The sequence below is a fragment of the Lithobates pipiens genome, unplaced genomic scaffold, assembly GCF_037356315.1.
Source record: "Lithobates pipiens isolate NorthernLeopardFrog02 unplaced genomic scaffold, aLitPip1_a1.2 Scaffold_3, whole genome shotgun sequence".
Lineage (NCBI taxonomy): Eukaryota > Metazoa > Chordata > Amphibia > Anura > Ranidae > Lithobates > Lithobates pipiens.
Genome location: NW_027507790.1, coordinates 55,841,702 through 55,985,880, shown reverse-complemented (window position 1 = coordinate 55,985,880; position 144,179 = coordinate 55,841,702). Strand labels below are relative to the sequence as shown.

At 43.6% G+C, this 144,179-nt stretch overlaps 1 protein-coding gene across 1 annotated transcript; it reads right to left on the bottom strand.

The window, feature by feature from the left end:
- Positions 1-31,840: 31,840 nt before the first annotated feature.
- LOC143940410 (uncharacterized) lies at positions 31,841-121,612 on the bottom strand. Its single transcript, XM_077461725.1, has 7 exons — positions 121,424-121,612; positions 96,960-97,903; positions 73,836-73,899; positions 71,494-71,587; positions 70,369-70,511; positions 37,536-37,769; positions 31,841-35,599 (listed from the first exon to the last, which is right to left on the bottom strand). The coding sequence occupies exons 1-7, from the start codon at positions 121,493-121,495 to the stop codon at positions 34,913-34,915; spliced, it is 2,238 nt and encodes a 745-aa protein (XP_077317851.1). The 5' UTR covers positions 121,496-121,612; the 3' UTR covers positions 31,841-34,912.
- Between the last annotated feature and the right edge of the window lie 22,567 nt (positions 121,613-144,179).

Below are 144,179 nucleotides of genomic sequence, written 5' to 3'. Positions count from 1 at the left end.
ATAAAAGATATATGCAACATTTGGTACAGAGATAGTTACAGGAACAATTTACAAATACATCAATATTTCAAAAGCTACAAATAACACCCATGCTACCCCAATGCATTTTGACCTTCAGGGAGTCAGGGTCCTCTTCAGGGGGGCACAGAACCCAAGCAGAAGGGGTGATTATATCGTATATTCTGCAAATAGTCAAAAATAAAAAAGGTTTTCAATAGAAAAGTTTTTGCCTAAATATTAGCTAATTATTATACCTTATTTCAGTAATATTTACCAGTTCCACCAAACCGTTACTGTTCAACCAGAGACTTTTATTAAAATCTGAAAAAGAAATTAGTGCCTTCTCTCAAAGGGTCATCCTGGGTCTGCAGCCCTGCTGTTCTAACCCACTTCATCCACCCACCAAACTGGGGGAAATAAGGGGGGGGAAAGAGGAAAACGACTTCACGGGGGCATCGATCGCTGACTTAGAAGAATTGACAGTATCTGGAGTTTATCCAGGGGAACCAGAGGAACAGAAGAGGAGGTTCTTGGCACACCCTAGGTGGCCGCACCTAAAAATAATGAAATATAATAAAATATAAAATAAGTGTTCCACGTAAAGATATTCTAAGTGAATATATAAATGTTGTGTTACAATACTATACTATCATATAAGTGCGTATATAAATAAGAAAGGGAAAGTGGAAGAAAAGTAATGCTTAGTTGCCCAAATGATTAACAAGTAGTGCAAGCAAACCAAAATGTGTAGGCTGTGGATGAAAAAAATAAAAAAAAGACTGAAAAAACTGACATAGGAGTGTGCTTAAACCACTGACCCCATCTGCGTATGGTGATGTAACTGTGATAGTATTAGTGATAGAAAGTGCAGGGAAAACTAAGACGATATTAGTAGCATTAATGCTGGAAGCTGCCAACAGAAAGGCATAAGCTGTCTTGGAGATGCACTCTGCAGTCAGCACCTCCACCCTGGTTGCTTGTGGATTCTGGGCCCTGGAATAGAACTTCAGCAAATTGATGTTGACTGGGGATGTGAGATAGTCTACCTCTGGAGAAAAAATACCAAGCTCTGTTAGTTCTCAAAAGACTCACAGTAGTCTGGACCACTCGTTGTTGTCCAGATTTGCCCTGGACAAATAGTTTGCCTGAAGATTCTTCTGACCAGGCACATAGGCCGCAGATAGCTGCAGAAGATTGACTTGGGAAGATTCTAGAATCATCCTTCAGGAGGGAGAGACTGAGCCTTGTTTCCAGATGTAGGCCACAGTCATTGCGTTGTCCAACTACACCAGGACAGTCTTACCCCAGATGAGGTGACTGAAGGCTAAGAGCCTGAAATGCTGCTCTGAACTCCAGGACAAGGGACACCATCTTGGACCCTTTAAAAAGACCATTGGCCCTGAGCACATTGTTCTTGAAGTAGGGCTCCCCTACTACTTTGCTGGTATCTGACTGCACCACCAGCCACTAGGTCGTCAGAAGGGAATGACATTGCAGGCGATTTTGTTTTTTCAACCAGAAGTTTAGACCACTGGTCCAGAAACCCGACTTGAACGGGAGTGAGATTTAAACTGAGCCTACCTGAGCTGCTGGAGCGAGGCAATTTCTATGGTTCAATCTGAGACGTGAAGGATGAAAGATTTCCAAATATGGTTTAAAACGCTTGCCTTAAGGGACAATCTCCAAAGCCGTACCTATGTCCACAGTGGAGCCACAAAGTGCCCCTAAGGCATGTATAGGTGGCACAATCGCAAAATACCAGAAAGCATCCTAACATGGAACTCTTTACTGACTTCTTGGTTTATGCGTTGGCTTCCCAGTTTTTCCTGGATTCCCAGGCAGAAATGCATAAGCTAACCTCTCTGGAGTGAGAGTGAACGTGGAAACTGACTCTTGAGATTTTCGGCCTCCTTAAATTCAGCAGACATTCATCTTCAAGCAGGAAGCCAAACTGACCACTATTACATTTAGGCAGTAATAGCATTTGTCCTTGAAGGCCACATCATCTTCTGATGGTAAGGTGATGTATATGGCCAATCCCACAAGGTACACACACTGACCAGAGGGGTGATTCCAACCCCTGTATATCTTTCAGTTCAAAAGGGCATAACTTTGACATCTTGCTGTAACAACATACTCCAATCTTGTAGAATGAGCACTTGATTCATCCAACATAAGGGAATTGTCAAGCTGTTCTCTGGAGGTACTTAACCACTTCAGCCCTGGAAAGGATTTACTCCCTTCCTGACCAGAGCACCTTTTGCGATTTGGAACTGCGTTGCTTTAACTGACAATTGCGTGGTTGTGCGATGTTGTACTCAAACAACATTGACGTCCTTTTTTTCCCACAGATATAGCTTTCTTTTGGTGGTATTTGATCACCTCTGCATTTTTTATTTTTTGCACTATAAACAAAAAAAGAGCAACAATTTTGAAAATAAAAAGAATGATTTGTTACTTTTTGCTATAATAAATATCCCCAAAAAATATATAAAAACAACTTTTTTTTCCCCTCAGTTTAGGCCGATATGTATTCTACGACATATTTTTGGTAAAAAACATAAAAAAAAAATCGCAATAAGCATTTATTGATTGGTTTGTGCAAAAGTTATAGCGTCTATAAAATAGGGGATAGATTTATGGCATTTTTATTAAGAATTTTTTTTTTTTTTTACTAGTAATGGCAGAGATCAGCAATTTTTATCATGACTGCAACATTATGGCGGACACATCGGACAATTTTAACACATTTTTGGGACCATTGGCATTAATACAGTGATCAATACTATAAAATTGCATTGATTACTGTAAAAATGTCACTGGCAGTGAATGGGATTAACCACTAGGGGCCAGGGAGGGGTTAAGTGTGTCCTAGGGCATGTTTCTAACTGTCTGGGGGATGGGCTAGCAGTGGCATGACACTGATCGCTGCTCCCGATGACAGGGAGCAGATGAACGGTGTCCTGAACACTGGTCATTGCCAGAATAGATGGCCCTTGCAGAAGATGAATTCAGCAATTCCTTTAGAGTATCTTGACCATATACTTATTTGTGACAACTTGGTCACCATCATCTTAATCGCAGTCTGCCTGAACAAAGTAGGAATCACCTCTTCTTCTCACCTACTCATTGGCACAATATATGACCCCTTCACAGAGTGGAAGCAACTCCTATAGAATGTGTTCAATAAATGTGACAACCAGGCAGTTGTGGACATCTTTATCCTTGGCTGCTTGAACCAGCAGGGCTTATAATGTCATGTTAATCTGTCTTTTATTTTTGGAAGAGCCTGAATATGATGGTTTGCTTGGAAGGCTAGGAGACTGCTCACTGATAGAAAGGACAGCCCTTTCACAGGGTGAGTGGAAACACTTCTTTAGAGCATGTTAGCCTCATGTAACAATCCGTTAGATGTCATATCCACGGTTGCTTGAACAAAGCATTATTTATGCAAAAAAATAAATATTGCAGCGCTGTGTGATACTGAACCTTACAAATGCATGAATAGTGCCATAAACAAAATCAATCAAATCAATATTGGTAAAAAATGTAACTATGAATGGGCTCTAAGTGAAACTGGCTCAGCAGGATCCCACAGGAAAATCCAGAGAAGTTGTCCTCAATTTAAAACAAGAAAAAGGCTGATTAGTGCATTATCGCTAGTTTAAAAATGTATTTAGAAAACATAACATCAGGGTACTCACATACATACTACATATTTTAGGTGCTTCCAGCGCACCAAACTATAAAAGCATTAAGCATAGGATTTCTCTCCAAACGACTTCCAAACTTGTATGTGTCAGCAGCTTGTACAAACAAGCATGTATCCAAGCTCCTCCACCATCCTAGCCCCTTCCCTACATGTGACAACACCGGACTAATCACGTGTCTTCCTCAGGGATATCTGATTAAATGGTGGAGATTGCTAGAATATATACTATGCCGGCAGCCATTGAAGTATAGCCACGATATGTGCCATTTTGTTGTAGGTGTATTCAAATGATAACCACAACCGTGGCCATATTAATGACGCCACAAGTTGCTACCATAGGCAACATTTTATTGTGGTTCTATCCTAAAGATAAATCACATTCCGTGGTCATATAAATAAAAAATGCCAGTAACAAAGCTAATTACAAATAATATGGAAAACTTTACTAAATACAGGACGGGGAGGACACACAAGAAGGAAGCCACCTGGGGAGAAATAAATACAATACATATAATATATTCCCCATTCAACAACTAGTAATTACAATAAGAGCCTTGTTTATAATTCCTCTAATAACAAATGTAATTAAAATTAAAATGCATTGAGTGCACGTAGGTCTGCGAGTGCACGTAAGTCTGCAAGTAGGTCTGTGAGTGCACATAGGTCTACGGGTGCACGTAGGTCTGCGGGTGCACGTAGGTCTGCAAGTACCTGAGTATTGTATTGTTGAGTACCTGTGCATTGTCTTGTTAAGTATTAGTGTCAAGAAGCTAGTTTGTTAGGTAATTTGGACAGGGTATAATCCCCAATCCTCATTAAATTAATAGGCACGATGCTAGGCGGGTGTGGAGAGGCAACTCATTGTACATCTTGCGGCATGTATGCGTTCCTTGATCATCCGATCCAGGGTGAATACTGCTGTGCAAGCATGTAAGCACATAGTTTCCCTGGAAGCCCAGGAAAGCAACTGTCAGCACTGAGAAGTCCCTCCATACTAAAGGAGAGCCAGGAATGTACACGACAGGGGCCAGCACAGAGGTGGGTGGAGACAAAGAGGTGCAGGCACTAGGAAAGAGTAGATGGAGAGACAGTCAGGAAGGGTAGAGGGGGAAGTGCCAGGGAGGCCGATCCATTGAATGACATTGGCGAAACCAGTCAGGGGAAGAACTCCTCCAGTAAGAGTGGGGGGGGCGAAGGGAAAGGAAAGACGGATTCTGGTGGTAGGGGATTCAATTCTTAGAAGGACAGAGAGACCGATCTGTAACAAAGACCTGTGTCACAGATAAGCTACAGAGCTGATCTGTGTCTTACCTTTACTGCTGTAGGTCGGCTGTCACCTTTTTTTCCACTAGGTTGTGTTCAGCTCTGCTGCACTCTGCAGCTATGGGTGTTGCCGGCTTCACCTGTAAATTAATGATGTCATTCCTTCCAGCTACTTCCTGTCCAGCCCCCCATGTGCTTCTCTATGTAAATTCCTTTCAGACCAGTTTCTGGTTGCTTGAGCAATGCTTGTTGCTTGTTTCTGAGCTCCCTTCGTGTACCCTGCTTTAACCTGACCTTTTGTGAACTGATTGTGTATGGACTCGGCTAGTCCTCCTGATTACATTGTCTGCTGCCCGCCCTGACCTTGGCTCGCTATCAGCTCTCCTTTGCTTCATCCATCCATCCTTGTGTGATAGTGTGTTTTGGTACTCCCCTAGCGAGCAGGGTGAACCTGGGGGTCGTGACCTGGGGTCAGCATGCAGCTAAGCCCAAACCCTCGTGAGGGGGTCCCTTGCAGAATACTAGCTGGCCCTTAGACTCCACGCCCTGGGGGATCTGGTGTCACCTGCGGGCTCACTGTAGTAGTACCATGACAACCTGAAGTGCCAAACTGTATGCTGTCTACCGGACGCTCAGGTTTGGCACATCACGGATCTTGTGGACAGATTACTGGGAGGGGCTGGGAGCACCAACACGTTAGCACCAATGACAAAGCCAGAGGCAGATGGAGTGTCCTAAAGAACAATTTTAGGGACTTGGGAGCTAAATTGAGGAAAGGGACCTCCAAGGTAGTATTCTTAGGAATACTACCAGTACATCGAGCCACACCAGAAAGGCAGAGGGAGATTAGGGAAGTAAACAAGTGGCTGAAGAGCTGGTGTAGTAAGGAGGGGTTTGGGTTCCTGGAAGTCTGGGCTGACTTATCAGTTGATAACCAGTACTATAGAAGGGATGCACTGCACCTAAATGAGGAGGGTGCAGATCAGCTGGGAATGAAGATGGTAAAAAAGTTAGAGGGGTTTTTAAACTAGGCAACGGGGGAGGGTCCAGAGGTAGAGATAGTCAGCACGGAATATATTCCAGAGGGTAGTATTGGGGGCAATAGTGATAGGTTGTATAGTAGCAATTCCTAGTTGCAACATCAGAACACCCAATAAGAGGATAGCATGTGACCAGTCTAAACTACGTGGCATGTTCACCAATGCCAGGAGCCTGGCGGACAAGATGGGTGAACTAGAGATACTGTTGTACAAGGAGGATTTGGATTTTGTGGGAATTGCAGAGACCTGGTTCAACAGCTCTCATGATTGGCTGGCAACCATTATACCCTTTATCTCAAGCATAGAGATGTTAAAAAGGGGGAGGGGTATGCCTATATATCAAGAATAATGTACAAGTGAATGTGAGAGATGACATCACTAATGTGCATTATTTTAAACGGATAAACAGATTTATATTAATTAAGGGACACGAGAATGAGTAAACTACAGTGCCTAAGTGGTTAGCACTTCTACCTTGCAGCTAGTGGGTTCAAGTCCCACCCATGATGCTACGTGCATTATTTAGAGGGGTTATTGATGCGTTTTAATTTCAATTATATTTGTTATTAGAGGAATTATAAACTGGCTCTTATTGTAATTACTAGTTGTTGAATGGGGAATATATTATATGCATTGTATTTATTTATTTCTTCTCAGGTGGCTTCCATCCTGTGTGTCCTCCCCGTCCTGTACTTAGTGAAGTTTTCTATATTATTTGAAATTAGCTTTATTACTGGCATTTTTTATTTATATGGCCGTGGATGCGATTCATCTTTCGGGTAGAACCACAATAAATTGTTGCCTATGGTAGCGACTTGCGGCTTCATTAATATGGCCGCGGTTGTGGTTATCATTTGAATACACCTACAACAAAATGGCGCATATCGTGGCTACACGTCAATGGCTGCTGGCATAATATATATTCTCGTAATCTCCACCATCCAATCAGATCCCCTGAGGAAGACGTGATTATCCCTGTGTCGCACATGTGTAAGCTGGCCATACACCATACAATTTTCTTATTCAATTTCCTTTAGAGTTACCTTCAACTGTGTAGTACAAGGGCCTGTCCGATAGCACACAAATTGAAAGTGTTTTATATTTGACCTCATATTATATGGTTTTGGTATATCTAAAGGAAATCTATAGAAGAAAATTGTATAATGTATGGCCAGCATAAGAGAGGGGCCAGGACAGTGGAGGAGCTCAGATACATGCTTGTTTGTACAAGCTTCTGACACATACAAGTTTGGAAGCTATTTAGAGAGGAATACTATGCTTAATGCTCTTATAGTTTGGTGCACTGGAAGCACCTAAAATATGTGAGTACCCTGTTTTGTTTTCTAAATACATTTTTAAACTAGTGATAATAACTTCTCTGGATTTTCCTGTGGGATCCAGCCTGAGCCCAAGAGTGGTTCAACTGCTTATGTGGACCAAACTTAAGTGTGTGGTCACATTGTTGGAGGTGAGTGCATTCACACGGAGGGGTGGGAGCACATGTTTGAAGTCACCCTCTTGTCACCTGGATTATCATCACTAGAGTCACTTTTTGGACATTAATACGTATAATACTCCAATTTGCACTTTTGTCTCTGTGGATTGATGTAAATTGAGAGAAAATTGTTGGGACTATTATTGGGACTTTGGTATATCCCATAGTGTGCTGATGGAAGGACGACCAGGAAAACGGAAAAATGTTATCACTACTCACCGTAATTTTCCTTTCCTGGTCCATCCTCATGTCAGCACAAATTTGCTTCCTTCCCTAAGTGGCCTGTCGCCGCTACAAAAGAACACGAGGGGGCGGGATTTATAACGCTGGAAGGTGGTGGTTCTGAGGGTTAACGAGGAACAGTTAACCCATAGTGTGCTGACGTGAAGACGGACCAGGAAAGGAAGATTATGGTGAGTATTGATAACAATTTTCCGTTTTCTTTCATACAGATATATATGGGGCTATGAATATATGTATAAATTGTTCATGAAACCCCATCAATTAGTATAAAATATAACCATTTAGTAAGAATTTGATTAACCACTTGCCGACCGCCGCACGACGATATACGTCGGCAGAATGGCACGGGCAGGCATATGGGCGTATATATAAGTCCCTGCCTGCCCGCGGGTGGGGGGCCCGATCGGGCCCCCCCCCGGTGCCTGCGGCGGTCGGCATTCCTTCGAGAGCGATCCGGGATGAGGGGGCGGCCATTCATTCATGGCCACCCCCTCGCGATCGCTCTCGACGAATGGAAATCCTCCGTGACATCACTTCCTCTCCTGTAATGTAAACACAGGAGAGGAAGTGATGTATTCTCTCCTCCGTGTCGGTATTTTTCGTTCCGGCACCGAGGAGAGAGGTTCGGTGAGTTGCACCAACACACCACACATACAGTAGAACATGCCAGGCACACTCACACCCCCCCTTTACCCCCCGATCACCCCCCCAATTACCCCTGCCCCCCCAGTCACAGTGACACCAATTGCTTTTTTTTTTTTTTTTTGCATTGGTGTCATTTGTGACTGTAATAACTGTTAGGGCAGTTAGGGTTAGCCCCCTTTAGTTCTAATGTACCCCCCTAACCCCCCCAATAAAGGTTTAACCCCGTGATCACCCCCCGTCGCCAGTGTCACTAAGGCTGGGTTCACATTGCAGCGGTTTGAGAACGGATGTGATTCGCACCGCACTGCAGTGCAAATCACATCCGATCTCTGTGCGATTCGAGTTCAGCCATACAGATAGTATGGCTGAATTCGTGTCGCACCCGCCGCACCCGCCGCAAACTCGCACGGGACCCTTTTTTTGGTCCGCAGCAGAATCGGATCGCATGGGTGTTCACACCATGCGATCCGAGTTTGCAGATCGCACTGCGATATGCGAACTGATCTGGGGGTGTCATTATTTCACTGACACTCCCAGCAGTTCGCATAGGGCAGTGTGAACTGCCGCCGGGAGGCATGCGATGCGGGAACCCGCCGCGGATTCGTGGCGTTCCCGCATCGCTCCAGTGTGAACCCAGCCTAATAAGCGATCATTTTTCTGATCGCTGTATTAGTGTCACAGGTGACGCTAGTTAGGCAGGTAGGTATTTAGGTTCGCCGCAACTTTTTATAGCGCCAGGGACCCCCATATACTACCGCATAAAGCCCCCTGATTGCCCCCTAGTTAACCCTTTCACCAGTGATCACCATATAACTGTTACAGGTGACGCTGGTTGGTTAGTTATTTTTTTATAGTTTCAGGGCACCCGCCATTTATTACCTAATAAAGGTTTAACCCCCTGATCACCCGGCGGGTGTCATTTGTGACTGTAATAACTGTTAGGGCAGTTAGGGTTAGCCTCCTTTAGTTCTAAGGTACCCCTCTAACCCCCCCAATAAAGGTTTAACCCCGTGATCACCCCCCGTCGCCAGTGTCACTAAGGCTGGGTTCACATTGCAGCGGTTTATGAGAACGGATGTGATTCGCACCGCACTGCAGTGCAAATCACATCCGATCTCTGTGCGATTCGAGTTCAGCCATACAGATAGTATGGCTGAATTCATGTCGCACCCGCCGCAAACTCGCACGGGACCCTTTTTTTGGTCCGCAGCAGAATCGGATCGCATGGGTGTTCACACCATGCGATCCGAGTTTGCAGATCGCACTGCGATATGCGAACTGATCTGGGGGTGTCATTATTTCACTGACACTCCCAGCAGTTCGCATAGGGCAGTGTGAACTGCCGCCGGGAGGCATGCGATGCGGGAACCCGCCGCGGATTCGTGGCGTTCCCGCATCGCTCCAGTGTGAACCCAGCCTAATAAGCGATCATTTTTCTGATCGCTGTATTAGTGTCACAGGTGACGCTAGTTAGGCAGGTAGGTATTTAGGTTCGCCGCAACTTTTTATAGCGCCAGGGACCCCCATATACTACCGCATAAAGCCCCCTGATTGCCCCCTAGTTAACCCTTTCACCAGTGATCACCATATAACTGTTACAGGTGACGCTGGTTGGTTAGTTATTTTTTTATAGTTTCAGGGCACCCGCCATTTATTACCTAATAAAGGTTTAACCCCCTGATCACCCGGCGGGTGTCATTTGTGACTGTAATAACTGTTAGGGCAGTTAGGGTTAGCCTCCTTTAGTTCTAAGGTACCCCTCTAACCCCCCCAATAAAGGTTTAACCCCGTGATCACCCCCCGTCGCCAGTGTCACTAAGGCTGGGTTCACATTGCAGCGGTTTATGAGAACGGATGTGATTCGCACCGCACTGCAGTGCAAATCACATCCGATCTCTGTGCGATTCGAGTTCAGCCATACAGATAGTATGGCTGAATTCATGTCGCACCCGCCGCAAACTCGCACGGGACCCTTTTTTTGGTCCGCAGCAGAATCGGATCGCATGGGTGTTCACACCATGCGATCCGAGTTTGCAGATCGCACTGCGATATGCGAACTGATCTGGGGGTGTCATTAACATTTCACTGACACTCCCAGCAGTTCGCATAGGGCAGTGTGAACTGCCGCCGGGAGGCATGTGATGCGGGAACCCGCCGCGCATTCGTGGCGTTCCCACATCGCTCCAGTGTGAACCCAGCCTAATAAGCGATCGTTTTTCTGATCACTGTATTAGTGTCACAGGTGACGCTAGTTAGGCAGGTAGGTATTTAGGTTCGCCGCAGCTTTTTATAGCACCAGGGACCCCCATATACTACCGCATAAAGCCCCCTGATTGCCCCCTAGTGATCACCCTTTCACCAGTGATCACCATATAACTGTTACAGGTGACGCTGGTTGGTTAGTTATTTTTTTTATAGTTTCAGGGCACCCGCCATTTATTACCTAGTCTCACTAGTGTACCCCTAAATTTAGGGGTGTCTACTTTCCAAAATGGGGTCATTTGGGGGGGGTTTGTGCCATCTTGGCATTTTATGGCCTTCAAAACTGTAACGCCCTTAGAAAGCCTGAAGGCGGTGCTTGGTTTTCGGGGCCCCGTACACGGCTAGGCTCCCAAAAAGTCCCACATATGTGGTATCCCCGTGCTCAGGAGAAGCAGCAGAATTTATTTTGGGGTGTCATTTCACATATGCCCATGGCATGCGTGAGCAATATATCATTTAGTGACAACTTTGTGAAAAAAAAAAAAAAAGTTTGTAATTTTCCCGCAACTTGTGGCAAAATATAAAATATTCCATGGACTCAACATGCCTCTCAGCAAATAGCTTGGGGTGTCTACTTTCTAAAATGGGGTCATTTGTGGGGGTTTTGTGCCATCTTGGCATTTTATGGCCTTCAAAACTGTAATAGGTAGTGAGGAGTGAAGTCAAATATTTACGCCCTTAAAAAACCTGAAGGCGGTTCTTGGTTTTCGGGGCCCCGTACGCGGCTAGGCTCCCAAAAAGTCCCACATATGTGGTATCCCCGTACTCAGGAGAAGCAGCAGAATTTATTTTGGGGTGTCATTTCACATATGCCCATGGCATGCGTGAGCAATATATCATTTAGTGACAACTTTGTGAAAAAAAAAAAAAAAAAAAGTTTGTAATTTTCCCGCAACTTGTGGCAAAATATAAAATATTCCATGGACTCAACATGCCTTTCAGCAAATAGCTTGGGGTGTCTACTTTCTAAAATGGGGTCATTTGTGGGGGTTTTGTGCCATCTTGGCATTTTATGGCCTTCAAAACTGTAATAGGTAGTGAGGAGTGAAGTCAAATATTTACGCCCTTAGAAAACCTGAAGGCGGTTCTTGGTTTTCGGGGCCTCGTACGTGGCTAGGCTCCCAAAAAGTCCCACATATGTGGTATCCCCGTACTAAGGAGAAGCAGCAGAATTTATTTTGGGGTGTCATTTCACATATGCCCATAGCATGTGTGAGCAATATATCATTTAGTGACAACTTTGTGAAAAAAAAATAAAAAAAAATTAAAGTTTGTAATTTTCCCGCAACTTGTGGCAAAATATAAAATATTCCATGGACTCAAAATGCCTCTCAGCAAATAGCTTGGGGTGTCTACTTTCTAAAATGGGGTCATTTGTGGGGGTTTTGTGCCATCTTGGCATTTTATGGCCTTCAAAACTGTAATAGGTAGTGAGGAGTGAAGTCAAATATTTACGCCCTTAGAAAACCTGAAGGCGGTTCTTGGCTTTCGGGGCCCCGTACGCGGCTAGGCTCCCAAAAAATCCCACACGTGTGGTATCCCCGTACTCAGGAGAAGCAGCAGAATTTATTTTGGGGTGTCATTTCACATATGCCCATAGCATGTGTGAGCAATATATCATTTAGTGACAACTTTGTGTAAAAAAAAAAAAAAAAATTATTTTTTTGTCATTATTCAATCGCTTGAGGCAAAAAAATAAAATATTCGATGGGCTCAACATGCCACTTATCAATTTCCTTAGGGGGTCTACGTTCCAAAATGGGGTCATTTGGGGGGGTTTTGTACTGCCCTGCCATTTTAGCACCTCAAGAACTGAGATAGGCAGTCGTAAACTAAAAGCTGCGTAAATTCCAGAAAACGTACCTTAGTTTGTAGATGTGACAACTTTTGCGCAAACCAATAAATATACAGTTATTGACTTTTTTTTTACCAAAGACATGTGGCTGAATACATTTTGGCCTAAATGTATGACTAAAATTGAATTTATTGGATTTTTCTAATAACAAAAAGTAGAAAATATTTTTCCATTTATATCGCAAAAAATAAAAATCGCAGAGGCAATCAAATACCATCAAAAGAAAGCTCTATTTGTGGGAAGAAAAGGACGCAAATTTTGTTTGGGTACAACATTGCATGACCGCGTAATTACCAGTTAAAGCAGCGCAGTGCCAAATTGTAAAAAGACCTCTGGTCATTTACCAGCAAAATGGTCCGGTCTGAAAGTGGTTAATATACACACAATGGATACTTATATAGACAGATACACAATCTTCTGAAAATGTATATGTAATTTTATGTAGATGCGATTACGATTTCTATGTGCTTATAACCATGCTGTTATCTAAAATACAGTTCTTCCTTCCTCCTATATAAAAATATCAGATTCTTACTTTTAATATTGCATGTATTTATAATACAACATGTATACAGTGTAGCACTAACCCCCGAAGGAGCTGCTGGTTAGATTGGGCTTACCGTTACCTTCTTTTTCTTCTCACTTCACGTCTAGCGGTGTCCCGTGGTAGATGGCCCAGTAACTCGAGAGACTGACAACAGATCCACTTAAATGGATTTTATTTGCGAAAACGTAGACAATGAACAGTCTCTTAAAGTGGGATCAGAGGGTTGGAAAGGAAATTCAGGTACTCTTAGTGTCAATGATGAAGAACTTGCTTACTTTGACTGCATCCAGAGAACTGGATGTTCACTCAAGTTGGACAGTCCCTCTCTAACAAGGTGCTTACTCAGGAACAAGTCTCTGCCACAGACGTTGTTGTAGAACACGTAGGAAACTAAACTTGTAGAACACTCGTGTGATACCTGGATCTTTCAGCCAGCTTGGCGATATCTACGAGACCGGATTATCTTGGGTACTCCAGCTCCTCCAGGCTCTTGCTAAGAAACCAACCCGTAGGTGGCCTTCTTCTGAAGAGTCCTCCCCTGGATAGCATGAAGTCGCTGGGTCTCTCCCAAAACCGGAGACGGCACCCAAACACCTCAGAATCCTCCTTTTAGTTTCCTTGCCTCAGGCTAGCCAGCCCCGAGACAACAAGATCGGGTGGATCCGCACCCCAGGCCATAGCCTTCCTGGGGGCTGGTCAGGAGGACCAGGACCATGAAGTCAGTACATCCTTCTGGACCAGAACCCCAAACCACGTGACATCCACATCTTAAATACCCTCTCCCAGAAAGCACAGCAAGAGCGCCACTCCCACTGGGCGGGCTCCGAGAGAGAGCAACTTAAGCACCCAACCAGACCATAGTTCCATGCCTGCCAGAAGAGACAGTGCCCCCTGTGGTCAGGCTGAACATCTCATAGTCCAGTCAGACTGATGCTGAAGTCCAAATTTAGACAATTGTACCCAAATCAAACTGCAGTTCAGGTGTAACCGTAACTTTGAAAAACGCATAGCGCATGCTCTTCAGGAGCCGGCACTACACCAGGTTATTAATGTTTTCTTAAAATGTTTGAGATATAGCATTTGCATTACTTATGATCATATATATATATCTATATATATATATATATATATATATATATATATATATATATATATATCATAACACATATGTATATGTTTTTAAATGTTCAAATCATCTCTCCTGTCAGACAATTTAGTCACATAATGTTCAGAGATTTAAGTTTGTGCGTGTCATTTAGTATAATATTAACACCGCTTCTCAGCCATTGTTCTGTGGAGCAAGCCTGAGTCAACATGGTGGTTTGAATAGGAAAGCAATATCATCCTCTGACACAATAGGGCATATTTACCCAAGTCCTCCTTGAATTAAACGTTTTGTAACTGCGGTCTGACCATCCATTCTGGCTATTTGTCAATTGATTTCTTATTAGGTTTCTGTTTATTTGGCACCAACATGAGTTCTGTTTCTTTCCACCTCACTTCACAATGGGTCGTATAACTTGCTCACTGAATTGTGTTGGGAGGGGAAAGTGTTCTTTGTGAGTGCTTTTCACAGTTTAAATCAAAATGTGTATTAGGTGCATCAGTCATGACAGGAGTTTGGGGAGGAGAGAGAGTGTTGTTTGCTAACTCTTGAGCCAATGCAAAGTGTTGTTCCCATTAGGGGGTGAGATTTCAGCGATGGTTGGAGGTGGTTATAACGCCAAAGTCCCCAATGATGGAATGTGTGTTTGGGCTTGTTCTATTTGCACCCATAATTTAAGTCAGCTATGGCGACACCAGTCAATGAACCTTCCAAGATGAATTGCTTGTTAGTATTTTCATATGTCAGGAAGGGCTATTTGGATAGTGACAGTAAATGGAGAGGGAGGTGTGATTTCTTGTATGACCAGACAAACTTGATGAAAAGCGAGTTAACCTGTTTAAAGTAGGCCAGGGAAATCCTAATTAGTAAGGCTTGGAATAGATAGAGAAATGTGGGCAAAATACACATTTACTTTTGCAAAACCATAAGTGTAGGTCCTTGTTCCAGGTCTCCAGTAGTGTGCGAGTTCTAGGCAGCAGAGAGGGAAAGTTGAGTTTGAATGTTTGCAATTATATTTGTAGGGATGCAAGTGCCTAAATACTTTAAAGCCGTTTCCGTCCATTTGAAATTAAAACTAGATTTTAGTGCAGATAGAGGGGTGGGGGGTATCCCTATCCCCATAGCTTCCGACTTGAGAAAATGTGTTTTTAACTTGGATAAAGATCCGTACATTTCAAATTCACATAGAAGATTAGGAAGTGAGACCGCGGGGTTCGTCAGGGAAAAGAACAATTCACCCGCATAAGCCGAGATTTTATACTGAGTGCCTCCTATGGATAGGCCCCCGAATATCTGGGTTCAGGCGGATTCTACTAAGGAATGGTTTCAGTGACAGGGCAAATAACAGGGAGGACAATGGGCACCCCGTCTAGTGCCATTCATCATGGGGAAAGGGTCAGAAAGAACTCCGTTGGCTTTAACCTTGGCTGTAGGATGTGAGTAAACTTTAGTGATCCAGCTGATGATAGTTTCCCCAAGATCTATGTGTTGAAGGACCATGAACATGTATTGCCAGTTTATACGGCCGAACGCTTTCTCTGCGTCCATGCTAAGAAAGACGCAGGGTGTGTGGGTAGAGCTGGCCACATGTAGTAGGTTAAGGACTTTAGTTGTGTTGTCCTTTGCTTCCCTAGCGGGGATGAAGCCCACCTGATCTAAGTGTACTAGGTCTTGTAAGTGGTTGGCTAGATGGGTTGCAAGGATTTTAGTAAACAGTTTGAGATCAGTTTAGAAGTGAGATTTGTCTATAGCTGCCGCACGAGGTCGAGTCCTTGCCTTCCTTAGGGGTGATGGAAATATGCGCCTTCAGAGTGTCCCTGGGGAGGACTGTGTCCTCTCCAAGACTATTGAACAAATATACCATGTGAGGGCCTAGGATAGGAAGCAATGTTCGATGACATTGGAGAGTAAAGCCATCTAGGCCAGAGGCCTTTTCCGGCTTAATGGAGCCCATTGCCATTTCTAGCTCTTCTAATATTACCAGTGCGTCCAATTCTGCACTTAGTTCAGGTAAGAGTGTGGGCATCTGAGACGAGTGGATATAGTCGTCTATTTGAGTTTGGGAATTAGATACAGGGGGTAGGTTATATAGAGAGGCATAGAAATCTCTGAAGGTTTTTGAGATCTGTGAGGGCAGGTTAATTGTTTTTCTATGGAGAGCACTATGGCTTGTCTTTCTATCTACATGGTCTGAGGAAATGTGAATACTGCCATATACTGATCCAGTGTGGGTACTCCACGAACGTGTCAGTTGATTTGACTCTGAATGGGAGAAAGCTGTGTTTTCGTTTGTGAACCGGTCAGGTATTGTCCGAGAGGAGTACAGCGATTGGACGAGTTGATAAGCATTTGTTGATATTTAAGTGCATGTGACCGTCTGTAATTTAAAGGGTCCATACGATGAGGTGAGCAGCCAATCTTACCATTGGTGGTGGTCCCCCCCTTGGCACTAAGTCACTTTATGCATGATCTGACTATATACCACTGAAGATTCTTCACATGGATTTTTTGACACAAAAGCTATTTTGGACTTTTAATTAATTTTAATATGTTAGTAATCATTTTATTTTAGTTAGAGCGCTGTACCATCTGTTTGATATATTGTATTTTGGGATTTGGTAATTGATCCTTGGTGTTCAGCAGCTTTTTGTAAAGGGGTTGTACTGTGCTGATTTTTTTCTGTATTTAAATCTTTTGAATTGCATATGTCTTCAAATGCAACAATGCATTTGAAGACATGATGTCTGGTATATAGCATTGGCGTTTGTATTCCCTGACTGACCAAGCTAGAGTTTTCCCACATTTTTCTCCGTATTAGTAACCGATTGTTCTGCAATGCCGCTTTGGCTTTGTATCATAGTAGGTCATTAATTTGGTTCCAGAGGGAGGCGAGTTCTTGTTCTAGTGTAGTAGCGGGGCATGTTTGTGTTGGGATTCAGTAGTTTGGGGTTTCATCAGGAGCAGAGTTAATTGTTTCCTCTTTCTTCTTTGAGACTGGAGCCATGTTTAAGAAGTATGCCCTGAATGACTGTCTTGTGGGCCTCCCACACTATGCCTGGGTCACTGTCTAGAGTGCGATTTGTCTGAAAATATAAAAGGTAGTTCTTTAGTGATTTCTGTAAGTATCTCCGGCACTTGTAGGAGGCTTTCATTTAGCTTTCATATGGCGCTCGAAAAAGAGCATACGTCAATGAGATGGGAACGTGATCAGATACATAATTGAGCTAATGGAAGTTTCACGAACTGCATGTAGCTGAGCGTGAGGGATCAAGAGAAAAATAGATTCTCAAGTAAATTTTGTGGGGGGAACAGTAGAATGCGTAGTCTTTTTCTCCTGAGTGTTGGAGCCGCCACACGTCAATCAGCTGGGCTTTGTGTATAGAGTGTGTGATTCCTTTGTGGGAGCTAATGGGGACAGAGGCTGAGCCCGAGGAGGCGTTTACTGTAGGGGTTAGGGGGACATTAAAGTCCCTGCCTAGGATCAATTGACCTTCTTTAAAGTCTAGCAGTTTGGTGAGAATTTGGCGGATCTATCCTGGTGATCATTAGGCGCATAAATCAAAGCAAAGCTCCCCCCACATCCAGCAGTGTCTTACTGCAAGTCTATGGGAGTTTACTGGACAATAGGATAGAGACACCCCTAGCCTTAGCTATCCTGTTAGTAGAATGATAGGTCACAGGGTAGAATCTGTTTTTGAGCACAGGCAGCCTGTCATCTCTGAAGCGGGTTTCTTTTATAAATGCTATATCGGCATGAGAAGCTTTCAGATCGTGTAATAGCATTTTTCTTTTCTCTGGGACATTCAGACCCTTGGTATTAAGGAAGAATATCTTTAGGCTGTCCATCGCTGTGACAGGAGTCACTGTTGGGCACAGGGTGACCAAGAAAAGAATGAACCCTGAGAATATGATTGGATTACTTCAAATGGGACAGTAATATTCATTAACAATATCTCTCAAGAATATATGTAAAGACTATTCTTGGGTTGTTTGATTCTGAACTCAACATGTTAGTTGAGAGAGCTGATCACATTTACCTGTAGAACTGGGTAGGATCCGGACAGTCTGCTCCTACTATAGTTTGTTGCCTACTAGGCTGAGGAGGGGAGAAGATCACTGTTTGTATTGTTAATTGTAATTAGCGCCTGCTATTGTGTGAAGGTGTCCTGTGTTATACTTATGATAATGTTGATTGGGTCTTCTGAGCTAAAAGTGTGTCTGTCCTAAAGGTCATGTCTCTGAGTCACCTAGTCTGGGTAAATGATTTAGTAAATTAGCTCATGTTAATTTGGTTTCTGGTTACAGGTGTATTGTTAGTGTAATATGAGCAGGAGGTAGGAACCTCCTCTTTAACTGTATATAAAGACTTGTAATTTTGATTCTAATAAAGAGTCTGATTCCTGTTTGACCCTCCGAACAGAGCCTCGTGCCGTACTTGGGGGGCTGAAAAATTATTCGTATGGGTTTCTTGTTCAGCCGATTGGAGTGTTCGGTAGCTGCTTTTGTGTTTTCGGAAATGGAATGTCCTAAACGACTTTAACCCATTCCATACTTGGGGTGTCGTTACAATCGCCAACTGGGAAGGGGAGGGGAAAGGCAAGAAGTGAGGAAGGTGAGAGTGAAGGAGAGGGAGATGGGGGAAGAGAAAAGGGAGAGAAAAGAAAAAAGGAAAAAAGAAAAACGGAAGAGAAAAGAAAAGAAAAAAAAGGAAAAAAAAAATCTAAGATTGGTTAACACCAATAAAGACACACACACGCACCCTAAGCTTAGTCAGAGGGCCTGTGGGTTGGCCTATGTTGGGGAGTGGATAGAGCAGGCCTCGGGAGCATCCCCAGCTTGCTTTAAGTTGGGCATCTAAATGGTCACACATTCCCCCTCAACCACGGTAGGGGTGGGGTCCGCCAAGCACCAGACGCTCACCAGAAATATGTACAGCAGGGGAGAGACACGGTACTCTCCAGGCTCCGCTCCAACCGCATATCAAGCTACGATGTTGAGTGGCACCAAGAGTAGGAGAGAGGGGGTCCCACGCTGGAAGAACATGCGCCAAGGGAACCTGCCGTGCATCTCAGCAGCCCCCCTGTCCAACCATCATCCCACTAAAATGTAGGTCCCCTCGGCCCCAGGTACGATGATGGGGCTCTCCCTCCCCTCAATTCAGTGAGTGGGAGGGAGGAGTGATCCGCGTCTGGGCCAGTCCACCCATCCTAACATGTGCAGGTGTGGATGGTCAGGGCGCTTGTAGTATACTCATTAAAACAACATTAAATAGCATTGCAGCATTACAGAATACATAATTGCAACTTATAGTCCTGGAAAAAATCAACAGTAAGGTTAATCAACACAGACTGTCTAAAACATTAAGGCACTAAGACCTTTCAGTGGCTTGGTAAGAAATTAGTTGGGTAAACGGTTAGCAGCTGCCGCCAATTGCAATAGTTCCACAAGTCCAGTAGGATTTTGGGGGTGGTTGAACATTACCAGTCATGGAAGCGGGGAGGCCCATCTCTGTTGGACATGACTAGGGGGCCCCGATGGCACCAACCAAGGGAGTGCACCTGGGTGTTTAGTTTTTGTCTATGGGATACAACTCCGTGGGATTGTGGAAGGGCAATGTGACTGTTAGGCATGAGGAGGGGAAGCAACGTTGGCTAGAGTTATAGTGGATAGCAGCAGTAAGAACATTAGGACTCACGTGGGCCCCGCTGGGGCCTGCCCTCCCGATGCCCATCTGGATCTCTGTGGCCGGGGTTAGGCGCTTCTCCAGGGTGCCGCTGAGCCCGAACGGCTGGTCGATTGTGGTAGGAATTGTAACCAGTCCGGTACCGGGATGGGTTCAGAGTCCATAAAGTGGAAAAAAAAGTCGGCAGGTCTCCCGGGTGTGTGGAAAGTAAACAAGCGCTGATCTCTCCAAAAGGTGACTGAGAGAGGGTATCCCCATCTGTATGTAGCACCGAGCTGGCAGGCCAGCTCAAGGACTGGATGTAGCAATGTTCGTTGGTGGAGAGTGGCCTTGGAGAGGTCAGGTAGGATTTTCACCATCGCTCCATCGAAAGCCACAGTGCTCGTCTCCCATGCTTTGCAGATGATGGTCTGCTTTTGGTTGTAGCAATGTATCGTACATATGACGTCCTGCGGCCCTGTCTGCCAGGGGCCGAGGTCCCTGTGAATCCAATCCAGCTCCAGGTCGATGGGAAGAGTGTCATCAGAAAGCCTTCGGAAGATTGTCATGGCTGTCGCTGCTAAGTTTTCAGGCCCTGTGGCTTCCGGTAGGCCCCCGAAGCCGCAGATTGTTGTGACGACTTCTGTCCTCCATGTTGAGCCGCAGAGTTACTGCCACTCGTGTATGCATGTCTTGTTGGGATTCAAGGGTGGTCACCCCATTGTCGCAGGGTCTCTAAGGATGTTTCGGTGGTTAGATGAGTTGAAAGGGATTGAATATCCCATTTAATTCCAAGAAAATCTTTGCTGTGCTGCTCCTCTAGTCAGCCGATAAGGGTTTCTATGTCTGCCTTAGTTGGTAGTGCATGGAGCAGCACCCGCAGCTCCGAGTCCACACACGGTGTTGGGGGTTGGGAGGAGGGACTCAGAACCAAGCGGGAGGCCGTCAGGAGTCTGAATTTACTGAGGCAGCTGGAGAGACTGGATGAATGATGGGGTCCGGGGAGACCCGCAACGGGCCGCGTGGCTCTGCCATTTTGAGAGTGGGGAAGGATGCTTGAGAGTTCGGAAAGAATTTAGCCATTTCCCTGCTGCCTTTTGCAATTTTTTCTGTCTGGTTGCTTCCCTTCACCTTCTTCTGGTAGAGGGCATGCCGTAGGGATGTAGTGAGATAGGCTGGGATAATCAGAGGAGAACCGAGAGCTCAGGCAATACACAGTCTTAGTCAGCCATATCCAGGCCACACCCCCGCCTATAAGAAATTTATACCTAACCAAATATATTTAGATTGACAAATTTATGGAATCAAACACCACCTTTTAACCATAAAAGACTGATGCCAAATCCTTGTCCAATACATGGATGACTACAGTACACATCGGTTCTTACAAAATGCATTGCAACATTGTAATTTAAAATACATTTTATATAAATAAATGTGTATAAGATATATCTCTATATATATATATTTAGACACATATATACATACACACACACACACACGCACACTCTTGGTTCTGTTTCAACTTGTGATTGGTGTCATTCTAGTGTAATATAAACCGGATGTCTCTGCCATTGTCTGGGGTAAAGCTGAGTCAACAATGGGTTCTTACTGAAGAGACAATCTCACCCTTTGAAAAAATGGGTCTATTTAGCCTGGCTTTCCTTTGATCAAAGGCCTTGATATCTGGATCTCAAAACACTAGTTTGACCATTGTCCTCTGGTTTTGTGCAAAGTGGCACCAATGTTCAGGTTATTCTGTTTAAACATAAGGCTTATATATTGACCTTAACCGTACACTGGAAAGGATAATCCAATCAACCCTTTCTCTGGTGGGGGAAACGCTCCCCTGGTATGACTCCTTGGCTGAGTGTTTCATGAATTATAAAAAATGTTATGTATCCAGACCATGACACGATTATAATTTTTGTATACCTGTATGGAACAATTGGATATCTTAAACTGCATATATTTATTCTTATAAGCTTTTGACATTTTTACATTGTATACATGTTATAAAACATTTGGTAATTATATGTGAAATACAAAACCCCATGTTTATTTAACTGTTAATATGTTTAAAAAATTTATTGTACCAAAAAAAAAAAAAAAATGTCCACACCCCTGTATTTCTTCCAACTCTTTCTTGTTAGTACCACTTACTTTGACAGCTTTTGGTTGTCCTGTCCAAATCATTTTGGAATTGAAGTTATGGTTCATGTTATGTGCTGGTTGCAATAGTTCCTCTGCTCTCATTTACTTTGATTAGATTACTGGTTTATTCCCCAGGAGGGGCCTTGTCCTGGGCGGAGGCACTGCCAACTTTATTATAAAACCCAATCTTCCATTTAGTAAAAGTTCTGGTTATCTTATTTACCTACAGGTTTAGCCCAATATCTTGTCAGAAGTTTTAAGCGAGTTAGGTTATAAAAAAAATAAAAATATTCCCCGCTTTGAATATCTCACAGAGCACTGTTCAATCCATCATCCGAAAATGGAAAGAATATGGCACAACTGCAAACCTACCAAGACATGGCCGTCCACCTAAACCGACAGGCCAGACAAGGAGAGCATTAATCAGAGTAGAAGCCAAATAGCCCATGGTAACTCTGGAGGAGATGCAGAGATCCACAGCTCAAGAATCTGTCTGCAGGACCACCATTAGTTGTGCATTCCACAAATCTGGTCTTTAAGGAAGAGTGGCAAGAAGAAAGCCAGTATTGAAAGAAAGCCATAAGAAGTCCCGCTTGCAGTTTGCAAGAAGCCATACGGGGACGCAGCTAACATGTGGAAGAAGGTACTGTGTTCAGATGAGACCAAAACTGAACTTTTTGGCCAAAAATCAGGGACAGGGAAGCTGGTCAGAGTTGATGGGAAGATGAATGGAGCCAAATACAGGTCAATCTTAGAGGAAAACCTGTTAGAGTCTGCAAAAGACATGAGACTGGGACAGAGGCTCACCTTCCAGCAGGACAATGATCCTAAACACAGCCAAAGCTACAATGGAATCTATTCGATCAGGAGGTCTCAAATTGGTGGCCTTCCAGGTGTTGTGAAACTGCAAGTCCCATAAGGCATTTCAAGGTTGACAGTTACAAGCATGACTCCCACAGGCAGAGACATGATGGGACTTGTAGTTTCGCAAATTGGAAGGCCGCCAGTTTGAGACCCCTATTTTAGATCAAAGCATATTCATGTGTTAGAGTGGCCCAAAGTCCAGCCCTAAATTCAATTGAGAACCTGTGACAAGACTTGAAATCACAGGAGCTCTCCATCCACTCTGACAAAACTTGAGCTATTTTCCAAAGAACAATGGGCAAAATTTTCACTCTCTGGCTGTACGAAGCTGGTAGAGACATACCCAAAAAGACTTGCAGCTCTAAGGCTGCTTTCACACTGGGGCGGGAGCAGCGTCGGCGGTAAAGCGCCGCTATTTTTAGCGGCGCTTTACCGTCGTTTTAGCGGCGGTGTGCGGGCGCTAGCGGGGTGGTTTTAACCCCCGCTAGCGGCCGAAAAGGGGTTAAACCCGCCCGCAAAGCGCCGCTGCAGCGGCGCTTTGCTGGCGGTATTGCCGCGGTGTCCCATTGATTTCAATGGGTAGGAGCGGTATAGGAGCGGTGAATACACCGCTCCTTCACCGCTGCAAAGATGCGGCTAGCAGGACTTTTTTCACCGTCCTGCCAGCGCATCGCTCCAGTGTGAAAGCCCTCCGGCTTTCACACTGGAGTTAAAGGGGCCGGTTTTTTTCAGGCGTTACACAGGCGCTATTTTTAGCGCTGTAACGCCTGAATACCGCCCCAGTGTGAAAGCAGCCTAACTGCAAAGACAAGTAGATCTAGAAAAGTAGTGACTCAGGGAGGTTGAATACAAAATGCACACCACACTTTTCAGATATTTGTAAAAGATTTTGAAAACCATTCATCATTTTCCTTCCACTTCACAATTATGTGCCACTTCGTGTTGGTCTATCACATAATATCCCAATACAATACATTTACATTTTTGGTTGTAAGATGACAAAACATGGAACATTTAAATGGAATAGAATACTTTTTCAAGGCACTGTATATATTCAATTTTACATTAAAGCAATTGTATTGAATTTATAAAATTAAAATCATAATGCTTTTGTTAAAAAAATATAAAAATAAAAAAAAAACTAATAAAAACGACTTTTCCATATATTAGTTGGAATATTTTAAACAGCCTACAAATTTTTAAAAAGCCATATAACATGAACTTTAAAGTATTCAGTGCAGAAATTATGTAATACAAAGAGTGTGAAACAGAATATGCTTCTTGGTTCCATTGGCTCCTTCCTGAAAATATTTTTAAAAATGCAAAATCACCACTTTACAATAGTGTATGTACAAAATTAAGGATCTTTCTTTGAATGTGCAAGGAATGTCACATTCACAGTATTATAAAACAGTAGTATAGTAAAAAGCACTTTTTTCCAATTTGAAGAACAGATGTCAGTGAATGTTAATTGATCCTGCAAATGTGCTAGGGGACTCTTACTGGTGAACGCCTTTTTTTTTTTTTTTTAACCACTTGAGATCCGCGCTATAGTCAAATGACGGCTACAGTGCGGATCTCGATTGCCGGGACTGCGTCTATTGACGTCGTCCCCTTTAATGGTTCCCCGCGCGCTCCCGGGAGCGCGCATCGGGGAAAATCTGTGTTTCGCCGTGTCCCCTGGACACAGCCAATCACAGATCGCTGTAAACGGCCAATCACAGCGGCCTTTACAGCGCAATCGCCGCCTCCAATGGGTGATGATCTCAATGGTAAACAAATGAGATCATCTCCCATTGCCGAATCTGTCTCCTCACACAGAGACAGCATGTGAGGAGAGAGATTCTGTGAGTTGAGATAAAAAGTGTTATTAGTGCCATCTGTGCCCGCCAGTGCCCATCTCTACCCCGCCAGTGCCCATCTCTACCCCGCCAGTGCCCACCTGTGCCATCTGTGCACCATCTGTGCACCGCCAGTGCCCATCTGTGCACTGCCAGTGCCCGCCAGTGTCAATCGGTGCCCATCTGTACCATCTGTGCCGCCTCAGTGCCCATCTGTGCCGCCTCAGCAGTGCCCATCTGTGCCCATCTGCTGCCTCATCAGTGCACATCTGTGCAATAAATCAGTGCACATCTGTGCCGACCCATCAGTGCCCATCTGTGTCGCCTCAGCAGTGCCCATCTGTGCCGCCTCAGCAGTGCCCATCTGTGCCGCCTCAGCAGTGCCCATCTGTGCCCATCTGCCGCCTCATCAGTGCACATCTGTGCAATAAATCTGCACATCTGTGCAATAAATCAGTGCCCATTTGTGCCGCCCCATCAGTGCCCATTTGTGCCACCTCAACAGCGCCCATCTGTGCACCTCAAAAGCGCCCATCTGTGCCACCTAAACAGTGCACATCTGTACAATCAGTGCACATCTGTGCCGACTCATCAGTGCACATCTGTGCCGACTCATCAGTGCCCATCTGTGCCACCTCTGTGCTGCTTCAACAGTACACATCTGTGCCACCTCATCAGTGCACATCTGTGCCATCAATCAGTGCACATCAGTGCCACCGCATCAGTGCCCATCAGTGCAGGCTTAACACCAGCAACCATGTCTAAACGAGTCTTTTCCACCGAGGAGGCGTACAAAATTCTTTCCACGGCCGACGAGAGCAACGGGAAGCTCTCCTCTTCAGATTCTCTTTCAGATTCGGATTCTGAAGCCGACATAAAGTATGAGCCAGTCCTCAGCAGTGAAACACTGACTGAATCCGAGGAGGAAGATATCCGGCCCATCAAACGAAGGCGTTCTAGTGAGGCAGTGCCGTCCACCAGCACCGAAGTGCCGTCCACCAGCACCGCAGTGCCGTCCACCAGCACCGCAGTGCCCCAGCAAGAAAGGCCAAGTACCAGTGGGTTGTCATCTCAGCCCCAAAGGGTTAGGAGCCATGCCGGCCTTCCCTATGCCCTTCAAAACCCCTTGTGGCTTCCTCCTAATTCAGGAGAGGCCAATGTTCCCCCTTTCACTGCCCAGCCAGGAGTCCAGGTGGACACGGAGAATTTTACCCCAATAGATTTTTTTAATTAAATTTTTACGGAGGATATGTTTTTAGTCAATTGTGGCCCAGTGCAACCTGTATGCACAACAATTTATTTAGAAAAATCCGACATCTTATTATGCCCGTCCCTACAAATAGAGAGACCTAACGGTGGAGGAGTTCAAGGTTTTTTTAGGCCTCACATTTAACATGGGACTCAACAAAAAAAAATCAATTGCGTACCTATTGGTCAACCCACCCCCTCCACCACACACCGCTCTTCTCCGCGGTAATGCCCAGAACCAGGTATCAGATGATCCTGAGGTTCTTACATTTCAGCGACAATACCCAGTGCCTTCCACGAAATGACCCAAATTACGACAGGCTTTACAAAATTCGACCAATACTTCATTATTTTTCACAAACATTCCCCAAATTGTTTACCCCGGACCAACACATATGTGTGGAGGAGTCCCTTATTAAATTTAGTGGTAGGCTTAAAATGAAGCTATTTATGCCCAGCAAAAGGGCCGATATGGGGTGAAGATCTACAAATTATGCGACCGAGCCACAGGGTACACATTCATTCATAGTGTACGAAGGGAAGGACACACAGCTGCAGCCCCCTAATTGTCCGGACTACTTGGGATCCAGCGGAAAAGTTGTTTGGGACCTCATATACCCCCTATTGGATAAAGGCTATCACCTGTATGTAGACAACTTCTACACATCTCTGCCCCTGTTCCACAACCTTCACCGGAAGAAGACGCCAGCATGTGGCACCGTAAAAAGGAATCGGAAGGGCTTTCCTCAAAGTCTTGTGAATAAGAAGCTGCGAAAAGGAGAAACCGCAAGTCTGAGAAACAAGGAGGTTCTGGCAGTGAAGTGGAGGGACAGAAGGGATGTGTATATGTTGTCTTCTATCCACAATGATATGTTCGTGGAAATCCCCAGAAGGAATGGCCCCGTAAAAAACCCAAAATGCATTTATGAATACAATTTGTTCATGGGGGAGTCGACTTCAACGACCAAATGATGGAACCATATCTTGCCACAATTTGGACATACCATTAGTACAAAAAAGTAGCAATTTATGTTTTTCAATTGGCCATTTACAATTCCTATGTCATTTACCGCAACTCCACCCAAAACCCCAAACGTTTCTTTGGCTACCAGGAGGAAGTTTTCACTACCCTTATTTTCCCAAACGGCCCACCAGAAAATATCCGATCAGACGTTATTAGTCCACTCTCCGTGCGCCACTTTCCCGATAAAATCCCTCCCAAACCAACAGGCCAAAGACATCAAAAAAGATGTAAGGTGTGTACCAGAGCAGGAGTCAGAAGAGACACATCTTATTATTGTGCACAATGTCCTTCCCAACCAGGCCTCTGCATAGGCGACTGTTTTTGGCGTTACCATACTTCAATACATTTTTAGTGAGGTATGGTAAACATAATCCTCAGTTCCTGCCTTCATACACCTTCACACCCCTTATGCCACTGCCTGCTCTGTAACTGACCCTGGCTTGTTATTTGACCACTCTTATGCCTGCCGATACTGTACATACCGCTGCCTGATCTGGAACTGACCCTGGACTGTTATTCGACCATGCTTCTGCCTAACGATTCTGTACATACCTCTGCCTGATCTGGAACTGACCCTGGACTGTTATTCGACCATGCTTCTGCCTAACGATTCTGTACATACCTCTGCCTGATCTGGAACTGACCTTGGACTGTTTGACCACGATATTTGCCTGCCTGTTGGACTGATCTTGTATTCTGCAACTGTACTAGTGGGATTCAACACGGGGTCTCACATATGTGAGGGGCTCCAGTATAGTGTTTCTGGATGAAGAAAACAATTTTCTTTGTTTTAATATTCCTAGATTAGGGTCTGAAGACTCGGAGGCTTCAAAGAGATTTGGGAGGGAGAAGCCTCTACCCCATCCCCATTCTGTCCTGAACGAGGCTCTACTTCTGTCTGCTGCCTGTAGGACTTACTGCTGTCATGCCGCACTGACCACACCACATGGACCTGCCTACTACCAGGACCATTATTTTTGGCACTGCTGACAATATCTCTGCACTGACCCTGGACTGTATATGGACAGTATCCCTGCCTGCTGCCTGAAAAATTGTGTTCGCTGTTGCTGACCAAGTCCCTGCCTGCTGCCTGGACCAGTGATATCCTCCTATGGACAACTGCGCTTCTAAAACCACAGGTAATCTTTCCTTTACCCTTTGCTCAGCATAATGTATTTGGGGGTGTAATTCTTGGTATGTGCAGGCTATGTGTCCCTGGAACGCCGACGGTGTTCCTTGCATGTTGCGCCTCTGTATGTGGCCAGGCTGTGTAAACGTCTCACACATGTGGTATTGCCATACTCAGGAGGAGTAGGAGAATGTATTTTGGGGTGCCATTTTTGCTATGTAAATGCTATGTGTTGGAAATATCTTATAAACGGACAACTTTGTGTAAAAAAAATGCGTTTTCATTTTTTTCCACATTTTCCAAAAACTTCTGGAAAAAAATGAACCATTGAAAAGACTCATTATGCCTCATAGATTATACGTTGGGGTGTTAGCTTTCCAAAATGGGGTCATTTTCTGGACGTTTCCATTGCCCTGGTGTTCCAGGGCCTTCAAAACTGTAATAGGTGGTTGAGAAATGAAATGTGCAATTTATGCTCCTAGAATGCCTGAAGGCGCTACTTCAAAATTAGGCCTCTGTATGTGGTCAGGCTGTGTAAAAGTCTCACACATGTGGTATCATTATACTCAGGAGGAGTAGGAGTATGTATTTTGGGGTGTTATTTGTGGTATGCACATTCCGTGTGGGAGAAATAAGCTATTACAATGAAAATTTTGTGAAAAAAAAAAAAATCAAAAAAAAAAACAAAAAAAACAAAAAACAAAAAAAAATATCTTAATTTTTCAAAGAATTGTGGGAAAAAATGACAACTTAAAATAACTCACCATGCCTCTTACTAAATACATTGGAATGTCTACTTTCCAAAAAGGGGTCATTTGGGGGCATTTGTACTTTCCTGGCTTGTTAGGGTCTCAAGAATGGAGATAGGCCTTAGTACATCAGATGTGATCTTTTTTTGCAAATCTTTATGATTTGCTCCATAGCTTGTAGACTCTATACTACTACACATCTTTGGTAAAAATAGCCAAAATTATTGCATATTATATGATCTGTGTGAAATTTATAAATTGTGGCCAAAATTTATGAAGAAAAAATGCTAATTTGCAAAATTTTATCACAGAAACTAAGAAAAATTCATTTTTTTTTAAATTTTCTGTCTTTTTTCATTTATAGCGCAGAAAATAAAAAACCGAGAGGTGATCAAATACCACCAAAAGAAAGCTCTATTGGTATGAAGAAAAGGGCAAAAAAATAATTTGGTTACAGTGTTGCATAACTGAGTAATTGTCATTCAAAGTGTGAGAGCACTGAAAGCTGAAAATTGGCATGGGGGGTTTAAGTGCCCAGTAAGCAAGTGGTTAATACAGGGAATGATTCACCAGTGCAAATGCAACAGTCACTGATTTATAAGCATGCCCCTTAATTGAAACCTGTGCTGAAAAAAAGTAAGGAAGCTTTTATTACGCAGCTCTTTCTGAAAATACTAGCTTCAAGAAACCAAACTGAAGAAAGCAAAAATTCTGACCTGCATACTTGTTTTGGGTCAGTGAATGAGAGCATGCTGAAGCCATTGCATGAAGATTACAGCCACACAACTAGCATTTTCAGAAGCAGGAGGCAACAGCAGCAGTCCACCCCTCATTTAGCTACACTGTGGGCGTGGGAGAAGAGTTTTCCCCCCCATATGTCACTGTTTACCAGCGAGGTAAACACTAAAGTAAGTTACATCTAGTATCTCACAACAGTGAGTACACCCCTCACATTTTTGTAAATATTTTATATCTTTTCGTGTGACAACACTTAAGAAATTACATTTTCACACAAGTGTATGTGGCGGCAACTAGGTGAGCAGTACAAAGACAAGTGCGTCTTGTCTACAGTCAAGCATGGTGGTTCGAGGGCTACAGTTCGGGGAACCATAAATGACAACATGTACTGCGACATACTGCCCTGTCTGCCTTCGGAGACAGGGCAGTATTCCAACATAATGACCCCAAACACACCTCCAAGATGACCACTGTCTTGCCAAAGAAGCTGAGGGTAAAGGCGATGGACTGGCCAAGTATGTCATCCGACCTAAACCCTACTGAGCATCTGTGGGGCAGAATCAAAACGGAAGGTGGAGGAGTGCAAGGTCTTTAACATCTAGCAGCTCCGTGATGGAGGAGTGGAAGAGGATTCCAGTGGCAACCTGTGAAGCTCTGGTGAACTCTATGCCCAAGAGGGTTAAGACTGGGCTAGAAAATAATGATGGCAACACAAAATATTGACACACTGGGCCCAATTTGGACATTTTCACTTAGGGGTGTACTCACTTTTGTTGCCAGCGGTTTAGACATTATCCACATGCCGACCAGGCCACAGCCAAAAGACGGCTGCAGCGCGGTCAGCTTATGCTGGGAGGGCATCAATGGACGTCCTCCCAGAATCTTGCTCCTGCGTGCCCCCAGGAATACCCGTGACCGCCAGGTCCTAAGGACCCGGCGCATCGTGGCTCATGGTAAATGGCAGCAGATAGTGGCCGTTTACCACGTGATCGCTCCGTCAAATGACAGAGCGATCACTTCTAAACAAACTGGTGTCACATCCAGATTAAGTGCTACAGCGCCGTGGGCTGGATGTGTAGTGCCCACAATGCTGCTCTGTGCCCAATCCAGCCATCCATGCTCACAGAAGTACTCATCCATACTCATCCATGCTTAGAAATACTCATCCATCCATCCGTAGTCAGCAATACTCATCCATCCTCCATACTCTGCAATACTCATCCATCCTCAACAATACGCATCCATCCATCCATGCTCAGCCACCTATACTCAGCAGTACTCATCCATCCATCCTCAGCCATACCCAGTCACCCACATTCATGGCTCAACCATGCTTAGCCATCCACATCCACAGTTTATCCATGACGGTGCTCCCTGAATGTTGGGCCTCTCTATGTGGCCAGGCTCTGTAAAAGTCTCACACCTGTGATATCACTGTACTCATGAGGAGTAGGAGAATCTATTTTGGGGTGTAATTTTTGGTATGTACATACTGTGTGTTAGCAATATTGCATAAATTGACAACTTTGTGCAAGAAAAAAAAAGTGTTTTCATTTCCATTACCCAAAAACTTGTAGAAAAAAATAACATGTTCAAAAGACTTGATATGCCTCAGATTATACGTTGGGTTGTTTTCTTTCCAAAATGGGGTCATTTTTGGGGCATTTCCATTGTCCTAATGCTCCAGGACCTTCACAAGTGTAAGAGGTAGTCAAGAAATGAGATGTGTAATTTATGCCCCTTGAACGCCTGATGGTGCTCCCACAATGTTGGGCCTCTGTATGTGGTCACGCTGTGTAAGTCTCACACATGTAGTATCCCCATACTCAGGAGTAGTGGAATGTATTTTGGGGTGTAACTTGTGGTATGCATATGCAGTGCGTGAGAAATAACCTGATAATATCACACTATTGTGAAAATAAAAGAAAAATAATCCTGATTTTGCAAAGAATTGTGGGAAAAAAATTACAACTTCAAAAAACTCACCATGCCTCTTTCTAAATACCTTGGAATGTTTACTTTCCAAAAAGGGGTAAAAAAAAAGGGGCAATGTCCTTGCTTGTTAGGGTCTCAAGAAATGAGATAGGCCATCAGTACTTCAGGTGTGATCAATTTTCAGTGATTGGCACCATAGTTTGTGGACTCTATAAAACTTTCACAAAGACCAAATAATATACACCAATTTGGATCATTTTTACCAAAGACATGTAGCAGTTAGAAATTTGGCCAAAATGTATGAAGAAAAAATCTTAATTTGCAAAGAATTATAACAGAAACAAAGAAAAATAATTTATTTTTGTTCGTTTTTTTACAGAATTTTCGATCTTTTCTCATTTATAGAGCAAAAAATAAAAACCCAACGGTTATTAAATGCCACCAAAAGAAAGCTCTATTTGTGTGAAATAAAGGACAAACATTTCATATGGGTACAGTGTTGCATGACTGAGTAATTGTCATTCAAAATGTGAGAGCGCTGAAAGCTGACAATTGGTCTGGTTAGAAAGGGGGTTTAGGTGCCCAGTTGTCAAGTGGTTATTGGCTGTGAGTCGAGTTATTTTGAGGGGACAGCAAATTTACACTGTTATACAAGCTGTACACCCACTACTTTACATTGTTGCAAAGTGTCATTTGTTCAGTGTTGTCACATGAAAAGATAGAATAAAATATTTACAAAAATGTGAGGGGTGTACTCACTTTTGTGAGATACTGTATGTATGAAGTGGTACCAACAGGGAGGTAGCCTCCCTAAACCAGGTCAGCACTGGTTATCACAATAAAGAAAAACCTTCAGAGATAGGCCATATATTTGATAAACAGTCACTCTTTACCACACACATCAATTGTCTTATATAACGTATGTAAGCTGAAATGTCACAAACAATCTCCTGCACTTTGGTGTATAGTCTCTAATACCTTGTGCGACCAACTCTTTACATTCAAGCAATGCCTATAATCTTGCAGCCCAACTGTCCATTTAGGCTCTGAAGAAAAGGGTATGCCCTTGAAACTCGTCAGCCATCTAGGATATCGTCTGATCCTCATAACATCAGGTCCGGTTTACCGGTGTTCAGAGATGCTGTTATACGATTAAACAAGCCTTAACTTCTTGTTTGCTTGTGAGTGCAAACATTGTTTTTATACTTTAAATGAAAAAATTTGTCATTGGTAATGCACAAGGTCGGTGCGCCCTCTTTTTTTTCAGCTGAAACTTCACAACATATACACTGTAAATTATTTTATTAAACCACAATACAAAAGCAGCTAGAAATGTCTCTGAATAAGGCCATTGATTAATTCAGGTATCCATAGTCAATAATAAGATTTTGCAGCCAGTTTTATTCTACAAACATTTGTCAGTACAACCTACATAGCAGGATTTAAATGAATCATCTTCAACAATCATGAAAGTGTTTTTTTTTTTTGTTTGTTTTTTTAGAGCAATTAAACATGTAAATCCTTATAATGAGTTTCAGACTTTTTTGAAAGTGGTTTGTGGCTGCCAATAAGCTTTATCTACAGGTAGCATGCCAAACTTGTTCATGGGTGCTGCTGATCAGAGACCGCATCAGATTGAGGCATCAGTCTTTTGATGCTGATCGGGATCCTGAACAAACACAAAAACAGTTATTGTGTTCTTGTATGGTGTTGAAGGTAATGCTTTATTTACAGGGACACCATCAAATTTTTAATGCTGTAAAAGAACATATGCTTAATCTTTGACAGTATGCTGCTTTAAGTAAAGCCTCGCCTTTACCTTCTTACAAGGAGGTTCTGTCTATATTCTAGACTGTGGACGGTGATTTCTCTTACCTGCGCCCTGGTAGAAAATGTTATGCCACCTAAATTATACCAGAAGTTGGTTTTATTTTCTAAAATAGAAATTTTCCTAGGTGCTCCAACTCTATGGCCATGTGAAAAACATTCATAATTTTATCAGAATTAAAGGTTTTCCTATTTTACTCCAATGGGTCTTCATTTATTAGGGCAAACAGCAATATGCACAGAACTGTAACTTGCATTAACCAATCAAAATTCACCTTTATTCAATACTACGGTTAACTAGTAAAGACATATAAAAAGGTGATCATTTTCTTCCTTGGACAGGAAATAACTGTCATTTGGTATCATAGCAAAAACAGTTGAACATTGTTTTCATCAGAGAGAATAGAAAAATATATTTGCAGACCAGTTTGTGTGCTAGATCTGTGTAATTAACTACCATTTTGAATTGAAACAGCCCTGAAAATTATTTATGCAACTACACAATATAAGGAAGGGGCTTTTCAATTCAACAGCTATACACTCAAAGTTAGAAGGAATTTAGGTTGAACATCCCTCATTAACTGAAAATACCCTAAACATTAGTGATTATGGTGTGGAATGTGCAGCGATGTTGTAACCATTGGTACCTTAAAACGACTGAGATTCCTAATGTTTAACAAAAAAGTGTTGGTCCATTGTTGATAGGTATTCTGAATATTTACATTGTCTAAAAGGTATAAGTTTTGATAATACATAAAAGGAAGCATCAGAGGTGCAAAAGCACAATGTGCAAGTGACCAATTTACATTACTGGCAGAATGTTCCTCCAGAAGAAAACTGAGTGCACCGTGACAGGAGTACCCTCTCCAGTGGCAGCGCATAGAACTGCAGGTATTTTTAACCCAGTGTTGTATGGTGTTTGTGATATAATTTTTTTCCTGTGCGTTACAATATGCGATTTAATGTCCACTGTGTTTTCTTGTGCATGTGGATAATTAATCCAAAAAAAGGCAAAAAAAACAAAAACAAAAAAAAAAAAACAGTATAATTTAGGTAGAATGCACGATATGATCAGCAACAAATTGTCTGTAAAGTCAACCAAATTCCATCTAGCTCTGCTTTTCTGCCAAAGCAGTTTCTCGTTAACTCCATGTGTGTGACAGAGAAAACATCACGTGGATCAGCTGCATAGTATGAAATAACCATCATGTCAAAAGTGGCACAATGCAGAACGGTTTCAATTTGAGAAGTTAATAGAACTTTACACACAGCAAGGAAGGAATGAAGGCACATTAAGATGGAAAAGGAGTGGTTTACATCCCAATGCCACAGAAAAAAAAGTGTTAAAGCCGGCACTTACTTTCCTTTCAACACAGTATTTGGCACTGGATTTTCCCCAATTTTTTCAGTGCTTTAATTGGCAGTCTCATATAGAGTAAGCACAGGAAAATATGTTGGTCAGGAGTAGATGAGATTATTTAAGGTCATTGAATAGTGGTGGTAAGACTTCCCAAATACTTTGAATGTGTTTCAGGGTGGTGTAATTTATAAAGTCTTTCAGCATAAAAGTTCAGTTATTCTGTAACTAATCCTATTGGTGTGGATGGAAAATTTGTACAGACTGCAGAGTTCTTTCTACCAACAACTGTAGTGCATTGACTGGTTAAGTTCCAAGCTGAACTTAAAGACATTTTATTTTCCATGCAATGGATAGCAGAATCTCCTGCTGAATTTATCGGTGTGCTTACATGAGAGCAAGGCTTTACGGATGCTGAGTAGCAGTCATCTGCTGTGTATCCATCATCCTTTTTGGACAGACACTCTGTGACCGGAGAGAGTTGGTCATCAAATACCAAAGGCTGCTGGTCATCTGCCTCTTCACAGATAACAAAAACTGTGTTTGGAGTCTCAAAATCCAGTGAGAGCTCTTTGGCTCGGAATCCATTGCCTGTTTTGGATGAGCTTGTAAACTCCATGGCAGATGTTTGGCAGGGGGTGTGGTTCTCCTTCACACTTAAAGGGTTTTGGCCTGTATGCACACAATCAGAAGATTCATTTAGTAACCCAAAGTATGGGCGTGTCCTTCTGAGATTACATGGTGGGAGTTTTCGGTGAAGTTTTGCTGACTGTGTAAGGGGGTAAGAAGCATTACTGTCAGAAGACTCTGAGAAAAGATGAGTGGAGTTTTCCCCTATCTGAGCAGCAGAACCAACTCTCCTAGGATTCTTAGAATTAAGACTCTTGGCAGGTGCTGTGCAACACTGTAAAACCAAAAATATTGAAATTATGTAACATTTTCAGATCTGTTATTCTTAAAGAGGCTAGGAATGCCACATTCAAAGCAATTTTATTTGACATCAGAGTAAAAAGGAATGCCTTCACTCTCATTAGAATGACGAACCCCAACTACGTTTACATAGTTTACTTTGCAAACCAAAAAAGGCAGTTGAAACCTGCAAAGTACAAAAACAATTTAATCTTTCCTTTATATTTGTTTCAAGTACTTGAACATATCTACAGGCATAAACGCAGAGGGTAAAATAGATTCAGAATTCATATACACTGGCAAAATGCTAGACCAGGGTTTCTTAAAGTGGTTGTATGCCTAGAAGAAAAAAAAACAAAAACAAAAACACCTATAAAGGCAAAGGCATAATGATCTAATATGCACTGCATACTAGCTCATTAAGAAATACTTACCATAGAACAAAGCCCCACGCTCTCCCGGAGCTGACATTTTGCCTCAGTGATTCTTCCGGGTTCACGGCTCTGGCACTGTGAGTGGTCGGGGCCGCGATGATGTCACTCCCGCGCATGCATGTGGGGGTCTTCTTTCCGGCAAGGAGCTCTGATTTTCTGGCAGTATCTGCCGGACCTTCAGAGCGCATGTGCCGCTGACGTCAGCGGCTGCATGCAAGGTGAATATCTCTTACCTGTAGGTAAAAATGTGCTAAAGGGGTATACAACAGCTTTAACCAGGGTTCCTTGAGCAATTTCTGCCTCTCAGATAAGTTCCCACTGACAAGATTCATCTTTTTATTTATCTGTAAGGGGGAAATTCTTCCCAATGACCACAAGTGTAAGAATGATTTTCCCACTGACCATCATACTATTGCAATCATGATACAGAATTTTTTTTATTTTATTTTTTTAGCAGGGGATCCCTAAGACCGGAAAGTTATTTCAAGGGTTCCTCTGAGTTAAAAAGGTTGAGAAAGGTTTCTATAGACTATCATATGGCAGTGTAAGATATGGAAGATACAAGTATCCCAACTTGCTTCCCAAGAGGCCAGGTGCTTTTGTGCATTGCCAACTTTTCCCCTTTTGTACCAAAAAATATGGATTAAACAAGTTGGCTGGTTAAATGCAGGCAAGACACTGTATGTATGAATCTAATTAACACAGAACCTGAATAACCAAAGCCTAGTACCCAAGGGCTGAATGTTGGGCGACATCGGCTGGTTCAATAAAAAAACTGTCCATCATTCAGCTCGTGTGTATGGCAGCCGTTTGGCTGGCTTCTGTCAGACAAACATGATGGAAAACCAGCTGCTGCCTGGCTGAGAGCGCTGACCATAGTATTCTGGCAGGGGGTGCATCCCCCTGTCACAACACAATGGCTCAGCAGGGGAGATTACTGTACCAATGTTAAATCAGTTGGTGTGTACCAGACTTCAGGCTGCCCATACACAGCTCACCAGCCAAGATTCAAACCGTTTATAGGTACGCTGAATATACCAAGTTCATATATCAACTTGGATACAAGCAGCCTGTCAGATTCTCTTGCGATTATCTCTGTCTTCTCCAGGCGGGGACAGCTCCCCCCCCCCGGCCCCCCCCCCCCGGGTGCAGACAATTGCTAATATCCCTGTCAACACAGGAAAGAAATTCACACTGTGTATGGCCTGCCTAAAATGTGATGGTTATTAAAATTAGTTGACAAACCTGCAAAATGTGTTTAAAAAAAAAAAAAAAAAACAGATAACAGAAAAAAAAAAACACAACAATGAATTTCGCTGTTAAATTCTTGAAATATTCTACAAAAAACATCATATACCAAGTCTAATGTGTATGCAGACTACAATGGGAGCCAGTGTAAAATACAGACAGGTAACTTATCACTGTGATCCACATATGATACAATCAAAACTATAAATATTTGAAATTTACTTCATAAATCTGATTTACATCACTTACACTGTCAACCAGTTTGGTGAAGGAACCACTGGAGGACCGGCTTCGCCATTTCATTTGTAGTTGAGGCAAGAGACTGTTAAAGGCACGGGAACTCCATGTCCTCTGTCTGGCTGCATCCACTTCTTCTACTTCACCAGCCTTGTCATCCCCACTCAGATCAACACTAGTGTAATCTGCAGTTAGCCAATCGGACACAGAAGCAGGGCTAGTTACACTTCTCTTTAGGCTTCCTTCCTGCAATCACAGCCATAATATTATAAGACAGCTGGTAACAAATTAAACCTTTATGTACCATATAATTTATGTTGAAATTCTTATTCCACTAAATTATCAACCAGGTGGAGAGAATAAAAAACATGACATAACATACCATGTTCCGTGTAGAAACATGCTAAATTCTTACTGCTGTGTGAAAAAAAAAAAAAAAAAAAAAAAAAAAAAAGGAGGTGGCAGAGTTTAGAATTATACACTATTTTACAGGACTTGAAGTTGGCTTTCTTGCATTTAGGCCACGATCAAATACGCGTTGCAATAACGAACATTCCGGTTTGTGATTTTGATAGCACAATTGACACGTGTTTCCACATGTCGCTCATATGGCAGCCTAGTCACTTTAATGGGCTGCCCTATGCGTGTTTGGCATCAAGCTTAGTGTGAAAAAAAAAAAAACATTTTGGCTTTAGATAAACTTTAGCAATAAGAGAACTGTTTGCTTAACTGCAACTGATCTGGGGATCATATTTTCTTGCTCTATGGGTGTGAGAAAAAATGGTCATCAAACGGAAGACCTTTATCAACAGATGTCAGTCAGGTGGTGGCATCAGATGAGCAAAGGTAATGATGCTGAATTAAGGGGCCAGCCTTAGCCTTTTGGAAAGGTATAACCCACAAGACAATTGACTGACACCCTACTTGCCATTCTTGATTAACAACAGCAAAAAGGGAGGCTGAGAGAGACCTGGTCACATACCTCAAAGAGGCAAAAAATAAATGTACAATCTGTAAAGAACTGTGGGCAGTGGAGAGGCGTTGCTAATATCTATATGCTCCAAAATGGAAACACATGCAATCTAGATTACTGGACTTCACTGCCTACCCTATGGCTTGGTTTAACCTGAAAACTGTACATCAAATCTGGAAGGGTATACATCTTAAAGTATGCTGAACTACACCAGGAGACTGAAGAAAGAATTACTTTCAGGCAAAACAGTGTGCTGTGTAACGGTAAAGAGTACCTATACAAAAGAAGCTTACTATGAACACTGCTAAGTAGCGTGAGAGCAATTCTGCTTATCTGGGATTTGTGTAATATGAGTGTTCAATCATCTTACCAGTTTAGAACATGTCATATGTTGTTCTTTCTGAATTGTGTGTGTCATGAATAAGGAGGCTGAGGATACTGGATTAGACTAGATTTACACGATATGGCTTTGTACATTACATAAATTATATATATATATATATATATATATATATATATATATATATATATATATATATATATATATATATATATATATATATATATATATATATATATATATATATAGCTTCATGATATTTCAAATGGATAAAAGGTGAAAAGAATTTAACTCTGTGCTTGAAAAATTAGATTTCTAGATTCTATAGCTATGTATAAAGTATAAATGGATTAAAACCTGCCAGCATTTTATTATCATTCTCAATATCCTCATTCTGAGCTACCACGCAGGAAATAAGGGGACTTCCCAACAGAGATAGCAATACAAATCTAATACATCTCCAGTATTTTAATTAAAATAAACAAAAATCTTTTATTGCTTCCCAGGTCCCTCGTTTAAGAGGATTTTGCTGAACACAAAAGGAAGTCAGGAAAAATCTCCAGGAACACCATTAGTAATACTAATGCTGCGTACACACGATCAAACTATCCAGCAGACTTGATCTGGCAGACCAGAGTCCGCCAGACAATCCACCCGTGTGGGGACTCCGGCGGACCTTTTCTTTCCAAAAGTCCGGTGGACAATCCACCCGTGTGTGTGCTAGTCTGTTCATTTTGAAAGCGGCTCCAGGTAGACGGGACTAGTGAAGCAAGTGAATGTCGTCACCTCCATTGGCGAGATTAACACCTCGCTGGCCCAGTCACCTGGTATGGAGTTAAAGGGGAAGCCCTACGCCCCGAAAAAAAAAAAAAAAAAAAAAAAAAAACACAGCGTGGGGGTCCCCCAAAAGTCCATGTCAGACCCTTATCCGAGCACCAACTCCGGCTGGTCAGGAAAGGGGTTGGGTACGAGCGAGCGTCCCCGAGACGTACCAGGCCACATGCCCTCAACATGGGGGGGTGCTTTGGGGAAGGGGGCCCTGCGGCCCCCCACCCCAAAGCACCTTGTCCCCATGTTGCTGAGGACAAGGGCCTCTTCCCGACAACCCTGGCCGTTGGTTGTCGGGGTCTGTGGGCGGGGGGGCTTATCGCAATCCGGGAGCTCCCTTTAACAAGGGGGCCCCAAATACCGGCCTCCCACCCTATGTGAATGAGTATTGGGGTACCATGTACCCCTACCCATTCACCTGGTGAAAAAAAGTGTCAAGAAAAAAAAACAACACATGTTTTTAAAATCATTTATTGCACAGCTCTGGTGGTCTTCTGTCTTGGGGGGGTCTTCGCGCCGAAGAAGAAAGCCGGGCTCCTCCGCTAGTAAAAGAGCTAGCAGAAGATAGGGGAGGAGTCCGGCGAGAAGATTCCCAAGACGGAAGACCACCGGAGCTGTGCAATAAATTATTTTAAAAACATGCGCTGTGTTTTTTTCTTTACACTTTTTTCACCAGGTGAATGGGTAGGGGTACATGGTACCCCAATACTCATTCGCAGGGCCCCCCTTCCCCAAAGCAAGTCCGTTCATTTCAAAAGGACTCCCACCATAGTCCAGCGTTTTTTCCTCCGTACTTAGCCCGCTGGAAAAGTCCGGTCGTGTGTGGGCAGGTCCGCTCGTTCGGAAAGTCCGGCGGACCTCCGTTGCAAAGTCCGGTGGTTGGTTCTCCTGTACAGTGTCCGTTAGTTCCTTCAGCCGGTCCCTGAGGGCTAGTATGTACCCTACCACAGAGATCTCTTCAGCTCCCACACCTCCTTCCCAATGGGCTCTAAGTAGATCTAGTGTCCCCCTTACCCGTTTCCCATACAATAACTCAAATGAACAGAACCCCTTAGATTCCTGTGACACTTCCCTGTAAGCAAACAGGAGGTGCGGTAGAAATTACTCCCAATCCCGGTGAGAAGTTGTGAACGTCCAAAGCAATTGTTTTAGTGTTCCACTGAACCGCTCACATAGTCCATTAGTCTGGGGATGGTAGGGAGAGCTGTGTATAGGCTTAATTCCACAGAGTTTCCACAACTGCTTGGTTAGGTCTGCAGTAAAAGGAGTCCCTCAGTCTGAGACAATCTCTTGAGGGAAACCCACCCTGGCAAAGATTCGGAGCAGTGCCTCCACTACTGTCTCTGCATGCATGTTTGTCAGAGGAACTGCCTCCAGATAACAAGTAGCATAATCCACCACAGTCAAGATATATCTCTTCCCAGAGCGACTGGGTTGGGGTAATCATCCTACCAGGTCTACAGCCATCGAGCTAAAGGGCTCAGCTATGATCAGTAGGGGGGTACAAAAGGAGCTTTAGATCAGTCGCCTTCTTTCTGAAAAGTATCACAGGTACTGCAATAATGTCTAATATCCCCAGTTATCCCTGGCCAGAAGAATAGCGGAGTCAAACGGTGAACAGTTTTGGTCACTCCAATGTGACCAGCTAGGGGAATGTTATGTCCGATGCTAAACAGGTCACGCCGGTATTTCTGTGGTATGACCAGCTGTTGCTTGGGCACTGGACGAGATCCCTTCCCTTCGGTCAACTGATAATGTAATTCTCAATTCCACTCTATCCGTTCACTTTCTAATCCCCTGGGGTCCATCCCTGCCCTCTCCCGGGAACTAGCCAACATCGAGTCAGTAGTTCCCGGTCAGTCGGGGTAACCCAGGTAAAGGGTGGTACAGTCTGGTCGGGGTTAGGGAAGTTAGGCCTTACATTGGTCCCATCATCGAGTGCCTCCTCCGCTCACCTTGCTTGCTGCCAGGTGGTCACAGGGAAGGCTTCTGGGGATAAATCCACATGAAATGATGAAGAAATAATTTCCCAGTAGAACATCTGAGGGTATATATCTCTCATAACTCCAACTTCCACGTCTCTGGATACAGAGTCCCAATCCACATGCACTTAAGCATTAGGGATGCGTAAAACTTTGTCTCCAGCCACTCGCACAGCTATGGACCTCCCAGTTTTCCCAGTCACTGTAGCCATCCTGGGTTGCACCAAAGTAATAGTAGCTCTGCTGTCCCCGAGTCCTTGAGCGGGTCACCCATTCACCCATACAGCCGGTCGGTGATGCATGCGATTGTCATCGACAGCAGCTTGTATCAGGTTCACCTCATGGAGCAGCCCAAATTCTTCTTCACCCCAGCAAGTTGAGGTAGATGGTGGGGCGGCTTCCAGGTAATGAGCAAGTGCTTAGGCTGGGCCAGGGACAGCATGGTTCCATGACATTTCGAGGACAGTTAGCTCATTGGTGTCCTATTTGATTACACCCATAACAGCGAGGCCAGTCTTCTTGATGGGTATAGCTGGTCGGGCCATTGCAGGGGGGAAAACTGACTGCTGGGTGAATGGCTGGATATGGGCAGGTGCTGGTGGTGGTCTGGAGATGCCGCAAGGCTCCAGTTGGTGGAATCTCTGGGTATCCATATACTGGTCAGCTTGTTCTGCTGCTTTGTCTACCGTCAAGGGCTTTTGGTCTTAAACCCACTGGCAAACTTCACTAGGGGATTGGTTGTAAACCAGTAGGGCAGCATTTGCCTGACAGCCAGAGAACCATGCATCTACTGATCGGGACATCTGATGAGCCCATTCTGTATAGTGCTGGCACTCTTTCCGTTGTAGGCTGCGAAATTTGGACCTATGAGCTTCAGGGGTGAGTGCGTATCTTTCCAGCAGTTGCTCCTTGACTCGCTCGTAGTCTTTTTTGTCTTCCCCAGTTATGGCTTCAAAAGCATCCAGTGCTTGACCAGCTTACTGATGTGGATGGCGACCCAGTCAGCTTTGTCAATTTCCTGGAGATCGCACTGGGTCTCGAAGACATGAAGGTACCGCTCGATTTCCTCCACCCCATCCTGGAAGGGTCAAAAAGCTGCGTAGGGAAGTGTCTTGCAGCTATCCGGTTCTGCAAATGCAGTACCCCCAATCTCCTTCTGAACCTCTAGAATTTTCAGATGTGTCGTGTCTGCAATTATCTGGGTGATCACCTCTTAGGGAGGAATGGTGCTGTATAGCGACAGCCACCACTGGTTCTCTCGCTGGGGCTCGGGTATCTTGGACCCCGCCATAGCTGGCCTTCCTGCTTCAGTCACTGGCCTGGTCACTCTACATCAAGTTGGCAATTAGAATTGCCTTTGATTTGTTGCTGGCATTCTGTCCCTTGGATTCCAGATCCTTGAGTGTGCTTTGTGTAAGGCTGGAGTAGCAAAGATCCATATGGCAAGGTCCCGTTGGTGGTTTGGATGTTCCAGGCACAAGAAAGCATCTCACTGCTGCCAACCAAATGTGATGGACTCCAGATACACCAATGGGTATTTCTGCCAAGAAGCTGCTTCCCAAGTCCTGGAACACAGACCAATGGATCTAGCTATAGAAACCCCAAGGACCAGATAACACCAATCTTGGCCCTTATACACACGGTCGGAGAATCCGTCGGAATGTGTCCTATCGGACCGTGTTGTCGGATAATCCGACTGTGTGTGGTATGCATCAGACTGATTCCGTCCGAATATCTGTCGGACCAAGTTTTCCAACATGTTGGAAATATTTTCCAACCAACTGGTCCGATCGGACATACTCCGATCATGTGTAGAGAATTTTGATCGGACAAAGTGCCACGCATGCTCAGATCAAATTCCTACATCAAAGCTATTGGCTACTAGCCTGAATGTAGTCCCATCGTAACGAAATTACGTCATCACGTTCTGAAAGATCTGATTTTTCGACAACTTTGTCCGACCGTGTGTATGCAACAGTTTCGGACACAATCCGTCGGACAAAATCCGACGGATTTGGTTGTCGAAATCTCCGACCGTGTGTACAGGGGCTTGGAGTACACCAGAAAATGGACTGCCTTATTTTTAGAAACACACTGAATTTATACAGCAAACCATCAGATAAGGGCTACTCCCATTAGCTCAGACAAATGTCAACTTACACAGTAGAACTAGTCCTATTATCATAAAAATTACCTCCTTAGACAGTCGGGCTCCTTGGACTAACTTGCATAAGAAGCCACAAGCAATTAGTGACCAGTTCTGGATAACTTAAAAACACATAACACAGTTCTCCAGGCCATGGTTCTCCTGCAGCCCAAAGTCTGTGACATAAGTGTTAAGTATGGAGTTGCTGGGGGTGAGGAAAGCAAAGGTGGAGAGTATTCAACTAGATAAGGCGAATGTAGAGTAATCATAGTAGAGAAGTTGTATGTATGACAGTGTTTTCCGGTGTAGAAAGGGGAAATTAGGGAAGGCAAAAGCTGGGAGTTTTCAGTGTAAAGAAGTGATGAGAAACACCAAGACAACCCACACAGTGAAATCGAAAGGGGAAATGCAAAGTTTTTTACAGAGTTTCTTGTTGGCCTCCCTGACTCCAAGATGGCGGAACAACACGGTTCTCAACACGAGGCCCCCGACATACAATATCCTCTGGCCTCACCTGCTGCCTCTACAGTCTCAGATGCCTACTCAGACACCAGCAGCTTTCAGGCCAGACATACAGGGTTCTTCTAAGCCATCCTTGATGCTGCGGGCAGACAATGAGCTCAGGGTGCTCCTTCAGGCCCTCCCGACTAAAGAAGACAGAGGCTCTTAGCGGCAAGATAGAGGAGACCCACCAAGACCTGCAAGCTGTTTAATCAGATGTACAGTCTCTATCAAATCATCGGTCATCCAGGGAATCAACACTTGCAACCTTGGAGCAATGGGTGACTGCATTGGAATCTGTACAAGACACCCATGTGGACCTGGCGGTGTCCCTACAGCTGCACCTGGAGGACGGGAGCCACTGCAACAACTTATCGCTCTGTGGACTCCCAGAAGCTACCAATACAGCAGATTTGCCGGCAAAGGCCGTTGCCATCTTTAAAATCCTTGGTGATTCCACCCTGCAAACCTGTACTTTGATCGGATTCACAGGGCCATGGGGCCCCGCTCAACAAACCCTGCTAGACCATTTGATGTTATCTGCAGTCTGCATCACTATATTCACAAAGAAACACCCTTTCCTTTTTTGCTCAGGGATATACTGAGGGGCATAGTAGACTATGTTTATTGATTTAACATACATGACATGACCATGAAGGTTGGTTATTAGTTATGTGTTTTTGATTCTAAATCTGTATATTTGATTGATATGCTTTCTTGTAGATCATTTTCTGACCTAATATACTCCTGAAGGAGGGGGTAACCCCGAAACATGTAGAGTGTGTAACTGGAAGAACAAATCTCTGTGTGCAACAGAAATAATTATTATATTATCCAAGTTCTTCCAATTTGTGTCAGACAAGTGGATGCTGCATGATTAGCAGCATCTAATGTCATTCATCTACTATTGAAGCCTTTTTATGATGTATTTGTGTATAATAAATGTATATATTTTTGGAAATTGACTGTTGTAAGTTTATACCGTACGGTATACCGTAAGGGTGGTTAAAGAGGCTCTCTTTAAACTTAATGTAACAATTATCATAATTATTTATAAATATACATTTCCCTTTTACGAGTAGTGTTAATTTTAGTGTCCTTCCCTTTGAGACACTATTTTAATTTTCTTCTCCACGGTCGTGTCCCACATTTTTGGTTATTTGCATTGTTGGGATCTCTTGGCAGAATGGACCTACATGGTACAGCATGGACAGGGTTCATGTCTACTATTCAAACCAGTGTGGAATCGTGTAAAAAGGATGATGGTGATCTTACTCTCTATCTGGGTACAATCCAGGGTTTGCTTAAAACGCAAATCCCATCTTTACTGGCATATTGAAAATTTTCATCAATATATTAGGGAGAATATTAATCCTCAAGGATAGTGTCTTCAGACCTTCCTTACCATTAAAAATCCCATTGAGGTTTTTAAGAAATCCTCAATTCCCTTAATGCTCAGATGCATGACAGTATACCATGAAGGTTGGTTATTAGTTATGTATTTTTTATTCTAATACTGTAGATTTGATTTAAATGCTTTCTTGTAGATCATTTTCTGATCTAATAGAAGAAGGAGGTAACCCCAAAACATGTAGAGTGTGTAAATGAACGAACAAATCTCTGTGTGTAACAATGTGGGATCATTATTATATTATCCAAGTTCTTCCAATTTGTGTCCGACAAGTGGATGCTCTATGATTAGCAGCATCTAATGTCATTTATCTACTATTGAAGGCTTTTTATGATGTGTGTATTTGTGTATAATAAATGTATATATTTTTGTAAATTGACTGTTGCAAGTTTATACCATACCACAAGAGTCAATGTTGCCTCCAAGTGTCCAAATTTCTAATTAGTAATAGGGCAAAGGTACATTAATTCTTTCATACCAAGTAGCGTTTCCATATATCCTCCACAGGGCATGGGAGTCTGGCTCTATAGACTTTGATGTGGCCGATGTTAAAATTCTCCCTGACCTCTCAAGGGCAACTTGGCAACGCCGAGCCCTGCTACCTACTGTCTAAGGCTGTGCCCACCAGCTGGGTTTTACTTATCGATGGAACTTCCTTCTTTCCACCACATTACGCAAAGGCCCACGTTCATTCATGCTTCCCATACTTGGAGATCTCAACACTCTATTTACCTTCTTGGACACAGACCCCATCCATGTTCCGAATTGGCTACAACTTCTTCCACGGCCGGTGGGCTGCCCTGGGATGTCATCTTTTTGGAGAAACCCCCCTCCACGATCCCAGAGGTTCTGGGGGTGATCCCAAGCTCTATTCCCAGAGGGGTTACGGGAGTCTTAACTGAAACATACCTGCAATGTTCTTCAGTGAGCAGCTCTCTGGGCTCAGGTAACCTTTTTCTTTGCATTTGTATGATATATGTGGTTGCTTGCTATACCTACCCAATTGTCTCAAGGATTCCCTGATGATATGAGACAACTGCCCAGTAGGTTTATCAGTATGTCACCAAAAACTACAGGACTGCACAATTCTGGAGGTACTATAGTTTCCCTGGTCTTTGTCTGAAAGGGCTTTGTTCCTTAACCACTTCAATACCGGGCCATAGTCAAATGACGCCCACAGATGGGATCTCCCATCCTGGGTGGACGTCATATGATGGGCTCGGTATTTTGCCGTTCCTGCGGGCCCCCGGGGGCCTGCAGCATGACGATTGTGGATGAGGTGTCTCCCTCGGACACAGCCCATCCCCGATCTGTGGGATTTCCATCCCCATCCACCCCCGATACACGTGACAAGCTGCGTCCAATCACAGACGGTCACATGTACTGTGCACGTGCACGCGCCTGGGGCGCTTGCAGAGCAGCGATCGGGGATGTGGCTTGTCACCCTGACACAGCCCAACCCCGATCGCAGTAAAGAGCCAATGAAATTGGCTCTTTACCACGTGACCGGCTGTGTCCAATCACAGCCGGTCACAGAATGTAAACAAACCGTGGTAACAAGATGTTACCGGGTTCTCCTCCTCACACACCAATCATGTGTGAGGAGGAGATTGCGGTAACATCTAATTTCTGCTGTCAGGGCTGGCTTAGCCCTTCCTCCTCTGGGCTGGCCGCTCAGCTGTCGGCTAATTGCCAGCTCTCTTCTCTTTCTACAGTTACCAGCTGTTCGCGATGATGCTCGTCTGACCTGCCTATTTAAAGCCTTCCTGCTCACTTTTTCATTTGCCTTCGCGTTCTGGCTACCCGATCTGGCTACAGGACTCTGGCTATGCTCGACTATGCTTTTTTCTATTTATCTTTTTATTTTTATTAACAAACAAGTGTGATTTGATTGTACTTCTGTCTCAGTCTGTTTCATAGTTTCTGACAGTACGCCGAGGCCATGAATTCAGAAGATACAGTCAATCCACTTGTTGGTAATATTTTTTCCAGATTGGATGAGCAAGATCACCGCATGGATCAGTTTGCCTTGGCGTTACAAACGCTCCTGAATCGCACGGCTCACCTGGAATCCCCCACGGTGGCTGCTCCAGTACAACCCGAGTCGCAGGCCGTCCCTGCTACTGCGCCAGTCTCTGTGCAGGCACCCGCCTTGAGTATTACCTCTATAAGAGGTATGTCTGTTTCTGCTCCGCTTCCCCAGCAATTTGGGGGCGATCCAGTTCAATGCAGAGGGTTTCTCAATCAGGTTGAGATATACTTCGAAATGCTGCCCCAGGCGTTTCCCACGGACAGAAGTAAAGTAGGTTTCGTGATATCTTTGCTTTATGAGAGAGCCTTGGCCTGGGCTAACCCTCTATGGGAGACGCAAAAACCTGTTGTCTTGAGTTACCCTCAGTTTGTGGCCTCCTTTAAAAGGATTTTTGACGTTCCCGCACGCTCCGATTCCGCTGCCAAGTGCCTCATGTCCATCAGAGTACGAGAACTGTTGCCGACTACGCCATTGAATTCCATACTCTGGCAGCAGAGGTTTCTTGGAACAATGAGGCCCTCGTGGACAGACCTTAGGTAGCGTTGTTTCGTCCCCAGTTATCCAGAAGGATAAGCCCCTGGTTTTGGTCACCCTTTCTTGGACTGAGTCGTCCATCGAGATACAGGCTCTAATCGACTCTGGGGCTGCAGGCCTGTTCATTGATGCTGCATTTGTTTCGCAGCACTCGATTCCGCTGCAGCTGCGTGACACTCCACTTGCCATTGAGGCTCTTGACGGGAGACCTTTACAGCCTGTCCATGTGACTCATGAGATGGTTCCGTTGCCCATGGCCGTAGGAGCTCTTCACCATGAGATAATCAAATTCCAAGTTATTTCCTCACCCAGATTTCTGCTGGTTATTGGTTATCCTTGGTTACAGAGGCACAACCCCTCTTTTGATTGGCTCCGTGCTGAGGTTCTCTCCTGGTCACCACAATGCAGCGAGACATGCTTCCTGAAGGTATCCAAGGTCCTGTTCACCGCTTCACTCCCCTCCTTGCCGGAGGAGTACCGTGATTTTGGCGATGTCTTTGCTAAAGGTCAAGCTGGTAGTTTGCCTCCACACCAGCCTTATGATTGCGCAATTAACCTTCAACCTGGTGCCATACCTCCTCATGGCTGGGTTTGTCGGTCTTGGAGGATAAGGCCATGGAGGAGTATGTTGCTGACGTACTTTCTCGAGGTTTCATCCGCAAGTCCTCGTCTCCTGCTGGTGCTGGTTTCTTCTTTGTGAAAAAGAAGAGCCGTGAACTGAGACCTTGTATAGAATATAGGGGTCTCAATCGTGTCACGATTAAGAATGCCTACCCGATTCCATTGATTACCAAGTTATTTGACCGCCTCAAGGGAGCAACGGTTTTCACAAAGCTTGACCTGAGAGGGGCATACAATCTTGTGCGCATTAAGGGGGGGCGACGAATGGAAAACTGTGTTTAATACCGGAACAGGCCATTATGAATACCTTTTGGCCTTTGTAACGCCCCGGCAGTTTTCCAGGAATTTATTAACGATGTCCTCCGAGATTTGTTGAATTGTGTGTGGTGGTTTATCTCGATGATATCCTCATATTTTCCAAGTCCCTGGGGAGCCACCACACAGATGTCTGCCATGTACTTCAGAAACTAAGAGAGAACAATCTCTATTGTAAACTGGAGAAGTGCGAGTTCCATCGTGAACAGGTTACATTCCTGGGCTATGTCATTTCCACTGCTGGTTTTTCGATAGACCCAGAGAAACTGTCGGCAGTCCTACAGTGGGCTCGACCCATGGGTTTACGTCCTCTGCAGCGTTTCCTGGGCTTTGCCAACTACTATCGGAAGTTTATTCGTAACTTCTCATCTCTGGTCAAGCCTCTGACTGATATGACCAGAAAGGACGGTAACCCACAGAGTTGGTCTCTGGAGTCCATTAAGGCCTTTGAGACTCTCAAGGCTGCCTTTGTTTCTGCTCCTGTGTTGGCACATCCTGATCCTACGTTGCCTTTTATCCTAAAAGTTGATGCTATTGAGACGGGAGTTGACGCCCTTCTGTCTCAACGTCCTAACTCGGAGAGCGCTATGCATCCGTGTGGCTACTTTTCCAGGAAATTGTCACTTGCTGAGTGCAATTATGAGATTGGTGACAGAGAGCTGTTGGCGATCATTTTAGCCCTGAAAGAATGGAGACATCTCCTTGAAGGTACAACTGTTCCCGTTCTTATTCTTACTGACCATAAGAATCTTACATTCTTGTCTGAGGCTAAGCGACTCTCTCCCAGAAGGGCACGATGGGCTCTTTTCTTGTCAAGCTTTAATTACATTGTCTCATTCTTTTTCCCCGGTACTAAGAATGTAAGGGCTGATACCTTGTCACGACAATTTTCCTCCACTTCCAAGTCCGAGTCGGTTCCGGTTCTTAGGATTCCTCCTGATCGTATCTTGGCTACGGTTCGTACCAGTCTTACTTCTCCTTTGGGTGACAAAATTCTTGCTTCTCAGGTCCATGCGCCTCCTGATAAACCTTATGACCGCTGCTTTATCCCAAAGAGTCTCCGTACTGCAGTGCTCCAGACTTACCATTCTCCCAAGGCAGCTGGTCATCCTGGGAAGAATCAACTCATTTGGGCCATCTCCCAACAATTCTGGTGGCCTAGTCTACGGGCTGATGTTTCTGCCTTCGTAGATGCCTGTCAGCCCATCTGAGTACCCGAGTACCTGTCAGCCCATCTGAGTACCCGAGTACCTGTCACAGCCCATCTGAATACCGGAGTACCCGAGTACCTGTCACAGTCCATCTGAGTATCCGAGTACCCGAGTACCTGTCACAGTCCATCTGAGTATCCGAGTATCCGAGTACCTGTCACAGCCCATCTGAGTACCTGTCACAGCCCATCTGAGTACCTGTCACAGCCCATCTGAGTACCTGTCACAGCCCATCTGAGTACCTGTCACAGCCCATCTGAGTACCTGTCACAGCCCATCTGAGTACTTGTCACAGCCCATCTGAGTACTTGTCACAGCCCATCTGAGTACCCGGGTACCTGTCAGCCCATCTGAGTACCCGAGTATCTGTCACGGCCCATCTGAGTACCAGAGTACCTGTCACAGTCCATCTGAGTACCCGAGTACCTCAGTACCTGTCCCAGCCCATCTGAGTACCCAAGTACTTGTCACAGCCCATCTGAGTACCCGAGTACCTGTCACAGCCCATATGCGTACCTGTCACAGTTCATCTGAGTACCTGTCACAGTTCATCTGAGTACCCGAGTACCTGTCACCAGCCTGGAGCAACGGAGTACCCGTCACCAGTCCATCGGAGTACCCGAGTACCCATCACCAGCCCGTCGGAGTACCCGAGTACCTGTCACCAGCCCGGAGTAACGGAGTACCTGTCACCAGCCCGTCGGAGTAACGGAGTACCTGTCACCAGCCCGTCGGAGTAACGGAGTACCTGTCACCAGCCCGTCGGAGTAACGGAGTACCTGTCACCAGCCCGTCGGAGTAACGGAGTACCTGTCACCAGCCCGTCGGAGTAACGGCGTACCTGTCACCAGCCCGCCGGAGTAACGGAGTACCTGTCACCAGCCCGCCGGAGTAACGGAGTACCTGTCACCAGCCCGCCGGAGTAACGGAGTACCTGTCACCAGCCCGCCGGAGTAACGGAGTACCTGTCACCAGCCCGCCGGAGTAACGGAGTACCTGTCACCAGCCCGCCGGAGTAACGGAGTACCTGTCACCAGCCCACCGGAGTAACGGAGTACCTGTCACCAGCCCACCGGAGTAACGGAGTACCTGTCACCAGCCCGTCAGAGTACCCGAGTACCTATTTGCAGCCCATGCCTCATAGAATACACATTGAGGTGTTTGTTTTCCAAAATGGGGTCATTTTGGGGGTAATTCCATTGTCCTGGCGCTCCAGGACCTTCAAAGTGTGATAGGTAGGAATGAAATGAGATGTGTAATTTATGCTCCTCTTACGCCTGAAGGTACTACTTCAATGTTGGACCTCTGTATATGGCCAGACTGTGTAAAAGTCTCACACATGTGGTATCGCTGTACTCAGGAGTAGCAGCAGAATGTGTTTTGGGGTGTAATTTTTGCTATATACATGCTATGTGTTAGAAATGTCTTATAAATGGACAACTTTGTGTAAAAAAGATTTTTCATTTTCTTTCCACGTTTTCGGAAGACTTGTGTAAAAAAATTAACCGTTCAAAAGACTCATAGTGCTTCATAGATTATACTTTGGGGTGTTTGTTTTCCAAAATGGGGTCATTTTGTAGGCAATTCCATTGTCCTGATGCGCCAGAGCCTTCACAAATGTAATAGGTCGCTAGGAAATTAGGGGTGTCATTTATGCTCCTAGAACGCCTGACAGTGCTCCCTGCATGTTGGGCCTTTGTATGTGGCCAGGCTGTGTAAAAGTCACACACCTGTGGTATCGCCATATTCAGGATGAGTAGCAGAATGTATTTTGGGGTGTCATTTTTGCTATGTACATGCTTTGAGTTAGAAATCTCTTATAAACTGACCACTTTGTGTAAAAAAAAAAAAAAATAAATAAAAAAAAGTGTTTTCATTTTCTTTCCACGTTTTGCGAAGACTTGTGGAAAAAAAATGAACTGTTCAGAAGACTCATAGACTCACGTTGGGTGTTTGCTTTCCAAAATGGGGTAATTTTGTGGGCAATTCCATTGCTCCAGGGCCTTCACAAATGTAATAGGTCGTTAGGAAAATAGGTGTCATTTATGCTCCTAGAACCCCTGATGGTGCTTCCTGCATGTTGGACCTCTCTGTGTGGCCAGCCTGTGTAAAAGTCCCACACATGTGGTATCGCCATACTCGGGAAGAGTTGCAGAATGTATTTTGGGGTGTAATTGGAAGTATGCATATGCTGTGTATGAGAAATAACTTATGACATTTTTGTTAAAAAACTAACAAAAAAATGTATTTATTTTTTTCAAGAATTGTGGGAAAAAAACTACAACTTCAAAAAACTCCCCATGCCTCTTACTAAATACCTTGGACTGTCTACTTTTCAAAAAGGGGTCATTTGGGGGCTATTTGTACTTTCCTGACATTTCAGAGCCTCAAGAAATGAGATCAGTGCATCAGGTGTGATCAGATGTGATCAATTTTGGATGATTTGCACCATAAATTGTAGACTCTATAAACTTTCAAAGAGACTAAATAATATCCAGTAATTTGGGTTATTTTTACCAAAGAGATGTAGCAGTATAAATTTTGGCCCAAATTTATGAACAAAAATGACTTATTTGCAAAAGTTTATCATAGAAACGAAAAAAAAAAGGTATTTTTTTCAAAATTTTTGCTCTTTTTTCATTTATGTCGCAAAAAATAAAAAACCCAGCGGTGATTAAATACCACCAAAAGAAAGCTCTATTTGTATGAAAAAAAATGTTGAAAAAATTTTGTTTGGGTACAGTGTTGCATGACTGAGTAATTGGCATTCAAAGTGTAAGCGCTGAAAGCTAAAAATTGGTCTGGTAAGGAAGTAAATAAATGCCCTGTATTGAAGTGGTTAATGTTTGATACTAGGAAGTAGGGATGAGCTTCGTGTTCGAGTTGAACATACGTTCGACTCGAACATCGGCTGTTCGCCCGTTCGGCGAATTCCGAACGTTATGGGCCATTCGCGCCAAATTCGTGTGGCGCTCACGGCCCACAGTGCACTGCGTCATCGCAGTGCATTGCTGGCTCATGATTGGCCAAGCATGCACTGTGACCCCGCATGCCAAGCATGCACTGTGACCCCGCATGCTTGGCCAATCACAGCGCCAGCAGCGAGAAGAGCCATGATTGACCACAGGCAGGATGCCTGTGGCCAATCATAGCTCAGGCTGTGTAGTACTCGCCCCACACTATATAAGGCCGCCAGCGCGGCGGCCTTGTGTAGTGTGTTGGCGTCTGAAGCAGTTAGTGGGTGTTCTGTGTACCTTCAACACAGTACACACCGATCGTTATCGGCCGATTTTAGATCTTGCTCTTCTGTAGTGGTTGTTGTCTGCGTGCCCTGACCGCAGTATACACCGCTATATTCACCTCACCTATACAGTTAGTGATCTATCTTTTATAATAAAGCTTGCAGTCAGTAGTGTTAGGAGCTTGTGCGTGCTGTCTGCGTGCTCTGTACCCAGTACACACCGCTATATCCACCTACATAGCTCTTCTCTATTTGAGCCCACTTGCCATCTGCAGGAGTTATTGGAAGTTGTGTGTGCCTCCAGCACAGCACAGTATACATCTGTATATACCCCTTTATCTCTGGTGTTCTATAATAAAGGCATCTGCAGGAGTTAGTGGGTTTTTTGTGCCTCCAGCACAATATACACCTGTATCTACCCTTTATTGCTGTTCTCTAATAGAGCCATCTGCAGGGCTTAGTGGGTGTTGTGTGACTTCATTACAGTATACCCCTTTATCTCTGGTGTTCTATAATAAAGGCATCTGCAGGAGTTAGTGGGTGTTGTGTGCCTCCAGCCCAATATACACTACCCAACTGCTGTTTTACCCAACTTCCTTCAAGCCATTACCATGTCTGGAAGGCCAGCAAGGAGAGGCAGACAGGCGTGAGCCGATAAAAGAGGGCAAGCAGGCTCTGTGTCTAGAGACAACAGTGCTGGTCGTGGACGTGGTACATGGTCATCAGCACGTGGCCATGGGACACGCTTGTCCTTTTCGGCAGCTGGACATGTTGAACCGCAACATGCCAACGTCTTGGTAGAGTGGATGACCAAGCCCTCTTCACCCTCCTCATCCTCTCTCACCCAGTCTCAGGGTACTAGCAAAGCAGCTGCCAACGCATCGTCTTCCCTCCTCTCAATGTCATCATCAGTGACTCCTTCCCTAGACCCACGACGTACTCCTGAGGAGTCTCCTGAACTCTTTGAGCACAGTGTTGGGTACATGCTCCAGGAGGATGCCCAGTGTTTTGTAGGCTCTGATGATGACACTCAGCTAGAGGAAGGCAGTAGCGTGAATGCAGAGAGAGGGGATGCTCAAGAAGTTCCACAAGCTGCAGCATATTGCCAGGTTTGCTAAAGCGATGAAGAGGGAGGGGATGATGAGGGCACTGACTCCACGTGGGTGCCTGGTAGGAGGGAGGAGGAGGAGGAGGCGGCACATGTCCAACAAGGCAGGATGCCCTCCGGGGGCCAGCTTAGGGGCAGCACACCGACTGAATCACACTGCAGAGCTCCGCCTGTGCAGGGCGCTGCCTCTGCACGTTATTCTAAAAGTTCTTTGGTGTGGGCCTTTTTTGAGACGAGTGCATCAGATCGCACCGCTGCTATTTGCAACATATGTCTCAAGCGTATCTCGCGTGGCCAAAACATCAGCCGCTTGGGCACCACATGCTTGACCAGACATATGTTGACCTGCCATGCAGCTCGTTGGCAAGCGTACCTCAAAGACCCACACCAAAGAACAAAGCGGACCTCTCCTTGCTCCTCATCAGCTGGCATCTCCAACCCCACTAGACCTTCAGTCCTCTCTGAAACCTGCTCTGAGAGGAATGAAGGTGTAGAATTAGGTGTGTCACAGCCAAGTGCTTCCGGGCACTCTGCTAGCAGTACACGCACGTCTGATTATAGCAGGCAAATGTCCCTGCCCCAGCTGCTGGACTGGCGAAAGAAGTTCACTCCCAGCCATCCACATGCCCAGCGGTTGAATGCTAGCTTGGCTAAATTGCTAGCACTTCAACTGCTGCCTTTTCAGTTGGTAGACTCGGCCCCCTTCCGTGAGTTTGTACAATGTGCGGTTCCTCAGTGGCAGGTCCCCAAACGCCACTTTTTCTCACGGAAGGCGATTCCGGCTCTCTACCGGCACGTGGAAGGCAATGTCCTTGCCTCGCTGGACAGGGCGGTCAGCGGTAAGGTGCATATTACCGCTGACTCATGGTCCAGCAGGCATGGACAGGGACGTTACCTGTCTTTCACGGCCCATTGGGTCACTCTTCTGGCAGCTGGGAAGGATGCAGGACAAGGTGCAGTAGTGTTGGAGGTTGTTCCGCCACCACGCCTCCAAAATGCTACTATTGGTTGTGACACACCTCTCTCCTCCACCCCCTCCTCTTCTTCTTCCTCCATGGCCTCTTCCAGTGCTCTGTCCTCAGAACCAGCGGTGCTCCGTAGGCGTTCCAGGGACTACGCAAATACGCAGGCAAAACGATGCCATGCCGTGCTTGCGCTGGTTTGTTTGGGGGACAGGAGCCACACTGGGGTGGATGTTTTGTCAGCTCTACAGGGTCAAGGCCGAGAGGTGGTTGATGCCACGCCAGCTTAAGCCAGGAATGGTGGTTTGCGACAATGGCACCAACCTCCTCTCCGCCCTCCGACAGGGACAACTGACCCATGTGCCCTGTGTAGCTCACGTCCTTAACCTGGTGGTGCAGCGGTTCTCGGGCAGGTACCCGGGCTTACAGGATGTCCTGAAGCAGGCCAGGAAAGTCTGTGTGCATTTCCGCTGATCATTTAATGCCTGTGCTCGGCTGGCTGAGCTCCAAAAGGAGTTGAACCTGCCCAAGAACCGCCTTATATGTGACATGCCCACCAGGTGGAACTCAACGTTGGCCATGCTGCAGCGGCTGCACACGCAGCAGAGGGCCATCAATGAGTACCTGTGCGACTACGGCACCAGGACAGGGTCAGGGGAGCTCGGTTTTTTCTCACCACGCCAGTGGGGCATGATCAGGGATGCATGCACTGTCCTGTCACCGTTTGAGGAGGCCACAAGGACGGTGAGCAGTGACAGTGCATGCATCAGTGACACTGTACCTCTTGTCCACCTCTTGGAGCATACGCTGCGTGGAATAATGGACAGGGCACTTGAGGCAGAACAGAGGCAGGAAGAGGAGGACTTCCTTGCCTCTCAAGGCCCCCTTTATCCAGACAGTGTTCCTGCTGTGCCACCCATCACACAGGAAGAGGATGAGGAGGATGATTGTGTCAGCATGGAGGTGGAGGCTGGCACTCAGCATCAGCAGCAGCAGTCTCGTAGGGATGATTTACAGTCCCAAGAAACCCGTGGACTTGTACGTGGCTGGGAGGAGGTAGCTGCGGATCATGTTGTCCTTAGTGACCCAGAGGACTCCGGACCGAATGCCTCAGCTAACCTACGCTGCATGGCCTCCCTGATCCTGCAAAGCCTGCAGAAGGATCCTCGTATTCTTCAGATCAAGGAGAGGGACCATTACTGGCTGGCCACTCTCCTTGATCCACGGTACAAGGGTAAGGTTGCCGACCTTATCTTGCCATCGCAGAGGGAGCAGAGGATGAGACATCTCCGGGAGGCCTTGCAGAAAGGTCTGTGCAACGCGTTCCCAGAGACTGGGAGGTTACAAACTCCTGGTCCTGGACAACGTGTTGCTGAGGCATCAGTCAGAAGGAGCGGTGGAGAAGGTGGCCGTCTGACTGATGCTTTCAGACAATTTTTTAGTCCGCAGCCCCAAGGTATGATCGGTTCCAGCAACCATCGCCAGCGTCTGATTTACATGGTGCAGGAATACCTAGGGGCAAGGTCAGACTTGGACACCTTTCCCACCGAAAATCCTCTGGCTTACTGGGTCTTGAGGATGGATCACTGGCCAGAGCTTGCACAGTATGCAATTGAGCTACTGGCCTGTCCTGCATCCAGCGTTCTTTCGGAACGCACCTTCAGTGCTGCTGGTGGCTTTTGTTACCGATCACAGGGTGCGCCTGTCCACCGAATCAGTTGATCGACTGACCTTCATCAAGATGAATCAGTCTTGGATAACCCACAGCTACCAAGCACCTGAAGCTGATGTAACCGAATAATTTTTTTGGAAATATCACATCCCTTCAAGACTGCCTATGCTGATGCTGAGTGACTGTCCTGTTATGTTGATTGTCTATCCTCTTCCTCCTCCGCTGATATGTTGGAAGAACATTTCTGGTTCTGGGTGATGCCATCAGCCCAATTTTTCTGCCCCTGTTTAACAGGGGCTTTTAATTACAATTTTGGATGCAATGCTTTGCAGCAGGGCTAATTCCTGCAATAAAACAAGAGTATATGGGAGAGGTTGCAGTGTGGTGGCACCAGCACCAGTGCCTAAGGCTCAATTTTTCTGCCCCTGTTTAACAGGGACATGCAATTACAATTCTTGATATAATATTTCACAGGAGGGCCCCTTCCTGTGCCCACCCAGAGTAACTGTGAGGACTTATAGTGTTGTGGCACCAGCACCACAACCACCAAAGGTCAATTTTTCTACCACTGTTCAACAATGGCATGTAATTACAATTCTTGATATAATCGTTCACAGCAGGGCGCTCCAGCGCCCACCAAGAGTCACTTTGAGGGCTTACAATGTTGTGGCAAAACCAACACCTTGTTCCGCCATTTCTGCAGAGCATATAGGGCAGGCCCCTACTTTCAAACATCCAACTTACAAACATCTCCTACTTGCAAACGGAAGGCGACAACAGCAAGTGAGATGAAAAAAGATGGACGACAAAACAAATTATACAGGGGTGATAACCCTTCCCTATGTTTTCCAAAAAGCTTAAAAATAGTTTTTTTGACTGGAGCTACACTTTAAAAATGTACCAGTTGAAAATTACAAACAGATTCAACTTAACACAACAAACCTACACAGTCCCTGTCTTGTTTGCACCGCCTGTATACTGCTGTTCTGAGTATATAGGGCCTGGGGGCCACACGCATTTCCTTTTTTTAATATGGGTACAGGGTTCCCCTTAATATGCGTACAAGACCCAAAGAGGCTGGTAATGGGCAGGGAGGGCTACCCATGCCATTTTTCTCAATGATTTTCAACCATATTGCAGGAACCAGATATAACATTAAAACCGCAAGCAGCTTTAAATGACGTTATTTCAGTTAAATGTCATTTTGTGCAGGGACTGTTCTAAACACGGGAAACACGTGGCACTTCACAGGCATACTACAGACACCCCCCAGGCACCATATTTAAAGGAATATTTCACTTTTTTTTCCACTTTAATCATCATTAAAATCAGTGCTCCCGCCAAAAAGTTTTTTTTGCATTGACCCATGTCCCCTGGGGCAGGAGCCAGGTCCCCAAACCCTTTTTAGGACAGTATCTTGCATATTAGCCGTTAAAATTAGCACTTTTAATTTCGAACATTCGAGTCCCATAGACTTCAATGGGGTTCTAACGTTCGTACGAATTTGGGGTCCGTTCGAAAGTTCTGGTGCGTACCGAACCGGGGGGTGTTCGGCTCATTCCTACTAGGAAGGTGGACTGACAACCCAACTTTTCCTGACAATGCTGACACACATCATTGCCATTCACCTCCAAATATTGACCGTGGACTACTGGAATGTCCTGCCTCACCTATTACAGGTTAAGACATTAACGGTTGATGCGTGTGCCGTAATGTTTTCCATAGTCTACCTTCACGTGAGATGGTAGATAAGCTTCTTGGTGTACTGATCCTCTCCAGTTGAGACCTTTTAGGTTTATTTGTTGTGGTTATAATATGTATGCTAGTTGGAGAACTGTAGATGTGCCACCTATAAGGAACTCTCCCTGGGATCTCCCCTGATGAGCTCCCTAGCGTCTTTATCTTTGCCTGACTGTATGACTGTTAGGGGAGGATGGCCTTGTGGTTTGAAGGGGACTCCCCCTGAGACCATTTGGTCTGGCGGGTGGACAATCTCCGCTGTAGAGACTTATGTCCCCTGTCTCCTACCAATACCAAGGGCTTTAAACCCCTGTCTCTACCCATATGCAGCACTGGGGCTATGTTGGCGAGATCCTGGTTGACAGCTCAGAGTATGGCCTATTCCCTGCAGGCTAATCATATCGATGCCAGCATGGATGACCATGTTCCCCAGCATAGGGTGATTAAAGCAAGCACGCGCCCAGCGGGAATGGCTTAAGCTTTCCTTTTCTGTAAATCTGTGTAAAATTGTGTTAATATATATATTATTTATTATCCACGTTCACCCCCGTTTGGCTGGGATGAGCCGGAAACCACTCTGGGCTTGCTCTAACTGCTTCCCCCACTTAGGCCTGCGCACATATCTCCGGCAGTGAGTTGGAGCGCATTTTGCATGTTTTTTTTTTTTTTAGCATAGCTTGGAGGCTGTACCCTTCTAGCACAGCCTTTGAAACTTTTCGTTCTTCCATCCAACCTTTTCTTACTTTCCCCTCCCTGGAGACAGGTAGTTATAAAGCTAAAGCCGCTTTACAAACTTGTCATAAAATATATGTTATGAATCAGGCAAGAAGTGTGGCCGGATGCTGGCCAAATCAGTCCGAGACCAAAAATTGGCAACTTACATTCGTCTTCGAGTGATAAGAAAGTTGTTCTACCCAAACCGATCGCACAATAGTTTAGGGAATTTTATTCCTCTTTATACAATCCCTTATCCCTTGAAGTTTTAGTCCAGTGCCTTGTCCTGATATCACAGTGTAAAGTTCTGTTGCTGCTGCCCAGCTCTGCCCTTTTACCATGTACAGATGACTCACATGCAGACCCTGTGTTTACATGTAAATAACCTACATTGATATGTAAATAGCGGCAGCATTAATATGTATATCATGTCCCCCTGAGGTCATATCTACCATCACTTCTAGAGGCGATTCAGTTCGCATTGAGCGCTATACAAGTATTTCATTCATTCATTCATTCACTTCTGCTGAATGCTGACCACTGGGGGAGTAAAGGAGCATGCTTGAAAGTCCTGCCTATAACGATAGTCATTAAGGCTAACATTAGCCTATTCTGCAAAGGTAAGCAAATTGGAGGTGAAATCCTTCTTCAAAATAACATGGAGCCACAGCACCCTGAATTTTGGTGCATGTGAAGACGCACTTGCATGAGGGTGTCATTAATTAATGGCACTGCTGTGTATCCGCTAAAGGGCAGAATGTTTCTGTGGTGTCAGGAAAGATACTTTGCATGTATTCCCAATACACACAAATGTGAAAGCAGGCTAATTGTCTCAGTTCCATTGGCGGTCAGTGTAAATCGTCTCATTACATTGGGGCTTGGTGTACAATCCTTTTATTCACACCAGTGACCAGTGTGAAGGTCCCCCTTACACTGGTTGTCAGTGTTAATCCCTCTTTACATGGGTGGTTACTGTGAATGCTCCTATTACATTAGCTGTCAGTGTAAATCCCCTTTACATTGGTGGCCAGTGTAGAAACTCCTCTTTATATTGGTAATCGTTAAGAAAATCCAAACTTGCATTTGTGGTCAGTTTCGAATCCTCCCTTACACTGGTAGTCCATGTAGAAGCCCTCTTTAAATTGGTGGCGAGCGTGCCTCCCAGCTCACATATATTCATGACTGGCTACACTCCGACCCCCAAACTCCCGCCACTGCCTTTCTACTGACCCTTTTTGAACGGCTTACCTCACTGTGAGTTGAATTGCATAAGTCAAGGAAATCAGGGGGCTCCACATGTTCTCCTGTGGAGGTTTGCTTTATGGCTTGGAGGGAGGGAGGGAAAACGTTGACACAATCCCTATCAGGTGTCTCACCGCAGACCCCACTGTGGCAGAACCCTAACCTCCCTGAGCTCTGTGGCCATCCAGATTCTAACTGGTGGGCCCGTTTTGGAATCACACACATTTCCCACATTGTCGAGGAGAATACTGTTATCTTTTGAAGCGATCAGACAAATTCGGTCTTGATAACAAATTTTTCTGCAAATATCTTTTGTTATGACACGCTCTTAGAACTCAGTTCGGATCATTGACCATAGAGCTCGTAGAATCCTCTATCGAAAATCTGCTATCATTCCCTGAAATTGCCAAGCTGGTGACGTTTTATGGGCGCCTTCAGGCGGTGGGAGCGGACCCCTTCCAGAACGCACAGCGTAAATGGTTGACGTTTATGCCTGAGCTCTCTGAAGAGGATTGGGAGGAGGCCATAGAGATATGTTTTCAAAATATCATTAGCACTAAAGATCTCGATACAATTTAAGTTTATACATCATTTACATTATACAACTGCTAGGCTGGTTAAAATGGGTCTAGGCCCAGATATTGCTTGTGCCAGATGTAATACGATTGCTGCAGATTTCTTTCACATGTTTTGGTATGGACTCTCAAGTTCCTAGAAGGAATTGTTTGCCTTTTGTGATAATGAACTGCACCTACCAATACCCCACACCCCAGAAGTAGGGCTCTTGGGGGTTTTGAATGACCATGTTCCCCGCACTCATGCCAGGACTTTACTACGTATTTTGTTATTTTTTGCATGAAAAACCATCTTACTACACTGGAAAGATGAGGGTCCACTTTCGACTTCTGTTTTTTTTCTGCTTGGTTAATGGGGTCCTCCCCAAATTTAAATTAATACATAAAAGTAGGGAGTGTCCCAAGAAGTTCACTAAGATATGGCAGCCATGGTTAGATGTATCAAGAGATTTCTGGGGGGGGGGGGGGGTGTCTTATCCTCTGAACTCTCTCAGGCAGAGTGATGCCAAGGGGATTCATCTTTCACGAGTTTAAACTGGATAGTAGAGGCTGTATAACAAATGCAGTGGCTAAGGATCCTAGGAAATATGGTACTGATCAGGGGTCATATGTGCTATTGTTATGAATGTGTGTGAGTGAATGTTGTGAACTTGTTCTTGGGGTATATAGTCTTGCAGACTAACTTAATACTCCCTGGTTTAACTCCTGTATACATTGAAGATCTGCATTGTTTTCTTTATTGTTCTCTGCTTTGTTAATTGAAAATCGAAAATAAAACACCTTTTAAAAAAAAAAAAAAAAAAAAAAATTGGTGGCGAGTGTAAATTCCCCCCCTTACATTGGTGGCCAGTGTAGAAACCCCCCTTCATTGCTTGTTGATGTAAAATCCCCCATTATATTGGTTGTCAGTGTCAATTCTTCATAACATTGGTGATCAGTGTACATCTCACTTTACATTGGTGGCAAGTGCAGACTTGCCTTTACACTGGTGGTCAGTGTAAATCCCCCTTTACAATGATGTTCAGTGTAAATACCCCCCCCCTCCCCCAACACTGGGGGTCAGTGTAGAAGTGTCACCTTACATTGGTGATCAGCACAAATCTCCTTGACAATGGTTGTCAGTGCAAATCCCCCCTTACATGGTGGTCATTGTATATTACCCCTTACACTGTTGGTTGGTGTAAATGCTCTAATTAAATTGGTGTTAGTGTAGAAATCCCTCTTTTCTATTGGTGGGTGGTGTAAAATCCCCAGTTACATGGTGGTCAATGCAAATTCCTCCTCACATTGATGGTCAGTATAATTCCCCTCTCACATTGATGGTCAGTGTAACCCCCCCCCCCCTCTCACATTGGTGCTCTTTGTAAATTCCCCCATTACATTGGTAGAATACCCCTCTATATACTTGCCAAAGATTTCTAGCTTTGCTCTACATGATTCAGAATTTGCCACAGTGTACTGCCTCCTAACTAATCCCATCAAGCACCTAGCATTGGCACTGATCCCAGGAGTCCTAGGAGTTTTCTGTCTATTGATGGGTCACCTCACCTCCCCAGTCCGTGGTGTGCAGGCAGTGAGGAGATGATGTGCTGTAACCTTTAGCAACCAATCAGTGAGCAGTAATGCTGTGTACTAACCTCTTGAAACCAATCATTGTGCGGTAAGGATATACCGTAAACCTCTAGGAACCAATCAGTGAGCAGTAATAATGTGCAGTAACCTCTAGCAACCAATTAGTGAGTGGTATAGATGTCCAGTAACCTCTAGCAATCAATAAGTGAGCAGTATTGATGTACAGTAGTCTCTAGCAACCAACAAGCAGGAGTAATTTGCTGTAGCCTCTAGAAAATAAACAGTGAGCCATAATTTGTGCTGTAACCTCTAGCAGCCAATCAGTGAGCGGTAATGATATGCTGTAACCTCTGGCAACCAATCACTGCCTAATCTGATTGAGTAAACTGATTTCGAGTCTAGCTGCTATTTATTGTATGTCTCAAAGCATGTGGAGAGCGAGATTGCATGGAAGCGGGGCCAAGAAAATGTTTGCCCAGGGTCCGGCCCTGCTGACGACATGATTTTTTCTTTAACTAACCTGTCAATATCTCTCCCAAACCTTCTTCAGGAGTTTAATACATATGGCATGTTGTCCAACCTGAAAATCAATTTCAACAAATCAGAAGCAATGGGGTCGGGATCCCACCTTCTCTACTCCAAACTACGAAACACAATTTTAAGTTTGGGTGGACATACTCAACCTTGAAATACTTAGATACATACAGTTGTAGGAAAAAGTATTTGCCCCTTCTTGATTTTTTTATTTTTTTGCATATTTGTCATACTTAACTGATTCAGATAAAAAATAAAAATAAATTATTACACAAAGATAACCCGACTAAATCCAAAACGCAGTTTTTAAATTATTATTTAATTTATTAAAGGAAAAAAAGCTGTTCAAACCTGCCTGGCCCTATGTGAAATAGTAATTGCCCCCCCCCCCCATGCTGAATCATGAATAAACTGTGATTAACCACAATTTTATGGAAATCGGACTTAAATTTCACTTGTCACACTCACGCATGGTTGCTGCCAGACCTGTCGAATCAAGAAATCAAATAAATAGAAGCTCTCTGACAGTGATGCACGCTGAGGCCGCGTACACACGCGCGGACTGTTCGCCCAACTTTGTCCGTCCAACAGTTTCGGCAAACAGTCCGCTCAAAATTAGCATGGACGGACATGGCCACACACGACGAACGAACAGTTTGCTGAAACCGTGCGCGATGACGTGAACGGCACGTACGACGGGACGAAAAATACGACGTCCTATACACTGCATTATAGCTTTCGGCGTGAAAATCCTTTCTGAGCATGCGCGCAACTTTGTTTGACGAACAAGCCTACACATGAGCGGACTGTTCGCTGAAACTGTTCAGCGGACAAAGTTGGGCGAACAGTCCGCCCGTGTGTACGCGGCCTAACAGATCACAAAAAGCCACAATCTAAAAAAAATTCAACAACAGATTAGAAACAAAGTAATGTTCATGTATCGCTCTAGGAAGGGTTTCAAAGCCATTTCTAAGGCTTTGGAACTCCAGTGAACTACGGGAGAGCCATTATCCACAAATGGAGATAACTTGGAACAGTGGTGCACCCTTCCAGGAGTGGCCGGTCTACACAAATTACTCCAAGATCATGATGACTCATCCAGGAGGTCATAAAAGGACCCAGAACAACATCTAAAAGAACTGCAGGTCTCACTTGCATCAGGTAAGATCAGTGTTCATGATTCAACAATAAGAGATTGGGCAAAAATGGCATCCATAGGAGAGTTCCAAGGCCAAAGCCACTGCTGACCAAAAAGAACACAAAGGCTTATCTCACATTTACCAAAAAACATCTTGATTATTCAAGACTTTTAGGCAAATATTCTGTGGACTGATGAGACCAAAATTTTACTTTTTGGAAGGTGTGCATCAGTGTTAATTTTGGCAGCAAATTTTGATTTAGTTTTAGTCTTAGTACTAAAATGGCAGTTGAGTTTTAATCCCATTTTAGTCTTCTGCAATTGTTTTCGTTTTAGTCATATTTAGTCGACTAAATCTCCAGTACATTTTAGTTAACTTAAATGTCTTACCTTTAGTTGACTAAAATCTCCAGTACATTTAGTCGACTAAAATCTAATGGGTGTAATTAGATTGTACTGCATTAGTTAACATTTCTCTACAATTTCCATATGTTATTTAAGGTATTGAGGTATGAACATGCACTACAGACCAGTGTTATTTTGACGCTAAATTTCAATTTAGTCTTAGTCTTGACGAAAATGCCATTTTAGTTTTAGTCGTAATTTAGTAGACTAAAATTGTATTCATTTAGTTTATGTTAAAACTAATACAGCATTTCAAACAAGAACATCATACTAACAGTCATGGTGGTAGCAGCGTGATGGTCTGGGGCTGCTTTGCAGCTTCAGGACCTGGACGACTTACCATAATTGATGGAACCATGAATTCTAAGCTCTACCAGAAAATCATAAAGGAGAATGTCCGGCCATCAGTTTGTGCACTTGGGTTATGTAGCAGGAACACAAAAGCAAGTCCACCTCCAAATGGTTCAAACAAAGCAAAATTAGGTTTTGGAGTGGCCTAGTCAAAGCCCGGACTTAAATCCAATTGAGATGCCATATCATGACCTTACACAGGCCGTTCATGCTGGAAAACCCTCCAATGGCTGAATTAACCACTTACCCACTGGCACTTAAAACCCCTTCCTAACCAGACCAATTTTCCTCTTTCGATGCTCTCACATTTTGAATGACAATTACTCAGTCATGCAACACTGTACCTAGATAACATTTTTGTCCTTTTTTCACACAAATAGAGCTTTCTTTTGGTGGTATTTAATCACCGCTAGGGTTTTTTTTATTTTTTGTTCTACAAAAGAAGAAAGACTGAAAATTTTTTTTTTTTTTTAAATGCATTTTTTCTTTGTTTCTGTTATATAAAAAAAAAAGTAATTTTTGCTTCATACATTTTGTCAAAATTTATACGGCTACATATCGTTGGTAAAAATAACCCAAATTGGTGTATTTTATTTGGTCTTTGTGAAAGTTATAGAAGTTATAGAGTCCACAAGCTATGGTGCCAATATCTGAAAATTGATCACACCTGAAGTACTGATGGCCTCTCTCATTTCTTGAGACCCTAACAAGCCAGGAAAGTACAAATACCCCCCAAATGACCCCTTTTTTGGAAAGTAGACATTCCAAGGTATTTAGTAAGAGGTATGGTAAGTTTTTTGAAGTTGTAATTTTTTCCCACAATTCTTTGAAAAATCAAGATTGTTTTTTCTTTTTTCACAAAATTGCGATACCACATGTGGGAGACTTTTCCACAGCCAGGCCACACACAAAAGCCCAACATAAGGGGAGCACCATCAGGTGTTCTAGGGACATACATTTCAAATCTAATTTAACTACCTATTACGCTTTTGTGAGGCACTGTAGTGGCATGGATGAGCATAAATGGGGATGGACAAGCCGTGGATTGGGATGGCTGACCATGGTTGAGCCATAAATGTGGATGGCTGAGTATGGATGGGATGACTGAGCATGGCCGAGTATGGCTGGGGGTGGTTGGATAAGTATTGCTGAGTATGGATGGCTGAGCATGGATGGATGGATAGATGGATGAGCATTGCTGTGTATGGATGGCTGGATGAGTATGAAAGAGAGATGGCTGAGCATGGATGGATGGCTGGATGAATATGACAGAAGGGTGGCTGAGCATGGGTGGATGGCTGGATGAGAATGACAGAGGGATGGCTGAGCATGGATGAATGGCTGGATGAGAATGACTGGGCATGGATGGATGGCTGGCTGAGTATGACAGAGGGATGGCTGAGCAGGGATGGATGGCTGGCTGGAGGAGTATGACAGAGGGATGGCTGAGCATGGCTGGATGAGGCTGCAATGGGCACAGATCAGTGCTGTGGGCACTACAGATCCAGCCCACAACGCTACTGCACCCGATCGCTCCCTTCACACTGTACCAATCGTTACACAGAGGGGAGAGAGGAGCTGGACATGATGCCTGTTTGCTTACAACTGATTGATCCGCTGTCAGTGGCCTGTCACGTATCAGGTGTGAACAGAGCTGTGTGGACAGCAACAGAGGAAAACGCAACAGGGGGTCAGCAGTTGGGGAAGGAAGACAAACAGGACAAGGAGAGGATGGATTGATCACAGGAGGGACGGGTCAGGTACAAGGCTCAGGGTCCAGGGTTCAGGTAACAGACAGGAACAGGATCAGGTGCAGATGCAGAGCTTCACATGTTCAGGGTCAGAGCGCAAGGAAGATACCAAGGCAAGGCATCAGTGTGTCTGCCGGGTACTTATACACACCTCCTGCGATTACTCAGGTGATGTCTAATTGCAGGAGATCATGTCGGCACCACACTGCCAGGAACCACCCGCTGGTGGACGCCAGTACTGCAGCCCAAGGATCATATAATACTAACAGGGGAAGGCTCCCCAGGCTGTTCCAGACTGCCAGGAGACACCTGCTGGTGGACCACAGTACTGCACGCCAAATGTCAGACAGTATTATCAGCAGGTAAAACCTTTCCTGACACAGCCATTTACCGAAATCCGTGATGCTCTGGGCCCGGAGGACCCAGAGGTCACGGATACTCCCGTGTGCGTGATCCAGAGGGAGCGCAATTCTGGGAGGACGTCAATGTATGCCCTCCCAGAGTTATCGAGCCACGATGTAGATGTCATCCGGCTATGGCGCGGTTGTTAAAGTGGTAAAAATTTATTCTGCAAAGAGTGGGCCAAAATTGTTCCACAGCGATGTGAAAGACTTATTGCCAGTTATTGCAAAGGCCTGTTTGCAGTTGTTGCCACCAAGGGTGGCACAACCAGTTATTAGGTTTAGGGGGCAATTACTTTATCACATAAAGCCAGGCAAGTTTGGACAGCATTTTTGCCTTAATAAATTAAACCATCATTTAAAAACTGTATTTTGTATTTACTTGAGTTATCTTTGTGTAATAATAAAATTTGTTTGATAATCTGAGTAATTTAAGTGTGACAAATATGCAAAAAATAAATAAAATCAGAAAGGGGGCAAATATTTTTTCACACAATGTATATCCCGCCTAAGTTGTCCCGTATTTTTAACATGAATTTTTCCTTGCTCCTGCACAAGACTCGCATTTTATTGAAGTCGTGGCATTGTGGTTTGCATTCCTGGTTTGGGCGCTGCAACCTTCTTAAAACAAGCATTTTACCAAAGTAGCTGTACTTGTTTCAAACCTTACCGATAGCAATACCTTCCTGTTACTTCAAGCAAGTACACTCACTATATTACATTTAAATATTACATTTATTTGGGCACAAAAACGCCCTCGCCTCCCTCTCTCACTTCCTAAACAGAATGGAGGTCTAGTAGTCCCGGACATACAGAATCATAACCAGACAACCGACCTAAGTAGACTTCTAGATTGGCGACACTGATACAGTGACAAACTCTGGACACAAAGTACGAAACCACTAATGGGGGCACCGCAGCGCTACAAGGTTTTACCTTGTACCCTGAAATTACATCCCTTAATAGGACCCACAACGTGCATATGCTCACATTTATTTACATATGCTCCTCTCTTTCCTCCAAACTCCCCACTATTCCTCATTCTTGTTCTTGGGAATCCACGCTTCTTGCCGGGCCTTCATGGTGTGACAATTTCAAGCTCTCCTTCACAGCCAGGTCGCCCATTTCCTAACAGCTGGTAGATGGCCTTCTATTATGTCCTTAATGGATACAAAGGAGAACTCTCAAGCTGTGCCATTTTTTAAAATTCCTTTCCAAACACGCAAGGCTTTGGCCATTAACTGACCACTTTTGAGGAATACTGCTCCACTGAAGATACATTGCCTCAGGTAATTTCCAAAACCTATAGCTTATTGATTACTCCCTCCAATGAACAAAGCCTGCCATGCCTTAGGAAATGGGAATAGGACTTGAACCGTTTCTTTACACCAGACCAACAAAAAAACATTCAGGTTTTCCCCTAAATCCTCGATACAAGAAACCAATTTCAATATTCTCATGAGGTAGTATTATACCCCCCACCAACTTCATAAATTCTTTCCCACTACCACGATCGTTGCTGGAGCAGCCAAGAGGGAGATGGAATGCTGCTTGATATCTTTTGGTCCTGCCCTAAAACCAAATACTTTTGGAAAGAAGTTCGGGGAATTACTCAAAAGTTTACAGAGTATGAGGTTCCTGACAATCCAGCCTTTCTTATTACATTCGGACATTCTGGCAAAAAATATATATAAAAAAAAAAAAAAAATCAATTATACGTCAAGTCCTGAATGCTACCAAATCCTGTGTACCCCTTCATTGGAAGAGTACACAGCCACCGACTGTAAGTCTTTGGCTTCACAAAGTGGAATAAATAAATAAAATGGAAGACCTAATCCTCACAGCACAAACGCAAACCAATATTCTAAAACATGGAGGTTGTGGAATATGTTCATCTGTTCTGAGGAAGGATCAGCTCCTTTCTGAATATGAACCCATTGGTCAGGTAACCGCTCTGGGTTATCTTTATTCTTATTTGTAGTTTTATTCTCCTTGAGCCTTTCTTTCTGCCTTATGGTTGCAAACCTCCCCTCCAATTCCCCTTGCTCTCTTTTCAACCTTTGTCTTTTTCCCTTTTCCTTCCTCTCTACTGCTGGTCTTTATATATATATATATATATAGGGAAAAATGGAATGGGTATCCTCATGTGATCCCCCAAATGGTCCATACCAAGGGACTGTTTGGGCTTGATTAGAGTTTGGTACTTTTCTCATTGAAGAGATCAATTGGTTAATTTACCGACGTTCTAAATGCTAATTTTTCATTCACAGTTTGTCTATACCATTTGGATTCATGTATCGTTACTCATTTCTGTACTAATGACTTGTTATACTGGAGCTGCCCTTTTCCAAGTTAAATAAAATATTTGAAAAAGTAAAAATAAAAATGGGGAGCAGGAATGGAGCAAAGGAATAGGAAAAGTTCAGCAAGGCATGGAAGCACTAAACCAATAAGCTCCAAAAGAAAGAATAATATTTCATCATAAAAACAATACATTTATATATGTATGTCTTGTACATATCGGCATAAAACAATATATACTGACCTGTAGTGCATATGTGTTGAAAGTGAAACAGTCTGTGTTATCCCCAGCTGAGATAACAAAAACTTCATCACTGTGGGAATCAGTCACTGTGATTGTGGACGAGGTGGGATCTTCATGGTGCATCTGCTGAGAAACATCTGCAGCTACAATACAAGAAGAGTAAAGAGAACGATGTATGCCCTGCAGCCAGACATTGTATTTCAGCAAAATTGTCATGCAGGGGGCTTACACAATATTCTTTCAGAAAGCTTACTAAAAACAATTAAATTCTTCAGAATTCACAGCATAACATATCACATTAAAGTTATACTATCTTTTGAAATCCTGACAATAACAGAACATGGGAATAGCACTGCTAGATCCTCCATATTTTGGATATAACCTGGACATATTAAACATTAGTAGTTCTGCTCTTCCAGTACATTTAAAGTTACTTTGTCCCAATTAAATGCAAGAAAAGCCTCTGAATATACAAATATGGATTATGTTAGGATAATCATGAGATGATTTGAAAAGCACTGTAGTAATTGTCCAGTCCTCTTGCCTTTCTGCGCTAGAGTACTGTGCTCATCTCACATCTGTAAAGGCTTTGTATGTTCTCCCCATGTTTGTGTGGGCCCCAAGCACAATCCAGCAATGTGCTGAAAGGTTAACTGACAGTCAGGGAATTTTGTTGTGTGTGTTCTTACCTAAATAAAATAACTGAACAACAAAAATGTGTCTGTTGTGGAATTTAATAAAGGGTGTACAGTTCTTGCCCAATCTTCAATACTACAGGTGTCAGGTTTTTGAGAAAATAAACCAAGAGTAAACTGCTGTAAAACATATGAACCTGTTCTACTGTTGCTGGCATACTGATCACAGCTCTACCCTCATTTAACAGTAATTTTCTTAGTAACTGGTTCCTCGGGCATGGATTATATACGAGACAAGGGGACTGTACTGAGGCACCCTGTATTAAAAAGCCAGGTCTTTCCGTGACGCTTGCAGCAGCAGATCAAGACACTGAACTCAAAGTACTGCCTTTCAACTTACATACACATATGTCTTTGCTTTTTGTTAGCCCAGCAGCTGGTTTGATGATATAGTACTGTACAAAGTTACCAGAGCACTAGCTCTCCTCACCTTGACTGGTAGGCTCCAGAACCCCGTTATGAAGATCTTCTGCCACCACCAGCTGTAGTTCGTTAACATCCAAGCCTGTATTTTGAATTCCATTCTGCAAAAACATATAGGCATCACAAACAAACATAGAAAGAAAAAAGTGAGCGAGTATAAATTTACTGCATGTTATATGCTTTTAGTGCTGTGCATTTTATTGTCATGTACTCCACTTTCATACATTCTATGCGTTAAGATAAAAAACCTGTGTGCAGCAGCGCCCTCAGACCCCCTAATACTTACCTGAGCCCATCTCGGTCAAGCGATGTTGCAGGAGTGTCTTGCTGCCTGGGACTTCCCCTTCTCATTGGCTGAGATGGCAGAGCGGCACTATCAGCTCCAACCGCTGTCAAAGTTAGTAAGCCAATGTGGGAAAGAGGGGGCAGGGCCGAACTGCGGCTCAGTGTCTGAATGGACACACGGAGCTGCGGCTCAGGTACCCCCATAGCTAGCTGCTTGCTGTGGAGGTACTCGGCAGGAGGTAGGGGTCAGGAGCGACAAAGAGGGACCCAAGAAGCGCAGGAGCGGGGCTGCTCTGTGCAAAAACACTTCACAGAGCAGGCATGTTTGTTATTTAAAGAAAAAAAAACTGAGACTTTAGTATCACTTTAATCGATCAAATAAACTGTCCACCCACTTTAAAAAAAAAAAATAAAAATAAAAATCTTCCTACAAGTGTCTCCAATGACGGCAACATTCTTTGCACACTTCTTAGAGGCTCCTCTGAATGTCAATTAAGAAAAAATAAAAATTAGTAGAATATGCTCCAGCTTGTCTGTGGCCATGGCATGTTTCACAAAATGGTAGGACACACTATGTAGTAGCAGCTTGTCATGCACTCAGTTAGCTTTGCAACACTGGTAACAGTGGGTATAGAAAAGAATCACCCCCATTAAAATAATCACATTTTGCTGCTTTGCAACCTGAAATGAAGACAAGTGCAGTTTTTGTTTTGTCCATTATATTTACTCAGTACAACTTGTAACATCCAAGTGAAAAATAGAACACCAACATATCAGGACAAAATAAAAAATAAAAATAAAAAACAGAATCACTGAGTTGGAAAAAGGATCACTCCCTCCTAAAAATGACTCACGATCAGGTGTAGCAAATCACCTTCTCAATGGCACTAAAAACGATTTGACTTTCAACAGTGATCGGCTGTGGTCATCTGATGAGCTCTGCATGAAAAAGATTCCCTGGAGCATTTCAGTTCCTTATAGTGCAACAATCAATTATGGGGTGGCAAGGCATGGTAAAAAGATGCCCGGGATAAAGCTGTGGAAAGGCACAAGTCAGGAGATGGATACAAAAGAGTAGTCATTGTGTGAATGTGATGGCAATATGGTTGCAAGAAAAAAGCCACTCTTCAAGAAAGGCCACATGAAACCACTGAGTTTTGCTAAAAACACACTTTGACGCCACATGGAAAAAGGTGTTATGGTCAGATAAGACTAAAATTGTATTATTTGAGCTCAATTCAATACACCATCCAAATAACACCTTTCCTACAGTAAAGCATGGAGGTGGTAATATCCTGTTATGGGGTGTTGCTCTGCAGCAGAGACTGGAGCACTTGTCAGGATAGAAGAAAAAATGGATGGGGCAAAATACCATCAAATTCTTGAGGAAAATCTGCTGCCCCTGGCAGAAAGTTGTCAGTGGGAAGAAGGTTTACCTTCCAAGATTACAATGACCCAAAGCACAGGGAGAAAAAGGGTGAATGTCCTTGCATGACCTAGTCAGAGCCCAGACTTAAAACCCATTGAAAATCCGTGGAATAACTTTAAGACTGCAGTCCACAGACAGTCACCATCAAATTTAACTGAACTTGAGCAGTTCTGCAAAAAAGAGTGGGCAAATATTGCAAGGTCTAGATGTGCAAAGTCAGTAGAGACATAGCCCAAGAGACTAAAGACTGTAATTAAAGCAAAAGGCGGTACAACAAAATATTGACCCAAGAGGGTGATCCTTTTTACAACTCAGTGATTCTGTGTTTGAATTGCTTTTATTTTTCTCTGACACATTGGTGTTAGATCTTTCACTTGGATGTTATAAGTTGCACTGAGTAAATATAGCTGGATAAAACAAAAACTGTGTGTCTTCATTTCAGGCTGCAAAGCAACAAAATGTGATTTTAAAAAGGGAGGCGATTCTTTTTTATACCCACTTAATAATTCCAGTTCTATCAGAAGCAACTTACCTGTGTCTGTTTATCCCTAATGAGTTTGCATAGCAAAACCTGCAGCACCTTCTTGTGAAAATAATTAATAAGTAAATCAATAGATTCGATTTCTCACACTTACCACCTGAGTTGTCACTTGTCTGACCTGGTTGTCATTTTGCTCTCTTTTGGGGCATATCTTCTGCCTATAAGTAAGGCCAATACACAACAAACATCACTGTTATTTGTCTAACTTGAATATCTATCTGGAAAAATAATTCAGATGGGTACTTTTTTTTTTTTTATCAAAACATAATATTCCTGCATCAAATCCTTATAAAACTTTTTTTTTTTTAAACACAGCAAAGAGAAATACTGTATAATTTGATAGTATTTCCTAATGGTAATTTAACTACTGTATATAGTCATTACCAGGAGAGAACTGTTCAATACTGTTTTTATAGCACTCTCTGCATTTTCATTAATGCGTTAAGGTGCTTTATTCCAAAATAAATCCCCAATGCTTCCTGGGGATCCACCAAAAAAAAAAAAAAAAAAAAAAAAAAAAAAAAAAAAAAAGGTATACATACATACATATAATATATATATATATATATACAGTGGTGTGAAAAAGTGTTTGCCCCCTTCCTCATTTCCTGTTCCTTTGCATGTTTGTCACACTTAAGTGTTTCGGAAAATCAAACCAATTTAAACAATAGTCAAGGACAACACAAGTAAACACAAAATGCAATTTGTAAATGAAGGTGTTTATTATTACAGGTGAAAAAAAATCCAAACCATCATGGCCCTGTGTGAAAAAGTGATTGCCCCCTAAACCTAATAACTGGTTGGGCCACCCTTAGCAGCAACAACTGCAACCAAGCGTTTGCGATAACGTGCAATGAGGCTTTTACAGCGTCCTGGAGGAATTTTGGCCCACTCATCTTTGCAGAATTGACCTAATTCAGTTACATTAGAGGGTTTTCGAGCATGAACGGCCTTTTTAAGGTCATACCACAACATCTCAATAGGATTCAGGTCAGGACTTTGGCTAGGCCACTCCAAAGTCTTCATTTTGTTTTTCTTCAGCCATTCGGTGGTGGACTTGCTGGTATGTTTAGGATCATTGTCCTGCTGCAGAACCCAAGTTCGTTTCAGCTTGAGTACACGAACAGATGGTCGGACATTCTCCTTCAGGATCTCTTGGTAGACAGCAGAATTCATAGTTCCTTTTATCACGGCAAGTCTTCCAGGTCCTGAAGCAGCAAAACAGCCCCAGACCATCACACTACCACTACCATATTTTACTGTTGGTATAATGTTCTTTTTATGAAATGCAGTGTTCCTTCTACGCCAGATATACTTGGACACACACCTTCCAAAGAGTTCCACTTTTGTCTCATCGGTCCACAGAATGTTGTCCCAAAAGTCTTGGGGATCATCAAGATGTGTTGTGGAGAAATTGAGACGAGCTTTGATGTTCTTTTTGCTCAGCAGTGGTTTTCTCCTTGGAACTCTGCAATGCAGGCCATTTTTGCCCAGTCTTTTCCTGATGGTGGAGGCATGAACGCTGACCTTAACTGAGGCAAGTGAGGCCTGCAGTTCCTTGGACGTTGTTGTGGGGTCTTTTGTGACCTCTTGGATGAGTCGTCGCTGCGCTCTTGGGGTAATTTTGGGCGGCCGGCCACTCCTGGGAAGGTTCACCACTGTTCCATGTCTTCGCCATTTGTGGATAATGGCTCTCACTGTGGTTCGCTGGATTCCCAAAGCTTTGGAAATGGCTTTATAACCCTTTCCAGACTGATAGATCTCAATTACTTTCTTTCTCAATTGTTCCTGAATTTCTTTGGGTCTCGGCATGATGTGTAGCTTTTAAGGATCTTCTGGTGGACCTTACTGTGTCAAGCAGCTCCTATTTAAGTGATGCCTTGATTGTTAACAGGTGTGGCAATAATCAGGCCTGGGTGTGGCTAGAGAAATTGAACTCAGGTGTGGACAACCACAGTTATAGTATGTTTTAACAAGGGGGGCAATCACTTTTTCACACAGGGCCATGATGGTTTGGATTTTTTTTCACCTTTAATAATAAACACCTTCATTTACAAATTGCATTTTGTGTTTACTTGTGTTGTCCTTGACTATTGTTTAAATTAGTTTGATGTTCCGAAACACTTAAGTGTGACAAACATGCAAAGGAACAGGAAATGAGGAAGGGGGCAAACACTTTTTCACACCACTGTATATATATATATATATATATATATATATATATATATATATATATATATATATATATATATATATATATATATATATGTAACTCCATCTAAACAGAGGTCTGAGAGAATTCCTGCAACCCACAATTCAAAGCATCTGTCTGTTCCTGTCATAACAACCTATTGATCGGCGCCTGCTTTGAACTGTTAGATGCAGAGGGAATAAATGGAATGTTTGACTTTGATTAGAAGTCCAGGCTTACATATATACAGGGGTATTCATACCCCTTGAAATTTTTCACATTCTGTCATGTACAACCAAAAACGTAAATGTACTTTATTGGGATTTTATGTGCTAGACCAACAAAAAGCGGCACATAATTGTGGAGTGGAAGGAAAATTATAAATGTTTTTCAAAATTCTATACAAATAAATATCTTGAAAAGTATGACAAGCATTTGTATTCAGCCCCCCTAAGTCAATACTTTGTAGAACCACCTTTTATTGCAATTACAGCTGCAAGTCTTTTTGGCTATGTCTCTACCAGCTTTGTACATCTAGAGAGTAACATTTTTGCCCATTCTTCCTTGCAAAATAGCTCAATCTCTGTTAGATTGGACGGAGAGCATCTGCAAACAGCAATTTTCATGTTTTGCCACAGATTCTCAATTTAATTTAGGTCTGGACTTTGACTGGGCCATTCTAACACATGAATATGCTTTGATCTTAATCATTCCATTGTAGCTGTGGCTGTTTAGAGTTCTTCTCCTGCTGGAAGGTGAACCTCCACCCCAGTCTCAAGGCTTTTTCAGACTCTAAAGAGGTTTTCTTCTAAGAGAGCCCTGTATTTGGCACCATCCATCTTCTCATTAACTTTGACCAGCTACCATGTGCCTGAAGTAAAGCATCCCCACAACATGATGCTACCACCATGTTTCACGGTGGGGATGGCGAGTTCAGGGAAATGTGCAGTATTCCACCAAAAAGTAAAACATTTTGGTCTCATCTGACCAGAGCACCTTCTTCCACATGGCTTCTCGCAAACTGCAAACGGGGCTTCTTATGGCTTTCTTTTAACAATGACTTTCTTCTTTCCACTCTTCCATAAAGGCCAGATATGTGGAGTGCATGACTAATAGTTGCCCTGCGGACAGATTCTCCCACCCCAGTTTTGGATCTCTGCAGCTCCTCCAGAGTTTCCATGGGCCTCTTGGCTGCTTCTCAGATTAATGCTCTCCTTGTCTGGCCTGTCAGTTTAGGTGGACGGACATGTATTGGTAGGTTTGCAGTTGTGCCATACTCTTTCCATTTTCAAATGATGGATTGAACAGTGCTACGTGAAATGTTCAAAATTTGGGATTTTTTTTTTTTTTTTTTTTTTTTTTTTTTATAACCTAGCCCTGCTTTAAATTTCTCCACAACTTTATCCCTGACCTGTCTGGTGTGTTCTTTGGCCTTCATAAAGCTATTTTTTCCTAAGAAACATCAGAAGGCTTCACAGAACAGCTGTATTTATACTGAGATTAAATTACACATGTATTTGTACTAATTAGGAGTATCAATCAGAAGCCACCTAGCTAAAATCTAGGGGAACCAGAGTAAAAGGGGCTGAATACAAATGCACGCCACAATTTTCAAATATTTGTAAAAAAAAATTTGAAAACCATTTATAATTTTCCTTCCACTTCATAATTATGTGCCACTTTGTGTTGGTTTATCACATAAATACATTTACATTTTTGGCTGTAACATGACAAACTGTGGACTGTGTCAAGGGGTATGAATACTTTTTCAAGGCACTGTAGCTAGGTATTTGAGGGAGCTAAAAAATTTCCTCTGAAAAAAAAAAAAATACTGCGTGCACCAGCACTATGACATACCTCCTATTACACAACTCAAACATTAGTAATATACATGTTTTGTTTTTAACTCTGGCCCCCATTGCTTACATACGATATTTTACTCACACAGAATGCCAACATTTTGGATCTAGGCTTCTTTTATTCTATCTGTCGAAAATGTAGAAGTATTGAGGTCATTGTATTAGCTAGCCCCAATCCAAGGTCACCAAACAATTGCAGCAAACATTAACAGGGTTTGTGACTTTGAAACGCGTTGGATATCTTTATGACAATGCTAAACAAATAATTTCATGTAACAATTGTGTAATGATTGTAATACAACGATACTGCTGTCAATTTGGAAATAGAAAAGAAAAAAAAAAAAAAACTGCCGCAAAACAATTTACATTGTTTTATTGTCGATGTTAATAAAGATTGATATAATTGTTTAAAATAAGTCAGTATATTCTTATCTCTGCCTTTAAAGTTCCAATTCATTGGGGGATACATTTGCATACTTATTTCTGAACCTAACATACCACAAAGACCAGCAAAGTGTCAACTTTAGCCTTAAAGATGACCAGTGTTCTATATGGATGACCAGTTTTAAGTATGGATATTGTTGTTACATAGTTACACTGTTCCAGCTCAGGTAAATGCAAGTATTCATATGCCATACCTGGCCGATCCCCATGGAAGATGACAGTACCGTATTCACCACCCCTACTACAGTGATCACCGTTAGCTTTTAAAGTCCCATGCCAAGCGCCTGCCCTGCTGCATTGTGAACACAGTAGATCACCAATTCAGCCCAGGCACCATTAAGCAAATGCTTTGCATTTGCACAATGAAAGGAAAGTATCCTAGAACTGGATGAGGTAGAAGGGAAGAGCAGTGACATCATGATCGCCACCTCATCCAGTCAGAGAACACTTTGCATACCTTGAGAAAATGAACTAGGACCTAGTTCATGGTGATAAATAGATGCAAGTAGATGAGCACAAACTACGTGACAAAAAAAGAAAAAAAGAAAAAGGAGACCACAAAAACAGCGGAGAAAAGAAGGCGATGGCTGATAAAAGCACCAAGTTAATATATGTGCCGTTGTAGACAAGGGACGTCTAACTAAACAAATGGATAAGATGTTAATATGAAAGTCTTGAGCAAAAGCATGTTCCCCCTCCCCCTCGACTTGTTTGGGGTGTGGATGGGGAACCTCCCTCAGCATGTCCGCACCATGCATACATGCTCGACGTGCGAGGTCGCCACCGTGGGGGGGGGGGGGGGGTGCTAGTTTCGCTCTCCACCGTAGCGTGGGGCCGGTCAGTTTTTGTGCCTCTACTAGTGAGGGAGGTTAGCTCCTCCCGTGTTTTTCTTTGCCCAGCAATCGTGCCACATTTGGCAGGGACCCTCCTTCAGCCCCATGGCATAAATGGGTGAGGTGTACCAGCGGACTGGGTCTTTATGTGTCTTTTTACTTTGGCAGCATCTCTGTTCTCACCTACATGATGGCTCTTCACCTGTAAGTGCTACTTTGGCTATCACTTTCAGCGCTCTCTTTCTGGGCTTGTTACCATCGAGCTTTTGCTCAATGCTTTCACATTTATACCATACCTGTTTGTTTCTTAATTTGTTTAGTCCCTTCTCTACAACAGCACATATATCAACTTGGTGCTTTTATCACCCATCACCCCTTTTCTCCGCTTTTTTTTGGTCTCTTTTTGTTACTATTTAGTTTGTGCTCATCTACTTGTATCTCTTTCTCACATGAATCAGGTCCTATTTCATACCTTTGTCTTCACTACATGTCACTTTTTCACATGAGCACCAGTTTCACTTGATGCCACTGTAATTCATACACTTCCACTATGTTCTTTACTAGATATTTTTATTTGTCCTCCCTTTTCCGTAACCAAGTCCTTTAGTATTTTTTTTTACGCCTTTGGTTATATTTAATTTTGTACCTTAACCACTTAAGCCCCGGACCAATTTGCAGCCAAAGTATCAGGCCCCTTTTTGCGATTCGGCACTGCGTCGCTTTAACTGACAATTGCGCGGTCGTGTGACGTGGCTCCCAAACAAAATTGGCGTCCTTTTTATTTTTTGCGCTATAAACAAAAATAGAGCGACAATTTTGAAAAAAAATGCAATATTTTTTACTTTTTGCTATAGAAAATAACAAATATTAATGATAAATAAATATCCCCAAAAAATATATTAAAAAAAACGTTTTTTTCCCTCATTTTAGGCCGATACATATTCTTCTACATTTTTTTTTTACCAAAAATAAGAAAAATCGCAACTAGAGATTATTGATTGGGTTGCGCTAAAGTTATAGCGTTTACAAAATAGGGGATAGTTTTATAGCATTTTTATTAATTTTATTTTTACTAGTAATGGCGATCAGCAATTTTTATTGTGACTGCGACATTATGGCGGACACAGACATTTTTAGGACCATTGTCATTTATACAGCAATCAGTGCTATTTAAATGCACGGATTCCTGTGTAAATGACACTGGCAGTGAAGGAGTTAATCACTAGGGGGCGGGGAGGGGTTAAGTGTGTGTTTTTTGTTTTGTTTTGTTTTTAACTGTAGGGGGCGTGGCTTGCGCAGCACGGGGAGAGGTTTGTTTACACAGACCTCTCCTCGTTCTTCAGCTCTGTGACCCGATCGCGGGACATGAAACCTGGTCCGCCCTCCACTTGCCATTTGGTTGTGGTTTGGTTACTCTGCCACAGTCCCCAGGACAGACGTTCCCTTTGCATCCTCCGTTCCACGGCTGCTGGGTTAATTATATATTCCTTTGAGCCTACCGGTTAGGACTCATGCACACAGGATGTTTTAGCTGCATTTTTACATTAGCGTTTTTGCACGTTTTCCCACATTAGCGTTTTTATTGAAAACGCTCTCTATAATGTAAAAACGCCTAAAACCGTCAAACACGGATTGACCCTTTTTTTCTGCTTTCCATTTTTACTGCTCCTGGAAGCACAGGCTGGCTGTTTTTTTTACTGCCACTAAACACCTCTGACAGTTTATGTGTGCATGGACACATAAGCTAAAATGGAGGGGCTTTTAGAGGCAGTTAAAAAAAAAAGTCAAATGTCCCTAACAGCAGCTGTAAAAACATCCTGTGTGCATGATCCCTAAGTAATGAGGCTATATGCCCAATCCAATTATCTCCTTTTGTTTTCATCTCCTCCCCCCTTGGAGTAAATTATTTACTACATTACATTATTATTATGGTATGTTCTTATACTTTTTAGATCATTTCTTACATTTACTCCTGAGGAGTGGACTAGATCCACGAAACGCGAGTTTCAGGATGTCAAGAATTCTTTTGGTCATCGTACATCATGCATTTTTATCTATTTTATAACTTTATGAATGCCAATATTGCGATAACAATGAATATAATATAAAAGTATAAATTCATGGTTGGTGTCAGAGGGAGGAAAAGTGCCCCAAAGGATGGATAAAGGCAAGCAAAGGCCACATCCGGCCCCCAAGCCACAGTTTGGAGACCACTGCAATAGGATATGGGTACTCATTAACTTCATATTTCCTGGGGTCAGGAGGTCCTGTGTACAGTGATTTAATTGACAGTAGTTTGTCATGTATAGTGACCGTGCTGCATTAATAATAAATGATACAATTAGAAAACCATAAACATTAAAAATCACATATTGCAAACACTAGAAGCATTAAACATTAGAATAATTCAGTGCAATAATACGACAATGTGCAAATGTGCAAGAATAAAGCGCAAGATGCAGAAAAAGTCTAAGTATATAGTGCAAAAGTCCCAATAGTTGAATCAAATGATGCTCCAGTAATTGTTTTCTTTTTAGCTATTCATAGAGTAGAGATGGGATAAAAAAAAAAAAAACATTTTGCTGTGTTTGTGTCCTATTCCTGTTATTTCCCTTCATTTAATATGCTGAAGACACAACAGGAAGTGAAGGAAGACTTCTCCAAATGAGGGAATCCCCATCTAGACAGCTTTTACCAGATTAAGTGTCCTTATTGGAAGATCTATCCCTCCTCTGGCCCTGGGGTATAAAATGTCAAATTCTGGATATTCCATCACTTTTGGTCTCAGTGGCAATGGTCACCAGAACATGTAGAAAGGGTGTATCTCTCCAGCAGGGGCACAACAATTAGAAGCTGACACAAGGTTGTAATCCTGCCACACTCTGCCCACAACTAGAAAAAAAGGTTTTTGGCTTCACATATACTTTTAATGTGTTGTATGTTATCAGAGGGTTTACTGTTTGCCAAAAACAGTTGCCCTATGCACTAGCCTATTTACCACTTTGAGATCAAAGACATTTGCCAAACAATCCAAGTGGTGCTACAACGCTCACTGCATATGGTCTTGAACCTATACTATTATATGCAAACACAGCCAGTTACACATGCTTCTCACACTGCAGTTTATAGACACACAACGTATATTATAGTAAAGAGCACACAGCACTCTTATTACTTAGTCTTAGTCTTATTCAGTGCTAAAAGATTGGTCAAAGCTTTCACTATTTGGAGTTAACTCAACTGACTGGTGGCTATGGTGCACTGCCTTTTTCATTACTTCACTCTGCAAGCCTCACTGTTTATGCCTGAAAACAATTATTCTAACTTCATCAGAAGTAGTAGTTAATACACATACACTGATGCGTTGTACTAAAAAGGAGCTTGTAACAGGGCCTCGGATATGTAAAAATGTATACTCTCTGAAAAAAAATGAAAGGATCACTCATATATAGACAAAATACTGAATAATAGGCTGGGAATGATGGTCTTCCATGAGTAGGATTCTTTTGGTCCTTGGTTCTGTACAACGACATTACCCACAGAGGATCAAGGAAGGCATTCTTTTAGACTAGCTCTTGCTGGGCAAATAAGGTTAGAATTTTTGGCTAACTAACAAATGACCCTTTCAGATACAACACAGTAAACAAGGCATAGAGTCCAGTATCTCTTTGTAACATATACAGAAGAGCCAGAAAAGACCCTTCCTATGCCTCCTTGGTAGTCTGCTTAAACCCAATGGCTTGTGAGAAAATCACACAGCAAAGTGCCATAGACTAAAGTGGATGCCTTGCTGCCAACTGCGTTTTATCATTACAGAGTCATTATATTAGTGTGTCACTGATTAGACAATTGTTGGCCAATATTTAATTGTGATATGTGCCCAAGGTTTCCATGACTACATAAAACGTGAAAGAGGACAATGTTGTATATGATCTTGTATAGAAACATAGTTAAAAGATGGAAACTCATTAAAATGTATTTGATCAATTATGTAATTTGTGTGAAATCAGCAGAATTATGGACAGTCACAGAAATAGACGAGACCTTTAAAATTCAGCACACATATGGCAAAATCTGGATATTTGGCACCTAAACCACATGCCAGATGGAGCAGGAAACCGCAAAAAATAAATAAAAGATTTCAGGGTACTTTTCCATTATCCTAGGGCCATTACTGTTATTATCCAACGGATCATGTAATGGGCAACCCTCTTCTAAATTGGGTGATGTGAAATCTGGCAATAGTGAGCCTCTCCCTCTAGAACCTGCACAAAATCAGAAAGGCAGGGTTTTGATGTCTGAATCAGCCACTCTTACCACTGCCACAGCAGTAAAATCTGGTGGCCAAATATTATTGACATGGCTCTTCAGCTAACACTTGCTTGGCTGATGCTATCCCGTGTTTTTCTTTTTCTGTGCCAAAATTGTTGCGATTCTCTTGCCGTTATGTGCTCTACTAATCAAGGAATGTCAAATTGGGAACTCTGAAACATGTCCCCTCCAACTGGTCCTTCTGGTAAAAAAGGATTAGCAGCAAAGGGCACAGTGTGACATTATACTTCTATGGCTCCTGAATAGTGGAAAATTTACGAATTTAGAGAACGTTTTTCCTGCTCATAAATGTGGACACAAGTGTGGGAGCTTCAGTTCAGAAGTGTGCAGCTCACATCTAGAACACAAAGACTAGTAGATGGACCACTTTGTCTTGGAAAGCAGTATGTATCTCAGCAACGCTGCTCCAAAGGCTACCAGCAAGCATTTCTAATCTAGTGCCCTAGCTGGCTTTACCTAACGTTCCCTCTGACATAACACCTAACACCCTTGAGAAGAAGGGTGAACAATGTAATGACTCATTTGACAAAGGCAAGCTAGCAACAGCAGTAGCAAGAAATTGTCAGACTTGTGATATCTGCCAGCATGCACAATTTTTCCTTCATTTGTCATTCTTAGTCACAAGAATGCAGTAAAGATCACGGCTAAGTATGTGGATTTCACAATCACCTTACAAATCAAATGATGTGACATAAAAAATAAAGTATTTTGGAAAGGGCTAACGTGTGTTACAGGTAGACTTAAAACGGACCGTCTGTCTTTTTTTTTTCAGCTTTCCATCTATTAAACTTTGTCTAACTTTTTATAGCAAAGCATTATTTTCTGCCAGTAAATACCTTATATAGCCCACTTCCTCTTTCTTGTCTGGCAATTAGCCTAGGCCAATGGCATCACACACAGCTCTCTCACTCTGAGAGTTAACCAACAAGGGAGGGGTGGGGGGAGGAGAGTGGAGGAGGGATGAGTCACAGGAGTGCAAAGGAGAGCTGCAGAGCTGGACGAGGGCAGAGATAAAAGGAGACTGCAGAGATCATCAAGAGAGGAGAAATTTACAGGCAAGCAGCGGTGTGAGTGTATATATATATATACACACATACACACACATACATACATATACACAAAATTATATATATATGTGTAAATCCAGGAAGCGAACAAGCACCAAGAAGACTCTGAAAACATTGATCTTCCTGCAGAATATAGGACAGATGTTAGGACACACCGAGTTTGGGACAAACGTTAGGATACTAAGTTACCAATAGACATGCGATGATGTGGAAGATCCAATTGCTGTATTATGCGAAGGCTTTGTGACTCCGTTGGCACCTAGGAAAACAAGTTGGAAGTTGGTGTGTAAGGCAAGTATCTTACTTTTACAATTTAACACCGGTGGTGGGGGCCTTTCTGGAGAAGGTGCTTTATATAATATATATATATATATATATATATATATATATATATATATATATATATATATATATATATATATATATATATATATATATATATATATATATATATATATCTATCTCTATCTCTCGATACCGGATCTTTGAGTTTACCATTTTTGCATCTCAACTGCTGTAACTCCATCGGCAGAAGTGGCTACTACGTATGAAGCCTTACTTATGCTCTACATGGGGAGGGAGGGTCCCGGAGAGAAAAGTGGGGGCGGTTATGTCCTTAATGGGGAAGATCTTTCGTATTTGCTCCCATAGGGATGTGTCCCCGTCTGGCTCCCCATATAACCCACTATGGTGTATCCTGTCTTTGGGGGAATTTTTCAGGCTGGAAGGTGGTACCCTATGAGCCCGTTATGGAATTATGTGCATCAGTTGTTTCAAGATGGGAAGTTATGCTCTTTGAGCATCTTTGTAGGATTTATGGGGTTCCTTGGGAGACAATGGCTCCGGCTGCTGCCAAAAGCCAATCAGGAATGCGAGTTCCCTGAGAGGCAAGGCTCTCCTGGACATCACTGAATCGAGACGGGGCTCAGGTAAGTATTATGGGCGGCTGCATGAATGCAGAAGGCATGAAGGTAAAAAAAAAAAATCTTGTGCCTTTACAACTACTTTAAGGTGATTAAATATACACAGTGATTTGTATTTTTAAAAATTGCTAATACTAAACATAATTCTGTTTTTTACTCTATGTACTCAAACTATGCATTTTAATTAACCACTCGCTGACCAGCCACCATCAATATACTGTGGCAGGTTGGCATGATCCTGCAAACAGTCGTAGCTGTACGTCGGTTCCTTTAAGCGGAATAGCAGGCACGCGCATGTTGCACAGCGGGGGTGCTGGTGGTCGTGACCCGCAATCGCAATGACCACCGGCCACGAGCGAGCACGGGCACAAGAGGCAGAACAGGGACGTGTGTGTTCAAACACACAAATCCCTGTTCTGTGAGCTGAGGATAGAGAGATCGTGAGTTCCTACGAGCTGGGAACCACGATCTCTCATCTCCTATAAATCAGTCCCATCCCCCACAGTTAGAACACACACATTAGGGAACACAGTTAACCCCTTGATCTCTCCCTAGTGTTAACCTTTTCTTTGCCAGTGACATTTATACAGTAATCAGTTCATTTTTATAGCACTGATCGCTGTATAATTGTCAATAGACCCAAAAATGTGTCAAAAGAGTCCGATGTGTCTGCCTTAATGTCGCAGTCTTGATAAAAATTGCAAATCGTCGCCATTACTTTAAAAAAAAAATATATATATATATATATATATATATATATATATATATATATATATATATAATAATAATAATAATAATAATAATAATAAAAAAATGCCATAAATCTATCCCTTATTTTGTATTCCCCCTAAACTGAGGGAAAAAAAAAATTTCAAGCTTTTTTTCAAAATTGACGCTTTTGTTTATAGCACAATAAATAAAAACCAGAGATGACCAACCACCACCAAAAGAAAGCTCTATTTGTGGGAAAAAAGGACATCAATGCTTGGGTACAGCGTCGCACGACAGCACAATTGTCAGTTAAAGCGACGCAGTGCAGTATTGCAAAAAACGGCCTGGTCATTGAGCAGCCTTCCGGGGCTGAAGTGGTTAAACATTTACAAACTAGAAAAGATTACCAATGCATTATGGGTTGATTAAAGAAACAGCACTTCAAAAGCTTTTGTTTTTCTTCAGGCAAATTTTAGTGGTTTTAAAGGTTCAACAATCTTTACCCTCATGCAGGTAAAAAACCTTCTGTGTGCAGAGCATCCCCCCCCCCCCCCCAGGCCCCGTTACCTACCTGAGCCCCATCTTGATCCAGCGATGTACACAAGAACTGAGCTTCTTCAGAGTCTCTCATTCCTCATTGGCTGAGACAGCAGTGGAAGCCATTGGCTCCTGCTACTGTCAATCACAGTCAGCGAGCCATTGCACATGTTAAAGCATGATCTCTATCTGACACTTCCTGGGAAGAAACTATATGTCCCACAATCCCTGTGTCTCGCAGTCTAGTGCAGGTGAGAGCTAATTAGTAAGATCTGACACACACACACACACACAGGCAGAGCAATTAACAGAGAGCTCTCATGCTGAAGAGATATGCAAGTGCTAAATGAGATGAAACACATATGATGCAACACTGAAGAAATTGCAAGGCATGTAGTGGATGCTGTGTGACCCAGAACAAGGAGTTGCCTGTTACTAAGGACAAGCTGGCTAACAAAGTGGTTCTAAAGGCTGAAGGTTTCTATGCTTGAAGGTAGGTGGCCCTCCAGCCCCCCCCCCCATCCTTACCTGTGCTCCCTCTTATTCAGCTATGTTCATGATAGCTTCAGCTGCCCCAGGACTCTCCCTCCTCATTGGCTGAGACATCAGCGGGAGCCCACTTCTTATGATGATCAGCTTTTATTTTAGTCAGATAATTTGTTAACCACTTACGGACTGCCCACCGCAGTTTTACAGCGGCTGTTTGAAGGAGTTTATCATTGTTATGGCAGCAGCTAGCTGCCATAACCCCGGTATCGCCTTCGTCAGCAGGCGGTCTGCTACAAGATAAAAGTGGTCCCTGCGGCAGATTCGCTGCAAGATCACTTTTATCGGTGGCCTCTGCTGCTTACCAGGACCGTTGCCAGCGGCGGAGCTGATCACGTCCTCTTGATGACTCAACAAGACGAGTGAGGGGAAGCCACCCGTCTCCATACAATTGCTGGGTCCCGCCGAGCTTGCACGCAGAAGCGAGCGCATACGTGAGTAGCGCCCGCATATGAAAAAGGTGTTCAAACCACACATGTGAGGTAGCGCCGCGATCGGTAGAGTGAGAGCAATAATTCTAGCCCTAGACCTCCTCTGTAACACAAAACATGCAACCTGTAGAATTTTTTAAACGTTGCCCATGTTGATTTTTAAGGGTAAACATTTGTCGCCATTCCACGAGCGGGCGCAATTTTGAAGCGTGACATGTTGGGTATCAATTTACTCGGCATAATATATTTCAGAATATAAAAAAAATTGGGCTAATTTCACTGCAGTCTTATTTTTTTATTCAAAAAAGTTTTTTTTTTTCTTTTGGAAAAAATTGTGTGCTTGGGATCACCTTTTTCCCCCCACAGCGAGCCCCCTAGGCTTCCATGGCTGCCAGCTCACGGATTCCATGGTCCATATTTGGTGGGAATGCCCTAGAATTAGGCCATTCTGGAGCAGGATGTTCATCCTGATCCAGAGGGTAACGACTCACCGGCTCCCGAGGAATCCAACTATAGCTCTCATGATCGCCAATCTCCCTGGAATTCCCAAAGCCAGATGTAAGTTAATACACTTCATGCTGCTAGGGGCCAAGATGACCAAAGCTAAATAGTGGAAACAACCCACGGTAGCCCTTTCAGCAGCCAAGCTTAAGATATGCTCGATCATGTCGCAGGAGAAACTTGTCAGCATATTAACAAAGTCCTGAAGTTCGAAGCCATCTGGGAACCCTGGTCCCTGTTCATGGGGGCTCCACTACCCCCGGGGGTTCCAGGCCCAACCAGATTCTATTCACAGTGGTCACACGGATCTCCCCCGGTAAGATTGGTTCTCACTCTCCCGCTCCTCTTTTTTCTATGACTCTCTCTTTTTACCCTCTTCTCCCCCCTTTCTCTTCCCTTCTTAAGTACTTTGAGTAAATATGGCCCTTTTGCCAGGTCTGAACATGGAACGATAGTTTGACATATAGCCTTCCCCGCTAAGCCCAATTGGCACCATGCCATCAGTTAACTACTGCCCAGGGTCTCTAACTCTCCTATGGATCGAGGGTGGAATCCTCCAGGCACAGATAGTTCCCAATAGGGGTGCTGGAGGCCTTCTTCCTACGATCCAGACAGTACCAATGCCCAGAGTTGTGGGTCAGGTCCTTTAGATTGACAGTGCCAGTTCCTGCACAACTATCTTATTCCATAACACCCTTTCTTGTTTCTTGCCATAAAGAAATGTGACTTCAGCTATGTAAAGATTGTACTACTTGTTTATTTTCCTGTTCAAAACTAATAAAAATCTTTGAAATAAAAAACTGCGCTTGTAAGACTGTGGTTGTGAGACATTGCAAATATTGCGATGACCGCCATTTTATTCTCTAGGGTGTTTGAAAAAAAACAATATATGTTTGGGGTTTCTAAGTAATTTTCTAGCAAAAAAAAAAAAAACTGTATTAAACATGTAAAACACCAAAATCTCAAAACGAGGCTAGTCCTTAAGTGCTTAAACCTTTATTTCAAAAGGAGAAAAACGGTTTTCTGTAAGTGATTATAAAGTGTTGGAATTTGGCATCAATTTGTTAGTGGTTCTAAAATCTAATACATTCAACACTCCTAACCCCCCCCCCCACTGACAATGTTACTGTCTGCTGTGACCCCTCTTCTCATTCCTCCAGAGTTATGTCTCACTAATATAGGCGTGTTACTGGCCGGATCGTCAGGTGAAAACAGAGGGGGGGGGGGGGGGTTAAAGAAAAGAAAATGGATGCAGTCACCAATCTAATGATTTGGTAAGCAAACCACCCATCCCTGGTCACTGCTACCCAGGTGTTTCTTTATCTGAACATTAGTAATACGCTCTGCATGGTTTGAGATTACCAGGTCCAACAGAGCATCATTCGTAGTTGGGGCCTCAATAAGCTGGACCATAAAATTATCCTGTAATAGGTTTATACATTTTTGCCCTTTAACTGTCCCAGCAGTGCCATTACTCTAGTAAATTTCTGGGTAGTTAAAATCCCCCATTATTTTCACTGTCCCAGCCCTTGCAGCCCTTTCTATCTGTGCAAGGAGCCTCCACCTCCTCATTAACATTGGGTGGTCTATAACAAACTCCAATGATTAGCTTTGAACTACGCACATTGTTATGCAGTTCCACCCATAATGCTTCAGATCTGTGTCATCCCCTGACAGAATGAGATCTGCCTTGTTTACTATAGCAGATCCCCATTCTGTCACTGTGGGGAACGGTCGTGGGCCAATTGGTGTGCCCACAGATCACCATGTACGAGCCCAACATACACCTATGACGATTTGCACAGCCGAGCCAAACTGCCGCAGTATAACTGCAGCGGCTGGTCGGCAATCAGTTAATTTACCTTTGGGAGATTTTTTACTTTTTTAGTTAATTATTATTATTATTATTAGGTATGGCTACGCTCTCCATAATGTTGTTTAATGTTAAGGGACTAAAAATACCCCTGATAAACTACGTATACTTCTTCCTGACTTCTATTCCTCCCTTTACAATTTATACTTATTGTACAGCAGGAGTTGGAATCTCCAATTAGCTTGGAGGAATTACAGGTCACAGTAGGCTCGGCGAAGATGGGTAAAGTTCCTCGCCCAGATGGCTTTACAGTTCAATATTACAAACTCCTACTGCCCACCTTGGGACCCTATCTTATGATGTTTAATGACCTGGGTGATTCAACCTCTTTCCATAGTAAATCCTTGAAAGCCCTAAGTGCAGTCATACCTAGGGAAGGTATAGACCAATCTCTCTTTCAAATGCAGACTTGAAACTTTTTACCAAGATACTAGGTTTCAGGACTGCAATATCAATTACCTTCTCTGATTCATTTAGATCAAGTTGGGTTTGTCCCGACACAGGAAGAGCAAGACAACACTACTAAAGTTTTGAATTTAATGTGTCCAACCTAAGACTCCATGTGTGTTCATTGGAACAGACACAGAGAAGGCCTTTGACCGGCTAAACTGGCAATTTATGTTTTCTGTTCTGCGGTATGAAGGCCTGGGGAGATGTCATGCTTTGATGGATCTCAACTATTTATACCTCACTGGTGGCACGGGTTAAAGTAAATGGTGTTGTGTCCCCCTCCTTTATGGTCACCAATGGGACTAGGCAGGGTTACCATTTGTCACCCCTCCTTTTTGCTCTCTTTTTGGAGCCTTTTCTCTGTAGGGTCCATTTAAAATCCTGATGTTCAGGGGCTGATGACTGAAGGAACTCCGTATAAGACTTCTACTTATGCCGATGATTTGCTTTTTTCAACGATTAATCCGGTGGTATCCCTTCCTAACCTATTTTGTGATTGGAGCTATATGGCTCTCTATCTTATTTTAAGATCAATCTCTCCAAGTTGGAGGTTATGGGGGCGGCGGCTCCTAATACTCTGCTGAGGATGCTGAAACTCAGCTTTAAATTTAAATGGATAAATCAGGCCTTGAAATATCTGGGCACTTTTATTCCCACATCTTTTATCTTAATTTCCCTCCACTTTTACATAAAGTACGCACCCTTTTGGAGATGTGGCATAAGGGGGCTTTATTCCTGGTTTGGGCAGTGCAATATCATCAAAATGTTTACCAAAGTTCCTATACCTATTCCAGACTTTACCCATTGCCATACCCATGCATTTAAAAATGGGCTGAGGCACTTTTCACTGGATTTATTTTTGCGTATAAACATCCAAGGATTAGGAGGATTAGGAGGATTTTGTTGACCCTCCCTAAGCACTATGGTGGGTTGGCTGTCCCTGATATTTATAAAATGCCACCAGGTGGCTCATTTGGGTCAGTTGATCGATTGGTGTCAGCATGGGGATTTTAAAATCTGGCCAAATGTAGAAAAGAGCAGTGTCTTGCTTCATAGGGCCCTAACAATCTTTCGCCCTCTCTTAAGGCACACCCACTTATTGGACCTATGACGCGTTTGTGCTTTTGGCTTTTTTCTAATGGTAGGTTATCCTATGTGAAGTCCCCATTGTTTCCCATTTTGTGAAACCCGCAATTTACTCAGAGTTTTCAGAATAGAACTTTTAGTATGTTGTTGGATTTAGGGCTGAACCGGGCCTCTCACTTTGCGACATCAGGGTCTTGGCCCACACTACAGATGTTGACATCTTACCAACTGGACTTCTGGCAAGCTGCTCAACTAAGACATTTCTTACATACTCTACCTACAGCTGGCGTTTTTTGAATAATACTGTACTGAGCCAGATCCATACACTTTCGAAGATGTATGGCTTGTTGATCACACCTCTGGAGGACTACCAGTTACCCTTTCTGCTAAAGTGGGAATTGGATTTGGGTAGAACTTTTTCGGAGGGGCAATGCACCAATATAAAAGATCTTCTATCAAAATCCTCAATTTGCACGAAAGTGCAGGAAACTAATTTTAAGATTTTTTCTCAGTGGTATAGGACCCGGTCTTTTGTTCATAGATGCTTTCTAAAACACCTCTGACTGCTGCTGGCATTGTCAGGAGGAATGTGGGACATTACTACAACTTTTGGTCTTGTTCCAAAATAGAGAATTTCTGGAAAGAGGTCCAGAAGATCACCAAAAAATGTTGACACTATGAGGTCCCTGAAGATCCGGCCTTCTTGTTGCACATCTCCATAATCCCTCTAAAAATTTATAAGAAATGCATCCTTTTTCATCTTTTGAATGCAGGCAAATCTTATATTCACCTTCCCTGGAAACTGACACAACCTCCTTCTGTGGGGTTGTGGCTCCGGAGAGTGGAGGAGCCGAATAAGATGGAAGATCTGATGTGGATAGCAAAGCAGAAACGAGAGTTACCATATACCATAAAATATTTGGCAGTTTTTAAACCCATGGGGGCTTTTCCTGTGGGTTATATTATTTTATGGTTCCTGATTAGGGGTTTTGCTTTCTATTACCTTTAAGCTCATGACGGAATTGGGATAGTTATTAGATTATTGGGTTGATGCATATGGATCGCTTTATTGGACAGACCCGATTCGATTTTTCAGGATATATGTCTACTGCTTTGATGTTCGGTTATTAACATCTCTTTCATGTATGTTTTCATGGAAAATGTATTTTTTCTGCTAAAAAAAAATAAAATAAAAATATAACAAGCTGCCAAAACAAAATCATTTGAACTCTATTAAAAGGAACACATACATGTTAAAGATATAAGCACACAGGTTTAGACAAGACATTTTTTCTAGTTAAAATAACACTGAAAAGGAAAATATTGTTTACACACAATACATAGATAATCTTGTAAAACTACATACAAACTGGCGATTTGGGCCGGTGTGATTTGTAGCATCTGGAATCAGAGATGCCTGCTGGGGATAAGTGGCTAGGTGCTGGCCCTAACTACTATAATGACAGGACGCCAGTGGCTGCAGCAACTCGCAGGCTGTCTGCACAGCCTGCAATGCGCACAAAGCGATTCCTGCAGCTACAATTTTCATCAACTGAAATTCCTCCTCGTCTGATCCAATCAGAGAATGCTTTTGGATTGAGAAAAATGGCGGCAGTGCCAAGCGAGCCAGCAACCCCCTCCTGTGATTATTATGCAGAAGGACATCACTTGGGCTACTACAGTGATTTACATCGTCCATAGAGTTTGGCTAAATCCTGGGTCGGCAACCCATCAATCATGATCGACTGTACGACCGCTGGTAGGTGACCAGTAGATCCCGAACAGATCTCTGCCTTGCCGACTGACTGCTTTTCCCCCCAGAGGTGCTGAACGGTGCATGCACAGGGTCAGCCTATCCTAGGCTGCAAACGCAGCCTACACCCCGCAGCCGCACGTTTGCAAAGGAGTGGGCACTGCCTCCGGAATAGCTCAGGTAGATTCGGGCTCTTGCCGAACACGACTAATCTCTTACTCTATGTTTAGTTTGGCCCTCAGATTTACGCCCCACCATGTTCCTGCAAAGTTACAGATAGCGGAGCGCTCTCAGCAATGTGAAGATCATCGCTCCCTTCTTTCTCTGCACTCAGCAGCACTTTCTTTCCAATTGACATGTTAAGGGCCAGTTCTACCCATCAGTCACACTAAGGTAGGCTCTCATCACACCTTCTTGATCACCTTCACCATGTCTTCCTGCCTCTCCTGCACCATACCCTCCTGACCCCCTCCCTTCCCCTGCACCATACCCTCCTGACACCCCTGCACCCTTTGATATTCGTTTTATTAAATCTTTAAGTTTTCTATAGGTCGTCTATATTTTTTTATTAGGGGCTTGCTAGTTAATTTTGTATCCACGTCAATACTGGGCTTCACTCCCCTTTTTCCCAGACCAATTTTCAGCTTTCAGCTCTGTCAAACTTTGAATGAGAATTGCGCGGTCATGTAACACTATACCCAAATGACATTTTTAGCATTTTTTTCACACAAATAGAGCTTTCTTTTGGTGGTATGTAATCACCGATGGGGGTTTTTATTTTTTACGCTACAAACAAATACCGAAATATTTCCAAAAAAAAATGCATTTTCTTCGTTTTTGTAATAACATTTTGCAAATAAGTAATTTCTCTTGATAAATTTTTACCAAAAATTATGCTGCTACATTGCTTTGGTAAAAATAACCCAAATCAGTGTTTATTTGGTGTCGGCAGTAATGGGGGACATACAGATGTTTTATGGGGATACTGACATGTGTCTGGGCACAGGGGTATCAGTGGTGCTCGGTGTACTGTTTGTGGGGTGATCTGCAACAGCTCTCTGTGTAAAATCATCCTCACACAGAGCTGCCACAGATCTGCAGATTCCCCCCTTACCCCCCCCCCCCCAAACTGAGCTCGGTAGGGAGAACTGTCACAGAGGACACCTGTCTGTTTACATTGTGATGGCCAATCACAGCGCCCAGATCCTGATTTCTGCTCAGCTGGATTCTGTAATCATAATGATCACAGGATTAAGCTGCAGCGCACCTCATGGCTGCGCTGCGTGCACTCATTATGAGGGACATTCCTGAATGTCCACAAAGAACGAGGAAAGTACCACACTGCCATTTATGTGCAGTGGCCGGGTGGGAGGTGGTTAAAAAAAAAAAATAAAAAAAAAAAAAAAAAGAGAAAAAGCGCCACACTCTGGTGATCTTTGATCTGTTCGATGTTGTTCAGGTAGATCTCTACCTCTCAAAAGGTTGCCTAACCCTTGGCTAAATGGGAACAAAAAAAAAAAAAAACACACCACACAACAGCACAGTACCTGTAGTAGTCAAAAAACAGATAGTATAGATTAAAAGAAACCTGGTAAAAATAGAAATATGTAGGCCACAATTTCTAAACCCTAAATGATAGCTACTTGGCTGCTGCACTGACACTTTGGTTTTAGTACTGCTGGTCCCTGACTCAGAACAAGTATAGAAAAAGGATTTTGGTGATATTTTCATTTGTTGCATGTGTGTTTCAGGTGTGCGACTCAAACACTGAAGCTAGATGTTGCCAGGCAACTAGCATTTTCAAAATTAGGTCAGGGATGGCAGCCTATGTGTATATTTCTTTCATGACAGGTATACTTTTTTCCATATACAAATTTACAATGTTATGTCATTTCCTCTAGCAAGAGAAAACGTCTGGTTTCAGTGAATATTTGTCTGGAGTTCAAAACTACATTTTTTTTGTAAAATTAAATAACAAGCAGCATGAATTATGCAATCCATGGAAAGGCAACACTCTGTTTACACATGACGGCCTTCCTTGTAGCATTCAAAACAGCACAAAAATGACTCATGCTGAACAAAAAAAAAAACTTACAAAAGTAAATGTATAATTACCCAGTATGTCTTTCAATTAATATTATATTTTACATGTAGTTAAAACAAAATCTATTACAAATCTGGACAATTCAAACTGAGCATACGATGGAAAATGAATAAAGTATAAAATAGTTAATTTTGGTGAAAACATAATGGTGTTTTTAATGCAATACGTCATTTAGTTTTTTCCCCTATGTAATTACCGTATTTATTGGCATTTAACACACACTTTTTTCCCATTAAAATCAGGGTAAAATCGTGGGTGCATGTTATATGCCGATGCCCCCCTGATTGTGAGCTTCTCGGGTGGCTTTTGGCTGAGTACAGCAGAAAGCAGCCGAGAATGGGCGAGTGCGGCCGAGGGCAACCAAAAGCCGCCGAGAAGGCCGAGAGCTACCGAGCCCCTCCGAGATACACGGGACATGTGCTCTGTATCTTGGCGGCACCATTTTTAAATGGCAAGGCTGCAATGCAAGCCTGCAACTGGCACTGACAAGGCTGCAGAGGGACAAGGCTGCAGATGGACACTGATAAGGCTGCATTGATGGGCATTTAAATGTAAGTTTAAACTTCCATCACAAAAGTTTTTTTCCTTAAAATTCCATCCTGTTATATGCCGGCTCGTGTTATACACAGATAAATACAGTAATTTCAATCATTGATATCAGTTTTCAGGACCTGTTTACGCCAGAAGGTGGTGCGGGAAACCTGCGTTCTATGTGTGTTACCTACACCGCATTCAAAACGCACCAGCTATGCAATCCAATGCCAATGAATTCTTAATGACACCACAGTGTGCTTGCCTTCAACGGATCTAATGGTACTGAAATACCATGCGATCTGGTTGCAGTGCATTTTTAAAAGTAGTGCATGCACTACTTTTGGTGTGATCTAGCGTGATATCAGTACATTTAAATGAACAGGCTGTAAATCTCACTTCACTGAATGAGCTGTACCAAAAGATCACGGTCATTCAATATTGCGTTTTGGCCTTGTCCCTTGCGCTCAGAAATGTCTCCAGATTCTCATAATATTTTGAGATTATGTACTGTAGATGATGATATAGTTAGAGTCTTTGCAATTTTACATTCAGGGACATTATTCTGAAATCGTTCAACAATTTTTAGACACAGCTTTTCACAGATTCGTGCACTTCTACCCATCTTTATTTCTGAGAAACTCTGACTCTCTAAGATGCCCTTTTTTGGCCCAATCATGTTAAATGACCTTTTTCCAATAAACCTAACTAGTTGCAAAATGTTCTTTCAGCTCTTCCTTGTTCGTGCCACTTACCTTGCCAGCTATTTGTTGCCCTGTCCCAATTTTTTTCAGATGTGTTGCTGCCATCAGTTTAAAAATTACCTTATTTTTTTCTTAAAATTGTATATTTTCTCAGTTTTAACATGTTGTCTACTTTTTATTGTGAATAAAATATGGGTTTATGAGATTTGCAAATCAGTGCATTCTGTTTTTATGTAGACTTTACACAGAATCCCAACTTTTTGGAATTGGGGTTGCTAAATATCACATCAATAAATTGTAACATAGTGGGTAATTTTCTCAAAATTAGAAATAGAATCTTACCTATAAGACAAGCAAAGCACCAGCACCAAGATGAAAATAAATGAAATTGCAGCAGCAACCACAGCTAGTAGCACAATATTTTCCCTTGCGCGGCTCTCCTGAACACCCAGAGCAGTTACCAGTGACTGGTTATGGTAAGTGAAAAGAAGGGCAAAACCTCGGCCACGGTTAGTGGTTGTAATTAGCTCCAAAACCACCTCAATCATTTCAACAGGAGACCCAAAGGTCAGATTTTTGTTTAGAGGAGAATCTGATCCACAAAAGCGTGAGGAGTACGTGACAAGGTCGGTGATGTAGAGGACATCCAGAGGGCAAACTTCCAGCACTGGAGGCAAAGTAGTGAAGGGGTCAGTTCCAACGTTTATAGATGAGGATGTTGCATCTTCACTCACCTGCTGAAAGACATTTGTTGTTACTCTAGAAGTGAAGGAGGCCAGAAGATTCATAGGTTTGTTGTAGTTTTGAGTAGGGCCAACATAATTCTGTGTAACTGTAGAAAGCAGCCCTGTTTGTGATGTACCTGGCCCTTCACTCAAAGCATTTTGCTTGCTGGACAAAATCCGAGATTTCAATATGGACTTTATGCCACTGTTTGTCTCATCCCATCTCTCTGGAGTAATAACATTGTTACTGGCCTCATACGGGTAATCTGACTGTTCTGATGAAACCACTTCGAGATCATTTGGCAAAGTAGTTTGTTCCATAGCTTTTTTGTGAGCTAAATGGTAGCTGAAGTCAGAAGATGAAAAGCTGGTAGCTGGATCACTGTCACTTGTACTCTCATATATATCAAAGTCCAGAGTTTCCATCTCTATGCTGGAGCCAGCAGGCACAAAAATCTGCCACAAACAATGAGAGCTAGGAAGGTAGTTGTTAGGGAAACCTGGAGACATTATGAGGTCTCTCCCCGTAGGGTTCATGACAGCACCACATCCATAATAAACCTACAACATAAACAGAACAGAAAATGTTTGAACATTTGATATTAAAAATCATAACTTTTCTGAGCAAGTAGAATTCAAAATAGCCAGCAGAAGGGATTTGATGTATAATGTATAGGTACCTCCCCCCATTTAACTGGTCAGTTTTGATAAGAACTATCGCTAAAATAAATGTTTATGAGAACATATCAGGTTAATGCAAACCTTTTCATGAGATCAGTTTTAGCTTGTGTTTCTCCTTGGCATCATAAACCTAGGAACTGAACATAAACAATTTGCAATATAGCTTCATACTTGTGCTGCAATAATAAATACAAAGCACACTGATCACACCACAAAAGAGCATTCCAAGCATCGGATGTGTCTGTTTCGTTTAAGGAAACATCTCTTTCATCTAACAAAAATAACTTTCACTGGCAAAAGTGGGAACAAAAATGCAGGACTTAAAAAGACATCTGGTTAACATCTAGAATATGGGGAATGCATTTAAAAAATAAAACTGTCAGACTGGCTGGTTATCTGCTTAGACAAATGGAAAACTGGCATTGCTACAGAGAAAAAACAGAAGGAATCTTCACATATTACCCCAGATAATACTGTTCCTACTGTGTTGCAATGAACCCAAACATGCAAAGTGCACAGTTACAAAGCCACCAAGGGGAGCCTGTGACTAGCTGTGTTTGACTGGACAGATTCCATTACAGAAAATTAAGTAATCCCAGCTCTGCTTTCACGAGGAAGTGCAATTTAAAAAGTAAATTTAAAGTATTATTCAACAGTGTGCTAAAACATTTTACCCTTGTGCTACTTTAAAATACCCTAACAGGTTTAGGGCAATTTAAAGGTCAGTTCTATCCACAACTGACGTCTAATTTTAAGTGGATACAAGGGAATTTATTCACCTTGTTATGGCTGGAGCAAATGGGCAGTCATTAAAATCAAAATGCAGGCATACCCCACTTTTAAGTACATAATTGGTTTCTATGCAGAAGTGAGCCTGATTTTGCACTTTCCATCTTTAGTAAATAAACCCCATTGTGTAGTTAAAGTGGGGTATGGCTGTATTGCCTGAAAAAAAAAAAAATATTGCCATTTATGAGATTGGGCATTTGAAAAATCCAGGGTTTACAGTTGTCCTTGTGTAAAACAGTTGTTTTTTTGTTTGTTTGATAGAACAGAATTGTGTTTGTTTTTTTTTTTTTTGTTTTTTTTTTAATATAAACCCAAATTATCAAACCTAAATGTTCTATCTTGATAATCTAGAGAGCAACTAGTGTCTCTTTTGCTAAATAGTAAATTTTATGACCATAATGACCTTTGTTCATCTTTATGATGAAGGGAGATTACCGCAGGGCACGCCACATGTCAGCATTGGTCTACTGATCTGCAGACCAGCATTGACAGGAGATGAACCCAGCGGTAACCTCCATTCATCATGAAGATGAATAGAGGTTCATAGGCAGGTCCTATATGACAGTACTTCATTTTAATCATGGTTGAGCTCCTACAACACAGCTCACAGTGATAGATAATTTGCCTTAAACGGCATAGTGACAATGTTAGAGCTTACACAGGGCTATTTCTAAAGACTAATGACCCCCTCTCCCATTCCAATATAAGTTCTTGGGCCTAGCGATTGCCCGCACAGACACCAAGCACTAAATTGTAAAAGCAAGGGGAGAAGGTCCCTACTCTACTGGGTACTTTCAATAGCTCATTTAAAGGAACATGTTCTGAGAGAATATGAAGGCTGCCATGCTGATTTAATGGCTTACACACTTTGAGGCAATGACCCGGTACAAGTAAGCAAATCAGAAACACTGACTTTTTAAAAGGACCATAGCCCAATAAATGCAATTGATTATATATATATATAAAAAGTTATGGGTTAGGGGTGGGAGGCTAAAGCTGGTCGTTGGGGCTAAACCAAAAAAACTAACATTCCTCCATCCACACAAACCAGGTGGCTGGAGGAGTCCTCCTGTCTGGACACTGTATTCTGACAGTGGTACCCACTGCTGCTAGAACACATTGATCAGCTGTAGCAGCTGCTGATTGATGGAAAATCTTCCAACACATTGATAGAAATTCAGCCAATAAGAGTGAAATTGCCTGCTAGTATCTTATATACATTGTCAGACAGCTTTGCCACTATAATCTGAGTTTAACATCCCTGGACTGCATATGATGATTGCTTTAGGATGGCTGCTCAAAGATTGGTGAAAGCTTTGCAAATGCTTTTTAAACATTGACATACAAAATATATTTATAGAAGCTGAAGCCTATGGTGTTTTGGCAAATTACTCTAAATATTAATATACGGTTCATTTATCATCAGTGTGCATTACCCACAGCTGTCATTATTGAGGAAGCCTAATTACATCTGCCCCCTTCTCTTCTATGCAACTCAAGCCTGTGTGAGAAATCTTGTACTAAGGCCAGCCATACATTGTTAGAATCTTGGCCGGTTCAGCAAGAACTGGCCGAGATTCGAACCATTAATAGGCAGGCTGAATATACCAAGCTGATTGACCAACTTGGGTAAAATCAGCCTTCCGGATGCTTCTGCGATTATCCCTTGTGGCTGCTATAGCTGCTAACGACAATCACTGTCTTCTTGCCAGGAGAAGACAATTGCTCGGCAGGAGGGATTCCACCATCAGGACAGTCTGTGTTGATGGAGGAATCGTGTGAATTGCTTTCCTGAAACCACAGGTTCGCACCATGTACGGCCTGCCTAAGGGGTGTTGCTAATATTATTAGCTCTGAAATCACAGATCACAGCAGTGAGAGTTCTATAATTGGTAAGGATGAATAAAGCCACTGGTCCACCCTGTTCAACCTAAGTGTGTGTGCATATACAGTTTGCACATTTTTTTTTTTAAACTCATCTACACTCTCTGCTGACACCATCTGTGGAAGAGAGTTACGCAATGCAAGACTGAACTTTTTCTTGTCCAACTCCATTGCGTAGCAGCAGGTCTTTCTTTTTACATACCTAGGAGTAAAACGTTTTCTCCCAATACTAGGGTCACAATTCAATGATTTGTATGTCAGTTTCATATCCCCTCTCAAGCATCACTTCTCTAATTTTATAGTTGTTTGTCTTAACTGAGGTCCTCCCTGCCCTTATATTACCTTTGCTGTCCTTCTCTGTGCTCACGTCAGTTCAAAAGACACCCTTCCTGAGGACTGCGGATCATAACTGGTCAGCATTCTCAAGATGTGGTCGAAACCAGGGTTTTGTAAAGTAGTAGAATTATAGTTTTATCTCTTGGGTAAATACCATTTTTAATGCATCCCAATAGTCTGCTAGCCTTACATGTTATTGCACAATCTAATCTGCTAGGACCCCCAGATCCTATTCCCTCCTTGATTCCCCCAGATGTTTCCCCCTAACATGTATGAATATTTTTAGTTCCCACGTGCATTTTTTTTAATTAAATTTTTTATTGTAAAACATAATCTGCCATATAGCTGCCCATCCCCCTATTTTAACTAGGTCTTATAAAGTTGCTATATCTTGTTGTGAAGTTATTTCCTGGCTTAGTTTTGTATCATCAAACACTGAGATTGAACTATTTATTCCAACCTCTATATCCCGATAGCCCGCTAACAACTCCAGACCATTCTGAAATCTGACTCATTATGGGTACTGAGGGGCACTAAAAGTACTGAGGTATTGTAAGTATAAGACAGGGTACTGTGAGTGCTAATGAGGTCACTGTAAGAAAAGTAGGTAACTGGGTTTGACTGAGGGGCATCGTGAGTACCAAAAGGCGCGAGAAGTGTGAGAAACTCAAACATTTAGGACAAACATATACATACACACACATACATACATATACATATGTAAACAAAATGAAAGCCTATCAAAATTCAAAATACTGTATAAACATTTGATTATCCCCATCACGCTAGTCGCTAGTGGGTAACAGGTCCTACAGGAGTGGTGATGCGATGTGTCGTAATCTTGAATACGTTCCTTTAACAACCGTTCAAGGGTGAATACTGCTGCGTGAGATGTGAGCAGATTGTCTGGAAGCCCAGATCCTGGGTCTGGAGAATTAGCTGGTAACACTGTTAAGCATGAGCAACCTGGATCAGAGTGTGGACCCGACCCTTAAAGTGCTGGCTGGGGCCAGTATAGAGGAGGGTGGTGATATGTAGTTGAAGGAACCAGGGGTAGACTGCTGGATTACAGTTCGAAGGCAGGGTAGAGGGAAAAATGTTAGAGAGGTTAGTCCTAAGTTGATACGACAAATATTCCAAATTGTGTGATGCTGAGAATATCAGTTCAGGAGTAGCAATGTTGGAGCAGACTACCTTCCCTGGATGCCAGGAACAATTACCCCTTACAGATACTGGTAGTAGGGAACTCAAATATTAGAAGGACAGATAGGGCAATGGTTGCTGAACAGTATGTGGTTTACCGGGGACTTGGGTTCGGCACATTGGGGATCTGATGGAGAGAATTTTGGGTGGGGCTGTAAAGGACCCAGCTTTCATTGTACATAGGGGTACAAATGACAGTCAGAGGAAGACAGAGCATCCTTAAAAGGGCAACGCCACTTTTGGAGGGGGGGGGGGGGGAAATCACAAATAAAGAAGAAATAATAAAGCGCATATAATTGTGACACCAATCAAATTGCAATTGAATGTTGTTATTAAAATTCCCTTTCAATCTGCAGTGTAATTTTCTGAGAATACATTGCAATATGGCTACCTGGAGCTGTTCTGTACACAGTGTGTGTACTGACCACTCCCTAGAAACATCATTTCCTGCTTGTGCGATTGGCTCTCCAATTTTCCCAGAAGTCTGCCTAAGATACAAATCAGATTTCAGGCATCACTTGTAACAAAAAGTATCTAATTTCTTTTAGATACTTTCAATAGGAACACGTCTAAAAGGATGCAGGCCCAGCAGATTTCCTCATTAGTGCCCTTCAGCTTCACACCTGACAGTTATTTATGAATCCACTCCCTTTGCACTCACTCAGAACAGAGGCACAGAGAAACACAGAGGGAAAATGGTGTCTAAAAGAATTTGACCACTTTTTTACGATATTGCTCTTTTGGCATGTTGATCCACACATGGTCTTGTGGAATGCCAGATGCAAGTCCTCTGGAGAGTCCCCTTTATTAGGGTGAGTTACCTAATCTGATCGTGTAACTTTAATAAATAGAACGATGAAGAATCATCATCAGCAGTTCAAAACTACAAAGTGAAATAAGAAATGCAAGAGAGTGGTCAGGGCAGCTAAGGCAAGAGAATAATCAGGACAGCTAAAATAGATTACGAAAGACACATTGCTGAGGAGAATTTTTTCAAATACATTTGTAAAAAGACTAGGTCAGAAAATATTGGCCCCATAAAAGATGATCAGGGGAAGCTGGTCACAGGTGACAGCATTAAAATACATCAATAATAAACATTAATAAACACAGTATTTAAATACATTCTCCTCAGTTTATACAAATGGAAAAGGAGGGGCATAATAATAAAAAAGTAATGTTAAAAACAGTATATTCGTTCGTAAGGGTGAAGAATATAGAGCAAATGGATGACCTGACCTCCGCTCTGCGGGATAAGTCTGAGGAACATAAGACCAGATGGTTTTATTGGGATCTGTTCCACTTCTCCGATGCAATTCTTCAATACGCATAATTATGATTATTACTGGTCATTCTAACTGTCTAACCGGTTCTGATGACCCTGGCTCCCTGAGAGTGACACCCCTCACTTCATTTACCCCCCCTCGTTTCTTTTTCTTCTTCTCCGCAACACTTCCCCTCTCTCTCTCGTTCCACTTATGTCTACCTCTATCGGAATTTATAAAAAATAAAAGTGGTGTGCACAGAATCTGGTAGCATACCCTGTTTTAGACTTCCCACTGAGAAGGATCTCTCAGGCAGTTGGAGTATCCCCCCCCCCCCTTTTTTCTTCTCTCCAAACAAGACTGCCTCTAGCAGACTGGTTGGAAGGGTCATGGCATTTCCGTAATAGCATTACTTATTACTTTCTCATTGCCACATGTATATGCCTTACTCTTCCGCAATGTATCTAGGAGTATTTGTTGTACTTATAAAGTATAATCCTGAATGTAGGTAATGCAAAGTTACCTTCTTACTGTATCTGCTGCACATCTTTAAATAAAAAAAAATTAAATTAAAAACTGATTGACAGACTGACAGAGGGGTGTTCCAAAAAAAAAAAAAAAAATAAATAAAAAAAAAAAAGAAGGACTAGAAAACCCTAAATCACCAGATGGCTTACACCCAAGAGTTCTCTAAGACCTTAGCCATATTGTAGCCAGACCTTTTTTCCTACATCTTAAGGACAGCTTACTGACTGGAATGGTAACAGCAAATTGGCAAAAAGCAAAAGGTAGTGCCAATATACAAAAAAAAATGCCAAGGTATATACTTGGAAACTAGAGATCAGTCTTACATCAACAGTATGTAAACTATTGGAAGGGATGATAAAAAGGACCATATCCAAGAATTTGCTGATGAAAATAGATTAGCAGTAACCAACATGGATTTATGAAGAACCTTTCTTGCCAGGCCAACCTTTTAAAATTCTATGAGTTGAAAGCAGAACTTATCAGTTTCTTTGGATTGAGGCTAGTATAAAAGGGGTATGCGTTGTTCATTTTTCATTTCAGAGGTTTACAACCACTTTAAAGAAATGGCATAACTGATCTGCAAATACACATTTCCTTATTCAAGGGTTGGTGTAAGTTTAAAAAGATGAAGCAGCAGGTGGTCGCTCCACTAAACACCACTAAGCAGGCGGATGGCAGGTGTGTCTCCTTTCACTATGCAGAGCAGACACAGACACAGCCCCGCTGTACTCTATGAGGAATTCAGGTGGAAACTGATCACCAGTCCATTTCATCCGATCTGCCAGACAGATGGAAAATGGGACCACCAGCCGCCTGGATTTTGCAGGCAGGATCAGATCGGCCAGCAGCGGGCATGTGTCCATTGACATCCGCCACTCCATAGGGAAGTCTACAAGCATCCCATCACGTCTGCCTGAAAAACAGACAGACGGACCTGATCAGACAACCCGTGTGAATAGGGCCTTAAGAGAATTACAAAATGTAACCAACCAGCATTTCTACTTTAAACCTCTTAAAAATAGCAATACTAGTATTGAGGAGAGTGCCCTGGGAAACTTGCTTTTCTATAGACATATACGCAAGAAAAAATATGTCCGCAAAAAGTTTAACCTCTGAAAAGACATTAATGTCTAAATTCGGGTCTGCAGATTTTCTCTCTTTTTTTTTTTTTTTAAGCTTGTCTGCTTTGTAAAAGGAAAAAAAAATAAAAAATGAACATGTGAAGAATCACTTTTCAGCTGAATGCATGGACCTGTTGATCAATTAAAAGATCTGCAACAAAAATCCATTGTGCAATCAGCTTGCCAGCTAACAGATTAACCCTCTGTAACAATGCTGAGGGATTTTTGCTATGCTTCTGGGGACAACATATGCTGAGCATTTCAGTCCCTTTATTGTAGTAATATAACAGAAGACTGCTGTTTCCTCACTTCGCATCAAACATTCTGGGTCAGAAGCAGGATACAAGAGTGCCAGCACCCTTTTAACTGTAAGAAGTCACTTTAGCAGTCTTTGTTTACTAGATATTTCAATTACATAGCTGGGAGTACTATGTAGAGAGATTTTAAGCCATGTCTTCTGGCAAAGACCATTACATGTGTAAACCCTAAAAATGAACGTCTCTTATTTGTATATTTATGAGGCCAGAAAATAGCAATTTGCAAGTTGTCATCCTAGCACAGGTAGTGCGTTACTAGCCGGGTCAGCAGGTAATAAAGCCTAAAAAGTAACCCAACGTAGCCATCACATCCAAGGACTGGTAAGTGGCAAAATACTTTTGATCTTGGGTTTAAATATACTTAAGGTAGAAAAAAAAAAAAATAGGATTTTTAAAACAGCTTACCTGTAAAATCCTTTTCTTTGATGTACATCAGGGGACACCCGGGGCGGACTGACCATTAGGGCAGTCGGGCGCCGACTGAGGGCCCGGAGTCCAGCAGGGGGCCCCACGGTGTTTGCAACCGCCCGTAGAGTTAACCCCTTTTTGGAGCTGGCCATTAAAATCTATTATGGGCATCGTGCCCGTAAAAAGATGGCCGCGAGCCGAGCATGGAAAGGCGCATGCGCTGTTCCAAAGCCGGCCGGGCGGCGCATGCGCAGTAAGGCAATGGCGCCTCCCAGCGCCATTTTCAAATAGACGATCGGGACACTGGCAGAGGAGCCGAGCAGGGGTGAGTACTGAGGAGGGAAGAGGAGAGTAAAACTGTGGGGAGTGAGAGCGGAGGACATCGCTGGGAGCCCGGAGGCGGCGGGAGGGTGAAGCTGTGGCATGCAGGGGAGGGACAGAGACTGATGTGTTTGTCAACTATCATATTACTTCTCCAAATCATCAGTGCTGTGCCCATTTCACCTCTCCACAGGTCAGGGAAGCACTGTGCTGCCCTGACCTGTGGAGAGGTGAAAGGGGCACAGGAGGAGGACACCGCACACTGATCATGTGGAGAAGTAATGATGGTGGACAGAGGAGGAGGCTACTGTGAGGAGGACACTATCTTGTCCGCAGCCTCTGTCCACCTCCCGTATCATGTCCGCAGCCTCTGTCCACCTCCCGTATCATGTCCGCAGCCTCTGTCCACCTCCCGTATCATGTCCGCAGCCTCTGTCCACCTCCCGTATCATGTCCGCAGCCTCTGTCCACCTCCCGTATCATGTCCGCAGCCTCTGTCCACCTCCCGTATCATGTCCGCAGCCTCTGTCCACCTCCCGTATCATGTCCGCAGCCTCTGTCCACCTCCCGTATCATGTCCGCAGCCTCTGTCCACCTCCCGTATCATGTCCGCAGCCTCTGTCCACCTCCCGTATCATGTCCGCAGCCTCTGTCCACCTCCCGTATCATGTCCGCAGCCTCTGTCCACCTCCCGTATCATGTCCGCAGCCTCTGTCCACCTCCGGTATCTTGTCCGCAGCCTCTGTCCACCTCCGGTATCATGTCCGCAGCCTCTGTCCACCTCCGGTATCATGTCCGCAGCCTCTGTCCACCTCCGGTATCATGTCCGCAGCCTCTGTCCACCTCCGGTATCTTGTCCGCAGCCTCTGTCCACCTCCGGTATCATGTCCGCAGCCTCTGTCCACCTCCGGTATCATGTCCGCAGCCTCTGTCCACCTCCGGTATCATGTCCGAAGCATCTGACCATCTCTTGTCTTTTATCATGTCTGCAGCTCTCTGCCCCCATCCCAGGGATCCCCCCACTCTGCCCCCATCCCAGGGATCCCCCCACTCTGCCCCCATCCCAGGGATCCCCCCACTCTGCCCCCATCCCAGGGATCCCCCCACTCTGCCCCCATCCCAGGGATCCAGGGGTTTACACACGTTGCAGCCTCAGCAGAAGTTATACACCCTGTCACGCTTGGCATGGGGCTTGCTCTGCAAAGGTTGTGCAACCTTATCCAGTACAGCGACCAAGTGGCTAAAGCAGGCTATAAGGAGGTGTTGTATAACATAACCTGCTTTAACCCCTTGGATCCCACACTAGCATGATGCTACTGCGTGCATTACACATTGTTGCTGGGCGTTTGCAGAGTGGCCCTATTCACTTGATTGGGTCACGATCACCCACCAAAAGCAACAGGGGGTATAATTCCTGCCGCAGCATGTGTACATCCTCAGTTGCTGCCTCTGCAGCTAAAGGGGGTAGAGACCAATGTATGTAATGTGGGCAGTGTGGCTGGGACACGGGGGGGCCCCCATGATCTCCTATTGCCCGGGGGCCCCATGAGTTGTCAGTCCGCCCCTGGGGGACACAGAGGCATAGTAATTACTATGTGAGTTATATCGGACCGACAGGTGCTGGACACTGGCACACCCCTAAGGCGTGTACTTCCCCCATATCAAGTCAAGTAATACATGTGTATAAGAAGAAGGGAGGGACCTCTGTGTCCCCTGATGTACATCAAATAAAATGATTTTACAGGTAAGTGGTTTTAAAAACCTGTTTTCTTTTCTTACATCAGGGGACACAGAGCCATAGCAATTACTATGTGGGATGTCCCATAGCAATGGCAACTGAAGAGGGGGAGACAGCAAAAAACAGGAGGCCAGAGGACCCATACTGCAGCCTGCAGTATACTGCACCCAAAGGCAATATCCTCATGACCTTTAAGATGGATTTTATAAAATCTGATAAACGTAGGAAACGAAGACCAAGCCACGGTCTTACAGATCTGAGCCATAGATGCCTGATGATGTACCACCCAAGAGGCACTAATCGCCCTGGATGAGTGTGCTCTTAACCTGAGAAGGAAGAATTTTTTCTTTAAGCTGAAGCTTGAACAATCACTTGACAAATTAATTTGAAAAATATGGATCTTGACGCTGCCTGTCCACATCTTGGACCCTCTGGCAGTACAAACAAAACCTGTGTTTTGTGAACCTGAGCGGTCAGTTTCGAAGAAAAAAATAAAATAAAAAAAAAATAAAAAAAAAAAGGAAGGAAGAATAATATCTTGGTTTAAATGAAAACCTGTTACCACTTTTGGTAGGAATTTAGGATGAGGACATAAAACCACCTCATCTTTATGCATGATGAAATATGGCTCTTTGTCATGTACCTGGCGATGGAGCCTGATATGCAGAGGACAGCCTCTCTTACAACTCTGACTTGGAGCCCCTGATAGAGCTGACAGGAAGCACCGAGATGCAGAGTCGCACGAGTGCCTGGCGGGATCGCTGAACCTGGAGCTGGCTCGGAGCACTCGGCCGGGCTGTAGAGGTGTCTGTAGGAATCCCAGAGCAGTGGTAGGCAGGTAGCTGGAACAAGTAGACAACCGGTCCCCACAGGTAGGAGTGCAGATGCAGCAGAAGGGATGGTGGCACCCTCAAGGCTGAAGAGAAGGCAAGTACAGGCAGGCCGGGTCATACACAACGGGCACGTCAGGAACAGGGGCTGAAGCAGAAGGAGCAGGCAGGTGCGGAGTGGGGGACAAGCCAGGGTCGGATGCAGGCAGGAAACAGGAACGTCAGGAAGCAAGCCGGGTCACAACAGGAACAGAAGGCAGGTAAGTAATTGCAAGTTACACAGGGAACGCTGCAGAGCAGACAGCACTGAGCCTGGAAACTGGCTGAGTTTAAATAGCCTGTTTGGGTGGCAAAAGCTGTCACGTGCGCACCAATGGCATCCTGACAGGGGCAGAGGTAACAGGTCATCTTCTTCTGCAGCCATCTTGGGTGCTGGCATGCCCTTCCTGACACTCTTACAAGACAGAGCCGTTAGTTCCGATACTCTTCTGGCAGATGAAATGGGAAGCAGAAAAGATTATCTTTCTTGTCAAAAGAGAAAAAAAAAAATTCTCGTAAGGTTCAAAACGGCTGATTCAGCAAAGCCAATAAGACCAAAGATTTAGAGGTGCCTTGATAGGGGGAATACACAGTGTTACCCCATGAATAAGCTACGCACCAAGAGTGGGAAGCAAGATGCCATAGGAAAAACTCTGACAAGACAGGTATCTGGCTCTTGATAGAAGTCAAGATCAGCTTCATTACGGATCCCATATGCAAGACATCATGAATCCTGCCTATGACTTACTTCCTGGGGTGCCAACCCCTGGATCCACACCAAGAAACATATGCCTTCCAGACTCTATAGTAAGTTATTCTGGAAGCCGGCTTCCTGGCATTAATCAAAGTGGACACCCACGACCCACGATCTTTTATAGAGTGGGATTCAACAGTCAGACCTTTTTTCCTCTGTAAGGTAGGATGAAATACCGGACCTTGTGCAAGAAGGTCTGGCTATAATGGTAGAGTCTGAAGGACTCCTACTGCCATCTTTATGATCTCAGTAAATCTTCTGGGACCCGTTGGGCCACCAGAATCACCTCCCTTTGTTCCTGCTTAATTCTGTGGAGAAGGCTCAGAAGTAGCAGAACTGGAGGAAATGCATAGATCAGTGAAACCAATCCCATGGGAAGACTAGACTAATGCGTCTGTTCCGCCTGCTAGTGGACCTCTTGTTCTGAACATAAAATTGTCGACTTTTTTGATGAATCTGGACGCGACTATCGCCATATTTATCACTCCATGGAAAAAGAATATATCTTGCTGACTCAACAGGGAAATCAGTTTAGTACCCTAGTCAACAATTAAATAACACAACTGCCATGGTATCATGGAAAAACTGAAGAGTGAGGGCAGAAAAAGTCCAAGTGGTCCATCGAATCTATCTTTCATAATCATAACTTTGGGTATAATTAAAATTAAGTATGTGTATATGTCAAGGCAACAGAATAGTATAATCTCTGCAATAAATACACATTTCTCTGTGTTTTGTCCCTTTAAAACACACTGCAAGTATTGAAAAATAATTAATTATGTGCCAAAATATAGTGCCCTCCTACCTTTCACCTGACAACAGTGTATTTTTGGTCCCGAATTCCAAACTACATGGTGTCAGCCTTGCCGGCTTCATTTTGTTTGGGTACAAGGAACTCAGATCTCTCCTTAACCCCCACTATTTCAACAACCACTCCTTTTATACAGAAGGAAAGCACAAGAAGTCACCAGCTCACCAGATTTCTGGCAAAATCAAGACATTTTTGTCCTTAATGAACAGATATAACAAAACACTTTCAAAATCGTATTTAATAGACCAGGAGGGTGTGCCGTCAACAGATGGACCATGGGTCTGAAGTTACCGCTTCAGGCTTTACCAGCCATTGGCAAGCACTCTCGTCTCCCCCCTACTGGCTGACATAGGGGAGCTCAAATGATCAGATTAGAGAGGGCTGAAAATAGGTAACTCCGTATATACATCCTCCTTACACAGGTTAGTCAGACAAATTAGGCTTTCCACATCCATCATATCTAAAGCCAGATGTGGATTTAGGCCCCTTTCACACTTGTACAGCCTGAAAGTCATGCGACTTTGACACGACTTAATGCAATGCCTGTGTAATCTTGAGGTCTAAGGACCTCAAGTCGCAACAAAGTAGTGCAGAGACTACCTTAGTCGCACAGATATGAACAGTACCCACTGGAAATCATGGGGTACGACTTTGCAGTCCCAAGTTGCACAAGTGTGAAAGGAGCCTTATTCAGTAAGTGGTTTAATAGACTAGGAGTTAAATATATATATATATATATTTTTTTTGTTTTTTAGAAATCTCAGCTACAAACAGGCACTTTTTTACAACTCCCATGTAGCGCAATACAAATTGACAGAGCACAGTGAACTTTAGAAATCATTACCATAGTACCAATATCTAAGCTACAGATTTCTGTTTGGTCATTTCCAAAGTGACTGATCTGCAGGTCTGTAAGTGGGAGAGTAAATATACCAAATGAGAGCAATTAAATGCGAGTTTGCACCAAAACAACTTGCCTTCTCTTACTACTAATAGGAGGTATTTACAATGAGTGCATCATTTATTGTACAACAGCCCCTGCCTTAAAAGAGTTTACAATCTAAGATCCCCACTTGAGATGCATACCAAAAATAATAGGGCCAGTTTAGACAGGAGCCATCTTAACCTACCAGCAGGTCTTTCGAGTGTGGGAGGAAACCGGAGTACACAGAGGAAACCCATGCAGGCACATACGGAACATGCAAATTCCATGCAGGTAGTGTCCTGGGTGGGATTTGAATAGAGGTCCCTAGTGCTGCAAGTCAGGAGTACTAACCATTATGCCACTTCTTAGTTTTTTGTAGGCATAAAGTGGAAGGTATATAAAAGTGTGTCAAGAACATCTACTGCTAGTGAGAGGTGGTCAGGCAGAGCAGATGGTCAAGAGGGGGGGGAAGAAGAATACCATGGTGGGAGATGAGAGATGCATATATAGGCTCAGGGGGCACAAATTCCCCTCACAGACAGCTGTCACAAGAACAGGTGTCCCCAATTTTCTCTTTACGCCTTCAAAACATTGGATCTTCAATCACTTTGTCTCCTGGTGACAATAGTGACCAGGGTACAACTTCTCAGAGGACAAAGAAAAACAGTAAAAACATGACAGCTGCTTCTATGCCTCTCTACTTGATCTAAAAAAAAAAAAAAAAGAAAAAAAAGAAAGAAGTTTTGACTCCAGCTATGCTTTAAAGTATAACTAAACCCAAGATAAAGCAGATAAAATAAGCATTGAACACGTCACCTTTTTTCTAGGTAAAGATATTTCAAAAGGTGCTATTGACATGAAATTGTCACCACATGTCGGTAACAACCCATGCAATCCAAACATACAAAGAAACCAAAACAAACAAGCTCAGAAATTAAGTTAAAGTTATGTGTAATACAATGGAATCACAGGGGAAAAAAAAAATTATTGGACACGCTATCTGAAATGTATTTAATACTTCATACAAAATCCTTTGTTGGTAATAGCAGCTTCAAGATGCCTCCTGTATGGAGAAACTAGTTGCATGCATTGCTCAGGTGCGATTTTGACTCGTTCCATACAGTCTTCAAAAACTTGAAGGTTGTTTAGGCTTCTTCTTTGAGATCTGATCTTTAGTTCTTTCAATAGATTTTCTATTGGATTCAAGTCAGTGATTAGCTGGGCCATTCTAGCAGCTTTATTTTCTCTCTTTCTAACAGTTGAGAGTTTCCTTGGGTTTGTGTTTGGGATGATTGTCTTGCTGAAATGTCCACCTTTGCAGCAGATTTTTATCAAGATTGTCTTGGTACATTTTTCCATTCTTCTTTACTTCAATGACATGAAGTTTTCCTGCACCGTATGCTGAAAAACAGCCCCACACCATGATGCCCCCCCCTTCAAACTTCACTGTTGATATGGTGTTTTTATGGTGATGCCATTTGACCTCCAAACATGGTGTGTATTAATGGCGTCCAAAGAGTTGCATTTTGGTCTCATCTGACCAGACTATATTGTCTCAGTATTTCACAGGCTTGTCTAAATGTTATGCAGCAAACTTTAAACAAGTTTCAACATGCTTTCTCTTCAGCAATGGAGTCTTGTGTGGCGATCGTGCATACAGCACATGCCAGTTGAGTGTATTAATTATTGTTTTCTTTGAAACAGTTGCACCTGCTAAATCCAGTTCTTTCCAAAGCTCTCCTTAAGTGGACCTTGGCACTTGGACAACTTTTCTGATAATTCTTTTCACTCCTCTGTCAGAAATATTGTGAGGAGCACTTGGTCGCGGATGGTTTAAGGTGAAATGATGTTCCTTCCACTTAAGGATTATGGCTCCAACAGTGCTCATTGGAACATTTAGAAGTTTAGAAATCCTTCTGCAACCAATGCCATCAGTACGGCCGTGGTCAAAAGTTTTCAGAATGACACAAACATAAAAATTTTCCAAGTCTGCTACTTCAGTGTTTTTAGATCTTTTTGTCAGATGTTACTATGGTATACGCATTTCATAAGTGTCAAAGGCTTTTATTGACATTTAAATTAAGTATATGCAAAGAGTCAATATTTGCAGTGTTGACCCTTCTTTTTCAAGACCTTTGCAATTCACCATGCTGTCAATCAACTTCTGGGCCACATCCTGACTGATGGCAGCCCATTCTTGCATAATCAATGCTTGGAGTTTGTCAGAATTTGTGGAATTTTTTTTTCGTTCATCCGCCTCTCAGTGGGATTAGGGTCTAAGAAGTTTCCTGGCCATGGACCCAAAATGTTGATGTTTTGTTCCCCAAGTTACTTAGTTATCACTTTGCCTTATGGCAAGGTGCTCCATCATGCTGGAAAAGGCATTGTTCGGTACCAAAGTGTTCTTGGATGGTTGGGAGAAGTTGCTCTCGGAGAATGTTTTTATACCATTCTTTATTTATGGCCATGTTCTTAGGCAAAATTGTGAGTGAGCCCACTAATTGAGAAGCAACCCCACACATGAATGGTCTCAGGATGCTTTACTGTTGGCATGACACAGGACTGATTGTAGCGCTCACCTTTTCTTCTCTGAACAAAGTTTTTTTCTGTATGCCCAAAACAATTGGAAAGAGGATTCATCTGAGAAAACTTTACCCCAGTCCTCAGCAGTCCAATCCCTTTACTTTTTGCAGATTACCAGCCTGTCCTAGTTGACCCCAGGCCATTTTCCAAAATTCTTTGCCTCACTGTGTGCTCGGCGCTGGTGGTGCCCTGACCCTGCAACTGTAGGAGACAGTCCTGGCACTACCTGGACTTTCTTGGGCACCCTGAAGCCTTCTTCACAAATGCAGTGGAAATTTTTTTATGGGACTATGTTAATTTTTTTAATGGCAAAAAGGGACTTTGCAATTAATTGCAATTCATCTGATCACTTTTCATAGCAACTTGCATATACTCCAGAATGTTATCATAAAAATGGATGCAGCAGACTTTGGCACAAATAATTGTCACATTCTCAAAACTTTTGGCCATGGCTGTATGTTTTGCAACAGAAAGGTTGCTAAGGTCTTGAGAGAGCTTTTTGCTTTTACCCATCATGAGATGTTTCCTGTGCGACACCTTGGTAATGAGACATCTTTTTATTAGTTGAGACTGAACCAGCTAACATTAATTTTCACTGAAAAGCAGGATTGCTTTCTTATTGCTGATAGATTTCAGCTGGCATCTTTGTTTTCCATGCCTTTTTTCAACTTCCCTTTCTTCACGTGTTCAATACTTTTTCCCTGTGTCATTCCATTTTATTACACAACTTAATTTCTGAACGTGTTTATTTTGGTTTCTTTGTATGTATGCATTTCGTTGTTCTTGACATGTGGTGAAAATGTCATGTCAATGTAGCACTTTTAGAAATAGATTTACCTAGAAAATGGTGACGTGTTCAATACGTGTGTGTGTGTGTGTGTGTGTGTGTGTGTGTGTGTGTGTGTGTGTGTGTGTGTGTGTGTGTGTGTGTGTGTGTGTGTGTGTGTGTGTGTGTGTGTGTGTGTGTAATATTTTTATTTATTTTTTATTTTTTTAGGGGTGTACCCAATGGGGTTTTTTTGCTGCCGAAACCAATACCGAAAATGAAAAATACACTAGGCCAAAGCTTAATTTAAAAAAAAAATTGTTTTATACAGGAGATGGCCAGAGACTAGGGGACATGGTACAGGAGATGGCCAGAGACTAGGGGACATGGTACAGGAGATGGCCAGAGACTAGGGGACATGGTACAGGAGATGACCAGAGAGAACACACAGCTATTGAAATGAAAGCTGTTATGTTCCCGGTGCTCTAATCAACCAGGCGGCAGCTATCTTCTGCGCTATAGGACACCCCCCATGATTGGCAGCACCAGGGGTGGAGCCCCTGGCCCCGCTCCATTTTTCTCTTTCGGCAAATTGCCAGAAATGCAATTTTTGGCCACCAAAATTTTGGTGCATCCCAATAATATATACACATATATACACACACACACACACACACACACAGTATCTCACAAAAGTGAGCACATCCCTCTCATTTTTGAAAATAGTTTATTATATCTTTTCATGTGACAACACTGAAGAAATTACACTTTGCTACAATGTAAAGTAGAGAGTGTACAGCTTGTATAACAGTTTAAATGTGCTGTCCCCTCAAAATAACTCCAACACGCAGCCATTAACGTAAACCGCTGGCAACAAAAGTACACCCAAAAGTGAAAATGTCCAAACTGGGCCCAATTAGCCATTTTCCCTCCCCGATGTCTTGTAACTCATTAGTGTTACACGGTCTCAGGTGTGAATGGGGAGCAGGTGTGTTGAATTGGGTGTTATTGCACTCATACTGGTCACTGGAAGTTCAACATGGCACCTCATGGCAAAGAACTCTGAGAATCTGAAAAAAATAATTGTTGCTCTACATAAAGATGGCCTAGGCTAGAAGAAGATTGCCAAGACCCTGAAACTGAGCTGCAGCATGGTAGCCAAGACCATACAGCGGTTTAACAGGAAAGGTTTCACTCAGAACAGGCCTCACCATGGTCAACCAAATAAGTTGAGTACATGTGCTCAGCGTCATATCCAGAGGTCTTTGGGAAATAGACGTATGAGTGCTGCCAGCATTGCTGCAAAGGTTGAAGGGGGGGGGGTCCGCCTGTCAGTGCTCAGACCATACGCCGCACACTGCATCAAATTGGTCTGCATAGCTGTCATCCAAGAACGAAGCCTCTTCTAAAGACTATGCACAAGAAAGCCCCCAAACAGTTTGCTGAAGACAAGCAGACTAAGGACATGGATTACTGGAACCATGTCCTGTGGTCTGATGAGACCATGATAAACTTATTTGGTTCAGATGGTGTCAAGCGTATGTGGTGGCAACCAGGTGGAGAGTACAAAGGCAAGTGTGTCTTCTCTCCAGTTAAGCATGATGGTGGAAATGTCATGGTCTGGGGCTGCATGAGTGCTGCCGCCACTGGGAGCTACATTTAATTGAGGGAACTATGAATGCCAATATGTACTGTGAAATACTGAAGCAGAGCATGATCCCCCTCCCTTCAGAGACTGGGCCGCAGGGCAGTATTCCAACATAACGACCCCAAACACACCTCCAAGATGACCACAGGCTTGCCAAAGAAGCTGGGGGTAAAGGTGATGGACTGGCCAAGCATATCTCCAGACCTAAACCCTATTGAGCATCTGTGGGGCATCCTCAAAATAGAAGGTGGAGGAGTGCAAGGTCTCTAACATACACAAGCTCTGTGATGTCATCCTGGAGGAGTGGAAGAGGACTCTAGTGGCAACCTGTGAAGCTCTGGTGAACTTCATGCCCAAGAGGGTTAAGGCAGTGCTGGAAAATAATGGTGGCCACACAAAATATTGACACTTTGGGCCCAATTTGAACATTTTCACTTAGTGGTGTACTCACTTTTGCTGCCAGCGGTTTAGACATCAATGGCTGTGTGTTGAGTGATTTTGAGGGGACAGCTAAATTTACACTGTTATACAAGCTGTACACTCACTTTACATTGTAGCAAAGTGTCATTTCTTCAGTATTGTCACATAAAAAGGTATAATAAAATATTTACAAAAATGTGGGGGGCGTACTAATTTTGTGAGATACTGTGTGAAATGATATATCTCTCTATCATTTATTTGTAAGCTAAGATTTTTTTCAGTAAATACACAAATACCTGCTGATCTTGCAGGAAACAAACATCCTTGTCACTTACTGTGTGCTGCAACGAAGAATATCTGCCTAGCCAGATATCTTCTGTAAACTATCAATTGCCCTGCCCTCCATGTAATGGAGATGAAGAGATGAGGACATGTTCGTAGTCAATATCAGAAGAGCAGGCTAGGGTGATAACTATGGCTCCCTCCATAGATACAGTGGAGGAGTGACTCCCACAGACAGGACTGGTGGTGTTTGCAAGATTACCATGTTGCAATAAAGCAAAAGAAGCTTCTAAAAAGAAAATAAGTGCAGCCGCCATACCAAAAATACTAGTGAGCTGCATTGTATTATGTTTTTGGTTTTGCGTTCAGATACAAATTAAGCGCAGGGAAAGTCACTGCCATCTGTCTCCCAGAGACTGGATTTTACCCCTATACTTGTCTGAGTGATCTGATAACCCCATTCTGTGGAATCCTAATGCAACCATTCAAAGGGACGAGCCTGTATTGCGTGTTTCACTAATTAATGGCAAGTAGCAATAGTTTACTAATTAGACAACATTCTTTGCTAATTGAGAAGTAAATGTACGCTTTTTTTAATGGCGAAAAAATAGATTTCACAGGAAAAAAGGTCTAGAGGTTTATTCCCTGCAAATTGTTGAGTTCTGAGGTGAACTCAGTAACAAAAGATTGTACATGTTTTTTGAATTCTTGGATTCACCCATATAGTATAGGCGATTCACTAAAGCGTAAAGTGAACCTGTATTGACTACAACCAACCATGTAGAGTGAAAGTCCTACTTTTCTTCCCTTTGTGAATGTCTGAACAAAAAAGTTCTCTTCATTCTTTAGTTAATGTGGGCCAAATTTTCATTTCCTAAAGTCAACATAAAAAAAAAAAAGGCTCTTTTACAGAATCATATAAGAACTCTGTATATATCTATCATGACAAACATACAGTAAGACATACTATGCAAGCGAACTAACAAAAAACACATGGGGGAGGGGGGGGGGGTGAAATCAATTATCTTGGATGTCATCCTGTAGTAATTATCCTACTTGACTACTTCTGTTTCTCCCACAGTCAGACTTTTAAATGAAAAGGGTATGGCAAACAAATCAGATAGAAAATAAAAATTATATAGAATATAGTTAGCCAGAGAAAAAAACTCTTTTATATTTAATATGATTATCAAAGGCGCAATATTCTATGATGGACACGGAACAATTGGTGTAAAATGAACAATTGTGTGTGTTTTCCAGAAATAACATATACTTGGGATTAAAATGGAAAATTACTCTTGACATATTGGGAACTGTAGACACAGCTGTGTTGACAAGCTGTTGTATTTATGTAGGCAGGACTTTTAGAAGGCCATTATTTAGAAACAGCTGTGTCCACAGTTTCCCTGCAGCGATAAGCAAATCTTAAAAGGGAACCTGTCATGGCTTAGGGCTTGTTCACACCACGTTCATTGAGGTGCAATGCTCTGCACACCACCGTGCACGTATGGCATGGGCAGGGCTCATAGAAATGGAAAATGTATAGACACCAAACAACTAGATAGGGAATAGTATTCGGAATTCTTCTCTTATCCTGTGTGTTTTAGCCAGGCAAATATGTTTTTACTTAAAAAGAGTATTATTTCTTTATGCTGCCCTTCTTTGTTTTTCTAGGGGAAGGGAGGGGCACAAATATAGCCATATGAACATAGTCTTGCTGGCAATTTGTAGGCCATTTTAAATAGTTTTTAATAACAAAGACAACTAGTTAAATTACTTTAATTGCCATATATTACCAGCTTTACTGTAGCTCATGTAGGTTTCCCCTAATTATTGTTTTTTTATTTTACTGTATTGTTTTATAACTTTTTAATAAAGCTGCAAGTAAAGAGCCTATTACTAAATTCAAAGCTATCTAGATAATAAAAAAAAAAAAAAAAAAAAACACCACACATATACATTATATATATATATATATATATATATATATATATATATATATATATATATATATATATATATATATATATATATATATATATATATATATATATAATTTATTACACACACACATTATATATATGTGCCCTATGATGATTCCCCCTGTATTGAATTGTATTTGTACTGTCTGCCCTAACGTAAAGCACTGCGTAAACTGTCGGCGCTATATAAATCCTGTATAATAATAATAATAATAATAATAAATCTGTCTGTTCTGTAACAGAACCCAAAAGAAATGCAACAGTGAAAAGGAGATCTGCAAGCAATTGCATTTAGATTTGTTTAAAAAAAATAAAAGTAAAAAACACCTCCTTTGCAAAATAATAATAATAAAAAAAAAACCCTGTTATGATCTTTTCACATTTGAGCAGGTTTTGGATTTGTTTTCGCTAAAGATAATATGTTTAAAATAATCTGTCAAATTGTTATTTAAAGTCTATTTCATGTCTCTCTGAACATGCTAGACATTTATGAATGAAAAAACTGCACTGTTATGATGACTCCCCTACTACCTACAAGCAGAAGATTTGAAAAGAATCTACACTAACCTACTGATATATCAGCAATATGACAGCTGTACCCCTCAGCTGAAACAAATATTAGCAGTATGTATACAATTCAGACCCATCTCCTGAAATGATCATAAAACTGAATTCACAAGAATCAGCATAAAGGTCCAGATATACCCTGATTTTGGTGAACAGGAAAATTTACGTTCATTGAAGAAAATATGTATGTTTTAGTTGTCCACCTCAAGCTCTTTAGCCAAGGAAATGCACTTTTAATTAGATTGAGCTGCGGAATCAATGCAGCCGTGTCCTCAAATAACTGGACTGCATTCCAAAGGGGGGTGCACTTCTCTGGCTAAGGTAGGCGTGAAATTGATTAAGAACAGCAGTCATAGGCAAGCAAGAGGAACAACTGGCTCGGGTTCCAAAATCCTACTTCCAGATGCATGCACATTCCCATATAGTATTCGGCATCCGCAACAACACTGGCTTTTGCGCCAAAGGGTCACCTTCGAAATGTTGCATGAACGCGGAGCCTTCGTTCACACAAGTTACGACAGAAACTTGGCTGTACTGCATATTGGAGTTTGTGTCCATGGAATTTAAATATATATATATATATATATATATATATATATATATATATATATATATATATATATATATATATATATATACACAGGACAAAATTTATAGAGGAAAAAAAAAAATAAAAAAAAAATAAAGTAGTCCCAGTACCCTGGCTAACTAAACTGAATATGTGAAGTTCTAAAAGTCTAGTAATAGAATAAGGAGAGCGTGAATTTGCCCAAAATAAATATATGAATAAAAAAAAAAAAAAAAATGCTCACGCTGACACAAACAATTTTTTGGTTAAATGCTATTAGATGACATTTCTAAATGATTTTTAAATGCACATATTATTTATATATATAATTTTTTATATTATTATTCACATTGTGCATTTAGGGGTTAGAGAAAATAGAATTCTGAGCATCCAGGATTTGATTAAGCCTTATTCACACTGGACCTGTGTTTATAGCATATTTCCAAATGGTTATAAATCAGTATAATGAATTTTATTGCCAGTGTGGTGGGACTGCACTGAGCAGTGGTATCTAGCGCAGTCCAAATGCAAGACAAGGCTCTCTACCTTGTTTACATTTGGCTCAGTATACACCACTGCAACATGGTGGTTTGTGCTGAAAAAAAAAAAAAGGTACAGCATGCAGTTATTTATTTATTTTTTGCATCAGAGCATGGTACGACTTAATCAACTGCATCGCTGTGCACTGTAGTCAAAAGAACCAAATAAAATGTCGCTTTGTGTTTCCAGCGCATCGGCATCGCACACGTCTCACTATGTGAATGGACCCTTAGGACTCATTCACATGGACACTGTGGCCCGTACAGCGTGAATGACTACTTTGTTTCTGCGGCTGGAGCAGCATGCAGGCAGCCCATGTCCCTCTATTGGGGGGGGGGGGGGGGTAGCAGCAGCTGTACGGACACTGTTGCTTATCCTACTAAAACAGTAGAACAGGGATGTGTGTGCTCACCCATGCAGGTCTGTCACATTAGGATGAGCGGCTACACGGGCTGCCTGCGAGCAGCTTCAGCCTCATAAATAAGGCGCTTATTCACGCTACAGGAGCGCCTGTGTGAATGAGCCCCAAATAGTAAAATCACTGTACAAATAGGTTAACTGTCCTAGGATATCAGTGGTAAGTCAGAACAGCCCAGAGCCCCATAGACCTGCAGCCCAAAGGTGACTCCAGCTCTGCAGAGGCTGCACTCACCCTGTACACATGCACTCACATGTTTTCTATCCCCATTTGTAATCATATCCAGGGTAGAGGATGACTCCTAATTGCCCAGGCACACCTGAAAGGTACATTACTGCTGAACAGAGATGTAAATACCTTGCTTTCTGTTTCTGCATTCCACAGGAACAAGGTTGTCAGAAATATCCATGCTGCAGAAGCTGTCTTCATATCGGCAGCTATTTCCAAGGCAGGAGTCAGTGATGTGTATCTCGGATGTCTGTTAGACACTGGCTTCCCCACCCTGGACCCCTCTCTCTGGCTCAACCTTCCACTCTCAATTTCACTCCCTCCCCACATGGGTCAATTACCTGCCGTACTGGGACAACAGCCGCTGCGCCCTCTGCCGGCCACTCGGGGAATCGCCTCTTGGATGGGATTTGTATTTATTCCTCCAGTAGATATGCAGGGTTATAATAGTTTAAACAAAATATATTACGAACATTAAAGAGGAAGTAAACCCTGATGAGTTTACTTCCTCTTTCATTCCCTGTAAAGGCAAAGCATAATGGACTACTATGCATCGCATAGTAGTCCATTATGTGTCACTTACCTGACACAGGAGCCAGCGAAGTCGCCGCTGTCCCCTGTAGCCTGCCGCATCCATCTTGTTGGTGGGGTCTCGCAGCTCCGCCGCTGTCATTCGGCGAAGCCGCGATGACGTCACTCCCGCGCATGCGCACGGGAGTCGACACGCGCGGCAGCTCCATTCTTGGAAATGCCGCGCTCAGTGCGCCTGCGCGCCGCTGTCTACGGCGCATGCGCCGTAGACAGCGGTGCCTGTTTTCCGGCAAATATCTCCTAAACCATATAGGTTTAGGAGATATTGCTTGGACCTACAGGTAAGCCTTAATCTAGGCTTACCTGTAGGTCAAAGTGGTTTGTAAGGGTTTGCAACCACTTTAATGAAACATAACAAAGAAACATTAACCACTTCAGCCCTGAAAGGTTTTACTCCCTTAATGACCAGAGCATTTTTTGTAATGCAGCACTGTGCCGCTTTAACTGACAATTGCGCAGTCGTGCAACGCTGTACAGAAACAAAATTGATGTCCTTTTTTTCCCACAAAGAGAGCTTTCTTTTGGTAGTATTTGACCACTTTTGTGGTTTTTATTGTTTATTTTATAAACAAAGAAAGAGCGTAAATTTTGAAAAAAATAAATGTTTTTTTACTTTCTGCTATAATACATATCCAATTAAAAAAAACGAAAAAAAAAAACGAATTTATTCATCAGTTTAGGCTAATATATATTCTTATATTTTTTGTATTTATAATTTTTAATATTGTTTGCACAAAATGTATACTGTCTACAAACTACGGGATCAATTTAGGGACTTTTTTAAAAATAGTTTTTACTGGTAATGGCAGCGATCTGCGATTTTTAGCGGGACTGCGACATTGCGGTGGACAAATCTGACCCTATTTACACTTTTTGGGGACCAGTGACATCTTTACATTGATCAGTGCTATAAAAATACACTGATCAATGTAAAGATGACACTGGCACGGAAGGGGTTAACACTAGGGGTGATCAAGGGGTTGTGTTCCCTCAGTGTATTCTAACTGTAGAGGGGATGGGCTTACTTAAACGTGACAGAGATCACTGCTCCTGATCACTGCTATCCTGCTTTTATGGACTGATGTACAGGTATGTCAGTTTGCGCAGGAGAGCCATTCTGCCAAGGTATATCAGCAGGTATATCAGCATGAGCTGGTCGCCAAGTGGTTAAAGAGGAACTGCAGTCTGCTCACATAATTTGTAATAAAAGCATCTTTGCCATTCTGAAGCTTCTCTCCAACCACTTTGCATATTATTTTATATATATATATATATATATATATATATATACTGTGATTCCATATTTACCATATTTACCAAATATGCTGCAGAAATCTCCTTCCACTAAGTCTAGCTGCATACATTTTTAACTCTGGGCAACTGAAGCTGCTGCCTGTTCACTTCCTTGACACACAGAGGCACACCTCCAGCTCTGCAGCTCTCATTGGCCCTCTTATGACTCATCACCCCTCCCATCCTGGCCAACTCTCACGAGAGAGAGAGCTGTGCATGATGTCATGAGCCTAGGCTTTTTTTTTTTACAGACAAAAAACATGAAGTAGGCTGTATAAGGGATTTACTGGCAGAAAAAAAAAATTGAATAGATGGAAAGATGAAAAAATAACTGAGGTTCCGCTTTAACTCCGCAGCCTCACCTTAACCACTTCAGCCCTGGAAGGTTTATCCCCTTCATTGCCAGGCCCTTTTTTTTGCAATATGGCACTGCGTTATTTTAACTGACAATTGCGCGGTCGTGCGACATTGTACCCAAATAAAATTGATGTCCTCTTTTTTTCTCCACAAATAGAGCTTTCTTTTGGGGGTATTTGATCCCCTCTGTGGTTTTTATTATTTGCGCTATAAACAAAAAAAAAATCTATATTTTTTACTTTATGCTATAAAACATATCCAATAAAAACAATGTAAAAAATCATATTTCTTCATCAATTTAGGGCAATATGTATTCTGCTACATGTTTTTGGTCAAATAAATCCCAATAAGCTTATATTGATTGGTTTGCGCAAAAGTTATAGCGCCTACAAACTATGGGATATATTTATGGCTATTTTATCTATTTATTTATTTTTTACTAGTAATGGCGGCGATCAGCGATTTTTAGTGGGACTGAAACATTGCAGACAAATCGGACAACCAACTAACACTTCTGATGCTTTTTGGGGACCGGTGACATTATTACAGTGATCAGTGCTAAAATAAATGCACTGTTACCATACTAATGACACTGGCAGGGAAGGGATTAACATCAGAGGCGATCAAAGGGTTAAATGTGCTCCTAAGGAGTGCTTTCTAACTGCGTGGGAGGTGTTTTGACTGTGGAAAGACAGAGATCTGTGTTCCTGCTTAGCAGAGATCTCCATCTTCCCCTCCCACAGAACGGTGGTTTGCCTTATTTACATAGGCAGACCACCGTTCTGCCTCTCCTGAGAACGAAAACAGGGTGGCGGCAAAAATCAGGTCTGTCGGAACCTGCTTATTGGTTCCCGCTGTGTCCAATCACAGTGGGAGCGGGTCACTGCCAACATGCTCGCACTCCCCAGATCCAGTGCACGAAATCATGTACAGGTACGTAATTTCATGCAGGAGGGCTGTCCTGCCACAGTATATCTGTGTGGGGCGATCCAGAATAGGTTAATAAAACAAAAACTGCAGCTAGTAAGAAGAGCCTAACATGACCTGAGAATTCACGAGGACCAGCCTCCAAGGCTAAGGTTCATTTAAAAATAAATAAAATAAATGTACAAATTTATTGCAAAGCATTGCTCCCGCGATTAGCAGATTGCGGGCGCAATGCCAGGAACCTGCAGACTCTTATGCCGGACTTTCTGGCAGACTTGGTCAGGTGTACCAGAATCCATCGGACAATTCGATCACGTGTGGGCTCCAGCAGACTTTTTTTCCCAAAAGTCCGATGGACCTAGAAATAAAACGTTTTAAATCTATCCAATGGACTAAAAATCAGGTAAACAGTTTGTCTATGTGCTAGTCCGATGGACCAAATATGACGCAAGGGCAGCTATTGGCTACTGGCTATTGAACTTCCTTGTTTAGTCCCGTTTACGTCATCACGTTCAAAATGAATGGAATTTCAAATGGACTTAGTCCGGTCGCATGTGGCTAAGTTCAGAAAGTCCGTCGGATCTCCGCCGAATGTCCGTTGGGAAGACCGTCGGACCTAGTCCGTTGAAAAGTCTGGTCATGTGTACGCGGCATAAGTAAAGCTGTCTGCCTGTACCTCCAGTATTGGTAGACGGTTACTGAAGATCAGTGAACTATAATGCCGTGTATACACGACCAGACTTTTCGAGGGACTAGGTCTGATGGTCCTTCCGACGGACTTTCGGCGGAGTTCTGAGGGACTTTCCAAATGAACGGACTTGGCCACACACAATCACACCAAAGTCCGACGGATTCGAACGTGATGACGTACGACTGGACTACAATAAGGAAGTTCATAGCCAGTAGCCAATAGCTGCCCTAGCGTCAGTTTTTGTCCGTCGGACTAGCATACACACGAATGGATTTCTCAGTCCGGCGGAGTTCCGGTGGAAAAATGTAAAACATGTTCTATTTCTAAAGTCCGCTGGATTTTTGGCAAGCAAAGGTCCGATGGAGCCCACACAAGATCGAATTGTCCGACGGACTCGTTCCGTCGGACCTTTGCTGTCAAAAAGTCTGGTCGTGTGTACGCGGCATAAGAGTGCTCACCAGCGCCCTTGGATTTTATTGAGAACTTTAAGTTCAGGGCACACCCTAATCACTCTGTACAGTGCCAATTTCCCCTACTGCCCGGGCTTCCCCCTGTGCTGCACCCACCACAGTTCTACTGGCCTCCCTCCACTTCTCTCCCCCCAGCTGCTGCTTTTCTAAAGGAACATAGTGAACACACTCACTCACTGTGTTGATTCATAGCTGAAGCATAGTAAAGTGTTTTACTGTGTTTACTATGCTTCCATTTGTAAATGAACAGGAAGCTGCTCAGCACAGAGTACTTCCCATTCATTAACTGTCCAGTGCAGCTGATGCTGCAGAGAGAGGCATGCGCGTTTGAACTTTGGGGTGCAAACTATAATGCAATAGGCTGCACACACCCATTTGTCTGCCGCAATGGAAGATGGTAGTTGTAGTTCATTTATTTACAGAGTTCTGACAATTCTGTTTGAATGGAGCCCCACATGGCCACACTTTTTTTAAATTGTTACAGCTGGTGTGGGAGAAGATCCCCCAGCCGCTGTGGCAGCGGGGGATCAGGGGGTGCCGGCAGGTGCTCTTTAGTAACATGTTACATGTTACACCCTAAGGCGTGTTTCACATACGTGGTTGGGATCCGATGTGTGAGACCCTGAGTTGAAATCCCATGTTAGTCAATGAGAGCTGTCTTAATTAGAATTACCAAAGTTGTTTCCTGCACTACTTCAAGGTGACTTCTATCCGACTTGTGCCCATAGACTTTAACCACTTTACGACCAGCGCACGACGATGTACGTCCATTTTTTTGAAGAGGGCTATCTTGGTAACGGCAGCAGCTGCTGCCACAACTGATATATCCATCTCTTCAGGTGCCGGTCATATGTACGATAATGGTTTGCTGCGAGATCACCGTTATCGGCGGCGGGAGAGGTGCCACCCCCCGCCACTCTCCCGCACCCTCCGCCACTTACCGGAGCCGTCAGTAGCGGCGGAGGCGATCGGCACCTGACTTGTCTGTAGTATGGGGACAAGTGAGGCTAAGATGGCCCCCACCCATCTCTATACCGTAGCATGGCGGGAGCGACATCAAAACGTCACTTCTGCCCACAACTCTACGCTCTTGTACACACGGTCAGACATTCCGACGGAAAATGTCTGATCGGACCGTGTTGTCGGATAATCCGACTGTGTGTGGGCTCCATCAGACTGTTTCCGTTGGAGTCTCCGACTGACAAAGTTTTAGAGCTGGGCTGTAAAACTTTCCGACAACATGATCCAATCGGACTTTGTCCGATTGTGTGTAGAGAATTCCGATCGGACAAAGTGCCACGCATGCTCAGATCAAATTCCTAGACCAAAGCTATTGGCTACTAGCCTGAACGTGGTCCCGTCGTAATGAAATAACGTTGTCACGTTACGTACGATCGGATTTTCCGACAAGTTTGTCCGACCATGTGTATGCAACACCAGTTTCGGACAAAATCCGCCGGACAAAATCCGACGGATTTTGTTGCTGGTATGTCCGACCGTGTGTATAAGGGCTTAAAGGCACATTTTTTCAATGTCATTTTTTCAAATGACAAATTTTTGTTTATTGCATTTAAGTCCAAATATGAGATCTGAGGACCCCAGATCTCATATTTAAGAGGACCTGTCATGCTTTTTTCTATTACAAGGGATGTTTACAGTCCTTGTAATAGTAATAAAAGTGATCCAATTTATTTTTTTAAACCAGTGTAAAAATAAATAAAATCAAGTAAAATAATTAAGATTTTTTTTTTAAAACACTCCGTCCCAACGAGCTCATGTCCAAAATCGAACGCATATGTGAGTAGCGCCTGCATATGAAAACGGTAGTCAAACCGCACATGTGAGGTATCGCCACGATCGGTAGAGCAAGAACAATAATTCTACCCCTAGACTTCCTCTGTAACGTGCAACCTGTATAATTTTTTTAATGTTGCTTATGGAGATTTTTGAGGGTAAAAATCTCCACGAGCGGGTGCAATTTTGAAGCGTCACATGTTGGGTATAAATTTACTCGGCATAACATTATCTTTCACAATATAAAAAAATTGGGCTAATTTTACTGTTGTCTTATTTTTTTATTCAAAAACTTGATTTTTTTCCAAAAAAAGTGCGCTTGTAAGACCGCTGCGCACATACGGTGTGAAAAAAAGTATTGCAATGACCGCCATTTTATTCTCTAGGGTGTTAGAAAAAAAAACAATATATAATATTTGGAGGTTCTAAGTCATTTTCTGGCAAAAAAAAACAGTTTTAAACAAGTAAACACCAAGCCTGAAAAAGAGGCTCGGTCCTTAACCACTTGCCGACCGCCGCACGACGATGTACGTCGACAGAATGGCACGGGCAGGCATAAGGGCTTACATGTACGTCCTTGCCTGCCCGCCGGTCGGGGGCCCGATCGGGCCCCCGCCCGGTGCCTGCGGCGGTCAGTATTCGTTCGGGAGCGATCCCGGACGAGGGGACGGCCATTCATTCATGGACACCCCCTCGCGATCGCTCCCGACGAATGAAAATGTCCCGTGACATCACTTCCTCTCCTGTAATGTAAACACAGGAGAGGAAGTGATGTATTCTCTCCTCCGTGTCGGTATTTTTCGTTCCGGCACCGAGGAGAGAGGTTTGGTGAGTTGCACCAACACACCACACATACAGTAGAACATGCCAGGCACACTCACACCCCCCCTTTACCCCCCGATCACCCCCCAATTACCCCTGCCCCCCCAGTCACAGTGACACCAATTGCTTTTTTTTTTTTTTTTTTGCATTGGTGTCATTTGTGACTGTAATAACTGTTAGGGCAGTTAGGGTTAGCCCCTTTAGTTCTAATGTGCCCCCCTAACCCCCCCAATAAAGGTTTAACCCCGTGATCACCCCCCGTCGCCAGTGTCACTAAGGCTGGGTTCACATTGCAGCGGTTTATGAGAACGAATGTGATGCGCACCGCACTGCAGTGCAAATCACATCCGATCTCTGTGCGATTCGAGTTCAGCCATACAGATAGTATGGCTGAATTCGTGTCGCACCCGCCGCACCCGCCGCAAATTCGCACGGGACCCTTTTTTTGGCCCGCAGCAGAATCGGATCGCATGGGTGTTCACACCATGCGATCCGAGTTTGCAGATCGCACTGCGATATGCGAACTGATCTGGGGGTGTCATTAACATTTCACTGACACTCCCAGCAGTTCGCATAGGGCAGTGTGAACTTCCGCCGGGAGGCATGCGATGCGGGAACCCGCCGCGGATTCATGGCGTTCCCGCATCGCTCCAGTGTGAACCCAGCCTAATAAGCGATAGTTTTTCTGATCGCTGTATTAGTGTCACAGGTGACGCTAGTTAGGCAGGTAGGTATTTAGGTTCGCAGCAGCTTTTTATAGCGCCAGGGACCCCCATATACTACCGCATAAAGCCCCCTGATTGCCCCCTAGTTAACCCTTTCACCAGTGATCACCATATAACTGTTACAGGTGACGCTGGTTGGTTAGTTATTTTTTTATAGTTTCAGGGCACCCGCCATTTATTACCTAATAAAGGTTTAACCCCCTGATCACCCGGCGGGTGTCATTTGTGACTGTAATAACTGTTAGGGCAGTTAGGGTTAGCCCCCTTTAGTTCTAAGGTACCCCCCTAACCCCCCCAATAAAGGTTTAACCCCGTGATCACCCCCCGTCGCCAGTGTCACTAAGGCTGGGTTCACATTGCAGCGGTTTATGAGAACGGATGTGATTCGCACCGCACTGCAGTGCAAATCACATCCGATCTCTGTGCGATTCGAGTTCAGCCATACAGATAGTATGGCTGAATTCGTGTCGCACCCGCCGCACCCGCCGCAAACTCGCACGGGACCCTTTTTGTGGTCCGCAGCAGAATCGGATCGCATGGGTGTTCACACCATGCGATCCGAGTTTGCAGATCGCACTGCGATATGCGAACTGATCTGGGGGTGTCATTAACATTTCACTGACACTCCCAGCAGTTCGCATAGGGCAGTGTGAACTGCCGCCGGGAGGCATGTGATGCGGGAACCTGCCGCGGATTCGTGGCGTTCCCGCATCGCTCCAGTGTGAACCCAGCCTAATAAGCGATCGTTTTTCTGATCACTGTATTAGTGTCACAGGTGACGCTAGTTAGGCAGGTAGGTATTTAGGTTCGCCGCAGCTTTTTATAGCGCCAGGGACCCCCATATACTACCGCATAAAGCCCCCTGATTGCCCCCTAGTTAACCCTTTCACCAGTGATCACCATATAACTGTTACAGGTGACGCTGGTTGGTTAGTTATTTTTTTTATAGTTTCAGGGCACCCGCCATTTATTACCTAGTCTCACTAGTGTACCCCTAAATTTAGGGGTGTCTACTTTCCAAAATGGGGTAATTTGGGGGGGGGTTTGTGCCATCTTGGCATTTTATGGCCTTCAAAACTGTAATGCCCTTAGAGAGCCTGAAGGCGGTGCTTGGTTTTCGGGGCCCCGCAGCGCGGCTAGGCTCCCAAAAAGTCCCACATATGTGGTATCCCCGTACTCAGGAGAAGCAGCAGAATTTATTTTGGGGTGTCATTTCACATATGCCCATGGCATGCGTGAGCAATATATCATTTAGTGACAACTTTGTGGAAAAAAAAAAAAAAAAGTTTGTAATTTTCCCGCAACTTGTGGCAAAATATAAAATATTCCATGGACTCAACATGCCTCTCAGCAAATAGCTTGGGGTGTCTACTTTCTAAAATGGGGTCATTTGTGGGGGTTTTGTGCCATCTTGGCATTTTATGGTCTTCAAAACTGTAATAGGTAGTGAGGAGTGAAGTCAAATATTTACGCCCTTAGAAAACCTGAAGGCGGTTCTTGGTTTTCGGGGCCCCGTACGCGGCTAGGCTCCCAAAAAGTCCCACATATGTGGTATCCCCGTACTCAGGAGAAGCAGCAGAATTTATTTTGGGGTGTCATTTCACATATGCCCATAGCATGTGTGAGCAATATATAATTTAGTGACAACTTTGTGAAAAAAAAAAAAAAAAAAATTAAAGTTTGTAATTTTCCCGCAACTTGTGGCAAAATATAAAATATTCCATGGACTCAAAATGCCTCTCAGCAAATAGCTTGGGGTGTCTACTTTCTAAAATGGGGTCATTTGTGGGGGTTTTGTGCCATCTTGGCATTTTATGGCCTTCAAAACTGTAATAGGTAGTGAGAAGTGAAATCAAAAATTTACGCCCTTAGAAAGCCTGAAGGCGGTGCTTGGTTTTCGGGGCCCCGTACGCGGCTAGGCTCCCAAAAAGTCCCACATATGTGGTATCCCCGTACTCAGGAGAAGCAGCAGAATTTATTTTGGGGTGTCATTTCACATATGCCCATAGCATGTGTGAGCAATATATCATTTAGTGACAACTTTGTGTTAAAAAAAAAAAAAAAAAAATTTTTTTGTCATTATTCAATCACTTGAGGCAAAAAAATAAAATATTCAATGGGCTCAACATGCCACTTATCAATTTCCTTAGGGTGTCTACTTTCCAAAATGGGGTCATTTGGGGGGGGTTTGTACTGCCCTGCCATTTTAGCACCTCAAGAAATGAGATAGGCAGTCGTAAACTAAAAGCTGCGTAAATTCCAGAAAACGTACCTTAGTTTGTAGATGTGACAACTTTTGCGCAAACCAATAAATATACAATTATTGACTTTTTTTTTACCAAAGACATGTGGCTGAATACATTTTGGCCTAAATGTATGACTAAAATTGAGTTTATTGGATTTTTCTAATAACAAAAAGTAGAAAATATCATTTTTTTTCAAAATTTGCGGTCTTTTTACGTTTATATCGCAAAAAATAAAAATCGCAGAGGCAATCAAATACCATCAAAAGAAAGCTCTATTTGTGGGAAGAAAAGGACGCAAATTTTGTTTGGGTACAACATTGCATGACCGCGCAATTACCAGTTAAAGCAGCGCAGTGCCAAATTGTAAAAAGACCTCTGGTCATTTACCAGCAAAATGGTCCGGTCTGAAGGTGGTTAAAGTGGAGGGCCACTCAAAAAAAAAATTCCTAAAAATAATCCTAAAAAATTGGAGGAAAGAAAAAAAATTGTTTTTTACCAGAAATGCCTGTTGCTAGGCAGATCGTTCTAATCTGCCTCTTCCTATTCCGCGGTGATCTTCGGTCTTCTTCTCCTTACGTCGTCTTCTAGTGAATGGGTGTGGTGTGTTGTGGGAACTGTGTGTGTCCCAGAACACAGCGCGCCCCATTTACAAAGCGTTGCGCGATTTGCGCATGCTCAATTTGCGCATTCGCAGTAGGAAATGGGCAGTGAAGCCGCAAGACTCCACTGCCTGTTTCCCTTAGTTGGAATGGCGGCACCGGGACCCGAGAGCCGAGGGATGGTCGGCCTCGGGCGGCCTACATTGTGGGTACCCAGGACTGGTAAGTGTGCTTATTAAAAGTCAGCAGCTACAGTGTTTGTAGCTGCTGACTTTGAAAAAAAAAAATTCCCGGCTGACTCTCCCCTTTAAGTGGTTAAAGGAAGTCACCTCCAAGTTGGAGCCTCATCTATATTGATGTGATTTGGCATCACATTATAGGAAGATTACCCAGCCATTCCCTGAAAGTTGTTTCTAAAGATTCATCAAAGTAGTAAAGTCGTCAGAAAATCACCAGGAAGTCACCTGGCAAAGTCACACTGTAAGTCATGTCATTTTCAGGTTGCAGTAGTGTAAAAGGAGCCTAAATACGGGTGTAATATGTAGTATGTTGCCAAAGGTGAACTTATCCTTTAACTGCAGTCTAGTCATAAAACTTCTATTAGACTGAAAGATTATCTATGTTTCACAAGGTAAAAGGGTTTCAATTCCTAAAAAGGTCCTGTCACCAACTTAACCATTTAAAAATGTTTACTTGCAGCATTTTTCCTTTCCATAAATAGAAGAATCTATTTTTATTGACTTGCAATGTGCCTCTGACCTTGCTAGGGAATTGACAATCCAGAAAGTGTCAAATTCCTCGCACAGCCAACACCCTCTTTGCATGCCATAGCGCTCTCCTCTTCTGGTCCAGCTACTCCACCCCTCCCGCCAGCTTCCTACATAGCCTTTTTTTCAAAAGTGAAAAGGAAATCCACAAACAAACAAAGCGCACTACAAGTCCCAGCTTTAAATGTCCAATGTCAGTGGCATCAATAAAATTCAATCCGATCAGAAGGATAATTAAGGGGTATCTAATGAGAGGATATTGCAGCTTCCTTAGGAGATCCAGGATAATCCAAGGCAGCTCAAACAAAAAGAAAACAGGAGTGTGGCATCCTCATTAGCATGACAGTATACATTTATTGAAAGAAAAAATTCATAGCCTGCACACAGCCCTGCTTTGTTTCCATCTTGGTGATTCCTAGTCCCCAGCTGATTTTTACGAATTTTAACTGTAAGTGTGCTATTTTTTTCTTTTAATAAATGTATACTGTCATGCCAATGTTGATCTTGCGCTCCTGTTCTCTTGATGTTTGACATACCCTTTTATGTAGCTGCTGGGGAAGAGCAAAGGGAAATACAATAGAGCAGCAATTCTCAACCAGGACTCCATGGAGCTTCAGAATTTGCTCAGGGCTCCTTGAGCTGTGGGCTGATTGACCTCCCATTTGATGGTGCCTGCACAGTTCCAGGGTCAAGGCCACATGGAAGAGTCAGCAGCATGACACCAATTATCTTTTTTTGTAGTCTATAAGGGTGGCATTCTGATCACTACTATAAGGGAAGTATTTTTCCCACTGACTATCAGTGAATTGGCTTTAGAAATATTTTCAACGTTCCTTTCAAGAGTTGGGAGGATTGGGAAAGGTTAAAATAGAGTGTTATCTGAGTACGAGCTCTGAGTCTGCTGAGGTTACTGACATCACATCCAAAATGGCAGTGCTCAACAAGAGTGTCAGGGCTTTTGGATATCTACGCAAAGGGAGGCTATGGCCTCATTTACATGGGCTAATCAGTGCACCCATGCATATGGCCATATTTATGCATCCAGGAGGCAAAGGTGGTCAATGCATGGGAAGATGGCTGCAAGGATATCCACACACATCCTTGGGTGTATAGCCATGTGGTTATGATGCTCAGCTCAGAACACAGGATTCCAGTATTCTGAACTGTAAAACAATTCCAGATGGAGCTATCTTCCTTTTTAACCTATCAGTATAATTTATGCAATTGTCACAAACCACTCTTATGTTGTCACCCACGTGGATACAAATCGTAATATATGCATTTTCTATGTCTGGCTTTTCATCTCTCCTGCCAGTGACTGCACAGTAGCAATGCATTCATATATTGAATTTGTACATATTTGTACATATACCACTTTAAAAAGCTTCCCTGCAGATGTCTTACATGACAGTGGCTATGCAGTAGTCGCATATTGATATCTTTGATCTATACAGATACTGTCCATTTCACCTGTCAATCATGGCACATTGTGAGTCTATAGCAAGATTTTGCATGGATAGCCATGTTCCATGTAAGTGGCAACAATTTTTGTCTTTTTTATGTAGTGCTACTCCCGTAAAAGCTGCAGGATTACTGGCCACGTCTTCCCAACAGGCTTTGCCCCACAGCCAGGCACACAGGCTCATTCACACCTTTCTTCAATAAATAGTCTAGGAGATGTTGTTTTGTGGTTTTTATTTTTGAAGAACTTGGATAGGGTTTAGTGTAGTGGTGGGATACTCCAAAAACAAAAACTATGTATAACTGAGGACTTAGATATTCTCCAGGACCAGTGCTGTATTTTGGCCTGGCCGACAAGGCCCAGGCCTAAGGCGGCACGTTGTGGGGGGTGGCCCCCTCCTCCCGAGCCCTCCCCTCCTCCCACTGCCGAGGTCGCTGGCTGCTGGGTCTCTCATAAAGCGTGTGGTGACAGTCCTCTGAAAACGAGCAGGGAGGAAGCAGACATATTGTGGGCGGAAGGTGTCTCACAGCCCCGGTCTGTGCTGCCCATGGAGGAGGTGTCCCCCTTCTCTTCTCTCCTCCTCGGCTCCTGCCAGAAATCCACCCCTCCACTCCCCCCCCCCCCCCCCCCCCGCCGCACCGCCCCCAACTGCTATCTTTGTGCAGAGCGGGGATTATCATCAGTAATATGTATAACACAGCAGGGATTTACCACTGTGTCAGGTATTGTTATTTGAGAACTGATTTCCCGCCCCCCCGCCGTTATAGGAACAGTGTGCTGTCAAGCATAATTACTCAAGATTTTATTGTTTTAACATTTGTACAAATTAAATTTGATATTTTATCTTACTTTTTTGTGGTACTGATAAAGTCCTGATTTTTATCATTAGGTGGTTGTCTTGTGTTTATAAATAGGATATGGGGGGGGCGTGGTAGGGTTGCCACCTTTTCTTCAAGCCAAACCCGAACACTTTCACAGCGCACAGCAATTTTTTTGCAGTACACGCTATAGGATTGTAAAATACCTGGGACACCTTTTGGGTTACCCAAAGAGAATAGTAAAGAGGTTTGCTATGGTAAACAGTGGCTGTGGCCAAATTGCATTAACAGTGGGGGGGGGGGGGGGGGGGGCTTAAAGGGTCATGGTTAAATAAAACAAAAGCATTTGTGTACCCATAAAATATGATTTTATTAATAAAAGACCTGTATTGATTTGTATTGTAAGTGTACTGTCTGCCCTCATATTGTAAAGCGCTGCGCAAACTGTTGGCGCTATATAAATCCTGAATAATAATAATAATAATAAAAGAAATGTCAGTTAAAATATGAATAGTGGACAGTGTCAGTAGGGCAGTGGACGGTGTCAGTAGAGCAAAGGGCGGTGTCAGTAGAGCAAAGGATGGTGTCAGTAGGGCAGCGATGGACGGCGTCAGTAGGGCAGTAACTGCTGAAAAGTGTGTGTGAACCTGTTAGGGGGCGGAGTCTGTAATACCATGCTTTCTCCTGCAAAAGTGTCCCTGGTTGCTAGGACACCAGTCAAGTGGCCCTCCATTCACTGTCTCTGTTGGCATTGGTGCTGGCGGCTGAGTGGGAGAGAGAGAGTGCACAGATAGTGCAGTGTGACCCGGCTGCAGGATATTAGCTTTGCTAGAGTGGGGGAAGAAAGGGGGGGTTTGCATGCTGTCTGGGGGTATCTGACAGAGGAGGGGGCTGGCTGACAGAGGGGGCTGGCTGACAGAGGGGGGTTGCTGACAGACTGGGGGGGTTGCTGACAGAGGGGGGCAGACAAGGGAGGATTGATGAAAGATAGGGGGCTGATGGGGGGTTGCTGAAAGATAGGGGGGCTGACAGGGGGTTGCTGACAGAGGGGGTTGCTGACAGAGGGGGTTGCTGACAGAGGGGGTGGCTGACAGAGGGGGTGGCTGACAAAGGGGGTGGCTGACAGAGGGGGTTGCTGACAGACTGGGGGGGTTGCTGACAGACTGGGGGGGGTGCTGACAGACTGGGGGGGTTGCTGACAGACAGAGGGGGTGGCTGCTGACAGAGGGGGTGGCTGCTGACAGAGGGGGCGGCTGACAGAGGGAGTGGCTGATAGAAGGAGGGTTGCTTACAGAGAAGGGGGGCGGGCTGACAGAAGGGGGGTAGCTTATAGAAAGGGGCGGCTGACAGAGGAGGTGGCTTACAGAAGGGGGCTGACAGAGAGGGGCTGACAGGGGCGTGCTGAGAGAAAGGGGGGCTGAGAGAAAGGGGGACTGATAGGGGGGGTTGCTGACAGATGGGGGTGGCTTACAGAGAGGGACGGGCTGGTGGGGGGTTGCTGACAGGGGGGTTGCTGACAGAGAGGGGGGCTGAGAGAGAGGGGGGCGGCTTACAGAGAAGGACGGGCTGACAAAAGGGGCTGATGGGGGAGTTGCTGACAGAGAGGGGGGCTGACAGACTGGGGGGCTGCTGATAGAGAGGGGGGGTGACTGGGGGGGCTGCTGACAGAGAGGGGGCTGACAGGGGGGGTTGCTGACAGAGAGGGGTGGCTTACAGAGAAGGGCGGGCTGACAGAAGGGGGCTGACAGAGAGGGGGCAGACAGGGGGGGTTGGTGACAGAGGGGGTTGGTGACAGAGGGGGTTGATGACAGAGAGGGGTTGGTGACAGAGAAGGGTGGGCTGACAGGGGGGGTTGCTGACAGAGAGGGGCAGGTTGACAGGGGGGTTGCTGAGAGAGGGGGTGGCTTACAGAGAAGGGCGGGCTGACAGAAGGGGGCTGACAGGGGGGGTTTCTGACAAACTGGGGGGCTGACGGGGAGGTTGCTGACAGAGGGGGGTGGCTTACGGAGAAGGGCGGGTGGAAGAGCTGATGGCAGAGAGACCTCACCTCAGTCGGGACTCAGGAAAAACACAGCGCACCAGGCAGGGAGGCGGGACTATGGGCGGCCGCGATCACCCCCGGTCCAGCCCTGCTTCCACATGTGACCACTTACCAGCTCCACCAGGCCAATCGCAGACCCGAGCGTCGCACGCACATATCTCATTCAGTCAGTCACAGGGAGCCGGCTGCCCAGCTCTCGCACAAGCAGTATCTACTATCTGATGGTGTACATTGATGGCGGCAGGCTTGGGAATCGATGCGCCGCTCTAGATGTGGCGCCGGGGCCACCACAGGACAGTTGAACCGTTGCTATATGTGTCCGGGTTTCAGGCCGGTTGAAACCCGGGCACATGTGTCAAAACCCGGACTGTCCGGGTCAAAACCGGACAGGTGGCAACCCTGTGCGTGGCCTGACGAGGCATGTGAGCAGACCTGCTGCATGGAGCTCCCGCTGATGATCCTATGAATAGCCCTTTACTCTCAAGAGATTCTGCATGGATTTTACTGCAAATACTGCCTGCTGACACCCTGACCCATCTGGACCCGCTGTCTACCCAAACCGAGCTGATGATGACCTGGGGGAACCGTGGAGACGCTGCGGCTGTGGCGCCCCAAGGTAGCAACTGGCAGTTACAGCCTCCTAAAACACCACGAGGCATAGATAAGAAAACTGAGCAGGGAGGTAAGTTAAACAAACCCCCAAAGCCCAAAGAGCAGCCCAGGGATATGCTTTACTATACCCAGAAGCTGTCGGGTACTGCTGATTCCTCCTTGAATGCCTCACAAAGGCACACACACTCCCCTGAGCCTGCAGAGGTGGAGGATGCAGGCCTGCTAGATGACACAGTGCCATTAGACTCTCATAACTACCCTATGCCTGATATATTTGATCTACCTTCAGAGGACAGTGCTCAACCCAGGCTTAGTGAGATCCTGCATGCAGTCCATAAGTGCACTGCCTCTGTGGATGACCTAAAAGAGAAGTTTGGAGAGCTGAGGGAAACAGTGTCTCTCCTCCGCCAGAACCTCAAGAAGCTCAGGGTTGGAACCACAGCAGTAGAGGGCAGGGTGAGCAATGTGGAAGATAAGCTACCCCCTCTGAATAGGGATGTTAGATTGGCTACTTGGCAGTCATTCCAAGCCTTCAGTTATTCCAGACACCATAATGTTCACATATTGGGGCTCCCAGAAAAGATGGAGGGCAGGGACCCCACAGGATTTGTTGAAGGTTGGCTACAGAAAGTGTTCGGCAAAGAACCCTTATCACCTATCTACACTGTGGAAAGGGCACACAGGGTACCCCCGAGGCCCCTACCACCTGGCAACCCTCCCCACTCGGTACTGGCCAGGCTTTTAAATTACAAGGATCGAGGGGTAGTGCTGCACCTGGCCAGAGAGAAGGGAGCCATTCACTACAACGGCACCAAATTCTCCTTGGTGATGCAACACAGACGATTGAAGTTTGTGGATGTTAAGAAGAGATTACAAAGGCTGCAGTTATCATACGCTATGCTATTCCCGGCCAAGCGTAACAGCCAACAGTCAGAACCAGTTCTTTGAAAGCGCACAAGATGCGGCCGTTTGGCTGGATCAAAATGAGCAAGCTCTTCGCTGCCGTGGACTCAAAGATGGTGCACGATGAACCCTGCTTGGAAATACAAGAAACGGAGGAATGTCGGGCTCTAAGTCCTTTATACAGTTTGCCTTTTATAGAGGAACTATCCCTACAATCAATACACAGCGAGTGACTACACACTTTTCGTGGGTTCTGCTGCTTACACCAACCCACACGGGTAAAGTTACCATGTTGGATGCATGTGAACCATCTGTGGGCATGGGATACATGGCCCTTGTTCAGTGTCCATGTTCGTCACGATCACGGGACTTCATGATCATGTGATGAAGTCACGTGATCGTGACAAACACATGTCGGGACTGAGACACCGGAAGTGACGCAATCAAGCTCGCTGCTCGTTTTTACACTGCCATTTTTGATTCATGTTCACGTGAGTACCTGTCTGTTTTACTGTTATCGAATAAACTCATTTTAAAAACATACTACACTATTGGGCATCCCTCCTGCTCCTAATCTTTACCTATGGTCCACTGGCGAGGCTCATCCGCTCCAGACACCTTCAGGTTGTTAAAAAGGGGGACGCTAACACTGACTGTAAGCAGGACACATATACCAGCAGAGCCTGAGTTGCCAAGTTAAGATGATCACCAGGGACCTTAAAGGCATATATCCACATGCTTTTACCTTACAGCAGTAAGGTAAGGGGACATCCATACACTAAATAGCATGAAGGATTAAGCATGCCACTCAGCACCAGCATCACTTTGCAGAATCCTGTTCACCAGCACCAGCACTTTATTGTTGTGTTTACAAGTCACTATATACAGTGCCTTGCGAAAGTATTCGACCCCCTTGAACTTTTCAACCTTTTGCCACATTTCAGGCTTCAAACATAAAGATATACAATTTAAATTTTTTGTGAATAATCACCAACAAGTGGGACACAATTGTGAAGTGGAACGAAATCTATTGGATTTTTGAAACTTTTTTAACTAATAAAAAAATGAAAAGTGGGGCGTGCAAAATTATTCGGCCCCCTTGCGTTAATACTTTGTAGAGCCACCTTTGCTGCGATTACAGCTGCAAGTCGCTTGGGGTATGTCTCTATCAGTTTTGCACATCGAGAGACTGAAATTCTTGCCCATTCTTCCTTGCAAAACAGCTCGAGCTCAGTGAGGTTGGATGAAGAGCGTTTGTGAACAGCAGTTTTCAGCTCCACAGATTCTCGATTGGATTCAGGTCTGGACTTTGACTTGGCCATTCTAACACCTAGATACGTTTATTTGTGAACCATTCCTTTGTAGATTTTGCTGTATGTTTGGGATCATTGTTTTGTTGGAAGATAAATCTCCGTCCCAGTTTCAGGTCTTTTGCAGACTCCAACAGGTTTTCATCCAGAATGGTCCTGTATTTGGCTGCATCCATCTTCCCCTCAATTTTAACCATCTTCTCTGTCCCTGCTGAAGAAAAGCAGGCCCAAACCATGATGCTGCCACCACCATGTTTGACAGTGGGGATGGTGTGTTGAGGGTGATGAGCTGTGTTGCTTTTACGCCAAACATATTGTTTTGCATTGTGGGCAAAAAGTTCGATTTTGGTTTCATCTGACCAGAGCACCTTCTTCCACATGTTTGGTGTGTCTCCCAGGTGGTTTGTGGCAAACTTTAGACAAGACTTTTTATGGATATCTTTGAGAAATGGCTTTCTTCTTGCCACTCTTCCATAAAGGCCAGATTTGTGCAGTGTACGACTGATTGTTGTCCTATGGACAGAATGTCCCACCTCAGCTGTAGTTCTCTGCAGTTCATCCAGAGTGATCATGGGCCTCTTGGCTGCATCTCTGATCAGTCTTCTCCTTGTCTGAGCTGAAAGTTTAGAGGGACAGCCAGGTCTTGGTAGATTTGCAGTGGTCTGATACTCCCATTTCAAAATGATCGCTTGCACAGTGCTCCTTGGGATGTTTAAAGCTTGGGAAATCTTTTTGTATCCAAATCCGGCTTTAAACTTCTCCACAACAGTATTACGGACCTGCCTGGTGTGTTCCTTGGTCTTCATGATGCTCTCTGCGCTTTCAGCAGAACCCTGAGACTATCACAGAGCAGGTGCATTTATACAGAGACTTGATTACACACAGGTGGATTCTATTTATCACCATCAGTCATTTAGGACAACATTGGATCATTCAGAGATCCTCGCTGAACTTCTGGAGTGAGTTTGCTGCACTGAAAGTAAAGGGGCCGAATAATTTTGCCTGCACCACTTTTCAGTTTTTTATTTGCTAAAAAAAAAGTTTAAAATATCCAATAGATTTCGTTCCACTTCACAATTGTGTCCCACTTGTTGGTGATTCTTCACAAAAACTAAAAATGTTATATCTTTATGTTTGAAGCCTGAAATGTGGCAAAAGGTTGAAAAGTTCAAGGTGGGCCGAATACTTTCGCAAGGCACTGTATGCTGCACCGTATCTTTAAGAAGGAAATTCATTCACGGACACTTTGATATATTTTATTTATTTTTTATTAAGGACTCAATATTTTTATGCTACTGAAATTTAATTGTATGATCTATATCCACCATTATTATTCGTTTTATTCTTGCCTATTATTAGTTTACTTATTTGTGACATTTGCACCTTATTCTACGTTTTTAAGTCTGGCAACCACCAGCACCTACCTCTTATGATATTAATCTAGGATTGCTTTAGCACTGTTGCACTTTATTTATTTTTTATGTACAGTGCACCACTATATTCTTTATTCTCTACATTTTTAATGTGGAGTTCCTGCAATACGCATGAGTTGGCAAGGCTTATCACTCCACTCACAGCCTACTCCCGCGGGGTGAGTGTACAGATACGCAAAGCATTGGCCTATCAGGAGGTTGACTCACTGGTAGACACCTCTGGCATATTTATATTTTTTTACTGCAAACTGTTCACCATAACCTTGCCTCTAGCTTTTGTATACATTTCACCCCTGTTATCACAGAAGTGTTGCAGTTGCTGCTGTCGTACCTGGCAAATAAGCCTGATGTTCCGGTGTTGATTATGGGGGACTTTAACTACTTGCCGACAAGCCGCCGCAGTTTTACTGTGGCAGAATGGTGTCAGAAACCATGAAACAGACAGAGACAGAAGTACAATCAAATCACACTAGAAAAAAGAAAAAAGGTAAAAAGGTAAAAAGGAAAGAAAAAAAGCGTAGTCAGGCATAGCCAGAGTCCAGTAGCCAGATCGGGTAGTCAGCCAGTCCAAAGTTCACTAACCAGATCGGGAAATCAGCCAGGCCAGAAGTCAGGGATCCAAGGAGAGCAACTGCAAGCAGGATAAGAAGCCAGGAGGGATGTCAGCAAGCCAGTCTTGAAACAAACAGCAGGAGATGGTTCCTTGTGATGTGACCAACGTGAAGGCAAAGCAAAAGTGAGATGGAAGGCTTTAAATAGGCAGGTCAGACGAGCATCATCGGGAACAGCTGGTAACTGTGGAAAGAGAAGAAAGCTGGCAATTAGCCAACAGCTGAGGGGCCAGCCCAGAGGAGGAAGGGCTAAGCCAGCCCTGACAGTACCCCCCTCAATGACCCCTCTCCCTCGGAGGGCCACCGGGCTTGAGGGGAAACCATCTATGGAACTCGCGGAGGAGGACAGGGGCATGTACGTCAGAGGATGAAACCCAGGAGCGTTCCTTCGGACCGCACCCCTTCCAATGCACCAGGTACTGTATGCGCCCACGGAACCTACGGGAGTCAACAATGGATTGTACCTCATACTCCTCATGGTTCTCAACCTGAATAGGGTGAGGACGTAGCACAGAGGTGGTAAATCGGTTACAGACCAACGGTTTCAATAAGGAGACATGAAACACATTTGAGATGCACATACTAGGAGGAAGGTCCAAAGCGTAAGCTACTGGGTTAATCCTGCGAAGGATACGGAAAGGCTCAATAAACCGAGGTGCAAACTTCAGTGAGGGAACACAAAGCCGGAGGTTGCGAGATGACAGCCAGAGCCTGTCCCCAACCTGGTATGAAGGCGCAGGCAGGCGTCTGCGGTCAGCATGGAATCTGTACCTATCATTAGCATGACGTAAAGCCTCCTGGACTTGTACCCAAGTAGAACGAAGACCACGGAGATGCTCCTCTAACACAGGAATATTCTGCGGAACAAACGAGTCAGGCAACATGGAAGGTTGGAAACCATAATTCGTCATAAATGGAGACAATCGGGAGGCAGAATTCAAGGCACTGTTGTGAGCAAACTCTGCCCAAGGTAATAGGTCAGACCAGTTTTTATGATGGTCAGAAATATAGCAACGTAGGAATTGCTCCAAGGACTGATTGGCTCGTTCTGCAGCCCCATTAGACTGCAGGTGATATGCAGAAGAGAACGCAAGCTGGATTCCCAACTGTGCACAAAAGGCTCACCAGAACCGGGAGACAAACTGATTGCTCCTATCCGAGACAATCACCTTGGGTAGCCATGTAAGCGAAAGATCTCCCAAGCAAAAATGGAACCCAGTTCCTTAGAGGTGGGCAACTTCTTAAGTGGAATACAATTACACATCTTTGAGAACCGTTCAACCACCATAAGGATAACAGTGTTGCCTTGGGAGTTGGGCAATTCCACAATGAAATCCATAGACAGGTGAGTCCAGGGCCTCTCTCCAATGGGTATGGGTTGTGTCATGGAGTCTTACTCTGAGCACACATGGGACAGGCAGCTACGAAGGCAGTAACATCAGCCCCTAGACTAGGCCACCAGAATTGTTGGGAGATGGCCCAAATGAGTTGATTCTTCCCAGGCTGGCCAGCTGCCTTGGGAGAATGGTAAGTCTGGAGCACTGCAGTATAGAGACTCTCTGGGACAAAGCAGCGGTCATAAGGTTTATCAGGAGGAGCATGGACCTGAGCAGCAAGAATTTTGTCACCCAAAAGAGAAGTAAGACTGGTGCGAACCGTAGCCAAGATACGATCAAGAGGAATCATAGGAACCGGAACGGACTCCGACTTGGAAGTGGAGAAAAATTGTCGTGACAAGGCATCAGCCCTTACATTCTTAGTACCGGGTAAGAATGAGACAATGTAAGTAAAGCTCGACAAGAAAAGAGCCCATCACGCCCTTTTGGGAGAGAGTCGCTTAGCCTCAGACAAGAATGTAAGATTCTTATGGTCAGTAAGAATAAGAACGGGCACAGTGGTACCTTCAAGGAGATGTCTCCATTCTTTCAGGGCTAAAATGATCGCCAACAGCTCTCTGTCATCAATCTCATAATTGCACTCAGCAGGTGACAATTTATTGGAAAAGTAGCCACACGGATGCATAGCGCTCTCAGAGTTAGGACGTTGCGACAGAAGGGCGCCAACTCCAGTCTCAGAAGCATCAACCAACACAGGCGCAGAAACAAAGGCAGCCTTGAGAGTCTCAAAGGCCTTAATGGACTCCGGAGACCAACGCTGTGGGTTACCGTCCTTTCTGGTCGGAGGAAGGAGGAAGGGCTAAGCCAGCCCTGACAAATGGTACGGCTGGGCGAAACAACGTTATGTAACGTCGCTTCGCCTTGTGGCCACTAGGGGCACTCGATCGCGATTAATGCCGGGCTCCCGCGATCGCTCGTGACACACCGAGAACCGGGATCTGTGTGTATAAACACACAGATCTCGGTTCTCTGAGGGGAGAAGAGACTGATCGTCTGTTCATACAAAGTATGAACAG

What these genes read in the sequence shown, in the direction of transcription:
- LOC143940410 (XM_077461725.1), bottom strand. Translation starts at nt 121,495, where the DNA reads ATGAAGACAGCTTCTGCAGCATGGATATTTCTGACAACCTTGTTCCTG. An exon ending in GACAAGTGACAACTCAGGTG is followed by an intron (nt 71,588 to 73,835) that starts GTAAGTGTGAGA and finishes ATGTTTTTGCAG; the next exon opens with AATGGAATTCAAAATACAGG. An exon ending in TCAACACATATGCACTACAG is followed by an intron (nt 37,770 to 70,368) that starts GTCAGTATATAT and finishes CTGTGATTGCAG; the next exon opens with GAAGGAAGCCTAAAGAGAAG.